The sequence below is a fragment of the Chrysemys picta genome, chromosome 10 (genome assembly GCF_011386835.1).
Source record: "Chrysemys picta bellii isolate R12L10 chromosome 10, ASM1138683v2, whole genome shotgun sequence".
Lineage (NCBI taxonomy): Eukaryota > Metazoa > Chordata > Testudines > Emydidae > Chrysemys > Chrysemys picta.
Window position 1 is genome coordinate 84,057,331 of NC_088800.1, and position 141,983 is coordinate 84,199,313.

Sequence of the window (141,983 nt, forward strand, 5' to 3'; positions counted from 1 at the left end):
TTTCCTTCGATGTAGGAGTGCATTCACGCATATTAACATATCAGTGTCCAAGCTCAACGTTATTATTATTTATTTATATTAGCATAGTGTCTAGGGGCCCTAGTCATGGACAGGACCCCACTATGCCAGGCGCTGCACAAACATAGAACAAAAAGATGGTCCGTGCCCCCAAAGAGCTTCCAGTCTAAATATAAGACAAGAGACAACAGATGGATGTAGATAGATGGGGGAATACAAGGAAACAATGAGACAATACTGGTCTCTGCACACCAGCAGCATAACTGTTGTCAAGTTAGTTGTAGACATCATGGCAAAGAGTTCTGGGGAGGGACTCCGAGGGGATACCTCGTGAGGCAGCAGGATCTAACAGATTAATCAGGACACTCAGAACCCCTGCTCTCATTTGCTCTGGGATCTTGGGCCTCATTTAAATCTACTGCAGTCAATGGAAAGACTCTCGTGGATTCCAACAGGCATTGTTCTGGGCTTCAGTTTCACTCATCTGTAAAATGGGGATAAGACTATTTACCTACATCCTGGAGGACGAGGGGCATCAGTTAGTTCATATCCGTAAAGAGGGAACGTGCTGTAAAAGGGATGGGGGCTGTTTTTATTATTGGCAGAAAGGCAGCGCTGGCCACGGCCTCGGGGCTGGCTCATCCGTTTGCTGAGCAGCCGCCTAAAAGCAAAGCAAACCCAGCCGTTCGGTGCGAAGGATAAGAGGCTCCCGAAGGCCGTGCTGGGCCAGTGTTTCCGAGCGTTTGTTTTGTATCACTGAGACCATTGCAAGGACACAGCAAGCTGGCTGAGCTGCAAGGCCCCGCAGATAGCAGCAAGGCTGTCTCGGCAATGCGCTGCCAAGCACACTGCCGCTCCACCCTGCAGGGCCAGTCACACCACTCGATGGGCCGCTTCCCCTGCTGGGGCAGATCCATGGAGATTTGCCCATTTAGAAGAAGCAGATCATTTGGCTTTATATTTTTTAAACTTATTCTCGGGGTTACGTTGTATTATAGGTCCAAGTTTAAGTCCTGGGGATGCTGGGAAATCAGGAGAACAGGAAACTTCCATCTCAGTTTGGAAGGAGATTAGGGTTTTCTCTGCCTCCTTATCTTGGAATTTTCCCTTGCAATTCAGCTTTCCTCCTGTACAGCAATGGCAATGGTTGATGACCATCCGGCTCCCTTCGTACTGTTACTACCTCCAGGAGTGCTATGGCGTCACACATGCCCTAGGGCCAAGCTCATCCCTGGGGTAACCCCACCGATGCCAGCCACATTATACCAGGGGTGCACTTGTACCCTTTGAGATCCAACAGAGAACCTTGCAAGACAAAGCCCCTCAGGCTGCCTGGTATAGTTGCACAGAGTCCCCGTCGCATGGTGTTTGGCTGGGCCGATGGCTGCCCGAGTATCCCCGAATAGGCCATATTTTAAAGAGACAGGGCTAGGACCACTTGCAGCCGGTGGAGAGTAGAGCCAGTCCAGGAGTGATCAACACCCTGCCCTGCTAATGTGACTTAAACTCCCCAGTCTCCACAACCGCTCTGCACATGTTTTCACTTGGCTGGTTACCTATGGACATTTCCCAGAGGGCAGTCGGCAGAGATTGGTCCCTAGTTGGCCGATTTCTGATCCTGACCTGCTGTTGGGGGGGGGGGGGCATGTTTCAATAACAAAGACAATGGTAACATCGAAACCTTTCGTCAGAGCAGCTTCAAGACTTTGCGGTGGATCCTCAAAACCTGGCGCTGGTGGGGGAACTCGCCCTCTCAGAAGACGTGAAGGAATACTACTCCGCTCTGATCACGATGCAGAATCCTTCCATCGCGCTGGGAAGGTAACATGACTGGTCTGCGACTGCTGGGGGGACGGCGCATGTACCTTTAAGCCAACAAATCAGACATCAATGTTAGCTTCACAGAGGTTTTAGGGCTGCCTGGCCACGGTGCATGATACCCACCGGGTTTCGCTTGCCTGATTTCAAGGCAGTTCTGTTTCTTTTTGAGTTCGGGGTTCACACAAAACCAGCAAACTCAGACACCTGATTGAGTTTCATCCGAACCAGTTTAACTCAGTGGGAGTTCCCTATCTCCACATGGCCATCCTTAGCTTGCGCCTGGAGGGAGAGCCCCACTGGTCTACAAGCTCCCTCCCCACTAGTCATGTGCAGGGAAAGTCCATCCCGACTCCTCCACTGTCTTCCTACTTTGGGGGGCTGACAGGGTAGGACACTCCCCACACCCTGGCCTCTGCCTGTCCCCCCCATTGTGCAGCAGTGGGACAGTAATAGCGCCGATCCGGGGCCTCATTCCAGGGCTGATGCACCCTAGTCAGGGGCATTAAAACCAGTGTGAGTTGTCAGTGCACTGACTAACTCAGGCACTCCTGTTGCCAGGAAACAGGGCCTGCAGCCGAGCGCGGGACCAGACAGTTGACTTGTAGCTGAACCCCCTGATCGACCAGCCCCCCGTGCTGGGCTGAGAGGCCACCACCAGGTCTGCGGGTATTCAACACTTATGCCTGCAGCTGCAATTGCTCCTGGGCCGGTCTTGTTCCCAGCCGTGCCCCAGCCCTGCTCGGTTCCTGACTCCAACTCTGACTCTGCTGCTGTGACCACTAGGCCTGACCGCCCACACCCCAGTCTGTGACACCAACAGTCCCCTCACTGTAATATGCAAGCACCTCACAATCTCTAACAGATTCATCACCAACATCCCTGTGAGGTAGGGAAGTTTTACAGGCACTGAGAGACTGGCCCAAGGTCAGACAGTGAGTCTGTGGCAAAGCAGAGAATTAAACCCAGCTCTTCTGAATCCCAGAGTAGCACCCTAACCATTGGGCCAGCCTCTCTCTCCTGTTTCACTCAGAGCAGCAGCACCCAGGGGAGTCTTTACGGCCCCCCGTTGCTGAAGAGTCGGGCAGACTATCCTGGCTCTATCTGATGAGACCGTTATTGCTTTTCTCCCCACAGCGTTCCAGACAATTTGATCTGCTATGTGGCTGGCAAGTGGAATATCAGCCAAACGACAGCGACTGAAGCCAGGTTGACTCTGGCAGCCTTGCAGAGCTGTTTGAGACCTTCCCAGGAGCCAGCAGGAGAGGTGAGCCCTCAGAAGTGGAGTCGGGGGAGGTCTCCTTTGGAGACGCTAGGCTGCACGTTGCAGTTGTTTCAAGGCAGCAGGAACCCGCCTTTGCCATCTTGCCAGGATCCCGCAACTGGAACTGAGGCATCCCCCCCGTCTGCACACTCATGGAGTGTGTAGCCATCGAATTTTGCCTTGCAAATCAAGGGCACCATTGCAATCTTTCCAGTAACCCTCCCTCTTCTATTACATCGCGGAAGTGCACTCCAATACCTATGTGGACTGCGGAGCCTTATTCCTAAATAAATAACATATTGCCATATAAATAGCACGCTTCAAAGAGCTTCACAAACTAATTCCTGAAACCTCAGACCACCGCCGTCAAGCAGGTGGTGTTATTCCCATTTTACAGCGGGGAAACTGAGGCACAGAGAGGAGGCAGCATCTTGAAATGCCCAGAGCCTGATTTTCAGAGGTGCTGAGCACCCAGAGCGCCCACTGGCTTCGTCTGGAGTTGGGGGTGCTCCAGACCTCCGAGGCTCACGTCCTAAGTGTCTCCAGCTGGGTACCTACAAAGTCAGGCACTGAGAAGTAGTGGCCACGCTTAAAAACTTGGCCCTGAGTGACTTGCCCAAGGTCACCCAATGAGCCAATAGCAGAGTTGGGGAAAGAACCCAGGTAGCCTGTGCTTTAGCCCCTTGGCTTGCAAATCACATAGAGAAGGAAATAAAAAGCTAACAATTTACCCAGGGCCCCCTCGTGTCTTACACAAATATGAATCAGTTGACACAGAACTGCAGACTCGTGATAGACGTCTGCCTTCTACATGCCTCCTTGTCCTTTCAGAGTAACCCCGGCACGCTCTTTCCTTTCACAGGTGACGGGTGCACTGCCTGACACCACTGGCAACCTCTCTGTGGAGACCTTTCAAAGACTCGGTCCCTTAGCCGTTGGGTTAACGTCGTCTGTGCTCCTGGCTAACGCGGATGGGCAAACCCTTCGGCGGGTGCTCCCGTTGCTTTCAGCCACAGGGGGCTGGAGCCCAGCACAGGCTTCTGTCATCATTAAAAAAGTCATCCAGAATGGATACCAGGTAAATATATATATACAAAGAAGGGAGGGCTTTGGTCTCCTTAGCCAATATATTGTACCAAAGCCATGCACACAAGGACTTCTCAGCTGCCACTGTACGGCATGCTGCGGCCACTCAAAACTTCACAGAGACAGCTGGGCTAAAACTTAGCTCCTCCTATGTAAAAAACACTAGCCCCTGCCACTTGGGCAAAAGGAGACTCTTCACTAGCAGTATAGGGCTTATGACACACAGTTGAGCTGTAGAGGGCGGTGGTGACATATACACACTAGGTAGCCCATGACCACAGTCAGGTTTTTCATTCAGTTTAACTCTTTTATTGATGTTCCTCCACCCACCCACCCACCCCACTGCGCTAGTGGTGTATTGAAAAAATATATATATCAGCCATTGTGCACAGAGCAGACACAGTGAGACACACGCCTGAATACTCACTTTGCATACGCATCCGTGCAAACTGATTGTGCAATCGCACACACACTTTTTGACCTATCAGGCCAAAGTTAGCCTGAAAGGTGATTAAAGAAACCTTGCATTACTCTCATTCAGCAATGGCAGTGGCACAGTTCAGCTGACTGAAAGGACAGAGGATGATTTATTTAGGCTTCCATGCAGTGTTGTGAATCTCTCACTAGATCAACAAAGCCAGCAGTATTTTGATACTGGGAAAGCTAGCGCCTGGCCTTCCCGTCAATGTGCTGGAGAAACTGGACAACAAGGACACCCTCCTCCTGGCTGCAGATCAGAATTTCACAGAGAGCATGGAGCAGGCCCCTCTGCCTGTGAAATACAAGTTTGTGCAACGGGTGAGTCTCTGGCTTGGCAAGAGTGCAGCTCTTCACCTGATAACACCCCAGCCGCTTTCCATCAGCACCCAGATACGTCCAGGCTCCAGGTCACTGCCTTGAGATGCAGTTAGTGTGAAGTCGGTGTCTGTGCATGCATCTCACCAAAACCCAAACCACTTCCTGGTCCTCTTGCTGGCAGGATCAGCAAAGGGGACAAGAACTCAATGGGCCACCGAGCTCGAGTTCTCCTTTCAAGCCTAGAGATGACCCCTCCTGGGCAGGGCTGAGGTCCACGCTGGGGAAGCTTGCACCAGGCCTGCCCAGGCTGTACCCGATCTCTGCATAAACACGGGGCTCCCGTGCTGGCCATCCAGCAACCCCCACGCCACTTAGGAAGAGCCTTCTCCCTGCCCCTCGACTGGCTTCAGAGCAAATGGTCGGCGCTTATCACCTTGCAAGACACAACCCAGAGTTTTATAAGCCCAGCAGCCCACCTGCCCCCAGCACATCCGTGTTCGTTTTCATTTCAGATCTTACAGAGCGTGACCGGAAGCACCTTCCTCAATATCCCAGATAAGCTGGCTGATCAGATCCCTCTGTCTAGACTGGCATCTCCCCAGATCAATATCAATGAAATCAACCAGAAGAAATGGACAGCCGCTCAGGTAGCTCATTTTGTTGTTGTTGTTGTGTATTTTCATGTCCCGTTTCCTCCTCTTCTCCCAGCCTCTCCAATTCCCCGTGAGAGCCCTTGTGTCCTGCTTCCTACGGACAGTTGGCACTGCCACTGAATTCTTTCTCTCCGAAGGAACCAAAATAAGAACGAACCATTGCTCCCAGACCACCTCCTCTTATTCATTTGTTAGCCAAAAAGGAAAGTGAAGTGCTTTCTTCTGGGTCAGGTCCTTATTGACTTAACAGAGCTACACCAGTTTAACCTCCTAAAATGTAGTGTACCAGGTGAAAAGTAGCTGCCACGCTCCACTCCAGAGTCAGCTGCATTTCAGGAGTGGGTGACACATTCAGGGTTGATTTTTTATCTAAGGATGTGTAAATCCAGTCTTTCTCCATTGCGGATAGCAGAGTTACTCTAGGTTTACACTGTTGCAGCTGAATGCAGAATTTAGTGAATCACTTTGAGTGTCACTAGAGAAATGATGCTATAGAAAGATAGTGCAGGACTAATTATGATTATTAATTTCCCCTTAAAATGGGGGGAAATAGTTCTCCAGCATAAACATGTTCCAATTTGGGGGGGGGGAAACGGACTATTTTTTCTTCTGTTTTTTTAAAAAGCAGCTTATGGAAGCACTCTCTGCAGAACATACAGCCAGCCGGAGTGAGAGTTCATTGTCTTTTCATTTTCCTTTGGAAGGTGCTGTAGCTCGGGGGGAATGAAGCATGGTTTTCAGTAGGCTGCAGGACAGTGGTGAGGAAGCAGGGACTAGTGAAGGGAATCCCACAGTAAGGGGCATATTTCACACTCATTCTGGGTGCAAAGCTTTCAGTGATAAGAGTGCCCATGTAGAAAAATAAATGTAGAATATGCTCCTTTCCACAGCACATTAAGAGCTCTGCTTCCTTTTATAATCACAGGCCAGCGTGTTCTTCCAGGCAGTGCTGAAGTCCACGCAGCAATACTCCAGGTGAGTTAGCTGATATTTCCATCCCTGAGCAGGCAATAGGTATTACCTTTAAAGCATGAATGGTGCTACCTCCACAATGCATGGAAGAACGCGTGTGAGATGAAGGACAAGGCCCCTATAGATTTAAACATCCGCAGATACTCAAGGGCTCTGATCTTTGTGTATTGGGGAATCACTGAATTATACTGCAATGGGATATGTAGCTTTGCCATTGTCAGTGTATACCATGGGCTCTATTTAGATGCCCTGATAGTTTTAGTCCTCCATTTCCCAGATTTGGCAAGGGCTTTTAATAGCTCGATAGGCAGCATGCTGTGAGGTGGGGCGCCCGTTGTATTGCTCGAGTGACCCCTGCCAGTCAATTTTGGGTGCACTGAAAGAGCCACTTCCAGCCTCCGTAGGACTGCTGCATTGTGTGTGTGCGCGCCTATTTAAAGGATAATCCCAAGAAATAAGCCTCCCCACCAATAAAAATATTCTCCAAAAGTTTATATTTTATACCATAGAAGAATAAGGCAGAGGGACCAAAATTTTGGCCACATAATAATGCCTCTATTTCTCACGTAGGTTATCTTCCACTGTCCTTCAAGGATTCAGCTGTGGAGCAGCAAACTTTTTAAACAACAGTCAGTTTGCGAGCCTGGCAAAAGCCATGAGGGACAAACGAATACGACTGGAAGATAGCCAGGTGAGTCAGCACAGAGGGCAAGCCGTCCACAGGTCTATGTGGGAATGTCTGCAGAGAGCAGGACTGCACAGTGTGGCAACAAATTCATCCCTGGTGCGGTTTGAACGGCACCAGGGAGAGATGAGGCCCATGATATGTATAAAACACACATTTGTGTTAATCAGAGTCATGCAGTTTTATAGAGCTAGAGGGAAAGCACAGCTCCTAAATTTATAGGCCTAGTAATTTAGCTAGACCAAACATGTTTCAAACATTGTCAGGTCTCATTTGAGTCACAAAGCCAAGGCTCATCGTTATTAAAGAGGCTATGGCACCTAGCAGAAGATTAAGGGAGTTAGCCCTAGTGACCAACCTATATTGCAACACGGGCTAATATAGCATTGTGGACTATTAGCCAGATGCTGTGTTCCATTTCAGAGGTGGCTTCATTTCAGTGGTGAGTGACCCACTGGTATGCATAAGCCCCAGCCCTGCATTGTGATCCTTGCAGATGGCCTGTTATACCTGGGCAGGGCCGCACTGAAATCAGTGTAGATCATAATGCAGGATCAGGGCCACTCTGGGTACGTCTATACTGAGGGGAGAGGGGGGAAGCCCCGCACCAGCAAGTCTCAGAGTCCGGATCTACAGACTCAGATGTGCACTTCAGTGCTAAAAATAGGAGTGTAGACATTCCCGCTCGGGCTCTGAAAGTCGGTGAGGGGAGTGGGTCTTAGAATCTGAGCACGAACGTTTCCACTGCTAGTGTTAGCATCAGCGTACAAGCCCTGCAAGCCTAAGCGTAGACACAGGCTCTGAGTCTCGCTGGGGGAGGAGGGGTGTTGCAATGGAGACATACCAAATTTGTATAGCACTTTGGGCTTGGGTCTAGTACCGCTTTAAATCAAGGGAAAGTCTTTACCAGTCTTTGGAATAAAGCAGCATTATTATTGGTGGTTTTATTGTGGTCAGATGACTAGTGAGAGTTATATGTTGGGGAAGAAGGAGTCAATCTGTGATTTATATTATTTTTGTAGCTCAGCTGCATGACGAAAAGACTGACAGGACAGATAACTCCATCAGATTTTGAAGAATATCCAGCCAAGGTTCTTTTTTACATGGGGTAAGACACACGAGTGCATTTCTTCCCTCACTTTTGAAAGGACACTGTTCAAGATTAAAAAAAACCCAACACCAATATGAATTCAAGGTTGCCTACTCTTGCAATTTTATCACAAGTCTCACAATATGCAGTGCATTCTTAAAGCACCCGCTCCTGGAGTCATGTGACTAGGAGAGGCTATCAGCCTTCATTTTAAGTTTCTAGCCCCCCTCAGTGCAGAGATGACCGAGGGCACCTTAAAGGCTCAAAAAACAAAAGACAAATGAAAAGGGCCCAATATTTTTTATTTTTAAAAATCTCATGATTTGGGGGGCCTGGCTCATAATGTTTGATGCTTGAAGTTAGCAATACTGTATATTTGTTGAGATGTCTTTACCCATTTGATTATACCAGTGTTAATAAAGAAAACAAAACAAATACATTTAATAATCTAATCTACTTATGATTTATGCTATTTATACATTTTCTGCTTTTCACTCAGCTTGGAACATAGGACCATAGACTGTAAGTGACCTGCTGGGTCACTGAATACAGCTTCTTTCTCTCACAGGCAACCCCCATCATATAGTTCTGTTCATAAACGTATCAAGCTCATACACGTATCAAGTATCACATTAGTTAGGTTGGGTTCCCCCACTGCTCCTGCTGGGAGGCTGATCCAGAACCTCATCCCTCGGATGGTTAGAAACCTTCTTCTAATTTCCACCCTAAATTCATTCATGGTCAGTTTATCCCCATGTCTTCTTCTGCCAATATTATCCTTTATCTTAATTAGCTCTTCTCCACCGCTGGTGTTTATCTCCCTCCTCCCCCGCTGTATTTATAGATGGAAATCAGCTTGGAGAATGACACTGCCCCATTTCACTTTCTGCTTCTCCTGCACTCGTGCAGTGCTGTTGCATTTGGGTTCCTTGCTTTGTAGGGGACCATTCCAGTCACTGCTATGGTTGATCCGGTTAGACACCTTACTGTGGGATATACTTTTTCTTGCTAACATTCTGTAGATAATGTTTGAGTTTCAACAACAGACCTGACCAAAAGTATTGCTACCTGAAGTATTCAAAAATCATCAATCAGGCATCAAAAGTCAGAACATTTAAATAAAAGCAAAGAAAGAAAAACAAAATTAATATTTTTAAAAGGTTGGGTTCATTTTCACCTGTCTTCTGGAGTTTGAGAATTAGGATTTACAGGTTCAAGCTTTTCTCTGCAACCATGAAGGCTAAAGAAAAGAAAGCTGAGAATCTCATGTAATCCCATGACTCCGGGAACTGGGGTTTAGCAACTATTTTGAAATTTGGGATAAAATGGAGAGTTGGCAACATTGGATCAAATACTCATCACCCAGTAAATTATTTGGGGATCAATACACTAGCCCCTCAGTCAATAAAAAACTTCTGTTGACTTTATTGGGAGCTGAATGAAGCCTGTGATGATGAATATAGACATTTTTCACTGAATAGTATTTATTGTGAAGGGCATCTGACCAGTGCAGCTAAGCAATTCAGTTTGCAATTCTACGAGTTTAAGACTGTTTGTTTTGTAGAAGGACAGATATGTCTGTTTAATCTTTTCTAGACCAGAGAAATTTTCAAACACAGTGAACTGCCAGAAATATTTTCACCTTGTTGGACAAGCCAATGTCGACCTTTTGCCAAGAGTGTCTTCCAAAAGACAGTCGCTCCTGGAGAGTGCTAAGGCTTGCCTGGTAAGATGCTATTTTATTCACTGATTAGTTAATTTTTTTATTTTTACAGAGCTCTGAAATGTTACAGCATTGTATTAGTGGCATGGGCAGTGGCTATCGGGGCTCAGTCCAGGGATAACTGAGTGAGATTCTCTGTCTTGTGTTAGACTGAAGGTCAAACTAGATGGTCTAATGGTCCCTTCTGGCTTTAAAATCGAAAAGTCTACGAGCCCAACTTACTTCCCATGAATAGCTCAACAGCTGCTATCAACTTGAGAATACAAGCTAATAGTCCCTAGATATATATACACTATTGGGGGTGGTGACTGAGCATGCTCAGTGGAGTGTTCGCTCCAGAATTTACTTCCTTTCCTGACATGGTGCAAGTCTGCTGATCCATAGGGCTCATTTCTTGTCACTGTCTTTTGCCTGAGGTGTCTGGTGGGGAGGGCTGGGTCAGTGAGTGCCACAGAACTTATCTACCAGGGAAGCTATTCCAGAATAGGGTATACATTTAAAGCACAGTAGCTATTCCAGAATCACTCCATGGTTATTTGGATATTCCTCTTCCAGAATAAGCATGTCCACGTGGGAAGCTATTCCAGAGTAGATAGCTATTCTGGTGAATTTCCCCATGTAGACAAGCCTGGAAACTTGTTTCTTTATTTTATTTTTAAGGAAAAAGTCAACTTTTATTAAAATTGACTTTATGTACCCCGGGAATTTTTATAACTGGGTGCACCCAGCGAATGGATATATCAACAAGTCGCCACTAAGCAGGGGAGATCCTGGCTGCACTGAAATCAATGGCAAGATTCCCATTGATTTCAGCAGGGCCATGATTTCACCATAGGTCTTTTTCCACCCCATACTCAGGATCATTCAGGATATTTTGGAAAGGGTATTTCTTACTCCCTGAAAGGAACATGTGCGACATGACTGATCACTCTTTTATACAAGAAGTAGTTCAAGCCCAAATCTTACAACTCTGGTTCAGGAAAAGCTTCCACGGAAGTACATGGCTTGATTATCCTCCTTGTATATGTTGCGAAGAGCAACTGACGTAGAAGCAGAAGCAGCTGAAGTGAGATATTCTGTGAAATGTTCCATATAAATGCATTGTGGTACTATATCCAGCCAAAAAAAAAAAAAGCAAACATGATTCTGGGATGCATTAACAGGTGTGTTGTGAGCAAGACACGAGAAGTCATTCTTCCGCTCTACTCTGCTCTGGTTAGGCCTCAACTGGAGTATTGTGTCCAGTTTTGGGCACCGCATTTCAAGAAAGATGTGGAGAAATTGGAGAGGGTCCAGAGAAGAGCAACAAGAATGATTAAAGGTCTTGAGAATACGACCTATGAAGGAAGGCTGAAAGAATTGGGTTTGTTTGGTTTAGAAAAGAGAAGACTGAGAGGGGATATGATAGCAGTTTTCAGGTATCTAAAAGGGTGTCATAAGGAGGAGGGAGAAAACTTGTTCACCTTAGCCTCTAAGGATAGAACCAGAAGCAATGGGTTTAAACTGCAGCAAGGGAGGTTTAGGTTGGACATTAGGAAAAAGTTCCTAACTGTCAGGGTGGTTAAACACTGGAATAAATTGCCTAGGGAGGTTGTGGAATCTCCATCTCTGGAGATATTTAAGAGTAGGTTAGATAAATGTTTATCTGGGATGGTCTAGACAGTATTTGGTCCTGCCATGAGGGCAGGGGACTGGACTCGATGACCTCTCGAGGTCCCTTCCAGTCCTAGAATCTATGAACTTTGGTGGCTCATGTCAATTTCTTTTGTTTTTTTCGTATTTTCAGGGAACGTCTACCTTATCATTTTCAAAGGAAAACCTACAAATTTTAGGCAATCTTTCCTGTGCCCTCAATGGCACCGACATTGCAAAATCTGACCCATACATCCTAACAATATTGCAAAGCTGCATGTCGTTCACGGAAGACCAACTGACAGCCATAGAGCAGCAGCTAAAGAACAAATATGGGTATGTCACACATGGAGTCATGTTATAAACTTCTTCGGTGATGTGTTATGGACTCATTCAGGTTGGATAGGATCTCCTCAGTGGACCACCTTCTCCAGTGGTTCTCAAATCTTCTCCACCCCAGGAAACCTCTCTCATCTGGCATATTTGATAATATGGGGAAGAGCGGGGTGGTCACAACTCCCTGGGGATTGCAATCCCTAGGCTGAGAATCCATGATCTAGTCCATACCCCTGCATTGGGGCCAGAGGCGTAGTGAGCGCCCTCCGTACCCTCCGACCGGAGGGGGCCCCGCAAGGCAGGGGGCCCCTAAAAGTGGCAAAATAAATACCGCATTCCAGTTTCTGCATTGTAAGGGGCCCTGCCTGGACATATGTTCGGAGGGGGCCACTGTTCGGAGGGGGCCACGTTCTTTGTTGCTACGGCCCTGATTGGGGCATTCCTAATGAATGGGTGTCAAGTCCATCCTTGGATGGATCAAGTCAGGGTGATTCCAGCATCTCCACTGATATGGCAGCTTGCTCGGTGGCCTAACTGCTGTTATACTAGATAAGTTTTTCCAAACGGTGAACCTCAGATGTCCTCGCTACTGCATCTTCTCCTTCTGGCCTCAGTGACTAGTGAGAAGAACTGAGCCTTCTCCTCGAGAACACACCATTGCCTATTTATACACCATCATAACGGCACCTCTCATTCTACCGTTCTCCAGATTAAACATGCCCAGTTTTCCTCAAAGGCTTGGTTCTCCTCTGAACGCTCTCATTTGTCTGCCCCAGACTGACTTCATAGTTTTCGTTGGGCGAGTTCTTTCATTCTTTACAATGGAAGGCAAAGACTCTAATAAACTGAAAGGAATAGTCTGCCCTTGTATCATGTCTCTTGTCCAAGCTCTCCTGATTGGTGTGCAGCCATCATGGGTTTCTGTTACATCTCTGCAGACGTGTTCCATTGGGCAGGAGATGCATTTTAATTTCCCTTCCTGCATTGGGTGATCACATCATTAGCATGAGGATGTTTTGATAAGCTCAGAGCATATGCAAAATGCATCTCTTTCCTGCTCAGATCGCCTTCAACATGGACAGTCAGCACCCTGACAGACATGGGTATTCTTGCCAGTGCCTTGATGAGCAGCACACTTCAAAGGATCTCAGAGGTACTGTACTGCTATGGAACATCAGCACTGTGCCTAGTGTAGTTCAGGAGAAGCAGCATGGCCTAATGGATTGAGCATGGGACCAGGCGACAGAAACTCCTGGGATGTAACCCTGACTCTGACCGTGATTTGCTGTAAGACACTGGGCACGTCACTTATCCTCTGTGTCTCTGTTCAGTGTGTTTAACCTACAGGGGTGTTGTGAGACTCAGTTGAAATTTTAAATATATAGAGCCCATCCGTGCTAAGTATTGGTGTCATTATTAGTGATCTAATACAAGCTGTGAGCTTCCTACACCTGTTCCTACAGTTTCTGCACAGTTCTGTGAAGTTACAGAGTAAAATGTAGGAATACTGAAATCAGTTTAAAAGAGGATGGATTCGGAAACTGAAAACCATTTCTCCAGACCTACTAAAGAGTCCAATATACCTATCCCAGCAGCTGCCTTTCCATAAAGTTCTTTTCTTCCTACACAGACAGAGAAGACACAATTTTTCCCTGATTTCTTGAGCCAGTTGAAGACCTGGAATAGGAACCAATTCACCTATCTTCTGAAACAGCTTGCAAACCCTCAGCGGCAAAAACGAGCTGCAAGTATGTATTGTATGTGATGTGCCCTGAGTTGGCTGGGTCTCATTTCCTCTAGACTCATCTCCCTTTCTCCTCTGCTCTCATGTACCACAGCTGCATCTTCCCAGAAAATGTCAGCTCCTGCTTGGTAGATACACAAGATCTTAGAATGGAATCTGATGCTATCAATTAACTTCCAGTAAGGTAGAAGGTCAGCACAGGTTACAGCTAAGGTTCTCTCCTCCTTGAGTGGTGTGGAGAAAGTGAATAAGGAAAAGTTATTTACTTGTTCCCATAATATAAGAACTAGGGGCCACCAAATGAAATTAATGGGCAGCAGGTTTAAAACAAATAAAAGTTTTTCTTCACATGGCGCACAGTCAACCTGTGGAACTCCTTGCCTGAGGAGGTTGTGAAGGCTAGGACTATAACAGGGTTTAAAAGAGAACTAGATAAATTAATTGGGGTTAAGTCCATTAATGGCTATTAGCCAGGATGGGTAAAGAATGGTGTCCCTAGCCTCTATTTGTCAGAGGGTGGAGATGGGTGGCAGGAGAGAGATCACCTGATCATTACCCGTTAGGTTCACTCCCTCTGGGGCACCTGGCATTGGCCACTGTCGGTAGACAGGATACTGGGCTGGATGGACTTTGGTCTGACCCAGTATGGCTGTTCTTATGTTCTTATGTTATGTTCTTTGTTTCTCCTTCCTCTCTTCCCCCAATGCCTCCAAAAGGCTCCATGTGAATCCGTCTGGATGAAAAGGACTGGCCACATCAGAAGTGGTGTCACAACATATGCTGCTTCCCCGTCCCCAAAGGGGTGAATCTACTGCCTCTGCCATGATTCTAGCCCTGAGTTCTCAGAAACGTCATGCTGGGAGATATTTGCACACAGCCGAATGAAGGCAAAAAATACACTAGATATTTTAATGCTCCCTCTTTCTCCCAAGCAGACTGCACAAGAACTCCATTGACAACAGAAGTGGTGGTGAAGCAGAGAGACCTTCTAGCTTCCAAGTACACATCCAGCAGTGATCTGGATGCTTGCCTGCCTGATGATGTGCTGAGAAACAATTTGGAAACTTTGGGGAAGATGGAATTTCAGGCCCCTCTCCTTCAAGTGCTAAAGCTGAAACTGGACAAGGTAGCGCAGAATCTGGAACAGGTTGGGTGAGATATGCGGAGGGGGACTTGTTGGGGCAAAAAGGTAACGTTGAAGGATGGCTTTTGAGGGGATTGTTTGGGGTTAAACTTTTCAATATTGTCAGTTCAGCAACTAACAAGGACACTTTCCACATCTACAGCACCTTTCCCGCAAAGATCTTAGAGCATATTGCAAACATTAATGAATTAAGTCTCATAACACTCCTAGCTTCATTTCACACTTGGGGACACGAGTGCTCTGAGTGTTTTAGGCCAAATTTTGTAAACTAAACAAATAAATGGCCTGATTCTCAGGGGGCCTGAGCACTTTTAATTTCTTGGAAGTGTATGAGACCCGTGTGCTCTCGGCACCTCTGAAAAATCAAGCCACCTATGTAGGTGCTGAACTTTGAACACCCAAAGTTTGAAAATTTTGGCCAAAATGGCCCAAAGTCACTCCCTGTATCAGGACCAGGAATAGAAACCGAAAGTCCTGATACCACATCCCCGGCTCTTACCACTCCCTTCCCCTTAAATACAGGTAGGATATTATGATATTGTATCGGATTCAGGAATCAGTTCATAAGAAGTTCAACAAAAAACAAGAGCCATTAAAAATAAAACACATGACTAACTCCTGGTGGTGGATTTGGAACCTTAGGAAGGTGTATCAAATCTACCTGCTTACCCACTGGATTTTGAATCAATGTCTGTGAATCCTGCACACTTAGTAGATCTTCTTGTACACATTAGCTTCATATCCACTTGAGAAGTGTGTGCACTGAAACAACTCAGACATATGCTGCCTGTCTGCTCACTATATTTTGTGCTACAAACAGATCTTTGGCACGCTGCCTGAAGACTACCTTCCACTATTAGGAAACATAGCCAGGATGTATACCACAACTGAAATTGCTAACTGGAATATCACTACAGCCGAGACCTTATCAGCCCTATTGACAGGAACATCATGGCAAGAGGATCTCCCAAAGGTAAGACACATGCGAGCAAAACATGACAAGTGCTGCGAGGACACTAATTAAAAAAAAATAATCAGTGATTAAAAAGTGGACACTGTTGCTGCCTAAATAATGTCACACAAACACACACAGAGTATATTGTGTGCAGTACTGGACACAGAAATTGTTATTGCCCTGGAAACAGTGATCCTGTTACTTGTCTGGCCCCATCTGGGGAACTGTTTGCAAAGCTAGGGAGGTTATTAGATTAGAAATGGTGCAATGTAGGGAAACCAAAATGATATGAGGTCTCCAAGATTCTTGAACGTGAGGTTAAAGGAAACAGTCTTATTCTGATTGGAAAAGAAGAGGCCACAAAAGGGAATGTTTCAAAAGTATGAACAGATACCAATTAAGTTGATAAAGAAAAGTACACTCTCCTGTTTTAAATGGAGGCTTTAATCAGAACATTCAGAAATTAAAAGCCACCATGGATCTCAGACACGGATCTTTCAACCATAGGGTGATAAATATGTGGAATCAGCTATATTGGAATGTGATGGTAGCAGTGAGTATAAATGGAGGTCAAGAGGCACCTATAAAAATCTGGGAAAAGGGGATTTAAAATACTGGTAGAAAAGCAGAATTGTGGGAATAAACTTGGGACCCCAGGCAGACTTTTCTTCGCCTTAAAATGTCTTGTTGATTTAGCACTTAGTACAAAAGAAATATTTTGATGCGATAATGGGTCAGGTGATAGAGAGGAACATTATTTTAAATTACTTGAATGGGTGTCAGCAACTGCAATTTTTAAATTAACGTACTTTTTAAACACTCATCGGTTTACCTTAACGGTCATACCTCCAGGTTACGTCTCTGGTCACTCGGCATCTAGAAGCTAATGGCAATCAGTTAGACGGAACAATGCTCACAATGCTAGCTCCACACATCTGTGCTTTGGAAGATACTCAGATAAAAGCCATCAGCAGTGAGGCCGTCAGGTACCTTTTGACTCTTTTAAGCACTAGACACATTCGGGGTAAGTGGGTTCTGTTTCTTTCTTTCTTCTTTTAATAGCGGATCAAGAAATCTACACTTAGGACTTGCTTCTTTGTAGCTCGGACTGGGCGAGAGCTCAGGAGGATTCGTTGGTGTTGTACAAATTCTGCTAGTCTCCTTCTGACAGTCACAAGCCCCAGGGTGGGCTCACCAGCAGCTGTTTGGGGAGAGGGAAAAAGGCAGGGCATTATGCAGCCTCTTTCCGGTCTAGGACCCCAGTTTCTTCTGCTGTGCCATTACACCAGCCCATGCGAGGCAGGGCAATACTGTTCTCCCCATTGTGAAGGGGCACCGACAGTCTGAGTGACTTGCCCAAGGTCATACAAGGTGTCTGTGGCAAAGCTGGGAATTAAACCTGGGCCTCCTAAATGCAGGTTAGCGCCCTAACCACGGGGCCAGCCTTCCTCTCCCGGGGTTTTGGTTTTGTCGGGGTGTATTTCACCGAGCTATGCACATGCTGGTTGCTCAAACCGTTGACAAATACAAAAGGTACATCTCTAAAAACTTCCTCTCCAGAGAGACCAGCAGGCCCATGAATACCTCGCTGTGTTCTCAGCGCCAGAAGAATCTCTTCTATAGCCAGCTGAGAGCTGCTTACGAGGAGAACCCGAGTTCTCCAGATGCCTACTACCAGCTGCTGAAGCCTGCCATTGGTGAGTTCCACTGTTGATGCTGGCAGGGCTGAAAGAAGCAGGTTGGCAGTTGCTCAGTGTGCCCTGTTAGGGGGCTGAGAGACTCCAGCTCGGGCCTTTGCCAGTTGGGGCAGTGTGGGCACGTCTACATAGCAAGGAAAAACCCACAGCGCTGAGTCTCAGAGCCCGGGGCAATTGACTCCAGTTCGCTGGGCTCTGGAGGGCTAAACATAGCAGCAGAGACGTTCCCACTCAGGCTGCAGACCGGGCTCGAGACCCTCTCCCCTTGCTGGGTTTCAGAGTCCAGGCTCCAGCCCACACCAAAGCGTCTATACTGCTGTTTATAGCCCCACAGCCCAAGTCCTGCGAGTCTATGTCAGCTGACCTGGGCTCTGAGGCTCAGCACCACAGGTGTTTCTTTGCAGGGTAGCTGTCCCCTGGGGGAGAAGGAAGGAGAGTCTAGCCACTATGGTGACCTCTTCAGCCACCTTGAGAGCAGCATTTAGGGGAGGGATGAGATAGGTCAGGCCTTACCACATAAGGACCACTTGTGGAGTGGGGAATAAACAGAAGCTGGAGGAGGAATACTTGCTGGCTCTGAAAGGAACCACTCCCCCACCTCCTATCACCTGCGCCTCTGGAAAAAAAAATGTGATTAAGAATTGCAGTCAGCAATGTGACTGACTACTATCATCATCACAGGCAATTGCATCCGACAGGAAATATAGAGAATATGTCGCCTCTAGGGTGACCAGACAGCAAGTATGAAAAATCAGGACAGAGGGTGGAGGGTAATAGGAGCCTATACAAGAAAAAGCATCAAATATATAAAATCGGGACATCTGGTCACCCTAGTAGCCTCACATTTTCTTAGGAGACGGGTCAAATTTTCAGAGTGACTGTGGGAGTTTGGAACACGTAGGCCTGTGTTCATTCACCATGGTGATGTGTGCAAACTAGGCACTTGTGTGGGAAAATGGGTTTCTAAGTGCCCATTCAGAAGTGGCTGAGTGTTGTTTATTTGCCTGTAATATATAGGGGCAAGCCTAGATGACCTGGTGTGCCTGTCAGGCCTGAACCTATATGACTCTATGGTTCAACGACACAAAATGTGATGGGAAGGTTTTGTGGGATCTTGGCAGCTAGACACAGCTTCTGCTTTTCTTCTTTAAAGGCGGAGCCCCAACCAAGGATCTGATCAAATTTGCTTCTGGTTATCCTGTCATGGACGTAGCCACATTTACAGCCCTCAACCCAGATGAAGTCCAGGTGGGTGGCGTTTTCCATTGTCAATAGCAATTAATCCATCAGCACTGCCTGCTCTGCCAGTGCTTTTTCCTGGGAGAACAAAAATGTCACTCCTGATCCTGCAGTTTTTAGGCAAGACTCCCATTGACTACAACAGAAAGACAGTGATTGAAATGAGAATCTTCCCTAGATTTCAGGACTGGGGACTAAGTAGGCCCCATTGTCAGATGTGGCTACATAGCAACTGCCAGTCTGGATCAGACCCAAGGTCTATCTAGCCCAGTGTCCTGTCTCCAACAGGGGTCAGCACCAGATGTTTCAGAGGAAGATGTACGAACTCCATAGCAGGAAGAGGTGGGGTAGCCTGCCCCGACGTTAGGTCTCGCCCTGCTCTCTAATAGTCAGAGTTAAGCCCTGAAGCATGAAGTTTAACATCCCTTCCAAAATGTTGTTCTCATTAATGACAGTTCTGGATATTCTTAGCTATATTAATGTCCAACCCCTTTTTAAATCTTGCTCATTTCTTGGCCTCAAGGACATTCTGGGGTAATGAGCTCCGCTGTCTAATTACACAGTGTATGAAAAAGTATTTCCTTTTCTCTCTCCAGAAGAAAGGAGGGGTTTTTATGCCCTCAGTCATTCCCATCATCCTTCTCTAAGCTCCTAGGGTACAGGACCGGCTCCAAGCAGGTGCTTGGGGCAGCAAGTCGGGCTCTTTGGCGGCAATTCGGCGGCGGGTCCCTCGGTCCCTCTCAGAGGGAAGGACTTGCCGCCGAAGAAGAAGAAAGCGGCGCGGTGGAGCTGCCGCCGATCGCGGCTTTTTTTTTTTTCCCCTCCTGCCGCTTAGGGCAGCAAAAACCCTGGAGCCGGCCCTGCTAGGGTACCGTGAACCCCTTGCATACTGACATTTTGCAGTCAGCTATCTTTTTGCTTATCTGGATATACTGTGCACATTGTGTGTATATTGCCATCACCAGAGGATTAGACAAGAACCCCAGTCAGATCTCTTATCTAAACCTGTTAGCTGCCTTGAGCTGTAGGTACCTTCGTTTGGTTTTAAATTTTAAACCAACAGATTATCTGATCAGTTTTGCATTTAAGTGCAGAAACAATGAAAAATTGCTGTAGGCAAAAATCAGTCAAGGCATCCTGATGGTTTAATTAACCCACTACATAACTCAGCTCAACGAAGGGTCGAGATTTTGGTGCATTGACAGAGCAGCGTGGTGGCACAGGAGTGAAGGACAAAACCTACTAAGTCAGAGTAGTCTCCCACACAGGGGGTGCTGCAGGTGTTTTGGTTGTGAGGCGCACTGGAGTAGCAAGGGGTATTGTAGGGAAGAAGTGAGATGCATTAGCAGATCTGTAGGTAGGAAGCCCAGAACTAGGTTGGGTAGAGGGACATTGGCAGAGCAGAGCAAGAAACCTTAGCGGATGTTGTCAGTCTGCCATTATGTAACTTTTCTGTAAGCAGCTTGGAATTATTTCACATGAATGTACCTATTTTTATTTCTTTTCGGCTATAGAAATTAAGCGCTCAAAATCTGAAAGATTTGCTAGGCGCTAATCTCCCAGAGCTGAACAATTTAGCGGATGACCCTGTGGTGAAATCTTGGACCCAGGCACGCAACCAATCAGAGGTGAATTCTTTAGGACTCCTTCTTGTAGCAGGACTCCCGGACAAGCCACCTAACGGTTTTATAGATATTCCATCAGGTAAGTGAATTCACAACAAAAGAGCCAAGGGTACTGGTGAAATATATGGCTCCAAAAGCTATTCACTAAGCTGTGCCCAATGCTGATAAATAAAAGTGCACCTGTGATGCAGATGCATATCACAGGCTTAACTTTCATATAGTTTCACTGTACAAAATCTAAGATTACCCTTAATTGGGACACAACACACATGGGGAAAAATTTAAGATTAATTCACCGAAGGCAGATTCTCTCATACATCCAGTTCAGTTTGTGGGGCAGAGTACTAGGTTATGATATGAGAGATGTTAGGTCCTGATCTTGCAATGGGGCCTGCTCATTGTAGGATCAGGGCTTTAAATATTAGTTTGTTGAAAATATTGTAGGAATCAGAGATTGAAAAGCCCCATTAGATCATATTTAGTCTATCACACAGTCCCATACCATATTCTCCAGTGGTTTGCAGGTCTAGTTTTAAAATGACTCAACAAATGGTTTTCACCCCCTTCCTTGGAAATCTATTTTACATCTCAGTAGATCTCACTATTAGAATGTTTTTCAAATGGTGGTTATGGAACACACATTAGGAGGTAGGGCAGTTATATTAAAGACTTGAATTGAAGGGATTTATTGCCTGCAGAGATGCAGCAGAATTGATACGATTTTTTAAATTTTTCTTTCAGAACCTTACATACCCGGAAGAGCAACGACATATGCAAAAGACCACATGTTCCAGCTTTTCTATTGCATGCTCTTCCCCTTGGTGTTAACTGCTTTCTTGTAGGCTGTTCAGTATTTGCCAAATATTAAATAGTAATATTCTGGGGGGGGAGGGGAGAATTATAATGATTGATCTAATTGGCATGGTTACATTCAATTTATATATGTTCCAGTGTTCTTAAATGAACAAAATATAAAAAAGTGGAGCATTTAATTTCTGCTTGGTAATACATTATTGCATTATCTCACCACAGTGGTTCCCAAACTGGGGTTTGTGAAATTTTACAGGGGGTTCTTGGGGAAAAATTCCCCAATGGCAGACAGAGCTGTCCCTAGGGACTCCGGGCAGCACGGGGCCAGCAGCCCGGAGCCCCTGGACTTCCAAGAACTAAGCAGATCAAAGCATCTCTATCACACTGAGTTTTAAACTTCAAGACTCCTTATAAGAAATGGAAAGGGAGGTGGATATTTTTTGCTGTTTTTAAAATGAAGTAGGCAGCTAGGATTGTTTTTAAAATTATTATGAAGAACAAGTTTAAGCTTTGTTGTAACGTGCGTTGTTTGCCTGGACTGCTCAAGACCTGAATGCTTGTGTAAGAGGAACTCTTTGAATTGGCTTCTTAAATCCCTTCCTGCTGTCTTATAACAAGCTTATTCAAAGTGATACAAGCTACGAAACTGAGATCTTGTTGCCGTTTTCATAATGTAATAAAAATACTGTAATGATCAATAATAATTAATAAAAGTGTGTAATAAGCATGTCATGAAAACAAATGTTATATTTCCAAGATCACGGCTTTTATAATTTATACTCAGGTAAAGGAGAAAATCCCTGGAAATATTCATTTTTAGGAGGGGGTTCGCGAGATTTGACATTTTAGTGAAAGGGGTTCACAGGTTGTTAAAGTTTGGGAACCAGTGCCCTACCATCATCAGTCAGCACTGCTGTTGGTAAAATGCTTAAATAAATGCAAAATGTATGCCTAATCCTGCAAACTTCATTAGGGCTATTGACAGTTAAAAGCACTACCCACACCAGTGTTTTCAGAATCAGGTCCTAAATAATTATAATTAAGTGTTGTTATTCTTCGCACGCTAATGACCATTAGTAATACATGTTATTTTTCAGCCAGCTGTGTTTATCACTAATATTTAAACACCTTTTATCAAGCATTTTCACAACCATTACTTTTAAAAAAAGTAATTGTCAAGTCAATGCAAATAGAGGAACATCTGATCAAATACGAGTTCTCTATCATTATCTGTCATGCTAGGTTCTCTGTAGGGCCCCATCTGTCTTTCTATACGCAAGGCTTAAAACAGTATGGTTTGAAGGTCTTCTAGTCAAAAAGATCCACGTTCTAAACCTGGTTCTACCACGGACTCAATGTGTGGCCTTGGGAAGTTGTTTCACCTGGTGCTGCTACTGACTCATTGTGTTGCCCTAGGAAGTTATTTCACCTTTCTGTGCCTTGCTTTCCCCAATTGGCTCCATTGTCCATTTTATGCCCATGAAACATTTCACTAGCAAATGTAGCGACCAGTGTTTATCTAGCATGAAGTGTTCCATCTGCAGAGCAGCATTCCCTCGGGCTAGATCATGAGGGATATTCAAACTTTTGTTTTCATCCCAGCGATTTTGAGGGAAAACTTTCTAGCACAGCAGGGGTGGGGCAAGAACATCAGCTAAATAAAAATGCTCCAAACAACAGGGGCGAACCCCTGGCACGCTGCCACTTTTTTACAATGTAAGGGGTTGCTTGGCGGCCTGTGTTTGGTCTCTCTGTGTAGCTAGGCAATCAGCTCTGTCCTGCAGCCTGTAACTCAACAAAGGTGTGTCGTGCCATCAAACAGATGGGTGCCCCCCATGACCCGCACGCAGCAGCAGGAGAAAGCGCATGCCCCGGGCTGCCTGCAGGCTGCTCATAGGGTGACCAGATGTCCTGACTTTATAGGGACAGTCCCGCTTTTTGGGTCTTTTTCTTATATAGGCGCCTATTACCCCCCACCCCCATCCCGATTGTTCACACTTGCCGTCTGGTCACCCTGTTTGCACCACCCCAACACTCCTGAATAACCCTGGCGAAGCAGGGGTTAAATACCCCACTCCGGCCACCGCCCGGCTACTAGCCTACCCATCCCCCACCCAGCCCGAGCGGATGCTGCACCCCTCCACCCAGGCTTGCAGAGTCAGACAGCTAGCAGGGAAGCGGCGCGCGCACGCGCACTACCTTTTTTTGAGGCGTGACTTGAGACACCGACGCATGCGCAAATCTACTCCTTTTGGGCTATTGAGGCTTCCGTCCGCCGCGGTTTCCGGCAGCGTGAGAACGGCTTTTACAGCAGTGTGGCTTTTCACTGTTATCCCTCACGCTGTCGCTGCGTGCTTTCCGGCAGCGTGGCCGGAATGGCGTCTCCCTTCAGTGGGGTGCTGCAGCTGGCTGATCTGGATGATTATATCGGGCCCTCGCAGGTGGGGAGCGCGCTGGTTGGCTGCCTGCCAAGGGGCGCGAGGGCGGGGGAGGCTCCGCACGGCACGGGGGTGCCTGGAGGGGGCCGTTGAGGGGTTTCCCCCCGGGGGCCGGGGATAGGGGTTGCCTAGGGGATTTGGGGTCCCGACCGGGGTTGGAGGGGTCCTCCCGGGTATGAGGGATTGGGGGTCCCCCACTGGGGCCGGGGGGGGTAATAGCGGATTGGGGGGTTGCCTAGGGCATTGGGGATCCCCCACGGGGGATGGGGATAATAGGGGATTGGGGGTCCCCCGGGAATGGGGAGTTGCCTAGATGACGGGGGGGGTCCCCCTGGGGGCCGGGATGGGGGTTGACTGGGGGGTCCCCCTGGGGGCTGGGGGGATAATAGGGGATTGGGGCTCCCCGGGAGCTGGGAAGGGGAGGTCACTGTGGGGCTATGGGTGATGGCAGGTTTGTCTGGCAAGGGGGAGTTATTCAGGGTCCCGTGCAGGGGGACGTGTAGGTCTGGAGGGGGGGCTCTGCAGAGTGTGGGAGTGGAGGGGGGTGAATGGTGTTACCCCTCTTCTCAGTCCCCCCTCCTGTCAGGTGAATGTTTGGGTAGATCCCTCGGGGGAGTGCCTCTGTTCCTGCTCCCAGCCCAGGCCAGGGTCCCCTGGGCTGGGTATCCCCAGGTGGGGGGAGTTCTAGGGGCTTCCCCAGCTTGGTGGCCACTGGGTCTTTGCCTTGCCTTGCCCTGCCCTTCAACTCCACTCCCAAGAGGTGGGGCCCATGCTGACTGCTCATGGTTGTCCTCACATAGGTTGTTTTCTGGTAGATTTGAAATAAGGTTTCTGTTTCAATGGGCTGTGGATGCCCCTGTGTCTCTCCTTTTCTGCTCTGAGCGCCGAGGGTGGAAGGCGCTATTGCTGTGCATGGTTGTTATTACATTTCTCCTCTAACACGTCCAGAAAAGGGATTGTTTCCTTTACTACTGAAGTGCAGCCACCTCTGGAATAGAGCACGGAGGCTGAGTAACAGTTTGTAACACCACCACACAGCCAGTGGAAACATTCTCATGTTGAAAAAGCTGCTTCTGCACTTCTAGGACAGCTGGAAAACAAACTGAGATAAAAGCTTCCAAGGTCTTGGGGTTTTTTTTAATTCTTACAAGGGCTCCTGTAATATTACCCTTGAAGTGTAAATTATGGACTACAATAGAATATCATTTTGTAAATAGTATCCTCCAAACAGATGGAACCGATAAAAGGAGAGCTGATATAGAAGAGCAGAAAAGACATCAGTCAGCATCCGACACAAAGTAGTTGCAGTATGGAGGGAATGGAAAGTGGCAGGAACAGAGGTGAGCTTTGCTGTCATTTGTAAATCAGAGCAAATAGGAAAGCAAGACTGGAGAGAGTTGCTAACAGAGCAGCACACGTGAGGAGAGGACATAGGACCATGGGGCTAGAAGTGGGGAGTAAGTCTATGGATAGGTTTGTTTGATTGATTTAGATTCAGTGAGCATAACTGGGGCATCAGAGTGATTTTGTCCTCCCTGCAATGGGAGCATTCTGAACCCCCCTAAATTCAGAGCAGAGATTTTTAGAAGCAGGATTTACAGTAGTCAAGATGGGGGGGAAAAAAAGATTTTGGTAAAGTGAGGATGATTTAAGGTCAGGATGAATTCTGGCAAGGCTGCTAGTCAGACTTCTAGACAAGGGAGGTGTGGGTGCACAAACAATGCAACTCTTGCAAAGTATAAAAACACCCTCAAGACTTCAGTCACTGAACTCTAACACACTAAACCGGAAACAGTCCATATAAAGTCATCTGCTTGCCCTCAACATCAAATGAAATTTCATTGGCAATAGCCACATGTTGAATGTAATGACCACGCCTCCTGTCTGCTAAAACTCACAATGAAGAATTCCTGATCGCCCTTCGGGATTCTGGAAAGGACAGAACTTCTCAGTCATCTATTTTGAGCAAGACTTCTTTAAATCTGAGTGTTTCACACTGGCAGCAAAATTGTTCTATAGTTTTGGTTATGATGTTGGAAAGGTGTTCATTCTGTAAAAATGGGGTATGCAGATTTTGTATGTTTGATTTTTTGCTTGTCTCCTTGGTGGTTACAGGAATTGTAAGATTGCACATTAAACAAAGAATCCAATGCAGCTTAAACCAGAGATGATAAGTTTCCACTCTGGAACTGATCTTTGTTTACACTCTGTCCAGTTTCAATCCGTCTTTTCCTCTCCTGCCTCTTTCATATTGAAAGGTTCCTCTCCTTCATTTTTGACTTTATTTCTGTTTTAGGATTGTGTAAAGCCAATAAAAGTTGAAAAGAAACCTGGAAAAACAGCAGCCAAGATCCGAATTGAAGATGATGGGAGCTATTTTCAAATCAATCAGGTCAGAATGTTTTCCCCTTGTAATCATTGTGTAGAAAACCCATAAATTACCTTATTATTCTGCACATAAGTATGTTACAACTGTTAAATATCTGATACCCAATGATTGCAAAAGTGATAACAATGTAGATCACTCAGTCTGAGATGATGTCCGTTGTCACTGTTACTCATTTGAAAGAGTGGGAGTGGGTACTCAATTAAAATAGATGTGACTAGCTGCTGGTAATTTCTTTTATTTTTCGTTCTGAGTCTTTAAAAGATATTTGTAAAGTGGCTTGTCATGTAATTGCATAACCTTTGGAACTAGCTGATGATAGAATCAAAGCCAGCGGAGTTGTAATGAGCTATTTTCATGGTTGCAAAAGTAGAATGACAGCAATTTGGCGGTTAAGTGAGCTGGGAGCATTGTAGAAATGCTGTTCTCAGCTTCAGGGGTTAGGGTGTACTTCCTGCACAAACTTGGGATGCTGCTCTTTCAAGAGTGTGTGATGTCTGTGTTGAGTTGAAGATGGAGGCTGCTGCATTACTGGTGTCTGTTAAGGAAGGTGCGCAGAGGTATGATTGTGCCCTAGAGCAGCCATCATTTAGTGGGTGAAAGCAGTGTTTGCCATGAGATTAAGGCAATCAGTACCCTGCTAGGATTTTGGTTTCTGACTTTTGGTTTGGTCTGACTGAAGAGTGATGTTGGGTGATGTGGGGGCCCCCAAAAACAGTCATTTGAAAAACAGGGCCGCCCAGAGGGGAGGGCAAGTGGGGCAATTTGCCCCGGGCCCCACAAGCCCTGGCCAAGAATCCCTTCCCTGGCTATTCGCCCAGCGGTGGTCTGGGTCTTTGGCAGCACTTTGGCGGCGGGGGGCCCTTCAGTCGCTCCAGGTCTTCGGCGGCACTTCGGCAGCACTGAAGGGCCCCCCGCCGCCGAAGACGCGGAGCGACTGAAGGACCCGCCACCGCCGCAGACTCGGAGCGCCGCCCGGTGAGTGCAAGTACCACAGCGGGTGGTGCCTTTTTTTATGTCCGCTCCCTCACTTTGCCCCAGGCCCCCTGAATCCTCTGGGCGGCCCTGTTGAAAACTGACTTACTCATTTCACACATGTTGGCAAAATTCTCTTAGTACCATGTAGCAGGTTGTCTTTGACATGTTCTGCATATGGATCTCTGATTCTTATGGCTAGGAATGGATCTAATCTGTTTCTTTCTAGGATGGAGGAGCACAAAAGCTTGAAAAGGCTAAAATTACCCTGAATGATTGTTTAGCTTGTAGCGGCTGCATCACATCTGCAGAAAGCGTGTTAATCACTCAGCAGAGCCATGAAGAGCTCTACAAAGTGTTAAGTTCCAATAAGGTAGGTGATACTCAACTGATGGAATAGCCAGCAGGTAGGCTCAAGAATTTGAAAATCATACTGTTTGATTGCTGAAGCACAGGTAAAATAATGTGTAAGAAGATCTTCTGTATCCAGATTAGCCTTCAAGAACCAAAAGGTATTGTGGGACATCCCCAGCACAACATATTTATGTGTTCCTCTGAATTTTAAAAATTGTCAGAATAGGTTTGTGAAAGGATCATAATATTTCATATAGTAATCTCTTGACTTGGAAGTGCAACATCTTCCCCCACTGGATCGTACTTTAAAAAGGAAACCATGGACAAGTATCTTCTAAATGACTAACCGATCAAAGATGCTGTATCTTAACTGTTCAGGAAATAATAATATCCCAAACTTCTTGTTTTTCAGACTGCAGCTCCCAATCAACAGAAGCTAGTTATAGTTTCCGTTTCACCACAATCCAGAGCATCACTAGCTGCAAGATTTAAGATGACGCCTCTAGAAACAGCAAAGACATTGACAGCGTTCTTAAAAAATTTAGGCAAGCTTGTTACCGTTTACCTGTTCATCGCAGATGAAATTTTGGGGTATAGCTTACTAACCTTCCAAGTGCAACTTCGGTTTAAGTCTGTAGAAGCTGCATGAGTAAACTTCCAAGTGCCTGTTTCAAAAATCATAACATGAATGGGAATTCAGACCTCTGTTACTTTGATGGCATATTAAACTCAATGTGAGGGAAGGGATCCTAAAACACTCCATCATCAATTCATTTTTCTCATTCAGTTTTTCTATTAGCCTGTCTTCTTATGTACGAGGAAACTGTTCTGTTTCTAATTACAGCAGTCTATAAATATGGAAAAATACCAGGATTTAACCTAGTTGGGCTGGATTTTTGTGGTGTAGTTTGTAGCACTTGTCAGTTTTTTGATGGCTTTAATATCTCTATGCTATCTAGGTGTGCACTATGTGTTTGATACAACTTTCTCAAGAAACTTCAGTTTGCTGGAGAGCCAACGAGAGTTTGTACGACGCTTTCAAAGGCAAACTGAAGATAAAAAGGCTTTGCCCATGCTGGCCTCTGCCTGTCCAGGTATATTGTAAAATAGTTAAAAATGGCTATAGAAGTGGTCAGATAATGTGGCAGACTAACTGCACACTAGAGGAGTGTAATAAACTGCTGAAAAAGTTAATGGCTAAAACCACGCATAAGTGAGACTTGCTCTTGGTGCCATGAAGGTCTCTTTTAATGTCTGTTAACATTCCGTTCCACTTAGACAGGGACTACTGTGCTGTGAGGATATTATAAATGTCTTCAGTGGTCTTGTAAAGAAAGACACTTGTTCCTGAATATGATTACATGAAATGTGGAAGTTCTTACCCATAATGGTACAGATGTTTAAGTGCATTGTTAGTTTGCGAAGCTAGTCTTGTCCCAGAATCCAGTCGGTAAGAGCTATTCCTATACTGTGTGCAGAAGAGAGGCTGAAAATGGTTGTTATTGGCTGGTAATAAGGCTGATTCTGAAGCCAATGAAAGTCTGTGCATTGATTAATTGTACTTCATCTTTTCGCAGGTTGGATCTGCTATGCGGAGAAAACTCATGGAAGTTTTGTTATTCCTTACATTAGTACCACTAAGTCCCCACAGCAGGTCATGGGCTCCTTGATCAAGGGTCACTTTGCAAAACAGCAGGTAAAGCTTAACAGGAAACTGTAGACATTAGATCTGGAGCTGTGTTTAAAACATTGTTAAAGACAGTGTATTAAATAGGATTGATTTACAGATCTGAAAATCTTGTAGATCACTAGCAAGTCAGCCTGTCTATCATCTCCATTTAATTTCATGAGAAGCTTAGAATTGGAGAGAGAGAGTATTAAGATCAGACTCATGCCACCAGGTGTCTCCGTTGCCTCCCTTCCGACACTTGGTATTAGAGCAGCCCACCCACCCCACCCCCTCAGCCACCACCTTTAGCTGCCCAGCTCTTTCCCTGCCAGTGCCTATGGGAGCAGAGTTTCAGGTTTGGCATTCAAAAGGTCAGTTAAAATCTCAATCCGTTATTCAACAAATCCAGAAGAACTGGATTTGTCACAGCCCTCCTACCATCCTATTTGCTTTTCTGTTGGGGTTTTTTTCCCTATCTAAAAGCAAACTACTACCACGATCTTACAGAGAGCTTGAATTCATGTTTACATGCAGATAGTCTCTTACTAAAAAATTATGTGCTTAATGTTTCTATTTCAGTTTGATTTAATACTTTTCTATCATTGTTGCCTCTGGAATTCCTCTAAATGTCACTTTGATGTCTAAAGACTGGTGTCACTCTTATAGCCAAAAGTTGAGTCCACCAAGAAACTTGAGCATTGCTGCTGCCATGTTTGATTATCCATTAATGAACATTGGTTTTAACGCTTTTGTTGAATAAACTCAGACATCTGGCAACTACACCTCTACCCCGATATAACGCGACCCAATATAACACAAATTCGGATATAACACGGTAAAGCAGCGCTCCCGGGGGGGGACAGGGCTGCGTGCTCCGGCAGATCAAAGCAAGTTCGATATAACGCGGTTTCACCTATAACGTGGTAAGATTTTTTTGGCTCCTGAGGACAGTGTTCTATCGGGGTAGAGGTGTACTCAGAGCATTTGACGAGATACTGAAACAATGGTCTTGATTCAACAACTTGTTTCCTTGGTCCCTGGGAGCTTCTTGGATTGTGATGAACTTTTGTACCTGTCTTCAGCTAATTTCCTGGAGTTGCTGTTGCAGAATATAAATTGTCATGGGTTTGAGTCTGCCCTGGGGCAATGGATATGAAACACATCTGACTACTCCATTTAATTACAGACTCTTCACTAACTAAATCTGCCAGGATTGTCTGGCTTAATAGAGGAAACAACCCCCCCCCAAAAAAAACTATTGAAGCTTGCTACAGAGATTGTTACTCTATTATTCTTTCCTACACAATTGGGAAGGAACAGAAAGTATTAATTCAGGTAGTGAAATTGTTAGCAGCAAAGGAGATTTCTAGCAGCACAGTGGGCTTTTAGCTGCTCCACTCCTACTTGTGCCTTAATTAAATTAATTAATAGCAGTTAGTGCAACTGTACAATTTTTTTTTTTTTTTTTGGCAGCATTTTTCACCTGACCAGACCTACCATGTGACAGTAATGCCCTGTTATGACAAAAAACTGGAAGCTTCAAGACCAGACTTCTTCAGCCAAGAGTACCAAACTCGTGAGGTTGACTGTGTAATTACTACGGGTAAGGGAACCAGAGGTGCTCCATTGGTTCTTATGATATAAGGTAGTAGCTAAAAGATCCTAAAAGAATGCTCTGAAATGCCATGTAGACTATGCTATCTAGCTTCACCTCTCTTGTCCTCTGACCCACAGATACACACTAGACGAGAGTGCTTTGTAAAATATGCTTTCATGACCTCTTATCTGTTCTGTCAGTAATTTTGCATTTTAACACTTGGTTTTCTAGGATATTAGCCAATGAAAACTTTTCTACTTTAAATGTTTTTTGCATTCACCTTTGAGCCTTCTGGGTTCAGACTGCTTTCCTGCAGAGCATCTCCAATTGCCACACAATAGAAGTGAAATAAGTTACAAAGAAATAGTCACTAGGGGACAGTTGGCATTAATTACATTTGTGGATTTAGGCTTTCATACTGATGAACCCTTTTCTTTACCCTAAAAGAACACTTACACCGGTGTTTCTGTTTCAGGAGAAGTTCTACGATTGTTGGAACAAAAGGGAGTCTCTCTGTCAGATGTGGACTCAGCCCCTTTGGATACCATGTAAGAACAAATGATCTCCCTTAAACGTTTACTGAAATACTCTGTCACAGCCAGGGTTCTACAGCAGAATTTGCCCCTTCCATAAATGATTTAACACTACAAAAGTTGCAGATATTTGCATCTTTTGTACATCTTACTCAGATTTTTGCTGTTGTCTTACGGATTTTGAATCTGTTAAGAACAATAGTGCATCATAAACTGCTCTGTGCAATCTGCAAGATCAGGTTAGTAAGCATTTTAAGAGACTCTGAAGGTAACTGTCTGCTGTAGACTTATTTTCATAGCCCAACCGTTAAGAGCTGTTTTTCTCTAAAGCAGCAGAAGTGGATGAATTCACTTAGTAAGATTGTTAATGACACAACTGTTCTGCACTTTTCTGTCCAATCTTTATTACTTTATATAGTTAACATTCACACTGTATCTGTGTTTTTAGAGACATTACACCAAGCACAAATTTAGAAACTAATGAGCACATGAAAAAATGAAATAGTCTAGAATAGAGAATATAATATGATAATACAGAAATTTACAGGTCTGCTGTGTTTAGTTTTTTTAGTACTGTATGTATTCCAGTGCTAAAGAACAAATGAGAAAATATCAAGGTAATTTCAGCTAGTCTCTAGGCATTCTCTTATTCAATAAAAGCATATTGAACATGTGCAAAGCAGATGAGACTGCTTAATTGCTTTAACTGAAAAGTAACTGCTGGCTAAATGCCAACTGCCTGGAAAGCTAAGTGACTACAAGAATTTGGAGGATTTAGAAATCAGATGTTTTATTCATCTAAATTGACATTAGCTGCAGTATTCCATAGCACATTAAACTAAAAGGATGTGTTTTCATCAGTGCGTGGAAAGTGACGTTGCAGTACTTTGATACACTAATAAAACTAAAGTGTTATAAATTCGGTATTTCCCTAGAAGCTGTTAGAGAAGAAAATAGATGTACATGGCCCTGTAGTCTAGTGTACAAGATTTTGCCTCACGGCTAGAGCATGTGTCAGTATAATAATGCCTGCATCTGTAATTTTCACTCCATGCATCTGAAGAAGTGAGTTTTTTGCCCACGAAAGCTTATGCCCAAATAAATCTGTTCATCTTTAATGTACCACCAGACCCCTTGTTGTTTTTATCATTAACATTTCCATAGCAGCAAACAAAATCTCTAACTCTTTGATAAAATCTTTGGCTAACTTATTAGAAGTGCTTGTTTAATGTTACGTCTCATGCTTAGTGATGATAATGCTCCTCTAACCTTTTGTGATCCTTAACCTACTCAGTAAATTGACTGGTCATAAACAGCACGTATTCCACAGAATTTGGAGGATTAACATAAGCAGTCAAATGGCTGTTGTTCCATTTATTCCTTTGGCAAGTGGAAAAGGCCACTAAGAGGTTATTAAATTTGGCAGCAAGAATGATACAAGTGCCAAAAATCCTTGTGCTTTTGCTGGTATTACTGCTTGCCTTAGCCAGCGATGGGGCTTACTGTCCTTCTCCTTTTCATAGAGCAGCAGTACGTGAGGCTGGACACACTGAAACACTTATTAATGAATCACAGTTCCTGTAAACAAGAGTTGAGTTAAAAATAGCCTCTGAAGCTGATTACAGGGTGAAAAATTGTCTTTCACAGTTCTAAGGCTGAGATTTTTATCTGCAAGTGGCAACATCTTAGATCTGACTGAAATCCCAGGTGTTTTCCCTTCGGCAGCTGTGAGCAGCAGAATGCAAGTGTCACACGGATGAAAAAAGAACAAGGAGTACTTGTGATACAGACTAACACGGCTACCACTCTGAAAACTGTTTGAGTGGGTATAAGCACATCGCTCTTCTGATTATCCTCTCATAACAAAAGCCATTGTTGTGGTTTGCTATTCTCAAGGAGCATTACAGTGACCTTCCAAATAGACAGCTGTGCCTTGTCAGATTACTGGAATTGTTTGAGGTGTTTGACCCTTGGCTTTTCTTGGCATTATTTAGGTCATATAAACACGAGTGTTCCCCTTTAGCTTGCAGGCTTCTAGGAAAGACTGAGCTAAAGTTCAAGAGGTTTGGCCTTTGTTCTTCCTGGTTTCCTAGAAGTTCTGTGGTTAAGGGTATGGAAACCAGCTGGCCAGAATTGATAACTGAGGCCATTTTCCCCTCCCAGCTATCCCAGTTGTACTGGAACATCCGCTATATAAATGCTTCTGGGATAAGTCCCAATTTCTGGGTCTGAAGTGGATTCATGGAGGCTGTTCTATTGGCATTTCCCTGTTGTTGGAGAGATGTGCATAAGCAGCACAACTACTTTCAATTAAAAACAAAATTCAGCAATAGGGTTGCTGGTTATTCTGCAGGGTGGACATGGATCCTTCGGAAATGGAAATCATAGAATATCAGGGTTGGAAGGAATCTCAGGAGATCATCTAGTCCAACCCCCTGCTCAAAGCAGGACCAATCCCCAGACAGACTTTTGCCCCAGATTCCTAAATGGCCCCTTCAAGGATTGAACTCACAACTCTGGGTTTAGCAGGCCAATGCTCAAATCACTGAGCTATCCCTTCCCCCCATGAATGAGAGATGAAGTGTAAGACCTGTTTAAATGCCCAGGTGTAATAGGTGCTCTAGAAATTCCTACGGTAGACATGTTTGAAGGCGGTTGCTATTGGATGGGCTCTCTAAGACTGTACGGTCATGTAAAGCTAGACTCTGCAATCAGTCTCCTTTTTTTAATTGGAAGCTTCAGTTTAACAATTATAGAAGCAGAAAAGTAACAAGTCTGAGCAAAATTTGTTAGATGTTCAAATAGACACTTGTAGTAGGGATTAGCAGAGATGTTAGAGTTTAAGGCTTAAACACTCTGATAACCGTAACACAGTGAAAGTTATCGGGAGATGGTATGTTTGACTTGGAACAAATTTTCCTTTTTAAAAGTTTTAAAAGTTGGATCAAGCCCATACCTGACAGTGTAGGGTTACATTTACATAGCCCTGAAATTATCACTAGTCAATACCGGGCAGTTCATGCTATCGGACGGGAAGCTGGTCTCAAGAAACTAAATTACAGCTGGCTACGTATTACTTCCAAATTCCTTCTTGTGCATGGTGAAGTAATTCTGTTTCAAGAGGGGAAAAGGGCTTTTTTACTAGTGGTCTAAAACTACTTCACCGTCGTTGAAATTGGATTCTCAGTGCCAATGGGTGTAGCACTGGGTATCCTATTTTATAAGCAGGTGCAAAGAGGGGCCTTCTTTTTCTTCCCTTTTCCCTAGGTTTAGCAGCGTTTCAGAAGAGGAGCTCCTCGGCCATTCTGGTGGCGGTTCTGGGGGCTATTTGGAGCACATATACAAGTATGCAGCAAAAGAACTGTTTGGGATTCAAGTGGATGAAGTTCAATACAAACCTTTAAAGTAAGGAATTGAAATGATGTTGCTGTATTTCAGTGCAGTTCTGTTTACACTCTTCTCCTGCTGGTAATCCAAGAGCAATCTTCAGTGTTAAACATTTTACAGCCAGCCATGGCAATTGGCTCCCTTCTCCCACAGTTCACTTAGCAATGAATCAGCCAGCAGTCTGTGCAGCCTTTTCCCTGGGTGCCTTCTTGACCCCTTCCCCATCACCCACATCGTGTTCTGCATTGTAGATTTCCCCACTGTTAAGCTACAGCAACAAATTAGAACAACCTGGCAACTGAAGCTCTCATGGAAATGAGGGAGCCCTTCACCTGTCATCACACACTAAAATAGATGTGTTGGGATTTTAGTTCCTCCTCCCTCATTGTGTTAACTAGTGGTTAGCTTAGAAGACTAGGTGTCAGGACTGGGTTGTATTTCCAACTTTGCCACCTAGTTGCTGAGAGACCTTGAGCAAGTCACTTAAATCTCTCTGTGCCTCACTTTAAAATGAGACTCCTGCCTGCCTCCCAGGTGTGTGTATAATGTATCATTTGTAGGGCCCTATAGAAGTACATACTAACATGGGGATTTTTATGTCCAGACTCTGATGCTCTTCAGCAGATCAAAGCCTAACAGCAAGGTGGTCAGCTAGGGTGAGTGCACCTGAGGGAGGTTAAGAGGAATCCATGCACAAGTTGTTCTCATATTTCCCAGCCACCATATGCAGTGCATGGCTATTTGGCCAGGGAGCAGCACAGCTGGCCTGATCTGAGCTGCCCGAGTGTGCCAATTGTCTGACTGAATGAGACTGGAGAGAGTTCAGAGCTTGCCATTAAGAAGTGTACAAACATCAGTTTGGAGAAAATGGTTTCTATAGCCTACTGTGTTTCTAGTTTTGTAGTTACTTGCGTTATAACTTCTGTTACTACTAAAGACACCAATAATAGATGTTCTCCAGAGTGACAGCTGCATATGTGGACATAAAAATGTTCATCTTTACGCACTTTTCCTTTTGTATTTGAGGTAGAATTGGGGTTTAGGTCCCTAATTTAATTAGATTTATGGAGGTTAGTTTCTTCCCCAAGAACTCTCTTGTCCTCTGCTGCCTCAAAGAAGGACACAGTTTCTTTAAGTTTTATGCAAAAGCTTATTCAAATAAACTTGCTCTCTAGTATTCAGTCAAGTTCCAAATAGAGAATTAATTTAGACAAACGATTTTGCCTGCTTTTATTCCCTAGAAACAAGGATTTCCAGGAAGTGACACTGGAAAAGGATGGCACAGTCCTGCTGCAGTTTGCCTTGGCTTATGGATTTCGAAACATACAGAACTTAGTGCAAAAACTGAAACGAGGAAAATCACCGTATCACTATGTTGAAGTCATGGCTTGCCCATCAGGTAAGGCTACACAGGGACTTTCGCTGGTAGGTCAAGGTTTGCTGTAAGACTTTTTAGGGTTTCTGAAGTTCTGAGAGCTGGATTGAGAGGGACCTAGGCAAATTAGAGGATCGGGCCAAAAGAAACCTGATGAGGTTCAACAAGGACAAGTGCAAAGCCCTGCACTTAGGACGGAAGAATCCCATTCACTGTTACAGACTAGGGCCCGAATGGCTAGGCAACAGTTCCGCTGAAAAGGACCTAGGGGTAACAGTGGACAAGAAGCTGGATATGAGTCAACAGGCTAACAGCATTTTGGGCTGTGTAAGTAGGGGCATTGCCAGCAGATCAAGGGATGTGATCATTTCCCTCTATTCGACATTGGTGAGGCCTCATCTGGAGAACTGTGTCCAGTTTTGGGCCCCACACTACAAGAAGGATGTGGAAAAATTGGAAAGAGTCCAGCAGAGAGCAACAAAAATGATTAGGGGGCTGGAGCACATGACTTATGAGGAGAGGCTGAAGGAACTAGATTGTTTAGTCTGCAGAAGAGAAGAATGAGGAGGGATTTGATAGCTGCTTTCAACTACCTGAAAGGGGGTGTCAGAGAGGATGGATTTAGACTGTTCTCAGTGGTACCAAATGACAGAACAAGGAGTAATGGTCTCAAGTTGCAGCGGGGGAGGTTTAGGTTGGATATTAGGAAACACTATTTCACTAGGAGGGTGGCGAAGCACTGGAATGGGTTACCTAGGGAGGTGGTGGAATCTCCTTCCTTAGAGGTTTTTAAGGTCAGGCTTGACAAAGCCCTGGCTGGGATGATTTAGTTGGGAATTGGTCCTGCTTTGAGCAGGGGGTTGGACTAGATGACCTCCTGAGGTCCCGTCCAACCCTGATATTCTATGATTCTATGAAGCCTTCATGTCTGTTTTGTGTGTCTGAAAGCTAGAGGCCGTGTGTTAGTGTTTTGTTAAGTCAGGTGTGTTGGTTTTGTTTTTTAAATGTAGTAGTCAACAGTTCTTTAGCAATTACTTTATATTCATGATTGAAACTGCATGTCAAAACGGGGTGCAATTCTTAATTAACAATTCAGCTTTTAAAAACCTGCTCACTGCCCTGCCCCTAGCTTTGTAAACCCAAGTGCTTCCAAAGCCATGCAAAAGTGAAAGTTCTGCTCTTCAGCTAGCTTAGAGACAGGAGGGGCTCCGTTCCAATCAGCTAGAAACAGTTTGACCACTTCTCTCAATCTTTCTCCCTTCAACTCGGTCAATGATGTTCAGTTACCTTCTCTGCCTTCACAATGCACAACTCCTTCCATTTGGCTGATGGGAGGTAGAGCCATCTTCTCAGCTCAAGAGTTACACTATGACCTCGAGAGGACTGCAGGTTGTGAGAAATGGAAGGAGTAACGTGTAGAAAAAATTCTTAGACTTCTTAGAAAGTGTTAAATAGATTCCCTTACCTTTCTGGTGTAGGGAGTGCTTGTGCCTCTTCTGGTTGGATACGTGGGCCGTTTAATTTAGTCAGCCAGCTAAATTAGGAAAACTCCGTCCCTCTGGGGTAAATGAGTCCAAAGCAAACACTGGCTCTGACTAGCCATTCTTCACCCTCTCTGGGCCTCGGTTGCTCCTCTAGGGTCCATATAATCTTCACCTAGTAGCCGTGTTCCCCAGCACTGAAGAATTGGTTGCATGGTCCAAACTAGGCATTATGCAGCTGACTCTGATAGCTCTGGTTTCAGGCACACTGCTCCCCCCCATTTGCAATCCCTGGCTTCTTCCCATGACCCCCCCCCCCCCCAGCTGCTTTCTTCAGTCATCCACCACTCTTGCAAACTCCCCTTCCCAGTCCTCTGTTTATGGAGAGGGCAGGACTTTCCATCTCCGTCCTTCAGTTGAGACTCAAAGGCTATTCCTGCCTTGCTCTAAGCATGGTCCTTTTCCAGGCTGTCTGAAGGAGAGCCACAAGTTCCTACTCCCTCTCCAGCTTCTGCTCTCTCCCTGAGGAACAGGAAGTCCTAGTTCCCTGTCCTTTTATCAGCATGCATTGCTGTCCATTCTGAACTAGGACTGGCCATGGCTGACCAATAGGCTCCTTTATAGGGCTTGTGGGTCCCACCATGTTACAGTATTTGATTTCATTCCCCACTTATCTGTGTTTTCATTGACGAAGTCTTATGTTGCTACTGTCAATTGCAGGTTGAGGTAATTGGTTTGTATTAGTTGCTTTTAATTGCTCTTAAAGTTTTATTAAAGCATTTCCACACCCCCAGTCATGTTCTCTTGTTGCACCTAGGCTGTTTAAATGGAGGTGGTCAGATCAGAGCAGAAGGTGAATCCAGCAAGGATTTGCTTCAGCAAGTTGAGAAGTTGTATGAATCTGTTCAGACTGAAATTCCAGAGAGGAACCGCACTGTAAAGGAACTGTATGAACAGTGGCTGGGTGGTACAAACTCAGAAAAAGCTGGAACAACGTTGCACACGGCATACCATGCAGTGGAGAAAATGAACTCTGGCTTTAATATCAAATGGTGAAGATGTATAATGCACTTGTATTTCTACAGGGACTGTAAAGCTGTGAGACCAAGAGGTACACTTACTCAGTGCCCTTTTAAGTCATCTGTCATTTTAAAGTCCTCAAAAGCCAACATGTGCACTGAAATTCTAGGATACCGTGACTGGAAGAACACACTTGATACATAGAAAATGTCCTGCAACTAAAAGATAATGTGTATACACCCTGGTACTGCTAATGAGTTCCTACAGCTTCTAAGGCTATTTAAATAAAAACAGATGCTGACTTGGGATGTGAAATATGTCTCATTAAAAGAAGCAGTGTACATTAGCCACCACACCACCTTTATGGCCCCAGCCCTACATTCCTTTTCACACACCCCCAGTCACACTGGAGTCAATCAATGTATTTAAGGTACACAGAATCCAGGACTGACTTGTGTCAACTGTGACACTTGGATGTTTTTGATAAGTCAAAATTTTACCAGTCTTGTACCTGAACAACACATCTGCTATATTTTCACAGCATGAAGTTTTAGGGCTGTGACTCTTAGGACATCATATTCCAGTTAACTGGCCCCTGGTATTCCATTTCCTGCTCCTGGAGTCTAGCTGTAACATCTTTTCCTGTATTTCAAGTAAGCTGAAGGTTTCATAGGCATGGATGGGAGCAGCTTACAAGGGAGTGAGTGTTCTGTTTAAAACTTGTATTACCTGCTGAACTCTGACCTGAATGAATGGGCAGAAAAACCTGTCACCAGTTTTTTCATGTAAATAGTCTACAGCTGCCTATGTGAATTAGAGGGATTAACAGAACAGCAGAGGCTACCTCATATCTCAGTAGTAGAGTTCACTAGTGGATGTTACCGGACACTCAGATGAAGCAAGTGATCTTCATACACTATGTTCCACAGAAGGGTTAAATAGGCCCATTTCATTTCTGAATAACACACAGTACTCAGCATAATTGTGCCTCAGTTCTGAATAGGGCCTCTGGCTGCTACTGTAATACAAATACTAAGACCAGAATATTAAGCCTGTGAGGTCAGAGAAGAATCAAGGGCAGTAACTTACCAGAAGGAATATCACACAAAGCACCAACACATCTTACACAAAACTACTGGTCTACTTGCCTTGGCACACATGGTCTCTGGTTAGAAATATGTACCTTAAATGTGCTGCTCTTGCTTATGGGCATTCTGAGAACTCCTCATGTTAAACAGGGTAAAGACCTTTTTATTTCATTTGAGCTCACTGTGAATTTCTAATTTCCTACTAAATTTCTTTACTTAGTATGGTCCAAGAATTCTTCGACCCTCACTTAACAATGGATTAAGGGATACTGTCAGGTTTGCAAAATTAAAATACTCCCAGGTACTGTACCGGCCATGCTTTGTGGGTTTACAATCACATGTTCCCATATTTAAACATGCTTCTTCCCCACCCTGCTGGCTGAGACACCCGCAGAGCAAAAGGAAGGTAACTGACTATAAAGAAAGTGCTGTGAAGTGCGCACACTGTAGAAATTCTCTTCCGGTGAATCATTTTACATATTACTTTCACCAATAACGTACATGATTTTAAGCTATTGTCCCTTTAAGTCCCACACAAAACACAGCAGACCTTCCTGTCACTTTTTGGTTAAACCCTGACCAACAAATTGGTTTCTTAACTACACTCCAATCTAAGCCATAACTTGACAAGTTGTTAGAAATCCTCCTTTGGGGAGTTCAGGCTCTGGGCCTACAAATGCTTTATACATCCAAGTAGTCCCATTGAAGTCAATAGCAGTACTCGGGTGCTTAAATGTTAAGCACGCAGATTTGGAGGACAGGTGCTTTACATTTTTTCTTTTTAAAAGAACAAGTGGTATATGCAATTCAAATGTTGTTCACTGACTGGCTTCGTTAAAGCATTGTATCTTTTGCATGCCTGGGTTCCTGCCTTTCAAATAAGATGACAAGCCTAATGCAGAATAATAGGGAAAATTAGGTAGCCGGAGAGAAAGATGCCATTTCACTTATCGTCTAGCAAAGCAGAAGTTGACTGGCCTTTTGGTGGGACAATGTATAATATTTGAAAATCTCAAACTCCTCCACATTTCAGATCACTGAAGTATTCATGCTGACCTGTTTCTATTTGTTAGTTTTAGTTCTAAACCGAGCATCAGATCAAACTAGCAACAGATCTACCTCCATCTTGCCAAAAGCAAAGTTGTAAAAGACAACGATTGCCTTTTATACCTGTAAAGAAAAGTCTTGTTTTCTCTTGCTGCCTCACTTTTTAAAGTAATCCATCAGTAAGATGCACGACTGTCAAAGTTAAAAAAAAAATCAAAGCTTTATTTAAAGTTGTCGTTACAATCTACTAGCGAGTACACAGTGCTCATCTTGCAAGACTCTCACATTGCTTTTCTCTCCTGTTTTGTAAGTAGGGGACTAGTTTCAGTAAATACATTCTCATGCGTAGTTTTACAGATAGGTTTTAATTACAGCAAGACTCATGAATTCTAGTGTTAAATGATGAAATTCTAAGTTTAGTACACAAGTGCTATAACTTAACTCTGTACTAAAGTGCAAAACACGCAAGTTCTATTTCTATTTGAAATGTGCAATCCTCATTAGGCATATACAAATAAAATGCTAATTAGCTAGTGCAATGTAAAATTAACCCATTAGTAATCTGCATTTTGTTTTGCTACCCATTTACAAGAGCTATATTCTACACATCAGTAAAACAATCTTCGTTGTACATTCAGTGGTTGTTCGCATCAGTGTGACACGTTGGGCAGGTCTACACACAAGTTGTACTGTGCAAAACTAGTAAGGAGACAATTATATCGGTTTATTCTTAAAAACCCCACACTCCTAGCTCACAGTACATAAAAGAAAAATCAGGTCAACTATAATCCAGTGCTAAGAACTATCAAGTTTAATCAAAGCCGTGTGAAAGGTTTTACAATAGACGTTTTAGTGGGCCCAATCTGCCTTCCTTTGTGTTCTCCTTCACCTGTGTGAAGTAGGTGTAAAATCACTGCCATTTTAATGGAGTAGTGTGTACACCTACTGTTGCACTTTGGTGTGAACAGTAACTCAAGGTAATGGAGAATGAGGCCTGCTATTTAATAGTAAAAGCTATGGAATCATGAAACGGAGCAACTTGCTCCCTAGAACTGCTCCATCTAATCCAGGCATCGGCATTTTCACAGCTGTTTACAGAGCTCCTCTAGATTTTCTTTCAAAGGAGACCACGCTTAATTCTAAATATTGTAATAAACCGCTCTGGTGCCTTGCAAACTTAAGTACTATACACAGTTTTCAGATTTTAAAAAAGTTGCAGTATTATTTTTAACAAACTAAAATTGGAAGGCTGACTTTTTTAAAAAACTGATAATTTTTACTTCTAAAATAATAATAATAATAAAAAAAGGTGATGCAAACACAAGTTCTTCCAAATTTCTTCCCCTTTCCACTATTTCAAACAGGCATGTGGGAGGGGAAGACTCTTGGATGTTCTGTAGTGGGAGAAAAGCAGCAAAACAGATGCTGCTTACTGACCCAAGGCCCCCATGCTGCAGACATGGATGTGAGCAATCCCCTAGTCAATTGCATAGAATTAAATGTACATAAATCTGCACAGGCTTTTAACTGTGGTTCCTTAATCTGCCTCTGCTGGTACAGGGAGTGCATGTTTTCAAACTAGGAGACTAGGGGAGGTGATCCATCAGGCCTTATGCACAAGCAACTCCCAGTGAAGTCTTGCTTTGAAGGACCACAAGCCTGGCTCCAATTTAAAGCATTTTGGGGGGTTAATCTGTTCCCATGCTGCGTCCCTAGTAATTGTTTGGCAAATCCTATAACATTTTGATTTGGGATTATTCAAAACCAGTTTTTTTTTTAAAATGCTGCTTTTGACTTAAAGATATTCCTAAATATTAAGCAAAAAGACAATTCCCCTCCAACCCACTCATTCCAATTACCCTGCGGCTAGTTTCACCTTGCTGTGATTAAGAGTGATACGTTTTTGCCTTATACACTATAATTCTATTACATGAAACCTTTCCAACGTGTCAAGGTTGCAGGGGGCCAGTGTCGGCTCCTCGAAAAGATGCACTGCTTTATATACTCTACTGAATATACATGTAGCTGCCAGATCACACTACAAGGGGCCCATTCACTGCCCGTTTTGATTTTCTGGAGACAATTGTCTTCAGTCGTTAAGGGGAGGTTGGCACAGAAATCCGCACTTTCAAGTTTCTCAGTTATAGTTTGAGAGAGTCACTGTTGACAAGGACAGCCATGGCTTAGTGCAAAATAAGTGTTTTTTCTAATGCTACATTGGTACACAGAATAGTTTCGTTCCATTCAGAGAGCAGCCCCTCCCCCAGTAATTACTAGAAGAATTAAAAATTTTAAGATGTCCCCAAAATATCTTGTTTTGAGGAGCGACAAAACAGCCTTTTAAGAACAGGAATAGCTCTGGGCCGAACTGTTCCACCTAGAACCCTTACGCTTCCCTTTGCAGCTTTCCCTGTTTTCCAGAAGCCCCCAGTTTACTTCCAGGTACAAAAACAAACCTGTTTCTTACATCGCCCTTTTCAAGAGGCAGGGCTCAGAGAATCAGCCCATTCTCAGAGGGGTGTAAGAGAGGAATTGCTTCGCGTGGTTAACACATACAGCTAGAAGCGAGGGGATCAAAAGGAGTAAAGAAAAACCAAGGCTGAATAACAAGCCCCACTTCCCAGCAGCGAGGCCCATGCAGTAGGGGAAGCTGCAGTGGCCGAGTCATTTAAAGCCAGACAGGACAAAGCCCTACACATTGTGCTGCGGGGAACGATCCTTGCCCAGCTGGGAGACAGGCTGGCCTAACAGGCCTCCCCCACGACGACGCTCAGGATACTGCAGTTTGGTAAAAGGCCTGGCCCTCGCCGGGGCCTTGGTTGCGTTTATATATTGGCACAAAATAAACAATCTGACAAACCCGGCTGCATTTCACTTCTTCCCCATGAAGGGGCCGAAGAGTCCCCACTCGAACGCCAGCATGGCCTGAGGGGTCAGCCTCTCTTTGGGCTTCTTGAAGTTATCCTTCTCTGTGCGGAGAGCTCGCAGCACGGCCACCGGAGCCGTCTGGCCAGTGAATTTCTGCACAGCTTCTTCCCTGCAAGTGAAAGCGACACCCATTGTGTGCCCCGTGCGTAGCAGCAAAGGGAAGCGAGAAGACTCAAGGCCAGGTTTGGTTTTCTGGGACACCGGTGGCCATCTGGAGTCTTGTTTTTAGAGACTCCCTTTGGCTTTACACCAGAGTAACAACAGAATCTGGTTGTAGGCTGTCTCCTCCCACCACTCCTCACCCTGTGGGGAGCAGGGAGCCAATGGGGAGGGTATCTTCCTCCGTTATATCCCTGTAGAGGGCTGGCTAGGAATGAGTTATTCTGGATGGGGAGCTAGGGGGAGATGAGACCCCACCCCCACCCCATCACCCACCCGATGCTTCTCGTACTGGCGGGAGGGCAAAATTGCCCTTCCCCTGTGAGTCACCAAGTGAAAGGTCTGTTGCTGGAAGGCAGGAAAAGCAGTAGCATTCCTAGGCCTGGGGAAAGGGCGCTCCCTTGCTTTGTGTGCTTGGCCCAGTGCGGGACAGGGCAATGCTACGGGGCGTCTCCGTTCCCGCGGAGCCCGTTGTCCCCTCAAACTCAACTGGGCCTACGAGCAAGGCCCCTAGTGCCCAGGGGGCTGCGGGAGGCATGGAACTCTACTCACGAGACCCGCAGGAAGGGGTTGTAGTGGAACTCCTCCTGCAGGGTGGAGGGCACCGTGGGCAAGTCCTCGTCGTCTCGGAGCTGGGGAGAAACCACAGACTCGTTCAGCGTATGGAGACCGTCCCCAGCACTGAGCTCACGGAGAATACCAGAGGCAGATGCTTAGAGGCTCCTAGACATTATGGGGACAGGCACCTTAAACACACAGACCGATTAGAGGGGCAACAAATCTAGCGTTCGCAGAACTCAATGTTCGTTCCAGCCTCCCCTTCCCACAGGGGCTCTCTGCTTCAGAAGGGGAAACACCTACTTTTGCCCAAGCGAGTTTCTTTTTCACACTCTCGTTCTCCGGTTCCACTTTCAAAGCAAACTTGAGATTCCTCACGGTGTACTCGTGCCCACAGAACACTTTCTGCAACGCAAATGAGACAATGCACCTTTACGGCCTGCACATCCCCCGGGCGTGGTACCTCCCCACCCAGGATAGCGACTCTGGAGCAGCGTCCCAGCGGCAGAGACCCCAGGTGAGCTCCGGGGGACTAGCGTTCCCTCCTGTAGAGGAGCCTGGATGTGGAACTCCCTCAGCGAGAGCCACAGACTGCTGGTCTTCAGGGTGCAGCGCAGAGCTCCGCTGCTTGGCCACGCGGCTGCTTGACCTTGGGCGGAGATTCTGGAGGGCTCTTCTCTCTGGTGGGATGGGTGTCCTACCAGGGGAGGATGCATTTAATGCATGTGGTTTGCCCACTGCAATTAATGCCGGGAGAAGCGGCTGCCTGGGGGAGAGCTCTGGGCCTGATCCCCATAGTCAGAGTGTCTAGGAATGATTTGGGGGGAGCTCTCCGGCCCGTGTTACGCAGGAGGTCAGACGGGATTATCACCGTGGTCCCTCTGACCTTGGAATCTATCACTCATGCTGAGGGGACGGTGGGAAGTAGACGCTGGTGGAGGGTTCTGGGCCCAGTCCTCACACTCATGGAGCTGCTGGGGGCGGGGGGCAGAAGTAGCTGCCTGAGCGGAGCACACATCTCCCTCAGAGCTCATCCCAGTCTCTTGGGGGAGACCTACCGCCTTGGGTCAGGTCTCCACAGTCACAGAACAGCTCACCCTTGCAGGGGAGCCTGCGGAGGGGTATGTAGCCCTGGACCAACTGGCTGACAGTGAAAAGGCCAGGTCACCTTGGCCCGGAGAGCTTGTCCTTTAGGCCTACAAGCCCCAGAAATTGGCCAGAGGTGCCCAAAGCACCGAAGCCACCCAGCTACGATCTCACAACATCAAATCCGCGCTGCGGTCATTCCAGTCACAGAGTGGCATTTGGCCAACGTGTCAAATTGCAAAAGGCTGGTGGCCAGCCAGAGAAAATCCAGGCAGCGCACGTTGCTCAGGCAGATTGAGAAGTCCGTTGGCACCAACGCGCTGCGGGCATAAAGCTCTGGCCTGCCTGCTCCGAGACACAGAAAGGGAGATGAAGGGAAATCGGGGAGAGGGCCCATGCACGCCCTGAAATAGGCGTGACACTCACAGTGTCCTTCGGCAAAGCACCCAGGATTTCAGTCAGGTTCTTGTACATCTGCTCGGCCGTCCCTTCAAAGAACTTCCCACAGCCACCAATGAACAAGGTGTCACCTGCGCGGAGAAGCACATCACCTTATTTGGGGGAGGGCAGGGAGGTTCTGCCTGCAGGGCAGGCAGGTGGCATGTGGCCAGGAGCTGATGCCTGGGGGAAGCCCGCCCTACTGTTGTATCTGTGCCGAGGATGAACAGGACTTTACTCCCCGGGGCTGGCAGTCGGGCACTTTTTGCTGGTCTAGCGGGCAGGGCACCTATTCCTACCTCTGCCACAGGCTTCCTCTGTGCTCTTGGGCAAGTCACTTAGGCACATAAATACCTCAGAGGATCTGGACCTCTGGGCTACAGTTCCCCATCTGCACAATGCGAATAACAGCTCTGCCCTGCCACCGACCCTGCAGGGTTGGGGGCCAGATAAGGGCCTAGACAGATATCACTTTAAAGGAAAACAAATCCCGTCTTGTTCAGGCTTACTCTTAAAATGAGGTAGTCCCATGCAGATCGCGGCGGAATCTAAATGATTCTGGGTAGAATACTAGTCTAACGATAAGTCCCCCCGTAGCTCATTCAAAGAGATCCCAGAGACTGTGAGACTTTTTAGCTCCTGCTGGCTTCTCAAGAAGGTGCTGAATACCTGAAAAGAGGGCTGGAGCATCTGGGGAGTTCTCTTCCCACATAAAATAACACATGTGGCCTGATGTATGGCACGGCGTGAACAGGCACCTCACGTTAATATCTCCGAACTGCAGAGAAAAAGGGGCAATCCAGGTTGGTAAGACACAGGGGATTTCCATTGTTGGTATTATCACCGCACCTAAGGACCCTACTCAAGGACCGGAACCTCACTGGGCGCTGCATAAACACAGAGCAAAGAGATGGTCCCTGCCCCAGAGAGCTTCCAAACAAAGCAATATGGACTTCCCTTCTTCACGACATGATGCTACAGCAAATTAGTTTATTTCCATCCCAGCCGGGATCTGCTAGCCGATATTTTTCAGAATCATAGAAGTTTAGGGTTGGAAGGGACCTCAGGCGGTCATCTAGTCCAACCCCCTGCTCAAAGCAGGACCAATTCCCAACTAAATCATCCCAGCCAGGGCTTTGTCAAGCTGGGCCTTAAAAACCTCTAAGGATGGAGATTCCACCACCTCTCTAGGTAACCCATTCCAGTGCTTCACCACCCTCCTAGTGAAATAGTGTTTCCTAATATCCAATCTAGACCTCCCCCACTGCAACTTGAGACCATTACTCCTTGTTCTGTCATCTGCTACCACTGAGAACAGTCTAGATCCATCCTCTTTGGAACCCCCTTTCATGTAGTTGAAGGCTGCTATCAAATCCCCCCTCACTCTTCTCTTCTACAGACTAAATAACCCCAGTTCCCTCAGCCTCTCCTCGTAAGTCATGTGCCCCAGACCCCTAATCATTTTCATTGCCCTCCGCTGGACTCTCTCCAATTTGTCCACATTCTTTCTGTAGTGGGGGGACCAAAACTGGGCACAATACTCCAGGTGTGGCCTCACCAGTGCCTAATAGAGGGGAATAATCACCTCCCTCAGTCAGCTGGCAATGCTCCTACTAATACACCCCAATATGCCGTTGGCCTTCTCAGCAACAAGGGCACACTGCTGACTCTCATGCAGCTTCTCGTCCACTGTAATCCCCAGGTCCTTTTCTGCAGAACTGCCCCTTAGCCAGTCAGTCCTCAGCCTGTAGCAGTGCATGGGATTCTTCCGTCCTAAGTGCAGGACTCTGCACTTGTCCTTGTTGAACCTCATCAGATTTCTTTTGGCCCAATCCTCCAGTTTGTCTAGGTCCCTCTGAACCCTATTGCTACCCCTCCAGCGTATCTACCTCTCCCCCCAGCTTAGTGTCATCTGCGAACTTGCTGAGGGTGCAATTAATCCCCGTCACTCACCCTTACCGCCGATAAAAGTGGGGGGCCATGACCCCTGCCTCCCCCATGTTCTGGCACCCCTGCCCCTCCCTTACCTCAATAACTAGATGACTCCAGATGGAAATGGGGCAACCAAAAGATAAGTTCCCAAAGACAGACATGTAAGAATATTTTCCACGTTCCCCAGCTGCTAATGTCAAAGATGATGCAGGACAATAAGTGACAATTATGCTTTGTATTTATAAGGCATTTTTCCTCTTCCTGGCATTTCACCAACAGGACAAATATTAGCAAATTAAGATTTACAAGAGGCGGAAATTATCCCTGTGTTACACATGGGGAAATTTAGATTAGGAATTGGTAGTTTCTGGCTCGCAGGCCTATGCTCACATCCACCCCAGAGTACATAAAGCCAGCTATGAAGTTTGTCCACAGGATCTATTTGAACAAAGACAGGCTGCAAAATTTCTGGCACTTTGTTGACTGGCAATGTTCAGATATAGGAGTTTGGTTCAATCCATTCTAAAGGAAAGGGTCATTTGTAAAATTCAGATCCGCATTTGGATTTCAAACAGTCCCAGAGCAAAGCTTTCCAGCAGAGGCTATCACATGTGGATTTATTACCATGGGGAAATGCTACCATCTACTGGCTAGTTGTTCAAAATGAGAATCTACTGCAGAGAAACCTGGCAGCAATATGCCAGGGAAGGTTTTTAATGCTGGATCCTAGCGCCGCCCCCCTTGCAGTGATCCCATAGATTCCCATGCACACTAGAGCAAAGACAGACCTAAATGAATTAGTAGTTGGTCTCCGGGAGCAACTGACAAGCAGCAGCTGTAATTTTTAGCTTCCTCACTGTTCCCCCAGCCACAGCAGTGGGTTACACAGCAGGAAAAAACAAAGACATTAAGAGTGTGCGTAGTGGGAGCATGGACCGAATCCTTCCTTGGTTACACCCCTACAATCTCATGCACATTCAACCCAGGGCAAGCAAAGGACTCTCTCTGGTCCCTGTTCTCACATTGACTCACTGCAGGTCTCTGGGCACATCACTTCCCAGCTCTGTCCTTCACCATCACCCTCAGTAAAACAGGGATCCCAACACCGACCTCCCTGCCAAGGCGCAGGACATGTCATTCAATCACGCGTGTAAAGAGCTTTGAGATCCGGGGGGGCGTTAAGCGAGGCAAGAGCAACAACATTAATAATAAACCTCCAGTCTTGTACCTTTAACTCCTCGTTGTGAGTCACCTTGTGCGTCAAGGCTCCAATCCGCTCATCCGCCCCATACACCTGCAGCTCTGGATACACCTTCGCCAGTTCTTCGTTTCCTCGGGCATGGTCCCTTCACAGACAGGGAGTGAGATTAGCGTCTCCGCACATCACTCAGCATTTACTGATACCCCAGAGGAAAGAGAAGGGCTAAAACGAGTCTCGGGCTCCTGCCTCAATGTTACCCTAGTACTGCGGGGACAGCCCTGGTGTATGTTGCGACACGAAAAATACCGTGACTCAAGATTTCGGAGCATGAAAAAGGGCCACCTGACATTCTGAAAAAGGACACAACTTCTCCATATGTGAGCCCAGCAGCCCAATAGAACTGTTCTGCATTCAGGGCCAGATCCTGGGGAGTGCTGAGAGCGCTCTGCTTCCACCTCGCAGGATCGGGTCCCTTGATATTGCACAGATCACAGTGTGTGGCTGTCACGTCTTACGAGCAGGGATTTCTGCATAGATCCTCATGCACTCTGATGAGAATACTAAGAACATAAGAATGGCCACACTGGCTCAGACCAAAGGTCCATCGATCTAGCCCAGTGTCTCATCTCCCGACATTGGCCAATGCCAGGTGCTTCAGAGGGAATGAACAGAACAGGGCAATTATCAAATGATCCATCCCATCGTCCAGTCCTAGCTTTTGGCAGTTCAGAGGTTTAGGGCACCTGGAGCATGGGGTTGCGTCCCCAGCCATCTTGGCTAATAGCCATTGACAGACCTATCCTTCACAACAAGTTCCATAGGTTGGCTGTGTGTTGTGTGAAGAAGTACTTCACTGTGTGTTTTAAACCAGCTGCCTGTTAATTTCATCCGGTGACCCCTGGTTCTTGTGTTACACAAAGGGGTAAACGACACTTCCTTAGTCACTGTCTCCCATCATTCATGATTTTATAGACCTCTATCATATCCCCCCCCCTTAGTCATCTCTTTTCTAAGATGAACAGCCGCAGACTTTTTAATCTCTCCTCATATGGAAGCTGTTCCATATCCGTAATCATATTTCTTGCCCTTCTCTGTACCTTTTCCATGTCTAACATACAGTAATGTACCCCTTTACTCTCCACAGCACTTACCAATGGTGATGGGTGGTAAGAATCGCTTTAAGGGTAACGCCTTCTTTTCTGACAATTTCTAGTAACTAAAATGGGGAGGAAAAAGTCACGTCAAGGAGCATAGTTTTAAAAAAGATTCCAGCTACTAATCTGTGTCAGGAAATTAATCATTAAAGACCCTAAAGACAATCTTGAAAGCCTTGTTGCTCTCTGAAACATGACTCTGCAAAGCTAGCCTCTCGCAGGGTCTCCCAGTGACTTCAGATTATGTGTGAACAGATCACATTTCAAGAGGCAGCCCTGCAAACTCACCCTGCGATCGGAATAATACCTGGTGACGGAAAGGCAGCGTAAAAAACATCTGACACACAAAAAGCCACATGTACAAGAAACAAGGTGCTGCCTCTTGGGATGGATTTTCATGCAACATAGTATTAAATGTTGTCAAATGCTCTTTAATTTATAAATCAGAACCCAGCGTCAGTAGGGGAGTTAAGTGATGGATATTTTTGTTATAAGAAAGAGGTAAGCAGAACAGTAGGTCTCTACCTGGCATTTTGAACGTGAGCAAAGAATACTATATCCAGCTCCTGACTGCCCCCCTCCTAGGAATAAAAAGCCCTTAGTGCATCATGTATCTTCCCATAAACTCTTTCAAGATGTCTTATAGCAAATGTCACAAACTCAGCCCATTTCTGGTAGGATCTTTAAGCACGATGCCTTCGGGAGTTCCCTAGAACACAGGGGAATCCACTCGGTGATCCCGGACAGATCAGATCGGGGTAACTCACTATACCACTGGAAATCCAACTGCAAATACGCCCCTAATTCGAATCCCCCCTCCCAAATATTCCCAGCATTGATATTGGCAGGGATTCCTAACGATCGGGAGATTGTGATATTGGCTTCCACTTATGCAAATTGGGCCATAAAGCGCTATTGAACAAGTGTGTTCCCAAAATGTATGCATGACATTTGCATGTGCAATCACCATGACTGCTCGTGCAATCACAGCACTTCCAGGCACAAATTATGTGCCTGCCTTTTCACATCTGCAAATATGAAAGTCTGGCCTTTGGTTATTTGCATCATTTCGGTCTGATTAAGAGGCAAACTGTGATCAAAAAGGATGCAGGGCACAAGAAGGGTGCAAGGGGCAACCCAACTGCAGAAGAGAAAAGACTGCCCGGAGGCAGCGATGCTATCAGCATGACCACCCCAAAGGTGACGAGGAGGTGAGGCATAGCCCCACTGTCTCCCACCCCAGCCAGCCAGCTCTGGAGAGGAATGCACCTACACCCCTTTCAGGGATATAGCAGCAGCCATACTCCCCCACCCTCCCTGGAGGCATCATGCTTCCAGAGCCGATCAGAAATGGAGACAGATCCTCCTCCCTGCCCAGTGACTGTATTTGATGGCCAGGTTGGCAGTGGATGAAGTCAGTCAGGTGCAAGCTGTGTTGCTATAAACAGATGCTTTTTTCCATGCTGCTAAGTCCAGTAGCTCCAACCTGCTGCACCATGATTAGCTGCCAGTCCCAAGGGCAGCTAAAGCAGGGAGAGTTGAGCGCAAGACTAACCCCTAGCAAAAAAAAAACCCCAGAACTCTTCACTGGTTATAGAAACAGAACCAGGCTGCCACTCCGGTGAAAAGGAACCCTAGCAACCCCTCATGCTGCATGAAGCCTCCTGGAAGCTTGATGCTATTAGCAAGAAAACACTTCAGAGTTGGCAAGTGGAATGCAATCGCATGGATCATGAGGGAGATGGACAACTATAGACGCGAAATCCTGGGCATCAGTGAGAGAGGAGTGATAGGTGTGGATAAGAAGTGCGTAGAGCAAGAGGAGACACTTCTCCTTTGCCTAGGGCACAGCAACATCACCACACAGGGAGCAGCGCTCAATACAACAGATTCTGTGGGGGGGAAAAATCATTCACCAACTACAGTCTATTAACCAATGCAATGTAGACGCCAAACTCCAAACCAGAGGCCTAAAGATATCAATCAGTGCTCCGCTCCAACAGAGGAACACAGCGATGACGATAAAGAGAAGTTCTACAATTGCCTCTGATGTGTGATCGACAGAATACCTAAACGCGACTTTAATGCTAGAGTAGGATGTGATAACCAAGGTATGGAAAGAGCAACAGGGAAGCTGGGAACCCTTAACCAAAATGGCAAGAGACTCATTGAATTGTGTTTGGTCACCAACCTGGGTCTTGCAAGTAGCCTGGTCCCTCACAAAGACATAGATGAAGACACGTGGAATTTGTCAGATGGCAAAACGAAAAATCAGATCGCCCACAACTGCATTAGCCGAAGATGCAGGTAATCTGTCCAAGACCTAAGGGCATACTGAGCAGCAGATGCTCACAGCAACCACAATCTTTGCATTGCTAAACCGAAATTAAAACAGAGGAAGATCAACTTTAAACAGAAAGTGGTAAAGAAAATCAACAGTACAAAACTGAAAACAAAGAGTCCCATGAGAAATTCCAGCGTGAACTAAGGAACAGATTGCAGGCACTGACAGAGGCAGAAAAGGTGATACACAGAAAGGGCCTGAAGAAAAATGGGCAGCACTCAGAGACAATGTGATTCGAGCTGTTCCAGTCACAGTCAGATAGCAACACAGACAGAGCAAGAACTGGATAAGCCAAGAGACGTGGTGTCTCAGCAAGGAAAGAAAAATAACCGAAGGAAAACTCCTGAATTCTAAGACAAACAAACTATTGGAAAACGTAAAGGAGGAGTATAAGAAAGCAGACAAAGCAGTGAAAAGCAGCTGAATGAGAGCGAAACGGAGATACGTTGAAGACCTAGCAGCAGAAGCTGCTGCTATGATGGGAAACCACAGAGCCCACTTACCAAGTGACTAAAACCCTGTGTGGAAATTTCAAAACAGGACATGGGCCAATAAAAAGCAAAGACAAAAGAAAGCTTACAACTGAGGTAGAACTGAAAAGCAGATAGACCCAGCTCCACTTCAGCATCCGATGTTGATGAAATACATGGACCTGATCAACTTGACTTTAACATCAGTCACTAGAGAAATATCAGAAGTGGAGGCTGCAATCACAAAGCTGAAAAGTAACAAAGCCGCAAGAGATGATCAAATTCCAGCAGAAATGCTAAACGTAGTTGATACCACCATCCTAACGAAACTGACAGAGCTGTTCAACCAAGTTTGGGGAAAAAAGACCCCTCCTGGCCAGTGGAAACATGGAATCATTGTCAGAATACCCAAAAAGGGTGATCCTACTGATTGTAGCAACTGGAGAGGAGTTGTAGGGAAAGCCTTCTGCAGTATGAAACTTTCATCACACAGGATGAAAGAGGCCGTGGATGCAAAGATTAGGGAAGGCCAGGCTGGATTCAGGCCCAAGAGATCCTGTGTAGATCAGATATTCACACTAAGGACCACCATAGAGGAATATGTAGAATGGCAATCTCCCCTCTTCGTCAATTACATTGATTTTCAAAAGCCTGCACAAGACTGTGGAATATTCTTCCATCCTACAGAATCCCAGCTGAAGCTGTCAAGATCATCAAGGAAGCGATTTCCCTTGGTACTTGCAGTATTTATCCCTTTAGTGTAAAGAACGCAGCACACAATGTGGAGCTGTATCAGAGACCCAGACCCTCCAATGAACTCAGCCTGGGTGGAGCTCTGTACTACTGGGGTTCTGCATTGGAGCAAGGATCAGCCCACCTGGAGCTCAATGCAGAATGGAGGCTTCTGTTATCAGAGGGTGCATCTGCACGGCTACAAAAGACCTGTGGCACAGCCACCCTGACTCAGCTGACTTGGGTTAGCAGGGCTCTGGCTGCGGGGCTAAAAATTGCAATGTAGATGTCCAGACTTGGGCTGGAGCCCGGGCTCGGAGACCCTACGAGGGGGGAGGGTCCCAGAGCCCAGGCTCCAGCCTGAGCCCAAACGTCTACTCTGCAATTTTTAGTCCCACAGCCCAAGCCAATTGACCCAGGCTCTGACACTTGGTGCCCCAGGTTTTTTATTACCATGTTGATAAGAATGGATCCCCAACATTTCCATCTCGTCATTAATGCTGCTTGTTTCCTTTTGTGCCTCAAAAGCTCACAAATCACAAGTCAGGCCTCAAAAATCATGAGATGATTTTTAAAAATGGATCCTTTTTAAGCCAATTAAAAACAATTAATAATTTAAAAACTAATTTGGGATTTTTCTCTTTGCCTCCTGGTTTGTGAGACTCTAGGGTCATTTTTTCAAGCTCTTCCCCAAACCATGAAGAGGACTAGAAGCTTTCATTTAAAAAACAATTAAGCTGAAATTCTCATATAATGATATGACTCCAGCAGCATCACTCCAAAAACCTAGTCTTGCCAGGCCCATAATAAAAATCACCAGAGTTGGCAACACTGCATTTTGGATAATGAAACAGGCCAGTTTCACATTTGTTTCTAGTCAGTTTCATTTTCTGTCCTCTCCACTAGCACAAGACTGTTTTTGTGTTTGGGTGTCCAGCACTGCAAGGCAAAGTGTGAATCAAGAAAAACAAAACAAAAACATTTTCACTACAATTTAAAAAAAATAATAATAATTTAAGGCACTTCTGTTTGTTTTAGGTTGTGTAACACCTTTTTTGAGCTTTTCCCCTAAAAACAATATAAATTTTGGGCCTACGCCATAGTCCAATGTCATTTTACAACACACAGTTGCAGTCCCAGAGTCCATCCTGCAGACCCTCACTGAGTAACTTTTAAACCTGCAAACAAACAGAGAAGCATTTACAAGATTGGGCCTCGTTTGTACAGCACCTGGCACAACGGGACCCAATGAGACTGGGAACTTTAGACACTATCGCGATATACACGTTTAATAAATACAATTGTTTCTTGTTTTTCCTGATCATAACTTTCCACTGAGCTCAGCCCTGATGCAGACATCCCACCTGGACTAACTAACTCCTATAGCTCTTATTTTGTGTGTCACTATGTGCTCCTAGTGGAAGCGAAATTAACACAACTCTAACCATTCCCAGAGCTCTAGATTCCTTCCTTTAGTATCTACAAACAAGCCAGCCTGCTCTGAACAACGATCTTGAGCCAGGACCAGATGTCCTTTAATTTCAAGGCTTTAAGTAGCAAAATTACCCTCTTGGGAACAGCTGCGTCCACTACAACTGCTTCCTTGGTGTTTTCTTCAATGACCAAGTACATGTAGTTATCTTCCAAGACTGAAATCACTTTGACCTTCATAGTCCCAGGGTTGTGAAGCTACACAGGTGAGCTGTAAGGGAAATTACATTATTTTAGAACCATCCCATACGATTAAAAAAAAAATCAATCCAGCAGCATCAGAAATATTTAGAACAAGGTCCCGGGCAGAGAGCACCACCATAACAGCTCCAAGTCCCAACCCTCCTGCGTCTATTTGCACAGACTCCACCTGTGGCAAACAAGCCCAGGGCCGTGACTTACTGGAACAGGTGCAACTCTACTATGAAAAACAGCCTTTCGCCTCTTGGCCTGCTCTCCTCTCCTCGCCTAGTCAGAAGTAAATCCACAACACTGTGGCAACACAAGCCCAGCCTCAATGCACTAGCTAACAGTTCCCATTAAGCGCATCTCATGTTTAATTCACTGGTTTAGCTCCAATTTGGGCTTTCTGGGGATTGTGAACATCCAAACTGCTGCACACAAATGCCTCAGGACTCAGAAAACTGTTCAGCGTGGAAGGATCAGTCTAGTTTGGTTGAAGGCAGGGGGAGTCAGAGGGAGGCCAGGGGCCAAAGCCGGACTGCCAGATGCTTTTGAATGGACCCTGAAATCTTTTTATTTACTTACTATCATTACTTGGGGGGGGGGGGGTAATTATTTTCTCTGGGGTCTGGACCTTGACCAAGAAATTTGGACTTTGACAAAAACTCATTGGCTACACCTGGTTGAAGGTCTCAGTTTAGAGCTGAGAGTTGCAGCCACTCCTAATACCCCTGTTCCCAGAAGGGGACCCGGGCGAGCTGGAAATGAGTTCCCAGAATCCAGGGTGGGAGAATTAATTATCACATGGCAGCCCCCAGCCCACGCGCAAAGCATCCCCTCCGTGTGAACCCCCCACCCCACACACCCCCAAACCCAGGTGCAAATCGCCCCCCACCAATGTGAAAATCCCCAGGGCCCCCACATGCCGACCACCTCCTCCACCCATGTGCAAATTAATCAGCTGTCTGCTAGTGTCATCCCCCCTGCCCAGGTGCACCCCCTTTCACACGCGTGTGCAACAATCACCCGGACCCCCCCCCCCGTGCAAACCCAGCCCGGCTGCGGGTGCTCGCTGCAGCCCCGGCCCCAGAGCCCGCAGCGCCCAGGGGTTCGGTACCTGCTCGGGGCGGGGAGCTCCCTGGTCCGGGGTCCGGGACAGGCTGCGGGGCCCGGGAGGGCCCGGGCGGCGGCTCGGAGCGTAGCCCTGTCACTGTGCGCCAGGGCCCGCCCCCAGGGCCCGGAGCCAGCGAGCCGCCCCGGCCGCCTCCATCCCCGGCCCTCCCCGGGTCCCACCCCCCGGCCCGGGGATCAGGGCCCCGGAGCCCCGCGGTTCTGCCCCTCACCTGCACTCCGCCGCCCGTTCCCCTGCGCTGCCCGGGCACAACGTGCATGACACCAGCAGCAGCTGCCTGCTTCTGGGGCTGCGGGCGCTGCAAGGCCAGCTGCTGCTCGGGGGGAGGACAGCAATTCCCCCCCCACACACACACATGGCTTTGCAGCCTATGCTGTCATGGTAGGGTCAAGGGGAAAAGCCATTTGACCTCAGACTGGTGGCTGATTCTTCCAGGCCTCACATGTCAGGACAGCTGTGTCACCTCGCCCCGTCATTCCCTCCCATCAGTACCCATCTGTAAAAGGCATACATGTTAAATCCTCCACCGTGTACCTGATCCCCTTCGCCCAATCCCTTCCAGCTACACTGGGATGGCCTGGCCGTGGGCAGCAAAACAATTTTGAGGGGAGGAGAGGGAAGGTCTTAAAATACTTCCAGTCCTCTGTGTGCCATGGAGAGGAAAAGAAACCTCCGCCTTCTCCCCTCAGCGTCAGCTTCTCCCACCCACCAACCACTTATCAACATAACCAGTTTGAAGCAGCAACCGGGCTGCTGGCACCTTGCCGAAGCACATGCAAAGGTTTTATATTTCTTTGCACCTAGAAAGAGCTTTCAACCCCAGGGTCGCAACATGTTATACAGCCCCATTTTACAGTTGGGGAAACTGAGGCCGAATCTGAGTGCATTGACTGGCTTTTTATTTCACATTTGTACAGCACCTAGCGCAATAGGGTCCTAATCCCTGCTTGGAGCCCTCAAGCATTACAGTACTACAAATAAATAATAATTAATGGCCTGTCCATGTCAAACAAAAAGGCTGGGCCTAGAACTCAGATCTCCTGAGGCCAGGGTGGGATTAAGGTATAAAATAACTAAGCTACAGTTAAGGGCCTTGCAATATGAGGGGCCTCTAAACAAGAAAAAACTGACTCCATTTCAAATGTTATCAAAATCAGTTGATAAGGAGATATGGGAAAAAGAAGATTCGCTCTAAAGACAGACATTTTTGTTCAAATATGACACAAATATACACATCATTATTGACAGTCGAGAGGCCAGGTCTGAGAAAACAAACAAACAATAAAAGCACTTGTAAAATTAGTATTTCTATGAGTAAGTCTGCTATCAGTTTCCCGAGGCAGCACTTTGTTGGCCAGTTGCTACTGGTAAAATTCTGACTGTGCCCTCATAATTTATGAAAATAAATAAATAATCTCACCGCTGATAAAATCGGGAAAAAATGTGAGGTTGGAGATGGCGGTGTCGTGAAGCCATCCTGTCAAGCTCATACTCATGTTAGTGTGTTCTTTCTTCTTTTGATCTGTACATCCAGACAACTGTGTATTTTAGTGTGCATGCTTCATGCGCTATCTGTGCGTCACATGATTGAGTTTGCAGTTGATCGTCTTATGGACTTGGGTCGAGTGGATCTTGAGAAGGATACATTTGTGTTGGCTTCCCTCCGTCAGTTTTGGGAACCTTCACAGTAAATATCAGAGAATGCTGCCCAAAGGATACATAGAGGATTTTGAGAGAAGCGAAGGAAGATATACATATATATCAAAATATTCTGAGTACTTGGTGAGCAAGTTATTTCAAACTATCTGCATATATGATTTATAGGTTATTAAAGCCTATAATATTCATTATATTTGCCTGAATATAGGCTAGTTTTTCTCACTTTCTCAATGCCCGTCTGGAGATTACCAGTCTTTTTTCTGGTAAATTCTTTCTTTCTCTTTTGCACATATAGCTTGTTGTCCCTTTGTGTGTCCGAGGTGTTTACTCGAGATTGATTGGTGGTCCTTGGGGAGACAGAGGATAGAGAAGTGAACGTGAAGAGAGATGTCTACCTAGAAAAAAGACTGGGATTTTCTGCTTGGCGGGTTTGGAGCATGCAAGAGAGTATTTTATTATAGGTAGTATGCTATGTAAAAATTCTTATATAGACTTATAAAACACACATCATATGTATAATACATTGTATTTTTATAGTATGGCAAAAGAAAAATCCCAACAATTCATTGGTTCATAGCAAAAATTAAATCAGAATGAACGTTTGTAAATATATTTTATATATAGTCTGGATGAACGTATTTCCCTAAAAAAATTAATCAAATATTTTTTAATTTATTCATATGAAAAGAAGGATAATTTTCCTTATTCATGGTGTAAACAAAATTATATATCCTCTCTTGTTTTCCTGTGAGAACATAGACAAAATAGCACTAACTTTCACAGAAATATCCTGGTTTCAGAGGGGTAGCTGTGTTAGTCTGTATCAGTAACAACAACGAGGAGTCCTTGTGGCACCTTAGAGACTAACAAATATCCTGGTAAAGTAACACAGGCTTTTGGCATATAATTTGTGTGGTACAGATATATACATCTCAATATTTACAATATAAAATTATTTTTTTACTAGTTTCAATAAAAACTTTCTGCTACTAATTTTAGTACCAATATTAGGTAATTCAGCATAACCGTTCATAAAAACAAAACAAATCAATTTATTGGAAAAATACAACCCGCATACAATTTTCTGATGGTTTGCTTATTACCTGGGTGTAATTCATATCAATATAGCTAAGAGCTGAGTTTTAAGCTTGTGGGTTATCCGCATCCTATATCTCCTAAGAGTCTCATTGCGTATTCAGACCAGGAATGCCACAATTTAGATGCCCCAACATAGAAGAAAATTTTTCTGAGAACTCTTCTAGTAAATTGTATTATTTACTGTACTGTTTTTATATTGTATTGTTTACTTATGTATGCAATTAGTTCAAAGAATTTGTCTAAAATTTATTTCTGTCATGATGTCAATGTTAGAGAGGGCTGTGGAAAATGAAGATTATTCTATTTTTACAACTTTGCCCTTGTATATATGCAAATATAAAGCTTTTGTGTTTATATATTCAATGTCCTTTCTATGAAAATAATAAATTATTTTTTTTATGGTATGGGGCCTCTTACACTTGACGTAGTTTAGAGCCTCAGAATATTCTAATCTGGCCCTGCCTGAGGTCCAGTAAAGCAGTTGTCTTGTAACAATCATTGTACTTTAAAGTGGTTGTTTCTTTTAATTAGATTTTAAAAAATTGCTTCCTTTGCTACTATAATTAAACTGATAATGAATTTTAAGTTCATACATCTCTGTGTCTTCCTGTTTATTATAGAAGGTGCAGAATTCTTCTTGGACTTGTTGATGGCCTGATTGTGTATTAACCTCATTGCTGGGAAATAGCAAATAAAGGATAAGCCATAGTGTGTGAGGGAGGGGGTAGATGCCAGCACTCCCAAATTCTAATCTCATTTATGCTAATGATTTACTGTGTGATTGTAGACAAGTCACCAACTGGTCTGGACCCAGTGCAGCCCTCATAAGCAGGTGGAATCTCCTTTGGGTGCAGTGGAGATTGGACGCTTCCCCCCCAGGCTGAATTTAAGCCTCTATGCCTCCATTCCCCCGGCCCCCATGACACTGCAGATAACAGCAAACTGCTCCCTGCAGAGGTGTTACGTAGTTTAATTTGTAAGTGGAGAGCCAGGGCAGACCTGTGGAAAGAACATTTGACTAAGTGCATCTGCTCTATTGCCAACCCCAAGTATTCAAAAATCATGAGGCAGCCCTCCCAAAACCATGAACTATAGTTTGACTGTGGTCTGTCTTCTGCTTATTGAATCCCCCGCACAGCTGTTTAGCGTTGCTAACTTTCCCAACTATATTGAATAAGGTGGTTTGGGTCTTGCTTGCTAGCTGATGGTGCAGAACTTCCAGCTTCTCTCCATCCCCCAAAATTGTAATTAATTGTGTGCTCTCTCTCCTTCCTCCATGTTAAAGAGAAACAGACTCTTCCTCTAACAGAAATGCCAATACCGAAGGCTCAAAGGGCACAGTGTGTTTCAGGACTGTCTTTTGATTTCTATTTTAAAGGAACAACCCTTAGTAATAAGTAAAATATTTAAACTTTCATTCTTTCCCTTTAGATTACTGCCCCCATTGATGCTCTGTTTACTCTTCTCTCCACTTTGCAGTAATAATGCTCAAACTGTTTTTCTTTTTTAATTGAAAATGTACAGGTTTTGGAGACTGTTGGGAAATCTTTGTTTCAGAAACTGCAGTATTTAGACATTTATATCACTTTTTAGAGTGTGTAAAAAAAAGTCACCCACCCCTAAATTTAAGTCATGTCTCTTTAAAATACTTTCATCATGTGACTGCGCTGGATGGCAAGCAAAACATTAACTCGCATTCAAGAGGAGACAAAGTCCACCAGGCCCACATTACTTATCAGGCCATAAACAGAAGAGGAGGAACTAGATTCAGCAGAGGCATGAAATGACTCAGCATTACTGTTTCAGCTGTGAAGCATTTATTGAAAAACATACATTTAGTTGGTAACTGTGCAATCAGAAGAGACACGGGAGGAGAATGTAATTAGGAGCCCAGTTCATTAAGATATGGGTGTCAGAATTTTTCAAGTGTGTATTCTACCACTTTGTGCTCATATCCTGTTCTCGCTGGCAAGATGAAAACACCGCACGGTCAACTCTTACAGAAACTGTCCCTGCAAGCTTCCCTCCCCCCAGGCCCTGCTCCTAAGGTACATGCATCTGTGGGCATCAAACGTGAGCCTAAAGACACAGAACTTGCACCATAACAGTGACAGGTGTTAGAAGGGAAAGTATTAATAGCAACATGCATGTTTGCTGCATTTGAGCAGTAACCGCTGCAGAGCTTAAAATAGATACTACAGTAGCCACACATTGGATAGTATTCCCCCTCCCAGTTATCACATATCAAAATGTGGGCACTGGTACATGGCTTATGGCTCTTAAAAAATAGGGAAGGGGAAGAGAGTGAAAGAGGTTTATAGTAATATCCCTGGATGAAAGCTAGAGTCTCTGAGCCCTTTACAAACCTAGATACACATTAGCCCTAGCCCCCTGGAAGGCAGGAAGTCCATGCAGTGTTTAACCATGCAGAAATTGAGGGACAGAGAAGGTCAGGGGCCTGTCCAAGGCCAGAAACAGACTCCAGAAAGGGGAGACAGGACTCCTCTGCCCTAGCCACTTGGGGTGGGAGGGAAGCTACTTTTTAAAACGATCCTCCTTAAAGTGCAGTTCTCCGAAGACTCCAGTGATGCCAGTTCTGGCTCAGAGATGCAGATGTGGAAGTTGCTCCGAGGAGGACAGAATGAGCAGCTTGTATTAATAGGCTGCTTTTGGCCACGTATTTAGAAGAAGCCTTTTTCATAAGGGGGCCGAAATGAACACGGATGGCAAGGGGGCACTGACACCATGGCTAGGCCCCCCAACCAGCTCACTTGAAGCCTATCTTCCAACATGGACACTGAAAACTCTGGGTAGCAGTTCTTTGACATGGCAAAATACTGCGTATTCTCTCCCCACCCCAGCAGTTACTGGGAACCATCCTTTGCTCTGAAAGAGACCAAGTGGTCCTTTTTGTCCGGAGAATCAAACCACGAGCAGCATGAAAACAAACCGAGAGAAGGGGTGGGAAAAAATCAGGCGTAATTCACCCCCTCTGTGCCATGCAAGGTCTCTACCAGGGAGGCAGGGTTTCCATGCTATCGAGCTGCTCACCAGGTTCACCAGGATTAACAGCGTGTTGAAATGAGCACAGCGGTCTGGGGAGGAAGTTCCCATCATGTCTGTTTCAGGCTGGCTGCCCACTCCCGATCATCGAGATGTGCCTGCCGTTCACACCAGGGAGGGCTCTGAGCCACAAGGGCAAGGAAAGGAAAGTTTAAGGAACAAGCGTTGTGTTGGAAGACACCCTGGATCTGCCTAGAAACCAGGCTTCAGTGCAGCTGAGCGACCAGGGCAAGCTTTGATTTCTTTACATTTAACAGGACTCTCTAAAAGAAGTTTCTGCTGGAAGACTAGGAGGCTGCAGGAGCTAAGGGATTAAACCAGGCAACTCTAGTTTCTGCTCCTATTGAAGCAGGCCCTGAAGGGTAGCCACTGTTCCAAAACAGCTGGTACCTTGATGATCTTGGGCACCACAGTAACCAGAACTCTCAAATCTTTTGGCCGGAAGGGTCAGCTGGGCTAATCCTGTTAGGTGAAAGTAGCATTTACAGCATAAAGAAGCTATCCTGATGGCACAATGGTAGGAAAGGTTATCTATGGTCTAACGTAATATCTACTCAAACTTGTAGGCCATGCATTTACTCACTAGACCAAGTTAGTTCTCTTTAGGATCATACTGGTCTATCGGCCGAGTCCCTACCTCAGGCGTGGTGTTGTTACAGGCACTATGCACAGTATACTTTGGAGGGGAGTCAGTGGGTACATGCAAGCTGCTTTTTAAGCCATTAATACTCAGCTGTTCATACTTGAAGGGGCAGTCTGAAAAACATGCTGTCTAGAAATTATTCATCTCTAAGATGCAGAAGGAAAGGGGTGGGTAGAAGCGGGGGAGGGGGGAAAAACTAGTCTCTAATGCAAGCTTGGACAGTCTTATTTCTACAGCCAGCTGTATCCGGATACCAAGCAAGTTGGGCAGCATGTTTAATGAATTAGACCCTTAATTGTGGGTGGCAAAGTGAGCACTGCACGAGGACGAATGAATGTAGCAGATCTTAAAGTGACAGAATCAGAAAGGTTAATTTCGTACGTTGCAAAAGGATTCTTCTTTAGACAGGCATTTGGTTACGTGCATTCCAGAGTTTTGCTTTAATGGTAGAAGTCTCCTGGCCCAATCCTGCAGTCAGATCTCCTATAAAGCTAACAGTCTTCCCCTGGTAAGGACTGAGCCCTCAAATGTGCCTTCCCCTCCCACCACCACATACTGAACATTTGTAAGGATTCATGCAAAACCTCACTGAATCTGACAGTTTGAAAGCCAGGAATAAATATTCTTTAACATCTTATAAATATGCCGTAGAACATCTCAACAAGAGCAAAGTGCTTTTTTCCCCGCCCCCCCCTTAAGACAGTTAAAAAAAACCCCTAACTGTGAATGTGTCTCCACCACAACAGAACAATGAAACTTCTAGTTCCTAAAACATGATAAAACTGACAGGTAAGTGTTTCAGGCAAAGTCCTCAGTCTTTTGGGACCCGGAAGTTATCCTTCTCTTTTCTGATGGCTCCCATTGTTCGAATGGGATCAGTTTCCCCAGCATGCTGCTGGACTGTCTTCTCTCTAGCAGAAGTAAAACAGACAAGCCAATTTTATTTCACTGCTATACGACTCTGTATAAATAGTATAACTCAGACCTGGTTTCACATCTGAGTTGCAATCACAGAAACTTCTAGGCAGTATTTCTTGCAAAGTGTCTGCTCACAAAATACTTGTCGACCCATGAAGAGGGGAGGGCATGCCATTGTTTCTCTGGGCTGACCAGCATAATCCAGAACTGAGCCGTTTGGTAGCGGTCACAGCTAGCTTCAGAATTGTTAAAGCTGCAGTCATTAGCCAGAACAGATTGCAAGTGATAAACTCAACAGGCTGAGAAGAAGTGTGGAGGAGGGATAGCTCAGTGGTTTGAGCATTGGCCTGCTAAACCCAGGGTTGTGAGCTCAATCCTTGAGGGGGCCATTTAGGGATCTGGGGCAAAAAATTGGCAGGGGACTAGACTCAATGATCTTTCAAGGTCCCTTCCAGTTCTATGAGATAGATATATCTCCATATAATATATTATTATTATAAGGTGCTTACATCTCCAGATTTGCACAAACGAGGAACATAGCACTCAGCAAAGAAACAGATCTCCGCTAGAGTCCAATTTTATAGCATTCTTATACTTAGCCAATCATGACACCTTAATCTGTTGGCATAAATCTCTCCCATGATAAATAGCTAAGCATGTGAGAAGAGGTCACAGGAACAATTTAAACACAACTAATGCCACAGAATCACAAGCTCTCTTGTTTTAAGTGACACCTCTCTCTATCTAAACTGAAATTTGCTGATGAAAGGCAGACCAACAAGCTTCGATTGTTGCTTTCTTTAGAGGTCATGGCCTCCCCATTTCCTTATAACCCAGGATAATATCAGGATCAGCCATGCATACACAGATACCTCACTCGCATGAAGGGGTTGTATGTAAACTCTTCTGCAATAGTGGATGGGATAGTTGGTTCACCACTGTCATATTTTGCCTGTAAAAAAAGGGAAAGATTTCTGCTTTATGATGGGTACCGATGTTAAAAGCAACGGTCTTCAGTATCATTCACAAAAAGCGAAGACTCAGGGTCAGTGCTTTGTTTGCATTGCATCTCGCTGCTCTGAATGCCGCAAGGATACAGGCCAGACTGTTCTCACCAGAGGAAACGGGGCATAATCCTCCCCCAAACAGACACACATATGCAACATTCAAACAGCTCCAGGACACAGACAGGTGCTGAGCGGACCCATTCATAACCCCTCTAGAAGCAGGACTAGCACATGGGGAGGTGGGACTGGGAAGGACAGAGGGAAGCCAGACATAGGGGCCAGGGCTGGCTCAGAGGGTCTTCAGCTGTCTGGAACTGCCCCTTTGGCTTTGTTTTCTCTTTGGGATAAAGACAGTGTGCGAGCTCCGCCCATGTGCCTCGCTAGCGCCGCTAGCCCCAAACCCCTTCGCGCTGCTGGGTTTAACCAAACCCAGACCACGACCTGCCTCAGTCTCCTGATCCCGGTCATTGCCCTCACCCCACCCCTGCCCTCCACTCCTCTCAGCATCCCTGTCCGTCCCACCAACCACACTCCTCCTAGCACCATGGCTCCACCCACAAACCTTGCACGACTTTGATGGAGGCGTACAGGTCACCTCTGCCACCACATCACCTTGGTGCCATTGCCCTCCTTCTCCCTCTTATTTGTTAGACTCACTTGTTGCATCTTGTCCCACACTGGACTAAGCTCTGAGACAGCGGCCAGATCTACCTGTGTTTGTACAATGCCTCCCCCTGATCCCAAAAGAGGCTTTGGGATGCGACCCCACTATAAAAATAATTCTAATAAACCACTAAGCCTAATGCCAAGATCCCACTTACCTTAGCCCAGGCTAGTTTTTGTTGGATGGCAGCGTTATTGGGTTCAACGTGACGGGCAAATTTTAGGTTGTTGATGGTGTATTCGTGACCACAGTAAACTCTCTAAGAGAAGGGGGGGGGAGGGGGAAAACAACAACAAAGTTACACTCACACCACTTAACATCCCAGGATCTCAAAGCACCATTACAGAAGTTAGGGCTGCAAACCTGGTTCCAGTGGCGTTAATGGCAAAGGCTCATAATCCTCTAGAACATGGATATAGATTATATCCACCTTACGGAGGCACAGGGCAAATGGGGAAGAGACCTGCCTGATGTCACATGGCAGAGCTGGGAAGAGAACCCAGGAGTCTGGCTCCCAAGTCCTCTGCTCTAGCCCGCATTCCCTCTTGATGAGCAAAAGAGGGATCAGTGGACCCGTGCTCCCTTCTCCATGGATACCTGGCTGTTCTACATGCCAGACAGTCCCTGGATATATATAGCCCTCGTTCATTCTGAAAGATCACTTCCCCCATTTTGAACAATTTGGTATTAGGAAGGTAGTTTCCTTCTTAAGTCTGTAATAGGTTCAGCTTGGTTAATGTGCTAACATGAGATGCGGGATCGATACCGTTTCAGGGTCCAGGCGGCCTAAAATCTCTATCAGGGCTTTGTACATTTCCTCTGGGGTTCCCTCGAAGAACTTCCCACAGCCAGCCACGAACAGCGTGTCACCTGGGAGAGGGGACAGGACACCATGTCATGACCAGACAACACACTGGAGCAGACAATCCCAGAAAAAAAAAAAAAAATTGGTACTGTAGCTGGTCATAGCCATCATTACAGGCAAGCTTCCCACACACACAGTTTTGCCACTGTAACCAAGAGACGTGGCTAGAAGGCCGTGCTATAGATCCAATGAGCATTGGTCTGTAAAGAGATACATGATGGTGTCTAACTCTTGGTTGTTTGGGTATGTTGACGAGAGCCCATTAAGGAGCAAGTACATGTGATCAAGTTCAAAGCATCAAACCTACTTCACTCAAGGGAGGATCACCACCCAGGTTTCCAGAGACAAAAAGTCAATGCACTACCCACTAGCATATTCGCCCACCTAGTCTCCCCTCCAGTTAGCTACACAACTAACAAAGTGGTAAGAAAATACAGGAAAGCAAACATGGAATTTTATTAGCAATCGCTAATTTGGCCCAAGCCTCGCTAGCTGGACAAGTTTAGGGAGATTCCCATTTAGTGAGCTGGGGGAGGGGGGCACGGATCAGCGTTCACGTCGCACTCCCCATCAGCACGGGCAAGCTAGTGATCCAACCAACGGACCAAATTCGATGATGAATCCTGGTCACGTGCCACCTGAGGCACGTTGCACGTACGCTAGGAAGAAGTGAGCTGTGATTGTAATCAGGAACAGGGAAAGAACCTAAATCAGGAGAACATAAGAAGAGGAAAGACCTGCATTTCTCAGTAACACAGATCGGAGGCAAAAAAAACCCACCCAACTCCTCACCTGTAAAGACAGCGGGAGGCTCAGAACTATTTGGTTTAGTCACATAATAACAGATGTGTCCAGAAGTGTGACATGGCGTAGAGAGGCATTTCACATGAAGAGATCCCACCTGAGGAGAAAGCCAAAGATTGAAGTTAGGCCACCGTGAACTGGTGACACGGGAGATTAACTCAATGCTTTTCTAGTTGTACGATTCAGGATGGCACAGGAATTCTGCAGGCAAGTTCTCAGAGCCGCAGTGTGGATCTCAAGTCAGGTTGCCACAGCGGCTCAGCACGGTAAGGAGAGGGGAGAGAACCGAGTGTATTACTTAAAAGCAGGTCCTGAGTCACTCTCATTTACATGCAGAGTGACTCAGTCCTTGGCCCTGAACGAGGCCAAGCCAAGAGCAAACAGATTGAGAGCCGTACAAAACCTAAACAAGTTAATCAAGTATAAACAGCTACTGACAGGAAGCGAGCTATACCCAGAGACACACACTAAAACAGCCTGCTCACCAGGCTATGGGCCCTTTATCACAGACATGAGTTACAATTTAGTGCCCCCCCGCCCCACACACACACACACGCCAGCATCTCCTGGTGCTTCCATTTTTGCTAAATATATCCCTACAGGTATATTTCTGAGACAAGCAGAATTCCTGTGCGTCAGCAGCACTGCAGCATGTTTTACTGCACAGGCTCCAAACGCAGCAGGCAGATACCCCCGCTGCAGTTAAACGACAGCTTTCTTCAAAGAACGTCAGTTTGTTTCGCTTAGGAAGAGCGCCACGAGCCCTGAACTCACTTCCTCGGGCCAAGTACTGCAGTCCAGCCAGAGCAAGGAGGAGAGAGTCTCCACTCCGCGCTCGCTGACCTGCAGCTGCTCATTTTTAAACCTGGGGCTTAGATACTTACCTGGCCTCCATCACCCGAGGGTCTAAGCACCTCACAATCTTTAAATGCTTTTATCCTCACAACACCCCCATGAGGCAGGACAGTGGTATTATCCCCACTGTACAGATGGAGAACAAAGGCAGGGACTTGTCCAAGGTCACACAGCGACGCTCTGGGGGAGCAGGGAACGGAACAGGTTATTACCGGTGAACCCTGCAGTGGCTGTCTATGTAGAGATCAACGGCACCTGTCCAGCTCTGGACAAGCTTCTCAAGTGGAAGGCACCTTCCAGATTTGTTATTTTTTTACCTGAAATGATGTCGAGTGAGACACTTTCTGTGTCAGGGCTCCCACTCGGCTATCTCCCCCATATACTCTTAACCCAGACTCCATCTTCACAAGCTTCTCGTTACCGCCAGCATGGTCCCTAAAAAGGTAAAAAGGTCACATTTTGGGAGGCCACAGGATGCATTTCTTACAACTCTGGCCCTCCTCTATCCACACTGCAAAATCTGGCTAGTCACTGGGCATTGAATTTTGCCACCTTTTGTAGCGTAAGACGCTACTTTTTTCTCTTTCCCTGCACTTCACCTCCACACACAGTTCCAGAAGATTCATGGTCACCATCTCCTCCCTGAGGCTATGCCCCATCAAAGCCACTGCTTGACTTCATTGTTCAGTTATGTTTTAAGAGGAAGACTGGGGCCATTTCTGCTGTGGGTTTCCCCACTGCACCTGTGAGGAAGTCAATGGGATATGTGCTCATTACAAAAAAACCAACCAACCAACCAATCCACATTATTGACAAGACGTGACGGTTTTCAGGAGAGCTGGAGGAAGATTACATATCTCCATTCACAATGTAACAGCATTTTCTAGTCTTCAACATGAGATTTGAGAATTGGATACGGTCTTTTCTGCAGAGCAAGAAGAGGAGCTAATGGGACATGGGCCCACATCCTTAGAGGTATTTAGGCACTTAAATGCCGCTGAAATCAATGGCAGATAGGTGCCTGAATACTGCAGCGGATCTGTGCTTTGGACACTGTCATGATGGGTGCTATACAAGTACACAGCTAGGTCAGTTAACAGAAGCCCTCTCGTGAGTCATTCTTTTTTATTGCTATGAGAAAGCTGGTAGTGTCACCAGCTCCAGTTCAATAGCCTAAGCTTGTATGAAAAGTGCTTTCTTAGAGCTTTCATTCCCACCGAACGTGGGTGTTCTATAAATCTAATTTCATCACAGCCAGCTAAACAAGATGCCAAATGAGACGAAGCCAGAGCAACTGTCAAACCGGTTTCCTCACTCCACTTTCCCTGGGGCTTGCTTCGGCTCTCAGTTATGCACACGCAGCATCCAGCGGTGATACATGCATGCACATCCCCAAAGACCAAACTCTGCCTCCGGTAATCTGCTTTGTTGATGTCGGTCCTCCTGTCTCTGGCTTGGATTCCAAGCCCAGTGAAGCCAGTGGGCACATTGCCATTGACTTCAGTGGCTCTGGGTCAGGCCCATTGAGCCTAACAGGGAATCTCCTTGTCCAGGCGCCTGAGAGATGACAAGTACATTTCCACTGCGCCCGGCTCCTCTGAGCAGGAACTCAAGGGTGGGGACCAATATTATCTGGAAGAACCACCCCCTGAATTATGCTTTGGATAAACAGCTGCCTCCAGAGGCAATTCTGCCCTAAGGAAAACAGATTAGGACATCGTAGAAGGTAAGTGTTACCAATGGTGATGGGTGGTTAGAACCGTCGTCAGCTTCACGCCATGCTTTCTGACCACTTCCACAACCTACAAACAGAGCATCATAGAAACATTAGAATTCACATCACCTGGCGTAGGCATGGCCTCGACCACGAGCAGGGGCTTTTGTGCCTCAATTACGGTTTGTAAGGAACTGAGCCAGAACCGGCATCCCAGAACTCGGGCAAGGCTCCCATTAACTTTGCTGGGAATTATGCCAGAGTAAGGACTGCAGATCAGGTCAGAAGGGCTTGCCAGACTGGATCAGAACATCAGTCCAATGTCCCACCTCCGGCAAATACTTGTTACTACATAGGAAGCCAAGAAAAACCTCCATACTGCACCCAGGGCAGATAAAGGGGAGAAAATATCCTTCCTGGTCAGGTCTCAACAATTTGATTACCCTTATCCGAGCGGCTGTATGGAACAGTAATCGTGACATTGTCCAGCCTTTTCACCCCTAACCCAGAGCAAGGCTCATGGTTAATCATTTCCTGCATTTAAATGCAGGGTTAGCTTAGGCAGCAGCAAGCCAAACCCAGCTCCCCTTTCACCAGGCAAAGCGCGATAGCCAGAGCGCCATGGAGCGTTACCTTCTGGGGTTGCACCGGGTCAACAATCGCTGCCTCTTTGGTTTCCTCATCGATGATGAGATACATGTAGTTGTCCGTGAGGGCCGGAAGCAGCTCCACCTTCATGTTGGTCTGTGTGACTAGCTTAGACTTTCTCAGATCAGAGTCGGCGTGGAGGAAGCCAGCGCCTGGCCGTGTTGCACCTGGGGATGCAGAGGATATTTAAAAACAAGGTTGGTGCAGCAGCAAAACTGGGGACCCTGTGGCTCTGAACTCCAAGGCTCTGAAGGGCCCCGGAGAAGAGCAGCACGTGGCTTAATGCTGTCTCCCGCTGGAGCGGATATGGGCTGCCACATCTAGGGGGATAATCAAGGGTACAGGAGGGGTGAATCCTCCCAGGCAGAATGCAACCTGCTACAACGAGGAGTCAAATGGCTAGCACCTGGCAGTATGGCCCTGCTTCCCCAGAAACACCCAGGAGAAAACCTGGCAAGTCACCACAGAGATGAGAGACGGGCCCTGGCCCACAGCACTTACAGTCATCAATGAACCTATTTGCATGAGCAAAGTTACACAAGGTCTACGTGATTGCGGAATTGGGCCTAATTTGAGACCTGAGCAGGCAGAGGGGGGTGGAGAAGGGCAGACAGCTGTCACAGCCGGAGGACTATGGGGTTAACAGCAAAGGCCAGTGTACAGCACAGTGGAGCCAAAATAAAGAAAGATGTTTTAGAGCCATATTTCTCAACAGCCAGTCCAGAGACCAGCGCCAGTCGCGGAGATCTCCCCGACACAGTTTAGAAAGGCAGCATGCCAGTCCCTGGTATCAAAAAGGTTGAGAATTGCTGCTTTAGAGCACAGACAGACATCTTTGGCTCATTCCTTGTAGGCACCATAGCAGCAACGTAGGGCAAAGGGGGAGAGAATGCAGGATTCTCTGCAGAGAACGCTGGCCTCCCCTCGGTAAACAAGTTATTAACCAACATACGCTCTGGAGGAAAGGTTTGGGTTAGTGGGCTGCAGCCACTCAGATGTGACAAAACGAGGTGTTCTGCTGTTCGCTTTGGGTGAAGCGTTTAAGCAGATCCAGGACATTTCACACGAAAACAGCCCAAAGTAAAAAAGAAGCCTGTTTAACTCCACATGGAATCAGTATCTAAGAGAAGAGCCAATGGGCAAAAGGATCAGCCATTTAAATGGTGGGGATGAGCAAGGGATGATAGCCCACTTGGCCTCCTGTTTCTCGAGCCTCTAGTCACCTACTCACCAATTTCAGGGCTCCTATGTGTATTTGTTAAAGGAAAAAAAAAAAGACAGACAGACAGACACTCCATTCAGGAGGATTACTGTAGCCTGTAAAATCTTGCTCTGCATAAGCCAATTGTCCGGGATGAAATTCACCTCTATGGAGAGGGCCAGTACAACATTAGTGTTACAGAATCACTGAGAGATGCAAGACTAGGGCCCCATTGTGCTGGGTGCGGTACAGACACACACAGAGACAGTCCCTGCCCCAAGGCACATACAGTCTAAACTGACACGGTGGCAGCCCAGAGAGGGGAAGTGACTTGCCTGAGGTCACACAGCAGCTCAGTGGCACAGGTAGGAATAGAACCGAGTGCCGCCACTGGACTGTGCCGCTTCCCCACAATATGGCTTGTGCTGGCTTCTGTCCTTGGGATAATTTCACCCACCATAGACAGGAGAATAGGAAAGAAGAAATATCTAAGTTTCTGGAAGAGGTTTCTAAACAGGCTTTGGGATGCACAGTACACAGGCATCGCAACAGTGGAGACAGGCCAGACCTAGAGTTACAATCCAGCTTCGTCGGTGTTAGGAGCATTTGGCACATGAAAAAGCCTTTAAGCCACAATCTCACGCACACACAGTTTGAACCCCGCCCTCTCCCCCCAGGACATTTAAAGTATTTCTAAAAAAAACCCACACACCCCCCTAGAACTGCAGGAGACATTAGGACTTTAGAGACACAATGCACCAACAGGAAGTGTAAGGAAACAGACTCCCTACGACACTTCATAGCCAGCTCTTACAAGACGAGTTCAATGAAAGACCTTTTCTCCCCCCATTTGTTCCTTCCCCCAAGAATCTTCCACCCACCCCATATCCTCTTTCCTCACCTGGGTTGAAAGCCTCTAAAGGGAAGAGGCAGGACAATGCAGAACCTCAGCTGAGACTAACAGCAGCTACAAGCGTCAATAGGGATTTTAAGCAACAAGAAACAGCTTCAGCGAGGGAGCAGTTCTACTGATCCACTACATCGCTTGGAGGTCTATTAACACAATCCTCCTTAAGTAGGTCACTGCATCTCAAGAAGGACCAGTCCCCCACTCGGTCAGCGTGACAAAAACTGAAGCCAAATTGAAGTTCCTTATGGCAACTGCTGACCCATTTAGTCCAAAGTGTCTCTCACCCTGCTGACAGCAGCAGCTCTTTGTCTAAGCAGCAGAACCCGTTTCTGTTCCAACCCTGTGAGACTTTTCAGGCAGTTTCTCCCTTGCAGAGCTGCCAACTGTTGCAATTTTATCACTAGTTGGCATTTTTCTTAAAGCCCCAGCTCCTGGAGGTAGGGGATGGTGTGAGAATCTCAACTTGCATTTTTAAACTAGGATTCTAGCCCCCACATTGTAGGCAAAAACCTGAAGACCCACGTGCACCCTAAAGGCTCAGAACTCAGAAGCCAAATAAAAGAACCCTCAAATATTTAGCTTTAAAAAACTCTCATGATTTTCTCAGGCCTGACAGGATTTTTGTCTGTTTGCAATTGGCAATGTTGTGCTTGCCAAGATGAAACGCCCTTCTCTCCCAACGCAGAGTCTGCCCATGGCTATATCAAATGCTCCACATGAACGCACGTTCGGTCTAATCTAGCTCCTGACGAAGCCAGTGGGGTAGAACTGCCCTAGCAAGGCTGGAACCCGCTCGCCCGATCAAACAGCCTCATATGGGAATTCAGCCGGCCATCTCCCCGGAACACAAACCGGCTGTCCTAATGCCAGAGAGAACTGATGCACCGCAAAGGAGACAACCGTGCTGCTTTGAACTGTGTTGACACAAGGGGCTGGTGTTTCATTTTACTCCCAGGACTCCAGCCCAATGTTTTCGGAGATTTGGCAAATCGTAATTTTCTTGGAGTGCCATAGGCACAGCTGGAAACAGAAATTGCAATCAAGGAAGCTTCTGAACAAGCCTCTCACACAGCTCAGTAATGTCCATGTTTGAGGAGAGACTTATTTTTAAAAGGCCTTGTAGTCTGGTTATAGCTCATAAAACACAAGCCCTGTAGAACTTTAGAATAGATGTTAAATCTACTGCGGAGCTTCACTTTGCAACAATCAGAATCTCTGCAACCATCTCAATACTGGCAAGCGTAATAATCTGTTGGAAAACTTACGAGGCAGACAGTGGTTGCTGTAGGTCCCCTTTGGCTTATTTATCTGGCCCAGAGTCCTTGGTTTTCCCCTCCACATCTGCCTTCCGCCTCATATTAAATTAGAGCTGTAAGATTAGTAAAGGAAGAGAGTGCAAGAATCTAAAATGCAATACTGCAAAGAAAATCCCCAACTGAAGCATAATAGAGCATACACGTAAGAGGTATTTGACACAGAAGACACTTCAACAGCCATACCTGCCAATTGGTGTTATGGAGCAGGGAAATCCCTTTTATAAAAATAAATCTATCATTCCTCGGCAGGAGAAACACCAAAAACAAACCAGTCCTTCTCCCCCGACTCAAATCTGGTGTACTTCAATAGGTAAAACCATTTCCTCATCTCCCCCAACCCCCTTTATAGTTAAATTAGGCTCTGACCCTGTAAACACTTATACACATGCTTAAATTTTAAGTAAGGAAATAGTCCCATTGACTTAAAGGTAACCGTATTAATATTTGCAGGATCTGGGCCCAAGTTATTGACCAGACCCTTGAGAGAGGGTTTTCATTCAAATACTTGCCTTTAAAATACCAAAGTGCGATTGAAAAAAAGAAAAGAAAAGAAAACCCCCAAACAATAAAAGTGTGCACGCACTTCGAAACGCCCTCCAAATTTCCAACTGTATCTCGGACCTAGTTTTCAGAGCTGTTCTCATCTGGTCTACAGGTATATAATTTCTTATCTGTGCATATCAATACTAGCAGAACTAGTTCTGTTTAAGACGTCATTCAGCCTCATAACATAACGTAACAGCCTCATAACTGGTCCCACTATCCAGTACCACACGACAGCATTTATTTCAAATGTTACTATGTCAGCCTTAATAAAGTGTGCCCTAAAATATTAAGGCCTAATGGATTTATTTTCATACTGTTCCTTAATATGTTATCATACTTGGGGTCTGATCCAAAGCCCATTGAAGTCAACAGAAAGATTTCCATTGACTTCAGCAGGTTTGGGATCAAGTTCTTTGGTCATATCTTCCGGGACCGCTCTTCAGTGTGCAAGTGTGATTCTGCTCTTGCATGTTTGCAGATAGGAAACTGCACATTAACTTCACATTATCCAGCATATGGATGTATGCTGAGGAGACAAAGAAGGAAAGAAGCAGAGTTTAATGCAAGATTTCTGTATGGAGAGGTGTTATGAATCCATTCCTTCTACACGATTAGGGATCAGATAGGAAATCTATATTTATATTCTGAATCTGGTACCTGCACATCTCGTGTTCTGCATTCACTGTTTCTTCTCCAGGTAGAATGGACTACAGCAAGCTACTTCTTATGATACTTTATCTTTTTGGTCATAGTGCTTGCATGATTCTCAGAATTTCCATCTGACTTATGCTCGTTTGTGTTGCTACCACCCGAAAGTGATTAATGCAATTTGCATAGTAGCTCCCAGAAATACATCTGGGAAGGGCCAGTCACATCATTAGGCCTTTATAATAATAGAATTATCCTAATACTACTTAGCACTTATGTAGCGCTTTACATGTTCAACGCGCTGTACAAACATTCGAGTTCTGGCAAACTGTGGGGTCCCTAATGATCCAAAGGGATGACAGAGTTGCTTATAAAATACTGTACACTTTACAAGTTTGACAGCAAATGTAGTCAATAATAGATGGTTTAGGGTCATTCCTACAACTGGACCCAGGTAAAATCCTCTGTTCCTTACTTCACTGGGACTCAGGGTGATAAATTCACATTAAAATCAGAGTTTCAAAGAAGTTCTGTCGCTGTTTACGTTTGTTATTGTTTCTAAACATTACTAATACAACCCCTCACCCACAAAATATTTTTAGTTTATCAATAAAACCAGTCAGGGCTGGGTTTTCAAAATATACTCCAGGAGCATTTCCCACCCAATCCTCCAGGTGCAGGAAGGCCAGAAATGAAACTGAAAACAAGAAAAAGGGAAATGACACCTAAGTGCAGTCAATCTACGGAGTTAACTCCCCAAAAAGCCCTCAAGCTCTATGCCGCGAAACAACAACATTCAAGCTGTAAGCTCCTGAGGTGTCACAACCAGGGTTACAGCCCAACAGGAAGGGAAGCATCTGGGGTTCTGATTTTTTAACTAGGAGATGGTTTTCCCCTGACTGTCCTTGTTCAGGATCAGGGGGTAGCCGTGTTAGTCTGTATCCACAAAAACAACACGGCGTCCGGCGGCACCTTAAAGACTAACAGATTTATTTGAGCATAAGCTTTCGTTTTTAACCCACGAAAGCGTATGCCCAAATAAATCTGTTAGTCTTTAAGGTGCCACCAGACTAGGGTGACCAGACAGCAAGTGTGAAAAATCGGGACGGGGGTGGGGGGTAATAGGAGCCTATATAAGAAAAAGACCCAAAAATCAGGACTGTCCCTATAAAATCAGGACATCTGGTCACCCTACACCAGACTCCTTGCTGTCCTTGTTCAGTCGCCTGCAAGGTGATTCCAAGCCCAGCCCTGAAGTTAACACAACTGCCCGGCCAGAGGCAGACACACCCTGACCCAGATCAACTAGACAGGGCTGGTGCCGCCCCAAAAGAGATCTCTCCTGCGGCCCACAGCAGACACACAGAAGGGTAGGGTGACCAGATGTCCCAATTTCATAGGGACAGTCCTGATATTTGGGTCTTTTTCTTAGATAGGCTCCTATTACCCGTTATTACCCCCCACCCCCGTCCCGATTTTTCACACTTGCTATGTGGTCACCCTACAGAAAGGGGGTGGGAGACATTTCCCCCCACCCCAGCTCAGACACGTTTCCTCCCCCAGCTGGAGATCATAGACTATCAGAGCTGGAAGGGACCTCGGGAGGTATCTAGTCCCATCCCCTGCTCAAAGCAGGACCAAGCCCCAGACTGATTTTTACCCCAGTTCCCTAAATGCCCCCCTCAAGGATTGACCTCACCCCCCCTGCGTTGAGCAGGCCAATACTCAGAGCACTGAGCAATGGGGGGGGGACTCTTGCCGCAGCCATAATGCAACGGGCCGGGGTGTCCCCAGGGGCGAGCCCCGCCGCCGAGCCCGCCCCGGCAGGGGGGGACCTGCCAAGAGCCACGTACCCGCTCGGATCCCCGCCGCCGCCGCTCCCAGCAAAGCCGCCGCGCTGCCGAGCCACCGCCGGCTCCCGCAGACCATGGTCCAGGGCGGCGGGGCTGCCCGGCGGCGGGGTTACATAAGCGCCAGCCCCGGCCGCCCCAGCCCCTTTCCCTTTCCTCCCTGACCCGCCGCCAGCCAATCGCGCCGCCGCGCGCAGGACCGGCCCTCCCCGGCGGGGCGTGCGAGCCTGGCCGGGCTGGGCTGCAGGGAGGCACCGCTCCGGATGGGTGGAAGTCCCCGCGGGGCTCCTCTCTCCCGCGCCGCCCCAGGCGCCCTGGTGGCCCCGGCCCCCCGCACGCTCAGAAACGCGGCTGGCTCCTTGGGCACGTCCCTCGGTCCCGTTCCCACGGTCCTTGCACGCCCGCGGGTTGCACGGCTGCCCCATTGGCGGGGGGACCCAGCCGTGCACCGACCCAGCAGCCGCCGCTACCTAAGGAGGGGTGGGGGGGAGAGGCTTTGCCTGCTTAACTCACTTCTCTTGTGATTGTGTGTGTGTGTGTGTGTGTCTTGTCTCCAATTTGTTCACCTTGCTGCTGATTGCATGAGGGACGAGGGGCCCTGTGCAACTTGCCCTGGTGCATTTTATTCCTTCAGACGGTTGGGGTAAGCCATAAAGTCCCCATTGCACAGCATTGGAGATGAAGGTAATAATGCGCTGATAAGCGGGGGGGGGGGGGGGGGGGGGCTGGCAATGCATTACATTCGCTGATTGCAAGGGGGAAAAGCGGGGGTGGAGCCCTGTAGTCCTATACAACTCTATGGTTTTCAGCTGAGAGCAAGTGGATTGGTGCAGAAAGAAATGTCTCCTCTGGCCAGCCGTAGCTGTCAGATGAGTGTTCTGCCCTGGTCACAGTTCATCAGCTGACACACAGGGAAGTTTGCAGGGCTCATGGCTTCGTCCAAGTCTTTGGCCAAGTTCTGGGAATGGGGCAGAAACATCATCTGCGTAGGGAGGAATTATGCAGAGCATGCCCAGGAGCTGAAAAATGCTGTCCCCAGCGAGCCCCTTTTTTTCCTGAAGCCTTCCTCAGCCTATGTCCGGGAAGGAGACCCCATTATCAAGCCTTACTACTGCAACAATCTGCACCATGAGGTGGAGCTGGGAGTGGTGATTGGGAAGAAAGCCCATGCTGTCTCCCAGAAGTCTGCTATGGACTACGTGGCAGGTTATGCCCTGTGCTTGGACATGACAGCCAGGGACACCCAAGCTGAGTGCAAGAAAAAGGGCCTTCCTTGGACCTTAGCCAAAGGCTTCAATACGTCGTGTCCGGTGAGTGATTTTGTGCCCAAGGAAAAGATTCCAGACCCACACAAGCTGCAGATCTGGCTCAAGGTAAATGGTGAGCTGAGGCAAGAAGGGGAAACCTCTTCTATGATTTTCTCTATCCCCTACATCATCAGCTATATCAGTGAAATCATCACCCTGGAAGAAGGGGATCTGATTTTGACAGGTAGCCCCAAAGGTGTTTCTGCTGTCCAGGAGCACGATGAGATACAAGCTGGAATACACGGCATCCTCAGTATGCAGTTTAAGGTGGCACAGCAATCGCGCCAATCTTGATGGGGGAATCTGTCGTTTCGTTTTGGGGAGCACTCTACAGCTGCCTTTTAAAACAGCCAAAGAATGAAGAAATATCTAGATGTCTGTTCCCCATCAGCCTAAAAGAATGTATCGCCCAATCCTCTTGGAAACAATGAAGAACCAAATGTACTGAGCTAAATTAGGTTCTGTGAGCCTTCTTATAAAGGCCCCAGATAAGGACTACCACTGTTGTGACGGTCAAGCTTTCCACATTATTGAATGGCACACAGATCCAGCTAAAAATATGTATATGGGAGAGAGGCACTCAAGCAATCTGGTTAATGTGTTATATTTAAAGGAAGCAGCTTTAAAAAGGAGAGCTGGGAGTGTGTGAGAGAAAGGGAATTGTTGTGATGAAACACCAGTTTAGGAAGTACTCTAATGAAATTGGATTAAATTAAATGTTCTGTCATACTGTTTTTGCCCTAATCCTAAAACTAATTTAGTGCTCCAGGCATATTGTCTTTAAAATAAACATTGATTTTTTGCTAAGGCATGAAGAGGCCCTTGGAAATAAGTGTCCACAAATTTAAAATTGTTTCAGAAAATCAGCATTATTGTCACCACTTTTTTTTTTTTACTGTCCATTAATTTTTTGGTGGGGCAAGGTGACATTATAGGCACATGAAATTTGCTCTTGTTAAAGGAAAGATTCACTGTGGTATACTGCACCACAGGTGCATGTTTGCTTCTTTTATGTGACTGTCCTTAAAAACAAATTGTTTTTCAAAGGAGGTTAAAAAATTAAAGGGTAGCTGGCATACACAATATATAGTATATTTACAGCTGGTCTGGTAATTAACTGGGAAATACATGTCCTCAAAATCATGCACGTGATTGCCAGGAGGTCTCGTTAACTGTAGCACTGCATAAGCCTTCTGGTGGCTGATTAACAAGAAGAATACTCATATACTTAAAGTTAAGCACATGCCAAAGTGTTTGCAGGGTCAGAGCCAGGGCCGGCTCCAGGCATCAACTTGGCAAGCAGGTTCTTGGGGCGGCCACTTCGGAGAGGGGTGGCACGTCCAGCTATTTGGCGGCAAATCGGCGGACGGTCCCTCACTCCTGCTCGGAGCGAAGGACCTCCCGCTGAATTGCCACCGCAGATCGCGATCGCGGCTGTTTTTTTGTTTTGTTTTGTTTTTTGGCTGCTTGGGGTGGCCAAAACCCTGGAGCCGGCCCTGATCAGAGCCCTAGTTGTTACTTATGAAACTGTAGCTGGTACAACACTTTTGGACTGAAATACAATTTTCATGTATATCAATTCTTTAATACTGCTGCTAAACCCGCTATTGTGAAACAAGGATCTGAATTAACCCTAGCAAAGTGTCTTGTCCAGTAGAAAATCCCCTTGGTACTCTCAGCATTGAAAGTTCACAGCTTCTGCAGAAGGCCAACTTAATGAGAGGAAAGATCAGCCTGTTCCAGAAGCCCAAAACCCCACAAACAGCTTTCCACTTAGCATTGTGCCTAACGGCAGAATTTCCGTTAGTTTATGGCTGGTCACCTGGTACTGGCTTTCCTTGTTTCCAGGGGCTTGGTAACATCAAAATACAGCAAAAAAAGATAATATTTTCATAACTATACTTTCCCATGTAAACAATTCCTGTTATCACAGCAAAGTTACAAGTTCATGAGTGGGGGAAAAGGTGGCCAGTGCACTCACGTTTGCAGAAAGATGTAGTCCACAGACATTTTAAGATGTGGTATATATTGTGAAACAGTTTGAGATTCCCTAATTTAAAAAAATCCCTTTTCCTCCTCAACTATAGCTGTGCAGCAAATGGATGAACCTAGAACAGGAGTCATGCATAACCAAAAGGAAAGGGGGCGTGGGCATAGCAGTGGGTTAGCAGCTGGTAAAGCTTTTTGGCCAGAGAACTTTTCAGTGCAAAGGTATTCTAGTCACATTTTTTATATCTGGGATGTGCATCTTGGGCCTTCTGTTGTTCTTCCCTCACAGACTTCCATTCCTGAAGTAAGTCAGGGAGAGCCGTTCATAGCATGCTTTGGGCTCTATCTTCCCATGCATTGTAGGATCTCATCTATACTACAAATAGAATTGTACTGAGGACCTGGTTGCAACCACAGTTCCCCTCTAATACAGTTAAACTATGGTTCCATTTTAAAGCAGACAGCCATGTTTGGAATCAACAGCTTCTTTTGTCAGCTTTGGACTGTGGTCCCTTCTAAGTTCATGTCAAGCTGACTAATTGCTGTGGGGAAAAAACACCTCCATGTCAGAACCACCCCCGTTCTGAGGAAATCTGCGGACAAGCTCGATGCAGTGTCCTTCTTAAGAAGTCTGATTGCCATATGTAGAAATTGAGTTGAGGAGTCTCCACGACTCCATTGTGGAGAAGCAGGAAGCACAGAAGGTCTATTGTGATGGCTCTTAACCTTTCCAGAGTACTGTAACTCTTTCAGGAGTCTGATTTGTCTTGTCCCCCACAAAAAAGTTTCACCTCACTTAAAAACTATGTGCTTACAAAATCAGACATAAAAACACAGAAGTGTCACAGCACACTATTACTGAAAAATTGCTGACTTTCTCATTTTTACCATATAATTATAAAATAAATCAATTGGAATATAAATATTGTACAGTACTTACATTTCACTGTATAATCTATAGAGCAGTATAAAGTCATTATATGTAATTTGTTTGTACTGACTTCGCTAGTGCTTTTTATGTAGTCTATTGTAAAACTAGGCAAATGTCTAGATGAGGTGATGTACCCCCTGGAAGACCTCTGCTCTGCGTACCCATTGGGGTACCTTTACCCTTGGTTGAGAACCACTGGTCTATTGTGTTTTGTAGTTTAGAATTACAGGGATTTTCCCCAAAAAGGAGTGATTATCCTCTTTGGCTAGAGAACACAGAACTTCAGTGGGCCAGCAGTCAGAGAAGATCATTTTTGGCTAGAGAGAATTCTGTTTTTACTGCATTGTGATCGCTACTCTCCAATGCTGTATGAGATCACAGATCGTATCTACCACAATAAATCAAGAATTATAGTTTTAGAATTTCTTTCCTATGGGGTATATTGTAATGAAAACATGTTTGCAATTTAGATTAAATAACTGTTTATTATTCCTTTGAGCATTTTTCAAAATTTATTATAAACAATGAAAATTGTTTCCTTTCCTACTTAAGGGGCTTAATTCAACAGAAAGTGCATCTAGATGCCAGACAGATTTTTTCCTAAAATGGCCCCTAAATAAACTTTTCTAAGAAGAATAATATAAAACAGAAAGATCAAGAAGATATAGGCCCATTTGTAAAGTTCAGTAATAAACCTGTTTCTCTTTTACCAATCTAAATACATTTAACAAAATACAAATATTGCATCAAACATCTTTTTTTATAATAATGTCGTTTCAATGCAGTACAACCTTTTTAAATCCTTCCAGCTGTTAAAAAGCCAAACAATGTTATTTTCTTCCTTTTCCTGACAAGCTCTGACTGGCCTCTACAGGATCTGCTAGTCTACATGAAAGCAAGTTCACTCTCAATCCGGTTCTCAAACTGGGTGACAAAACCAACTGTAAAAATAAAGAATTGTATTTTTTCTGCAAAACATTTCAAAACTTCTTGTTTTAAAAGTTATATACAATATCTCACACCTAAATGAAGCATATTGCTTATATGCTTATGAATATCAAAGATAAATGCTTCCATTTTATGGGAATCAGAGACTGTGTGGGATAAGGAGAGGTACGTGTTATAAAGAGTTAAGTTTAATTAATGTTAAATAAAAGTTTGAAGCCAGGTTACAGTAGCTCCATAACAGGCCATTTTATAAAAAAAAAAAGGGGGGGGGGGAGTACCATACAGTGCACAGTAAAGTGTATGATTTAAAAAAAATCAGGAATGTTGCATCAAAGCAGCAAATGTTTTAACAATTCACTTCTCCAGCTGTGTGGGTCTGTATTATTGCCATTCCCAAGACAGCTAGAGACTCTAGATACTATCATATTCCCTTCCCCAAAGGCAAAGCCATGTGTTTTTTTTTTTTAAGTTTTAATTTGCATAATTAAATGCGAAAGGTAATATTTACACAATCCTAGACACAGTACGATATAATCAAACATGTAACTTGGTCCCTGATCCTACAAACATACACATGCTTAAGTTTATGCACATGAGTAGTCCTAATTAAGTCAATGGTACTAATATGTTTACAGTTAAGCACATGCACAACTCTTAAGAAGACCAGGGCCCTAGTCAGCAGTGGCCAGATCCTGCAGGCCTCACGCCTGAGTAAGGCCTACAGAAATAGCCATCCTGCTGTCAAAACCCAATAATGAGGACATTTATTTTCTTGTATTATACAACAATTATATGCATATAAATTCATACACCGTTTAACTGTCAACAAGTACACTAGGTGACTATCCTTTATTTTAATATAAAAAAATCCTTTCCCTAACTGACACTAACAAATGGTTTACTTGTTTAGTGATAACACTACATACTTACTTTAAAATAAATTTTGCTTCGTTCCAGAAGAAGGTACCATTTTAATGCTGTCTTCTGCTCTTCCGTCAGAGTGAGGAATTCATGGACCTGTTGAAATGATCAAACAACATACTTATTTCTGAAACACATAAAAATATAGTACATGTGAGTGAAAATCACTTTCAGAAGATATTAGAATGACCACAAACCTAATGCCCTCAAAGGAAAATGTAAAACTCATTGTTCCAACAATCATACCTCACCAAAAAAAAAAAAATTAGCAAACAGAAACGCTTCCCACCGACTGGCAGATGGAAAGAGAGAGAAGCAGTTCACTTTAATAAACTTGTAAAGCTATCAAATATCACAGAGATGCACGTTTTATAATTACATAGATATATTGAGTAGAATAAACTGCTTAATGTTCAAGGAGGCAGATTAATAGAAATATCAATTATATCTCCAGGAAAGTGTAATTTTTAAAATGAAAAAATAGGGATCTTCTGTTGAGTGTCTTTTAATCAAAGTAAGGTTTTAAGAGGATCGGCACCGTTATAAATTCTTAAATAAATGTAAACATGATTCCTTCTTTCTAGGCATTTGTTAGTTCCTATTCTTTGACAGGTGCAGTAGCTATACAGTAGAATCTCAGAGTTACGAACCAGAGGTTAAAACTGACCAGTCAACCACACCCATCATTTGGAATCAGAAGTACATGATCAGGCAGCATCAGAGAATATATATATATATATATAAGCAAATACAGTAGAGCACTGTGTTAAATGTAAACTACTAAAAATAAAGGAAAAGCAGCATTTTTCTTCTGCATAGTAAAGTTTCAAAGCTGTTTAAGTCAATGTTCAGTTGTAAACTTTTGAAAGAACAACCATAACTTTTTGTTCAGTTACAAACATTTCAGAGTTACGAACAACCTCGTTTCCTGAGGTGTTCGTAACGTTGAGGTTCTACTATGTAAGAAGTACAAACATAATATAGCAATACTAGTAATTTTTGGCTTGCTTCACACAGCTTGAACTTCACACTCTTAGACAGATCAGATCAAGCAGGGGAAACTGATTTCTATTATTTACCGTGCAACTTAATGTTTCCTCAGCTACAACATCTGAGAGGTTACATGAACGTAGAGTGCCTGTGTGATCTGTAAGATCAACTAGTAAATCAAAACTGGTAAAGACAGACTTAGCATCTGAAGTGTTGTCATTGCAGAAAGTGCATGTGTTTGACATTTCATTGACCACATAGTGGCACCCTGAACTGCAAGGAACAGGAAAAGACAAAGTATTAATTACAACAGGTATATGGTTATTTATTGTCAATTTGAAATTGTTCCCTAGACCACCTGACCTTCCTCCAAGCCCACCCCTCCAATGGACTCTTCCTTCCAGCCAGATTCCTTCATCTTTTACACTCATATAGAGACAAACTGGCCCTTACTCTCCTCTCTCCCTCCAAAGGCCAGAGAGGGCAGGCCTTATCTCTAATCATCTCTGGCAAACTACTATATCTGAAACCCTCCATTCAGGGCCGGCTCCAAGTTTTTTGCCACCCCAAGCAAAAAAAATTTCCTGCGCCCCCCCAGCCCCGCCCCAACCTTCCCCACTCCATTCCAACCCCTTCCCCAAATCCCCGGCTCCACCTCCTCCCCCAGGCACACCGCATTTCCCCTCCTACACCTCCCTCCCAGGCAAGCCTGGGAGGGAGGGGGGAGAAGCGGAGTGGCAGCACGCTCGGGGGAGGAGGTGGAGATGAGCTGGGGGGGGAGTGATTCCTCTGCCCCCCCCAGGGTTACTTCCTGCGGCCCTCCCCGCACCCCCCCACTGCCGCAACTCACCTCCGCTCAGGGCCGGCTCCTGGCTTTTTGCATCCCAAGCAAAAAAAAAAAAAAAAGGAGCCGGAGTGCAGAGTGCTGCCCCTTGGAAAGTGCTGCTCCAAGCACATGCTTGGAGCGCTACTGCCTACAGCCAGTCCTGCCTCCATTCTAACAAGACCAGATCTCCCTACTCCCCCTCCCCCCTCATGCAGAGAAGTTTCATTTTACTTTCCTGGAACTAGGCTAAACATTGTTTGATCTCAGTTGTGTTGGGGTAAAGGAGAGGAGGGTAAATATTTTTTCTATAAATTTAAAATATAAACAGCTGCTTACCACCTGTTTCGTATAATTTTAGATGTATCAGTATCAATGTTCAATGTAGAAATATAAGCATAAATAATGCCATAGACTGGTTCAGGTTTTCCCTCATTCTGCAAAGCTTTTACCTTTAACTGCTCCACTGTATAAATGTCAACTATAGTCTGCACTAAAGTTGAAAGGAAAATGTTAAATATGTCCAAGAAAACACCACTAAATAAAAAAAAAGGACAAAGTTCAAAAAGGAATATTGGGTCTGATCTAAAGCCCATTTGAAATCAACAAAAAGACTCCCATTGACCTTAATGGGTTTTGGATCAAGCTCATAATTAATATAAAAAAGTGAGACATTCAATAAAGAAAATACCGAAGAAGTAAGAGCTCCAACCCAGAGAAGATAAGTTTTACTCCAAAACATTTTCAAATAAAATATTTGTCCTACTTATTGTGTGCTTCCTTTTCTAAATATATTCATATATAGGTATTTTATATATAATAGTTTGCCCTGTCTTTTTCTTATTTATTCAAATGTATTCAGTTTAGGTCTCTTTCCCCAAGGCCAGTGCATTTCCAAGAATAGTACGTCAAGCTGTTTGCAAGCAAGCATAGCCATCCACATTTGAGGTACACAACATTGCCAGGCAATTTGTAAAACAGCTCGATAATGGTCAGGTCCTGAAATTCTTAAACAGGTGAAATTTTCCATTGAAGTCAGTGAATTTTACCTCTATAAAAACAGCTGCAGGAACAGGCCCGAAAAGCAAATGACAGTACTACACAACCGAGTCACATTAAATCAAAGGAATATCTGGAGGAATGCTTACAATTTATGGATTCTCTTAACTGATCCTCAGTTATATCATCCAAAGCTCCCGTTGCTGCACTCTCTTTTATGAAGTTGAAAAGAATATTCGCTTCTGGTGTGTCTTGAAAATATAAAATAAAAATTAACTATGAATAAATGTCCCCTGCAAAAAATGACAAGTAAAATGTCTGAATTCTGAAATTCTTGCTATTTTTATTCTGGTAGCAGCAAGGCCACATCAGTCTGCAGTGAGATGCTTCTCTCTTTCATTCTCCAACCATTAATACATATATGGGATGCACGAAGGAAGTGTAGATGGAAGTGCAGCAGGGAAACCAGAAATTATTGTTCACTCGGCACCTGACTGCCCCTTCCTGCAAGAGGGGAAAAATACTCTAAAAATATGAGCAAAATGCTACAGTAGCAATGCCATACCATCTCAGTAACACAAGACAAAGGCCTAGGAGGAGTGGGAGGGCCACTTAGGCCAGGGAGTCAAAGTAAAACAGGCCCAACCCTTCCACACAGATCTGCAAAGCAGAGATTCCCCTGTGCACCATCCACGCACCGCACTTTTCCCTGGCATCAGGACCAGCTCCAAGGTTGTACTGCCATTCTCTCTCCTGCCATGGCTACACCTCTTTATGGAGTTCTTGTCACAGTGAGGGAGCTAAGCATCTATATATGCGCCAAATGTCCAGAGACTGTGGGGCACATTCAATAGGAAGTAAACTGTGTTTAGCAGCTCTTGTCTGAGTTTGTCCTCTCTCCACTCCCCAAAATCTAGAGTCCCCAACATATGATGTTCACACAAGGGTCTTCCATGGACTCGAGTGAAGCGACTGGGAGCCCTGCTGCTGATCTGACTTTCTCCTGCACAGACACCGACTCAGCTCAGATCTTCACACGTTCACTCCTTCCACCCCACCCACACAATGGAATGAGAACATCTGGCCCTCAGAAACGATGCAACTGTTAATTTTACAAAACAAGTGCAATGCTATTTACAGGAGAGACAAAGCCTTAGAGAATGCTTCCAACTGGTGAAGATGACTCACTGTGTAGGCAGCTAGTGTTAGATCAGGCCATTCTTTCCTTAGTTAAAATTAAATTTTCATATGTCTCTGCAAACAGACAAATTATGAATATGCTGGGCCAAATTCTGCACTCAAATGCTCACATTCATTGCTCACTGAAATCAGAAGATGCACGTGAGAATCTGAGGGCTGAATTTGACCCAAGAATTCTACCCATTAACCTACAAGTTATTTTTACTGGGTTTGCATTTTGTACCTAATAGAGAAAGAAAAAAATATTCATGTTACAATGCTTAATAGGAGACTCAGCTAAGTTTTAACTACTGATTGGACAGTTTGCTAAATATTACAATGCTAGGTGTTATAGAAAAACCATTAATAGGTGAGATAGACAGAAATTAGCTATTGTATGTGGTGACATTTTTCTTTAGCTAAAGCTTCAAAATGTCTTTTAATTTCTAATGCAAGCTAAATTTGAACCAAAAAGTTAACACTTTCACTTGAATTATTTATCTATTAAGCCTACAATATGTGGGCTTTAACAATTTCTTACCTGGATTAGTTGTAAAAATGGTTTTTGATATAACAGTCGCAGTCATGCAGTTCCTAAATTTGTCAAAATTTATTCTCAGCTCTGATGCAAATATTACTGGACACAAAAACATAATTCTTTGTTATTTTAAATAAGTATCACACTAAAGATAAAAAACAGCAGAAATCTTTCACAAAAACATAGAAAAGGGATACCTGTTTCTCGTGGCATCCAACTCTGCACAAGCTGGATAGATTCATTATCCCAACTAAATTAAAAAAAAAACTGTTTATTTAATAGTGAAAGCATTGGGAACATGGGTGACAAAATATGAAAAATAGTAGGGATTAGCATTTATGCCATTAAGGAGCATTTATTCCCCTCATTCTTCCCCAAAATATTAAACAAAGATCTAATTATAGGTGAAAATGGTCAGAATGAGCCCAGTCCAGTCTTTAATTGTGCATGAACATGTCTGTGTGCATACCATTATTTGTATATGCAAACTACTGGGTTTATATAACCTGTATTTGTATGCTATGTGCACAAGCACAAATGCTTTTGGGTGTACAGATTATCTCACCTGTACACCCAAATGGTTATGCAAACACAACTACAGGCATATTTTGAAAATATAGCCCATCAAGTAACTACAAAACTGTCCTTCATTATTTCTAAGTGTTTGTTTTCATTTTAAACCCATTTTACCCTAACTCCACTTCCTGTTATTAATTCTGCTTAAGTCTTTTATCATCTTTTATATTCCCTTTTTAACTGTTTGGTTTGTGGAGGAAATGCACTGCACCTACAGCTATTTTAAAATGGCAAGTGCTACATAAATGCATATCTAATAGTATGTTTACTTTATATTTGCTAGGAGATTTAATTATAAAACTGTTTACCTGTGAATGTGCTGATAGGCATGTATAAGTACATTCATGCAAAGGTAGACCTATGATTGGGAGCAAACAATACACCTCTTTGCATAAATAAAATGTCTATTGGTCTGATTGGCAACAGTTTCTTTATTATTCCATACCATTGATGACCTTTCATAATTTATTTGTAGCTCAGCTTCACTCTGACACTCTTGAGCTGTAAGTTTGTCAATAACTCATAGAAATAGAGAACATATCCAAGGTCACTATCAGATATCCTTTATATGTAATATTGTTTAATGGATACTGCTGCCATTTAATAAATATTGCTGCCTCATCTCAGTGGCCACTCAATTAATACTGTATTTCAATTAACTAACTACAAGATTATGGCAATATTTACTACATTCAATTTATTCTCTCTTTATCTACCCTTGCTTTAATTGGTGTATTTGAATAATGATTTAGTACATAATTTACCAAATCATTGCAAAGGACGACTCTGTTTCATCACACAGCTTTACTTCACACCTCTGACCTTTCCTTTTGTCTGAAGTGGTAAAGTACTTTGGCTCCCCTACCTTGAAAAGTAAGAAAAATATTACTATTCACCTAAAATATATAGAAGAATTAAAAAAAATCAAGCTAGAAAGGAAGAGTCAAAATGATTAAAATATATAAAAAATGACAACAAGCAAGAATACAGAAGGAGTTTGCATCCCTGACCATCTTAGCTAAGAGCCACTGATGGCCTGTCCTCCATGAACTTATCTAATTCTTTTTTGAACCCAGTTATAGTTTTGCCTTCACAACATCCCCGGTGACAAGTTTCACAGGTTGACTGTGTGTTCTGTGAAGAAGCAGAGTTTGACGGTGTTGTCTTTAACCCCACAGAGAAAGGGCCAAACTTGTGTATTTCATAAAAACTGAATGAGTTATATATGTGAAGGTATCCACAGACACTCTGGTTTACTTTGAAAAAATGTTGATTTCCAGATATGTATATCGTCTATGCATGTGCTGAGATGATCCCAAAACAGTGTGTGATTTGGAAGGTTTCCATTCTGATAAATCTCCACTGAAATCACTTATTCAAAACCTATTTACTGAAAGTACCAGGATTTGGCCTAGCGTGTACACTTGAATGTATTTCAGAATAGCAGGATTGATGTTCATAGACAGACCATCAGTACAGTAGTTGCAATAAATTCCTGAACATATCTGGGGCTCTTTTGTGATCTCAAATATGCAGGTGTACCTTGTGTTCTCAAACCTCTTGATATTATATTTGCAAAGCAGATCTTTTAAGCTACAGTATGTGTTGGTGTGTGCCTGCAATTAGAGCTTTACACATCCTAAAGAAGTCCTAGCATCCCAAAACTTAAATATTACATTTATTAACTAATTTTATAATCTAATTTTTACTTTATAAAAGTGGACTTGTATGTATGATATGAACATTGAAATAAGTTATCCCCTTGCATTTTTGTATCAGATATATACACATCAATCCTTATGTTCCATTTTCTTATGAATATTACAAAATAATTAATGTCACTTGTTACCCTTACTTTGTATTAACTCAATCCATATGACTGCAGACCAAGACAAAAGAAAATCATTGCTTCAGGCAGCCATGACCCTGTAAATCTAGATCTACACTGAAATCAATCAGGGCTGCAACAGAAAAAAAAAAAACTTCATTTTGTTGTAGCACTTCTAACTTACCGACTTCACTGCTGCAAGCACATTAATGATTCTTCCATCAAGGCTTTGCCCATTTGCAACAATGTCACCCAGAGAATAGTAATCCTGAGGATCCTTTACAGGTAGATGCAACAGGGAAAGCAGCTTGGTGTCCACTTCATAGTGGCAACAAATTTTGACCGCTGAATGAGTCTCACTGAGCAATAATTTGTAGCAGCTAAATTGAATACATAAAAAACGTATTTTACACATCACTAGTACACTATCCAGTAAAAAGTTGCATCAATTCATAGCGAACAACGTCAGTTGATGTTTTTCTATAGGATTATTACTGAGGATGATAAAAAGTTAGGAAATGCAAGTCGTTATATCTTGATAACAACATGTCAGTTTTTCATCCTAAGGAAAAATGACATGATTATGTTACACTTCATAGATATTTACTACGAAGAAGTCAACATGCATTATTAACAATGTAAAACATAAATCCATCACCCTTTCAGCACTTCACAAGTAGTTTTTATTTTGTGATATATACTCCATGTAATGAAACATTTAAGAAGTGCTTTACAATGTGTTAAATTACATACTATTAGGGTAGCAACTCAGTAACAATGTCTATAGTCTATCGTACTTAGATTGTAAACTTTTTGGGACAAATACCAGTAATACTACTACTAATAATGAACACACACACACACACACACAACATTAGCCAGGATAAAAGAGTTCCCTCTCCACAGATTCAAATGCCTGAAGAATACATGAGAAAAGGAAAAGGCCCTTGCTTTTCCTTCTCAAACAAATAACCCTCAATCGATATCCCATGCTGGAATTTGGGTAGATAAGGTTTGACTCAGTTGTTCAACATCTGTGACAAACTCCGCTCTGAGTTAGGATTTACAGGGCTAGTTAATCTCATTGTGCCATCTCAAATTTTCACATACCTTTCACAAAGTTAACTGAAACCAAAATAATGGTGATACCATGTAAACTATTTAAAAAAAATAATGCTATAGTTTACTAAACTGCCTTCCAGCTAAAGACATGCAAATAGCTTTTGACAGGATTAAACATCTTTCCATAAAATTATTACGTGTTTAATTAAACACAATGGGGCACAGTCATCCTTGGAATAAATTCAATTAACTTCAACATAAGTTACTGCAGACATAATGTAAGTCATGCTTAGCTACTGAGGATCTTTACTATATTACTACAAAAGCCAAAGGTCCACATCATGACTAAATACATTTCCCTTGTAAGACTGTTTGGCAGAATATAGAACTATATATTGTTCAGGACCCACAAGTGAATGACGACAGACACATGGATACATTTTAAACAGCAGGCCACAACTTTATTAAAATGTAATGTCACTGTCTGCCCCGTTTCCCCATACCAGGCATCTGAAGTGGGTCCAGTGTGGGTTTTATAGGGCAACTACCATATAGCTCACAACTCTCAGGGTATACTTTTCACTCCCTATCCCAAGGATTTAACTTGCTCTTCTGAATCCTCTCACCTTTCCCCCTGCAAAGAGGATAGAGGGTCCCAAAGAGGGACCCCATTCTGCAAGGACATCAGTCTTTTTTTCACAGACCTAGGATCCACCAGCAAAATCCTACATCTCTGACATTCTGGTTGCTGGCCCTTTGGCCTTTTATCCACACGGGACACTGGCCATAAGTTGTGATGACTAACATTCATAAAGTTCCTCACATGAAATTCCTAAATTCTGCACCTATTTAACATAATTGTGTCTCCTGGATGATAGGAGGAAGGGGGAGGGGGAACCACTAGGCCACAGCCAATGTGTCCCTGTGAGAAAAAATTCCTTCCTGATCACTTAAACAGGTGATCAGTTAGACCCAGAGCAACCTAAAAACATAATTCCCATATAACGTAACAGGGAGAGGGGGTGGGTTCAGCTAAAAATAGACAAGAGGCTTGAAAACCCTAGGCCATGGTTTAAATAAATGACTGGGGGAAGCAATAGCCACTCTCTCTATCTGGCCAATGGGCAGCAGAGCACTCAGTACCCCAGTACACACCCCCCTTTAGCCAAAAGTTGTCCAGCACCTTACAGAGCCAATCAAGTATCCCAGCCGTTAAATCAGTGGTAGTAGTGGATGGAGGAAAGCATGGATGCATAACAATCTTGCAATTTTCCAAGGGAAATTGTCTTATAATAACTGTCTAGTCTGACAATTATAGACAATATTAATCGTGATCATTCCACAAAATAAGCTGGAAGTCTACTTTAAATTTACCTAGGAGTTGTGGGATTGAATTTTTCTTCCTTTTCTAGTTCCTTTGTTTGCACTAAAGGATTTTCAATTGTCACTGAAATGAAATATAACATAGAAAAATAATATTAAATTATTTTAAAACGAAGAGTACAGATATGTACAGAGAAATGTATCTAGGCAATTGTTTATTTGTTTTAGGTTAGATTGCAAACATTTACAGTTATTACAAATATTTTAAAAGTGCTTTAAGAGTGAAATTCTCGCCTGTGCAGAGGGGTCACACAAGGACAATATACCATGTCTCACTTAAGCCCTCAAAATAGAGCTTCTGTGGAACTAAAGTGGTGCACAGTCCTTGTGCAGGCTTTTTTTCACCCTATAGGCCTGATCCAAAAACCACTGAAGACAATGGGACTCTTTCTACTGATTTTAAGAGACGTTGGCACAGGACAAATAAATCAGGAGCTTTGGGGATTTTTTTAGTGGATTGAGTTGGGGATTTTTTGGTGGGGGAAGGGATTGTATCTAATCATTTAAAAAAATTACAACTGAAATAAAAATGTGAGTAAAAATGCTAAATTATCTTAACACCCAATTCACTTTTAATGATTAATAATAATTGAACACAATGTTAAAATGTGGATCCATTAACTATGGATGGGTTCTGAGTGGCAATATTCAGTGTTTATATCTGGGGGAGGGGTGCTGTTGACAACTGTTGTAGCTTTGACTTTAAATTCTAAAAGGTTTACTCCCTCTTCCTCTATATTTATGTAACTGAACAATTTGTTTCCAATTAAATTGTTCTCATAATCATCAGATGAAAATATAGTAAAACCGCAAACGCATAACGCTGATTTACAGGAAAAAATATTCAAACAGAAATATGTTAAGAGTAAACGCCAACTCACCACAGTCACCTACTCTAAAACTTTCTGAAAGCGATCTAACATACTCCTCTCTGCCCCAAGAATTTACATTTATAAAGTAAGCTGGTGAATCTCGAATGGTAAAACTGAAGGTGTATCTCTCAGATCCAATGTCTAAAAAGAGAAACAATGCTTTTAATATCAGATATGCATCAAAGCATGTTAATTTAATCTGATATTAGTATTATTATACTTGCCCAGATTTTACCATAACTTTAAATAAAAGTGTTAAATAAGTTAGTGTACAGAACTTTGGTAAATACCACTAGAGGTCAGCAGATCTTTTAATTATGAAATTTGGTGTTCACGAATGGGAGCTGTCTGGCAACAATAAATACTATGGTTCAAACAGATGCTGTGCAAGTCTCCCCACACTTGGCAAAGCACTTGTCATCCAACTTTTAATGGACTATTATATTATGTAACATCATGTATATTTAGGAGTGTAATTCAGTAGATATGCACCAAAAATGTTATGTGTACATCAAAGAAAGATTTAAGATCAGCCAACTATAAAAATATATAGCAGTGCAAAATGATAAAGCAACACTAAACAGAGAACATATTGAGCTAACTTCTCTGCCGGTATAACTCCACAGCGGTCAACAGATAAGAGAATTTGGCTTACAGCAACCTCCCCAGCAGTAAAAGTGGCATGAAGAAGTGTAGGTATGAGGCAAAAAAAACCAAACCTCATGGGTTGAGATCCTCACCTCTGCTCCAACCCCTTTACACTGCTCAAATGGGCTGGAGCAGGGGTAGGCAACCTATGGCACGCGTGCCGAAGGCGGCACACGAGCTGATTTTCAGTGGCACTCACACTGCCCGGGTTCTGGCAACTGCTCCGGGGGGCTCTGCATTTTAATTTAATTTTAAATGAAGCTTCTTAAACATTTTAAAAACCTTATTTACTTTACATACAACAATAGTTTAGTTATATATTATAGACTTATAGAAAGAGACCTTCTAAAAACGTTCAGCACACCACTTCTGAAAGGTTGCCGACCCCTGGGCTGGAGCATTGATTCCCCCAGGGCAGGCAATCAGGTGAACAGCCTTAAGGCTGCCTCTGGAGGACCTGTTCGCAAACCCTTGCAAAGATGACATGCCTGGGGACAGAAGGGACTCATTGTGGGACAGAGCCAAAGCTCTGCAGAGATTTCTTTGCTGAATACAGAATCTCATCCATGAAGCTGTCTTTGGATCATGCTGCACTGTAACATTTGTTATTTGTAAGTTTTCAATAAAAACGGTCTGGTGATCCACACACAGCAAGAATCATTCCGATCACAATTACATGGAGACATATCCTGGTATGTATTGTGAACCACTGAATTTAAAAGTTATGCAGACATGTTCCTAGAAAGGATTCTTCTTCTTGGGAGTGCCAGCAGCAGGACTGGGCAGTGACTGTCATGGAGACTGAAGTAGCCTCTCTCCCTGAAGGCATTTCCTAACAATATCTGTGCCATACCTGTTCTCTGGATAAACAGACAACCTCACTTGTCAGTGCTGTCAGTTTGGTACCTTTCAATTCCAATAAATTACATACAAAATACTGTTCTCATACAATTTTAAATGTATGCAGTATAGGAATCTGTGCCATTGAGATCCAAACAGCCCTATTTGCTTCACTCTTCCAAATACATCCTTAACACTTCTATTAAGACAAAGAATTAACATAAAAAACAGCAACATTTCTGCAATGTTCTCAGTTAGAGAGGGGCCAAAATTGGCATCATCTCCCCCATGCCCTGAGCTGGGGCTAGGAACTATGGATCTCAAGCACCTCTGCTTTGGGGTTTTGAAAAACAAAACTGATGAGAGTTTTGCCAAAATAATACTGTTCCTTCTGTCTCTGAAAAAATAAGTTTGATCTTTTCTATTTTTTTAACACAAAGAAAACTAAATATTTTTTGTTGTAGTCATACCAGCAAAGTTACATCACATGAGAAACTGAAATTAAAAAAAGAACTCTACTTTTTCGGTCTGGAAAACCTTTGACATCTGTTTTCCCAATAACTACACCGATTATACTCTGAAAAACAAAAAAGATTATAGAATACAAATATTAAACACAGATGCATATGATAAATTAGATTTCATGGACTTGTTATACTCAGATGATAATAAACATATTATTGACTGATAACCATTTTAATGTATTTATTCCACAGTGCCACATAAATGAATGGCTTAAACATAAACATTCAGTTTTATAAGAAAAAAAAGGAACTAGTACAAAATGGTAAAAGAGGCCCAAACATTTGCCTGTGTAAAAAGCCGTGGGAGGAAAAAGGTTACCTAAAAATGTCTATAATTTTGGCTGTCTTCCCCTCAGATAGGCAGGGATAGCTGGACTATGTTGTGGGCATTGCATGTGGCTCCCAAAAATGGACTGGGCCAAGATCTGCTTAAATTCACAATGGAGAGAGACCCTATGGCTTTCAGCCTCTTTGTTATTATTTATATTACTGTAGCAGTCATTGACCAGGATCCCATTGCGCTAGGTGCTGTACAAACACAAAAAATGGTCCCCGCCCTAAAGAATTTACAATCCAAGTATAAGAAAGACAACAGATAGATACAGGCAAATGGGGAGTACAAGGAAATAATCCACATTGGTCAGCGTAATAAGCAGTGGTCTCAGCACACCACCAGCCTGACCTCCTGAGGTCCCTTCCAACCCTGATATTCTATGATTCATGGTCAAGTTTTTTTGTAGGCATCACAGAAAAGGAGGTTTTGGAAGCAGGATAATGAGGTAGCTTTGCAGATGTTTATGCAGAGTGCCTACCAAGTGTGAAAGACAGCATGGGAAAATAAAAAGCACAAAGGTGGTTGTTTGAAAATTTAACAAGTGGGCAATGGAGACTGGCATTGTGGGCTGACCAGAGCCAGGAGTCAGCATCTCAATAGTGGATGAGAGGTGGTAAATTGAAGAGGATAGGATGTGAAGGCCTAAAAAGTGAAGACCGTCAAGCTGCCTACCACTTCTGCAGTCTTAGCATCACCAGTTTAGTTCCCACTAGTTGACCCACTGCCACTAGCTCTCTAGGACCATTCCAGTGGTCACAGAGCATGTATCATTTATATTTGCATTTTGGAATGGACAACATCTCTGCATAGCACTTGCACTTACATTCAGTGGATGTCCCTGCAATTTTGTTGTTCCAGCAACTGATGGAATATATGACCCAGTTAACTGGTATTTGCAAATGTAACAATTTAGTGGTCAATTCAGGTTGAATTCTGCACTAATTTACAACCCCATGCTAGCCACCTATTTCTCTGGAGGTACGCAGTGCAAGTCTGCTTAGAACCTGAGCCCATGTTTATAGTTTACTTTCAATCACTAGGTGGAGCACGGTAACTGTCCTATCCTATAGTTATTTAAAGGATTTCATTAGAAGCATGTGTTTAATACAGTGTAACTTCCTTGAGGTCTTCAGAGCTTTCTTTCATACAGCGTTTTCTATCAATCCACATAACATTATTTAGTTTAAGCCAGGCTGGACGGCAATTAAATGAGCTTGCAACATATCCTGTATGTCATTGCTGGTAATAGGGAGCTAGTTCTTGGAATCTGAACACGTGATTTAACGTCTTCTTAAAAACTTTAACCTGAAGTATAATTTATTTCAGCCTCTCCTAACAAAATAAAATTACACTACAGTAAACTAAAAACTAATTTTAACCAATTAAAATATGTACTCATTAGTTTAACATGTATTGATAGATTTATTGTTTTTTAAATTATCCACCCATCAAAAGCTAATTAGAGAGTCAGGTTTAATTTGTAGTAATTGGATGTTTCTTAGATGAAAACAATCTGCTGCACTCAAAAATTACAATTTTGCTTTTAAAAGAGAATATATTTTAACTGAGCTGGTAGATCAATTTATCTGTGAGTGATGACAAATGACAAACACTTCAATGCATTTTGCTGGGACAGGGAGAATTTATGAAAAGTTGAAAAATGACAGCACCAAATACCGAGGTGTGTGTAAAAACCTCTCATCTGCTTCAGTTCCTTTTGTGATTACCCAGCTTTCATTATTTAAAATAGACAAGAACATCAGACTAAATTGTCCTCTCCCATAGAAAAGCTGTGGCAACCGGGAAAGTACTTGGAAAATTCCATGTGTTTTCAACTCTGTTTCAATGTCATCAGAACTTCTGTAGCATGTATGGCCCTGCAACCATGCAGATGCCCTTAGATCTGTGGAGATATCTGGATACAACACCACAGCTCTCAGTGCATCCAAGCTGAAATTCAGTCTCTGTTCTCCAGGCTCCTGCACTGAGTAGCACAAAACATTTGAGACATGCTGTCACTGGTGGTCTAGTGGAGACCATTATAGCCCACGACTGAGGGGACTATGAAAACTGGAGATGGAGTTTCTGGAGCAGAAGGAATGATATAGCCCAGAATATTAAAATCTAAACTTGAAAAGCAAAGAATGAAAATTAAATATATGCACTGGGATTTCCTATTTTGATAATACAAAGTAAATGAGCTAAAATGCAAAGGACAGTTATGCTAGTTTATATTATAGGCCTAATCTTGCAAGCTTTACTCTCAGGAATACGGTAGTCTTGGTCCTCACTCAAAGTGTTAACAGTTAAATGATAGAAAACATAATATAGATATATACAGTAATAAATCTAAACACAGATCATAGAACTAACAAGTAGTACTAAATTTCGCTGCTCAATGAAATTGTTTTTTGTTGCACCTCATTCCCCTTCCTTTTCTGTATGATATCTTAATGTATTCTGAGGCTGAGTCCTTATCTTCTTATAATTTATTAAGGGTCTAGACCATTTTTTGTTTTAAATAATTAAGAAATAATAATAATAAACCCATTGGGTATATAATCTTGAAATCTTTACTCCCACTGACGTCAATAAGAGTTTTGTCTGAATAAATAAGGACTTCAGAATTTGGCCCAATGGGACTACTTATATGAGCAGAGGTTGCAGGATCAGGCCCTATGTCCATAACTTGTAGCCAAAGAATATCACACATCCCAGATGTGTTGTGACTACATAGTCCTGACTCTGTATGTGCAATCACTAATTCAGCATTCATTTAAAATGATACAAAGAGGTCTCTGATACTTCCAGATAATGAATTGCCCAGTCAATATCTATAGTTGTTGTACTTGCACTATGGACAACAGCAGCAGCAATTTTCATTTTCCTGCTGTGTACACAAAGAAGGTACGGTACTTTATATCTAACAATTACACTGATGCTATGAGTTTCTAAATACCTATCAATTACATAATTTTGCAGTAATAGAATATAGTCAGATACAATTTCATCGGAGAACAAAAGTACGATGTTGCTGAGACTTACAGGGCGAGCCAAATTTGGATGCAGATCTGAAAGCGCAACAAAGTTGTGTGTTGAAAGGGAATAGGCCATTCTTTATCTGTAATTTGAGAAAACTAATTTAAATCTAAACATCAAAACAAATCACTTTGAATTATTCATACTGAAATTGTTAATAGAAGTAATTTTCTATAAGAACTTTATTTTGACATAAAGAAGTTTGACAAACAGCACCCGTCTTCTGTAAAAGTTTTAAATGCATTTCAGGGCTTCTGAACTAACTGTTTTCTTACGGTCCATGTTTGTATACATAGTTATTATTAATTTCATTTTCCATCCACATTTCCCAGAGATATTTTGGGGTTTTAGTACTGAATGACTCTCTTAGGCCCTGACCTTGCAAATACCCACACTGCTTTTCCTACATGGGTAGTCCCATTGAACTTAATGGGACTGCTCACCTATATAAAGTTACTCAGATGTGTAAAGTGTTTCTAGAGTTGTAGCCTTAATTTGAAGTTATAATTAAATACATATTTTTTAAAAATGAAGGCCCTATTTCCTTAGGCGTATTTTTCGGCAGCATGATCTACTTCTGGCAGTATGAAAAAGGGTTTCTAAAGGATGTTCAGTACTAGAACACACTTTTTTCTTGTCCTCAATTTTTTTCATTTATTTACTAGAGTTTTGAAATTAACAACAATGTAATTTTCAAGATGCAAATTTTAATTGTAAAGGGCCCACTCCTGGGAAATACTGAGCACCCAAAACTCCCACTTATGCCAGTGCTGGGCCATAAATGCTTTGTTAGCCTACCTGAATGTTTTTTTGTAATTTCGGTGTTTCAATTCCAGGGCTGCTTCCTGTGGCATTTATTGATACTTTGCAAAGCGGTATCAGATTCCCTCTTTTATATAAGGAGCCATCAAGATGTCTAATACATAATAAGACATATTATAAGTAAAAATAATTGAATAATTGTCAGCATTTTTCAGAAGACAGACCTGTAAAGTCTGGAGACATCCTTCTTACAACTCACAATACTTGATACTTTGTGAGAGTTTTTAGTTGTTTTATCCTGCACCGCCACCATTATATCTTTCGTAGTTATTGGAAATCTCTCTCTCTTTCCTTTTTCCAGATATTATATATTTATATATTAATTTTCCTTTGACAGCTCATATGAGTTTTTAAAGACATTTTGTTAAGGTGAGACTGACTGCAGTAGGAGTTTTGCCTGGTCTTTTGTGGAAGGTCTTTGGCAACATCTAATTCACCTTACTTTCAGGATGTCAGACACTGAACTCACTGATTGCTTCTGTTAATTATAGAAGATTAGGTAAGCTTTCCAGACCTCCTTGAAATGAGCAGTTAGTTTTTTTTCTCCAAAATGAAATAAAATTTCCCAAGGCAACTACTAAATATCATCATCATGACATCATATGAAAATTAACAGGATAGGGATGCAAGCAGGACTATGAAGAGTAGCAGAGGGAGATAAATACAGTACTTCCTATATGGAAGCTCAGAACATCCAGTACACATTTAAGGAATTTTAGGATTCTCACATTATGGTTTAAGTAATTTTTGAGATCTTCATTTTCTCAATTGATTATGATCTATTATGAGAATCACAACAGAAGCCTGTAGTGATTCCAAACTATCTCCAGTGTCTCTATACAGCATTCTCAAAAATTACCCCTGGAGGCTCTAGTTTAATAAGAGTAGTGTCAATGCTAAAGGATTTCACTACTATGTGGTCCACAATCACATCTTTCTTCAAACATCAGAACATCTTAATGATACTTTTACCTTTTTAGTGACAAAACAAAAATAAAACAGTGCTTAGATATTGCAATGATTTGACAAAGATGTACAGAAATAAATAAGGAGAAAAAGATAAAAAAATAATTCCTACAAAATATCCACTCCTTTCCCCGCCCCCCCAGAATTTTACATACTAAGTCATCCCAGGCAAGCCTCTAATTCCATTGAAATGGAAGTTACATTTGTAACATCATTATCTTCTGCTTGTAGCTTTTGTTGTACTGAAAGTTTAATGTCTCCAACTACCAAAGCTATAATATGAGCACTGAAAACTAACATTTAGATTTGCAGCCCTCTGGTGTGTATACCCATGAGGCTACTGCAGAAGTCCAGGAAAAGTAAATGAATGGTACTTCTCACCCATATGGTTTCCTTTTTCCTCCTTGTCACACCTACAGCAATTCTACCTGGATCTCTCAGAGGGGAAAAAAGTAGTATGAGTTTTGTGTTTTGGATCATAGATTCATCAGAATATCCTAACATGACATCCATTTATTCCACCATCCTGTATTCCCTTCTATTACCATGGATAGAAAATATATAATAAAATATAAATCATTCTAAAACCATGAACTAACAAAATACTTTATAATAAACTTGGCTTGACAAATGAATCAAAACTTGTCATCTCCCACTGTATTTTGTTTTTTATTCTTTATTATACCAAACTTACTTTGATCATCTACATGAAATGGGATTCCTTCAGAGTGAGTTCACAAATCATACAGCTTATGAAAAGAAAAAATGGCTCTAAAAAATAAGAGCCAGACATTTAAAACAGAACAAAACTAGAAACAATTCATCTCTAGATGTTCTTTAGTCCCACTGACTTCAACAGAACTTAAACATGTGCTTAAAAATTAAGCACATACTTAACTGTCTTCCTGAATCGGGACCAGGTTCAAGGATGATGATCCAATCACAGGGGCAACAGGACATACGAATTATGAAACAGTGATTTTAAGCAAAAAGGTGAGTTCTCTATCCTCCTTCACAGAGGTCTGTTTTTCCTATAATGCTCCCATATAAACCGCAGTAACATCAATGAAAGTAACTTTTGTGTGATGAAAAATAGATTTCCTCATTTTCTATGAAATACGTTATACAGAAGGTACTAAAGCAGACTGCGTATCAAAGAAAAGTATCTGAAAAGCAAAGTAGAAAATCTTTAAAAGCATTTTAAAATGAAAATCTCACAGAAAGATATCAGTGATTTATTTTAGAACCACTGTTAACAATGGCCCAAATCCTTCTCCTATTCAATTAAATGGAAAAATTGCTATTAACATTAAATGGGAAGAGGATCATGCGCAAATATCTCCAAGGCATCTATCAATACTTTCTTCAAACACACTGTTAAATAATTTACCACACACTGAAACTGAATTCAGTAAAAAAGATTAACTTGAATGACCTATGTATCAAACGGAAATTAAACAGGCGATTAAAGATTTAAAAGTAAAAAAAATGCTACTGGCTCAGACAGCTAAATTGTAACATTCGATACTATGAATCACTTGCCTTTTCATGAGAAATAGAGGGCCCAACCCTGAGATGCTGAACACCCTCAGGTCCCACTGAAGTCAATGGGAATTGAAGGTACTCAGGACCTTTTCAACTCCTCCCAGGATCAAGCCCTTACCAAACAGGGAGGATAAGGGCATTTTTCCCCACACAGGGTGATAGAATTATGTTGGAAAAACTAAGCAGAAATCTTTGATGGGTCAAAAGCATCAACCCAGCTCATTAATAGGTTTTATACCACGCTATTCTATAAAGGTCTTGATAAAGTGACATCTTGTTGCCTCAAAGGGGAACCCAGGTAAAACTCTCTCCGTCTAGTGGGGTAGGCATCAAGAACTAAGACGAGCCCCTTTGACTCAGAAGAGCAGACGGTGGCCGTGCCGGTCACCGGTGGACTGGTACCGGCAGCGAAGTCCAGGACCTGCACTCGTCGGGTAACGGGAACCCGCAGAGGAGGAGCAGTGGAGAGTCCCTCGATGTCTTGGACTAGAAGCAGCGGACCGCAAGCCCTCTGGTGAGGACAGGAGCCGGTAAGGTGGAAAACGTCGTCTTCGCTCTTCTCTTCACTACAGGAAAGGTGGCCTCCGCCGCCGCCGCACTGATGCTGCAAGCCCTGAACTGCGCACGCAGTCACTAGGATGGACTGTGCCATGTGTCTGCGGTCACAGCTCTTTTATGCCATTTGTGGCGGGAAAACATGGTACAGTCCCAGCAAAGGCGGGAAACCGTCTGAGGTAAAATTGTTCTTGAGATCGCCCAGTGGCAGGAAAAACCAAGTTATAACTAGGCCAGGGCACACGGGGGGAGGGGGGGGGAGGTCACAAGATGGAGTTTGCAAAATGGTGATTTAGACTCCATTTTGAACGGCTGCTATATCCTTACAAAATTACATATTGGGTTTAACATACACATATTTTAATAAACGATAACAGTATAACAAATTACATCCAACAATCTCACCCCCTTAGCCATCAGTTATTCTTTACGTATTTTATTATCTTGAAATAACATCACTGCAATAATATGGGGGTGGGTTGTTTAGTTTGGTTATTGCACTTGTAAGAGCAGTTAAGACAATGCAAGGTCTTGGCATCACTGCTGTATGGATCTGATCCTACACTATTCCAGATAGGTTCTTATACCCCACTCATCACCTTAGTATCTGAGCTCCTTCCAGTACTATGCTAACTAAGCAATATGGCTACATATCTGATATATGTTGTTTGTTCTCTCATCCTCTCCCTAGAGGGAGAAGCGAGTGCAGTGTCTTGTTTCAGTTGAGTTTTTTTAATTTCTGTTTGGTTGGTTTTTGGGTATTTATATAAAAATAGCCTACATGCCACCCTTACTCAATCTGAGGTGCCAATGAAGTCAAGAGGGGCTTTGCTGGAGTCCGAATGGGGAGGACTGAGGCGGTAAGTGGTTATTGTTAGAGCCAGGCAAATCCGCGGATATTCGCGGACCGTTTTTGTGGATCGGATGCAGATATAAATGTTGAATCTGCGCAGGGCTCTAATTATTGTCACTTATTCAACACTTTGCCAAGACACCATGAGGAGCAATGATTATTGGGGTGGTGACACCTGCTCCCCGGTCCCAACACAACAGGGAGCTCTGCCTGCAAACCCACACTGACCTATGGCCCATCCTTAGTGCCCTGCACTGGCTGCCCTTGGGAGGACCAGAAGGTTGGGGCAGCAAGAGGAAGTGTAAGGATGGGGGGACAGGTGTCAGTGGGGCCAAGGGTGGCAGGGCAGGGAGTGTGTGGGTGAAACAGAAGGGAGCCCCAGGGAGGGGTGGTGGGGTCCCTGGGGCACGAAGAGGAGTACAAAGGTGGGGGTCCCAAGGGCTGGGGTCCTGTGGAGGGCCCCCACAGGTGGGGGCCCCCACCTCCATGTGCCCCCTGCACCCCAGCCCTTGGGAGGCCCCACCTCCGCTCACCCCTCTGCACCCTAGCCCTTGGGGGGCCCCAACCTCCGCACACCCACTGCACTCCAGCCCTTGGGGGACCCCCACCTCCATGCATCCCCTGCACCCCAGCCCTTCGGGGGCCCACCTCCATGCATTCCCCACCCCCCAGGCCTTGGGGAGCCCCACCTCCACACGCTCCCTGCACCCCAGCCCTTGGGTGGTCCCTTAAGGGCTGGGGGGTGCACAGAGGTGGGGGGGGGCCCTGAGAGGGCTACAGAGGGAGGGGCGAAGCACATAAGATAAGCAGGGGCTTGACTTTAAGCACGTTTGAATCCCGTTGCAATCCAAAGAGATGCCAAGCACCTGCTAAAGGGCTTGGCCACAGGAACGGAATGAAGCACATGCTTCCATTTAAATATGCATTTAATCCCAGTGAAATGAATGTGACTACTCATGTGCTTAACTTTAAGCACGTGCTTAAATGCTTTGCAGAATCAGGGCATTATTGCAGGGGTTACAAGACAGAAATTGCCTAATGCTGAAGAAAAATGATCATTTGTCCAATGTCATCGCACCAGTCACTTTAAAGAGGAGCTGTTCTTGTTTTCCTTCCCTAGTCAAGGTCTTTGCAAATATTCCTTCTCCTTCTTGGAGTTATTTTTAAAAAGTATTTGTATACAGTTATAGCTGCATTTTCAATTTGCTGTAGGCAAATTGTTCTGTCACCCCCAATAGCCCTTTCCACACATAGCCAGGATTATTATTTTTTTTTGGCTATACAATATCTTCAGTTTAAAAAACAATATAAATAGTCTTCAGTTATACTAAATATATTTTATTTGTACAAAAGCAATATATATTAGGGAATATAATTCATATTTTTGTCACCGGCTTGTTTTGGTGTGTTTTTCATTTAAATAAATGAATAACTGCGGAAAGGTACATCTCAGGGTAAGCTAGCACAGTCTCAACACAACACCATGAGCACTCTTTCATGAGAATCATCCTGCTTCACTGCACATTACGTTTGGTTCCGGAGATCAGCTTTACAGAGAGGGCCTGTACTGTCTTAATAATGAAGTCAGCATCTCTGATGTGCAAAGAAATGGTTTCTGCCTTTTCCGGCAACAAGGCTGTGCAATAGTTTCTTCTTAACAATAGCACTGACTTGTCAATACAGCCCTGATGAATATGAACAGAAATGAGGGCAACACATGTCTAGTTCTTGCCACTTGATAAAGAAGTCAAAGGTGACTGAGCAAAGGTCAGAGCTGAAATAGTTTGCATATATGGCAAGAGAAATGATTTCAGGTTGCATCTGTCATCTCTTCAGAAAATGCCAGGTGTCAAACAGTCAACACAACACAGTATCCATATAATTGGTACAGGTAATATTATTTAAAAGATCATAGAAAAAGAAGAATATGTGAGTCCATATTACTTGATAAGCTATAAAGGAGACAATTGTACCTGACTAGGGCACATTTTTTTCAAATTATATAAAAAAGAAATGCAAAATAATAAAAAAATCATAACCCGAATCGTGCCTGCCTTACTCAGACAAGAAGTCCCATATGTGTAATGACATGGGAATTTGGCCCATAGCGTCTGGTCCAAAGCCCGGTGAAATCAATTTGGATTGATTTGAATAGGTTTTGGATCAGGCGCTTACTGAGCTAAGAATACACTGTACATGGAAAGCTCTTTAAAAAATATTGTTCCTGCAGTTGGATCACTTGCTCCTGTCATCTGAGACAGTGAGAAAAGAGTCCAGCTTGCTGTTAGAGGTGGACTGATTTGGGTATTTGACCCCCCAAAAATGAATCTATAATTGTGAAGTATGTGGCTTCCCTCCTCTGTCCTTTATAGTTTTACATTAAGAAAACTGTGCATGGTTCCCCACTCATGGCTTACAGATCTTTTGAAATTAATCTAGAGTGCACTTCATTCCATCAAAAATATTTTCTATAAAAGCCATTGAGATTGGTTCTGCCCCTTTATGATATTGGTTCTGTAAACGCCCAAGAGAGGTCCAAACTAAAGCCACATCATGTTTAAGTCCCTCTGAAGTCACACAGTTAAGTGCTTTTCTGAATCAAGACCTTAAACATCAGAATGTAGCATCCCACATTTTTCACAAAGTTGGATTCTCATTGAGATTGGCCCAGATCTGTCTCTAATATAGATCAAGCCACACACACAGAGCTGTAATGGGAATCAAACTCAGCATGGATTCTTACCCACAGCATATGGACATGAAATAATGCAATCCCTGATTTCCACAATGATGCAGTATACAAACTGTAAACCTCACAGTAACATGCTGAATTTTGTATGCTCTTGATTGAAGGGTGTACTCCAGTTTGTTAGCCTGTGACACTCACAAGAATCCTCAAAAGAAATGTGTCATGAGAAGAGCTCCCATGTGAAGGCATAAAGTATGTATCCTTGGAAAATGTGTTTTATTTAAGCTACACTTAAATGCATCCTTACTGAAGTTTGAAGAATAATTTTGTGGGTTTAGAGATGGGCCAGTTCCAACACCCGCTTCCTCCCCTGAGATCCAAATACCCACAAATGTTGTCAAAGTTTGTATCCATATTCAAACTTCACAGCCAACCTCTCAATCTATAGCAGGCAGAACCAGAAACACTCCCCAAATCTGGGAAAGTTCAGATCCAAAAATGCAAATGTTTGTATTTCAGGCCTATCTATGCAGGACATACCACAATCATTGACTTGTTTGCCACATTTAAATCCACTAATGGTTACTTCGCCTATAGTGTGTGTGTGTGTGTGTGTGTGTGTGTGTGTGTGTGTGTGTGTGTGTGTGTGTGTTTGGGGGGGAGTGGGGGGGAAGGTAGCTGGGTCACAGATTGGGAATGGATGAAAAAACAGACGAAACAGAGTTTCTGAATTAAGATAACCAAACTATGCCTCCAAAGGGCCCAATTGTTGCTACTGGGCTAAATCCTGAGACTTTTTCGTAGTTCACTCTGACAGTCCCAAATCCTCAAAAGTATTTAGGCACTCAGTGGTAGTTAGCCCCCTTTAAGGATCTGGGCCTCAGTCCTTACATAGGCAAAAGATCCATTCACATCTATGAGAATTTGCCGGGTAAGGACCTCAGCATTCGGTCCACTGAGTTTTATTTTTTGTTTGGTATTCTTTTGATGTTTACACCGTCATGAGTAGTTTACACTGTGGCATGCTGGATCTATTTTTTCACTAGTTTAAAAAGACAACGGGCCAGATCCATAGCTGGTATAAATCAAGGGGGCTCCACTGACGTCAATGGAGCTACTGCAGTTCACACCAACTGAGGATCGCGCTCAATATTTTTAAATCTCATTGACTGTGATATCCACTTTCAGTGCCTAATGCACTTGGATGGACAAATGCACTGCAGAATGCTTTGCTGTGTCGTAAAAATTCCCTGGCTCTTTATTTTCTTTGCTAGCCCTAACAACTCAATGTGTGCCATATTTCATAACTGAATTAAAATTTATGTGTTTAGACATAATTTGTATTGATTCGAACACAGCACTCATGGGTTTTCATAGACAGCAGGAGAATGGAGCAGGCCATTTTGTCCATTTATGATACGTATAAAAATTAAAAAAGAATCAATAGAATTCACTTCTATGTCATAAAATTTTTTTACTCCTGATCAGTAATTTTATGACCTCAAGGTCACAGCTATTGAAATCTTTAGTGTGGCCTGACAAATGCTCTGAGTCAACTCCATACTACAGGATCTTTCAGTTCTTCAATTAAACAACTGAAAATGGATACCACCTGTGCTCTCTATATTTATTATGTCAATAAAGTCCATTATAATTATACTGTGCTGATGACAAATGGCATGCCAGAGAACTGATGGCCTGTTTTTTTAGGTAACCATTTTATACAATATGAACTGCTGATCTAACTTTGTTTCAAATGCTTTGAAAATGCTTGGAATGGCTTCTGTATGAGGAGAGATTAATAAAACCGGGATTTTTCAGCTTAGAAAAGAGATGGGGGGGATTTGATAGAGGTCTATAAAATCATGACTGGTGTGGAGAAAGTAAATAAAGTAGTGTTATTTACTCCTTCTCATAACACAAGAACTAGGGGCCACCAAATGAAATTAATAGGCATCAGGTTTAAAACAAACAAAAGGAAATATTTTTTCACACAACGCACAGTCAGTCTGTGGAACTCTTTGCCGGGGGATGTTCTGAAGACCAAGACTATAACAGGGTTAAAAAAAGAACTAGATAAGTTCATGGAGGATAGGTCCATCAATGGCTATTAGCCAGGATGGGCAGGGATGGTGTCCCTAGCCTCTGTTTGCCAGAAGCTGGGAATGGGCGACAGGGGATGGATCACTTGATGATAAACTGTTCTATTCATTCCCTCTGGGGCACCTGGCATTGGCCACTGTCGGAAGACAGGATACTGGGCTAGATGGACCTTTGGTCTGACCCAGTATGGCCATTCTTATGTTCTTAAGTCCTGATAAACAGAAAGAGGGACTAACACAGGGCTACCATTTTCATTAACGTTTTGCCAAACTATTGAATGGGGAGAAGACATTTCATGTGCCCATAGGATTCTAATCACACTAGAAGAAATAATACATAGGAAATCTGAAAAGTTAAATACTAGAGATTATGAGCCTGTTTCTTATCTCAGTTACACTGATGTAAATCATCAGTAACTCCACTGGTCCCACCACTGTAAAACTAGTATAAGCAAGATCAAAATCAGGCCTCATATTTATTTGAAGGCTGTTGTCAAAAAACTACTATTGGATTTCACATGAATTCCAGTTATAAACGACTTTTGAAAGCACATACTTCATGGGACATAAGCACATGCTTAAAGTTAAGCATGTACTTAAATGCCTCTCTGAATGAGGATCTTAGTACTGCACATTTGTTCAAAGCCCAGTTACCAGTTTCTTTAGGTTTTATCTAGTTTTAATTGCCATTTCTCACGCATACGCAGGTGTAATCTGACTCTGACTTCACTCCTTCCTTCACCTTTATGGCAACAAGTCATTGTTTGGATTCAAAGCCAGTAAAACAAGGATGCTGTTGTGTGTCATATCTCTGTTTGACTGTAGCTGGAGTATAATGCTTTATGGTCAAGTAACTAAGACTGTCAGCGTTTTGCCTTGCGGTTTACTTTCATTTTCCTACTCTTCTTTTCAACTAACTAATGTACCTGCATTTACTTTCCAGTCACACTTCTTGTTAAAATGAAGTTACAAGGTCTGTCAAAGAATGACATTAAAGAATCAAATCACAACCATGTAGTCATGCCCAACAGGCTATAGACACACAAGCAGCTGAGATGACAATAGCAACAACCAAACAATTACACTTTGAGACCTGATTATATATTGCATTCCAAATTAATAAAAATTGCAGGTGGGAGGGAGGGAGGGAAAAGGGTATTTTAATTAGTATATCAGTCCCAAGATTATATTTGATAACTCTGCCTAGCACGACTGAGTCCTCCTCCATGACTGGGGATACTAGGTGCTACTGCAATACACATTAATCATAAATTATAATAATAATATTAAATTAATACACGAACTCGCTAACTTGAAAATATTCAGCCAATTTACAAAAATGTAAGCAGATTATCAAAGTTGGGTATTTTTAAAACATTAACAGAACCTGCAAAAATATGTCATTATCTCAAGGGCAATAATCCTTAGCTCTTATCAGTATATCTCAAAGCGCTTTACAAAGGAGATCTGCATTTTACAGATGGTAAAACTGTGGCACAATGTGGGGACGTGACTTGGCTAAGGTCATCTAGCAGAGCTGGGAACAGAACCCACATCGCTTGACTCCTAGTCTGGAGAGCTACACTTTAGGCCAGGGATCGGCAACATTTGGCACGCGGCTCGCCAGGGTAAGCACCCTGGCGAGCCAGGCCAGTTTATTTACCTGCTGACGCGGCAGGTTCGGCCGATCGCGGGCCCCACTGGCCGCGGTTCGCCATCCCGGGCCAATGGGAGCGGCAGGGAAGCAGCGCGGCCGAGCGATGTGCTGGCCATGGCTTTTCGCCACCCCCATTGGCCCGACACAGCGAACCGCGGCCAGTGGGGTCGCGATCGGCCGAACCTGCCGCGTCAGCAGGTAAATAAACTGGCCCGGCCCACCAGGGTACTTACCCTGGCGAGCCGCGTGCCAAACATTGCCAACCCCTGCTTTAGGCCATATTGCCCCTTTGAAAGGGGTTAAACCCTGGGATCAGCATTTTTCAGTTTTAGGGTCCAATTCTTGCACGGCGCTGAGCAACTTCAACTCTCACGGACTTCACTTTGCAGGATTGAGCCGGTAATTAGTAAAAGAGACTTTCTACATATTACAGAGCATCCAATGGGCCCAGATAAATACATTTATGAAGAAATAACTATTTAAATTATGCTCATCAGTACGGTCACGGAATCCAAATGGCATCTCGTAAATTCACTTAGCAATTTGTTATACCATGATTAACATTGCATGCATGCAGGGAGAGCTAATCTGGAACTCATCACTACTGTGGACATTTAAGACATATATTTTTAGCTTTAACAGGCTCATCAAGGCCATAGTACATCCCAATATTTGCTCCATAAACTTTCTGCCGCCCACTGCTTTTATTGAGTGGACTCATCTAATATTTATACATGCTTAGACTGAAAAGAATGTGTAAAATGAAAAGGGCAGACCTGTAATTTCATGTAATTGGCCTGACAGAATGCATTAAAAACAGCAGATTATTAAAGGTATTCACTGTTCTTTGCCTTTGGGCTGATACCTGAACTGGCTGGGAACCAGGAGCGTTGACTGAGTAATGATGACATTTTTAATAGAAGTAATACAGGTGCTGATGCAGTGAAACAGATGCTTGGTGCATTGAAGGATATTCAATCTAAACTTTCTCGCCATCACCTCAGTAAGCCATTGTTAAAATCTTTCAGCGACGCAGTTCCCCGTCCCGCACAGCCTTACTCACTGGAGTAGTCTTTGTATTGATTTCAGTGGGACTGCTTGTCAGATTTTCTTTCATGCAATTTTATTTACAAGGACTGCATCAGGTCCTGTGTCTCTGAACGCAGAAGAAACCAAGGACGAAAGGATCTGTTTCTTAGCTTACAACCCTCCACCCTCTTTAGCCAATACCAGAATCAAAAGCGGTCTCTCTCTAGGTGTTTCCTGAGTCACTCTGTGCTCACAAGATCCTGCTTGGCTTTCTTGCATCCCCCTCTCTCTGTTCTTGCCAGTTCTCAGTTTCTGTGTATTTTTCTCTACACACACAACACACACTACTCAGCCAAAAGTGCCTGTGCAGATTCACACACACCTTTTGTCTTAGGAGGGGGTTTATGCTTAGTTATGTTAACTGACGGATGAATTGTCACCAATAACAAGGTTTCACCTAGCTCATAACATTACTCTGAGTAACTATGCAACTTCCTGGAGTCCATGAAGCATGCATGCTCATTTGCCACTGTAAAATGAAAACGAACCATGGCGGTCTTCAGTCCAAAAGCCATTTACGTGAAAACGGCACCTACCTTTACCTACTCTGGTTCAGCACAAAGCCTTCTCGAACCACTAGGACTTGAGGCTCCCAGCAGGCAGCAGAGTGAATGGTATGTATGTATATATATGTCCAAGCAGGAGGGAGAGTTTGTGGCTAGATTGGGTTAGATTTAGAGATTATGGTGACACACTCTTGCTGCCTGACTGGGGTGAGGCCTATGTGTTAACAAGGATGGAAAAGGACAAGCTTTAAGGCATAAACCTACTTGATTTTGTGCATATGAGTAATGTAATGTTTTATGTAAGTTACTCCATGCAGACATGCATGTACAAGGCTAATATGCTTATTAGCAGAGCTCCAGCAGTCTGCTCCATACTCTAAAAATTGTGCACTAAAGTAGCTTTCAGCAGTGCTGGGGTTTGCAAATTGTAATGTGGTGGTCTTAAATGGACACATCATTACAATTAGCATGATACACTTGAGTTGGTATAATGCCACTTGAAAGAACAACCGAGCAGCTTAGTGCATTAAACTTTACAACACTTGACATCTATGACACACAGTGCTTTGTAAAAATGGCTCCCATCGCTAACATACAGTCACTATTGTCCTGGCCCTTTAAAATACCTGCTGCCATACAGTGCAAATCCATTTAATAAAGTGTAGTTCCTGTTTAAAAATAGATTCACCCTTCCTAGAGGGCAGGAGGAATTTTAAAGGGACAGGACTGCAGATGAGTAAATGACATGCAAGGGCTTCAAATAGAGAATCAAAACAATTTCCCCAGAGTCTTTATCTATGATAGTTAGCAGTTCTTCTCCAAAACCTGAATCAGCTGCTTATTAATCAGCAAGGTCAATTCAAGACCAATGTTCATAGTGGAAGTGTTCATGCAGCCAACTTGAAATTGCTTTGATTTCCTTCCACCTGTTTGTTAGTGTGATTTATTATTTGCGTTTGCCCAAAGTCCCCAATCAGGACCAAGGCCTCACCCCACAGCATCTCACACCCCATTGGGCTGGGCCCAGCTCCCCACTCTGGCCCATTGGCTCTCACCACAGTGTGAGGGTGGGGCACTCCTCCCACAATGCCTCTTCCTGGCCCTGGAGCCATTGCACCACTTGCCTGAGCTGGGCTGTGGCAGGCCCGAAAGAGGTCAGGCCATGGCCCGGCTGCTCCCGGGCTCCGCAGCCTATGCCTTGGAAAAGCTGGTCCCTGCAAAGAGCTGAAAGTCCAATTTAGAAAAGTTTCATTCACCCCGTCAGGGAGTAGAAACAGTAACAGGTGACTTAGGTGGCTGGCCACTCATCCGGAATAATGCAAATAGTCAAAGCAAATCCATACTCCGAAATATATTCACATTACCTGTGTGATGGTGACAGACCAAGTGCCAGCTCATGTCAAAGCCCCTGGCCAATTCCCTTGTGTATTAGTGTAGATCAAAGTGATTGTTAAATGTATAAGAGTGTATTTGGGGTTTAAACTTCATGAAAACTAGTGGGATGTCACTTGCATTGTTTTCATTTATCTGTATCCTGTTATAATGTAGCAGCAAACATTTATATTGTGTGTACCCCTGTAACTAAATAACCCATCAAACGAGAAAGAAGCCTGGGGCAATGCAAATGAAGAACCTTAAGAGAAAAGTGCTAATTTCAAAGCAAGTAGTCATTGTGTGTGTGATGATCGGAGGTCAGACTCAAAATGCATTCCTCACTCTCTGTCATCAAAGGAAAAGCCCACGTGGGCAGTGACCCTATCAGCTTGTTTTCTGTGAGAAGAAGCTATAAATATGGATACAGGGAAGGATCCTTGATCTCTGGACTGTCTGGATTCTAACAGAGTGGAACTGAACAAAAAGACTGAGATCCCCAGAGTTTTTCTGGGTTGCCCTGAAAGATTTTTGGGAAACTGGCAGATTACTACATCTCTGCTGCCATTTGGAATTGTAGACTGTGACTCACCTGTACATATATGTTACCTGCTTTCACCTCTCAATAATTCTCATTTCCTTTTCTTAGCTAATAAACCTTTAGTTAATTTACTATAGTATTGGCTACCAGTGTTGTCTTTCTAGGGTACCAATTGATCGGGGGTCAGTGATTGGTCTCTTGGGACTGGAAGCAACCTGATGTGGTGTGATTTTTGACCTTTTATCACAAAGTCCAGTTTATCTGAGTGCAAAGATAGACTGGAGAGTCAAAAGGGACTGTCTGTGACTCCATGGTAAGACTGGTATAGTGATCCAGGGAGTTCACATTTGTTACTGGCTTGGTGAAATCTAGTTCTAGAACACACCACCGGTTTGGGGTGTTTGCCCCATTTTCTGACTGTTTGCCCTAAGGTAGGCACTCAGTCGTGAGCCACTCCAGACAGCGTGACAACATGATAATTGAGCACTGGGGGGTGGCGGGATAGTACAAATCTAAGACTGTTTGTAGATCATTTTTAACATAAAAAACAAAAAAATTCTTGGCAACGAACAGCTCTCCCAGAACTTTTCTCTCTCTGGGTGACTTTATCTATTGTCTGTGTGTCTGTAACTATGTCTGACTATTTCTGCAACCTTAGTCCCTTTGAAGATAGCTAAAATAAGCCGTCTGTGCAGCTATTTGATGTTCATAAACATTGGAACATAGCTTTAGATGTCGCTTTGTCTATTTCTCTGTGCGCAGACTGATGCTGTATCTTGCTTCTTTGAATGTCAGGCTCCAGTTGTCTGAGATGTTAAAGTCATCGGCTAGAAATTTAGCTTGCCTGTACCTGTAGAGTTGAAAAGGACTTCCTTGTGGAACCAAGGAGCCAGTGCACATGCAGCTTCTGGGAGTCAAATTCTTCTCGATATAAATCCAGAATTACTCCACTGAAGTCAAAGGAGTTAGTCCAGTTTTACATCAGTAACACTGAGAGCAAAATTTGGCCCACCCTGGGCAAACCAAGATTTAACATTTGCAACAGAACATTGTGAGTTTTGAACAAAAGAGATATACAAAGGTTAAAAATAGTTTTTGCCCCAAACTGGCAAAGAATGATTTGGGATTTGGGAGGAGAAAATATTTGAAAATGATTGGCTATCATCCCAAACAGACATCTCCCACTATTCAAATCAGATGCTCAAAAAAAAAAAAATCACTAAAAACCTATTTCCGGATGTCAGTTTGAGAAACAAGACATTTGACAAGGCTAATTGGAAAAACTTTTGTCCAACATTTTTCAATGACAAACGTTGGGGGTGAGGATGTTGATTTTTTTGTTTCAGTTTCCAACTAGTTCTACTGCTCAGTCAAACAGCAGTTGCATAAGGAAGACAGATGGGCCTGGGTGTGAGATAAAACTCAGGATTCCTAGAATAAACAGGATTTTCCTCCCAACACAAAGAAACAGGGCTTCAGTGAGAACCAAATAATACAGCCAAGTTAAACTTTCCAGCATAAATATATCTTTAATATAATGAGTAAAATCCTGCCTCCCTTGAAGTCAATGGCAAAACTCCCATTAACTTCAACGGAGTCAAGATTTCAAGACTAACATGGCTACTCCCTGATACTTGACAAGATTTCACCTGATCTTTTTCTATAAGTAACATTGTGTTCATGTTTCTTTTATATCCCTGAATTGTGTTCAGTCAGCTGTTTAGCAAATTCCTTCTGATATTGACATTTAAAGTTGTTACCCACATTTTTAAACATAAAATATCTATTGAGAATGCAACAAATATAAGAGTTGATCAGAAGTGGACTTGCCCAACACATTTTATTTTAAGAAAATGAACACTAGAAGTCAATCTAACAATTTATACCGGAAATGTATATCCCTAGAATAAACCACTACAGACTGTTTTCTGTATACAGTACACCTCCAACTACAACCACATTTACTGAATTGGCAACATACTTCAGATCTAACACATAGTTTGTTCTATGTTTTTAAATTTGTTCTTGTCTTGCTATAAATTAGTATTTCTTTTCTAGAGTTTGCTTGTGTGATCATTATCCCAATTCACATAATTTGCTAATATACGTAACTACCAGTTTATGAAGTGAAAAGGAAAAATAGCACTTGAGTATGTAGATAACATGGGGCCAAATGTATCTCTGATGTAATTCCATTGAAGTAGATGGAGTTAGATCATGAATGAATGTAGGAACAAAGGAACGGATTAGACTAATGGTCCATCTAATCCAGTATGCTGTCTCCAGTGGCCAGTACCAATTGTTTCAGAGGACGGTGCAAGAATCCCCGCAGGGACCATTATGGAATAATCTCAGTGTTTGACCTGTAACCTGAAGCATTAGGGTTTATATCCTTTAAAACATATCCTATTTAATGGAAAGGTGGATGTTCTCATTACACACGTCTTCTGTTTTCAACTAAACTCTTAGATTCAGTGATACCTACCAGGACTACTCATGTGATTGAAGTTAAGCATAGTGCAGTAAATGCTATTCACTGCAATATAACTGTGCAGTGTCATGGACCATTCCAGGAGTGTTGCAAAGTCGGACTCTCAAAAAAGATGCACTATGATCACCATTAGCCCCTTCTTGGATTAGAACAGTTCTCAGGCATTTTCAGAGGTATCTTATCATAATGTACAGGATAAATCCTGAATGTTTCATTCAAGGAAGTAGCTAACGCAGAACATAGCACATGGTTGTCTAAGGTAAGATTTGCATTACCCCTGTTTCATGTTCCCCTTTCAATCTGCTTCACCCACTGCTAAGGGCTCTGCTGTGGTTTTTAGACCCCGCGCTATGCTGAGGGAGTGGTGGAGACACCTTGCCGCCGCAGGCATCTTTGTGAGCCCAGTGCCTCCCCGAGCAACCTGGTGCACACATTGGAGCAGGCTGGCTGCTATGGTCCATTGGGGTGCAGCATACACTCTCCTGCACAGAGCTGGCTGGCACAAGGGGAGGAGGAGCCATGAAGCGGCCTTCTCTTCCCCAATCCTTTTGGGTCACGTGGCCCTTCTAGCGGGGATCAGCGCCTATGCTCAGAAAGGCGCAGGGATTAAGATGCAAAATCCCAAAACCTCATCTCCCCACTTGCCCTTCTAGGACTTTCACAGGTCATCTCGGGCCCAACCCACACAGATGGTCACATCCTGAACCTGATCTTCAGCCTAGATGTCATGATCGAGTATATCACAACCCAGCCACTGTCTTGGCCAGGCCATCACCTCATTAAGGCTGTGGTCAGAGATTTCCCAGCTCCCAGGCAACAAGATAGACCAATGACTTTGATTCGATCACAGAGACTCATGGACTCCACCAGAACACACGAAAGGACAACAGCACTCTACCCACAGGATGAGGTGTCGAGGACCTGGTGAATCATGATCACTGTACGGTAGCCTGGACTACTGACTCATTGGCCCCCATTGCCAAATTCTACCTGCAGGAGCTATCCGGGCTGGTAAACTGTTTCCATCACTTCTGAATGCCTAAAGCCCGAACACAACTGAGCATCAAGTGCGGTGAAGAACTATCACCCGACTGCGCTGAAAAGATCACACACATTCAGGAAGTTTTCTCAAACAGCACCTGCCCCCACCAACCAACTGCCGGCCCGCTTTCCCAGAGTTCAGCACACTCACTCAGCAAGTCGTTCTGGACACCCTAAAGGAGTCTCGTTCCAAGATTTGTGAATCCAACCCGGGGCCCTTCTTGGATTGGGAAGGAGGTGCCACTCCCAACCAAAATAGCCAACACATCATGCAGAGGAGGAATCTTCCCTTACTCCTTCAAACATGCAATAATCCAACCAACACTGGAGAAACCTGCCCTGAATTAGGGTGACCAGATAGCAAGGGTGAAAAATCGGGACAGGGATGGGAGGTAATAGGCGCCTATATAAGACAAAGCACTGAATAGTGGGACAGTCCCTATAAAATCTGGACATCTGGTCACCCTACCCTAGATACACTGGTTCTAGCCAACTCCCACCCAGTGGCAAACCTGTTCCTGAACCAGCTCATAGAGAAGCTAGCTAAACTCATCAAACTCAACTACAGGCTCATCTGATTGAAGCTAAACATTCTAGACCCGGCACAATCTGGATTCAGGCAGGACATGGAACTGAAACCACGTTAGTAGGGCTGATTGATGATCTCCCCTTGGCAATGGATAGAGGGCAGACATTCATTCTCTTCCTGATGGACCTCTCTGCAGCATACTTCACTGTTGACTATGAGATATTGATGCCTCACCTGAGAGTGGTGGCAGGGGTCCAGGGAATGCCCTAAAATGGTTTGAGTCCTTCATGGACGGACGCACCCCACGAGTAAGGATGGGAAATTGTACCTCCACCACTAGACCCCTCACTGGTGGCATCTCACAAGAATCAGTTCTCTCTTCAGGCCTTTTCAACATCTACATACAGACACTAGGTGAACTGGTCAGACAACTCAGACTCAAGTGCCAGCAGTACACAGATGAGACACAGGTTTGCCTATCCTTCACCACATACAATCTCACCACTACCACCACCGTGATGCAGTACCTGGATGAGATCAGCTCATGGATGAAGAACAGCTGGCCGAAGCAGCACCCACGCAAGGCAGAGGTGTTGCTGGTGGGCAGAGGAAGAGAGAACTTGAAGAGCTCACAACCACTGTGCCGTCTGCTCTAGTTGCAGTCTCAAGCCCACAATTGTTTAACTCAGTCCGTAGCTCAGGAGTACCCTGGGATTCCTCGCTGATGCTGAGCTCTTGCACACAGCTCAATCATTGCCGGGTGGCTAGGAGACTCCATCCCATCCTGGTAGATGGTGGACTGGCCTCAGTTGCTAACCGCTTTGTCACCTCTCCGTTGGACTACAGAAAAGTGACATGCCTGGGCACGAAGCCTTCAGTGCTTAGGGAGTTCAAACTATTACAAAACATTGCAATGAGTCTCCTCTGCAACACAGGCTACTGCGAGCACATCACATCCTCCTCTGCTCTCTACACTGGCTTCCCATACAATATTGAATCAAGTTCAAGGTCTCGGTCCTTACCTTCAAGGTGCTCTAGGACCTCAGTCCAGGATATATAAAGGAACCTAAAGCTCCAGGATGAAGACCATAGTCAACAATTGCACTCCCCTGACACAATGCTCTCACAATCCAACTACAGCTCATCTTTGAGGGAGACAGAACTTTCACAGGGACCAGTCTGAGATGGCGGCATTAATGCCCCTGGGAATTAAGGACCATCCCCAAATCTCCCCACCTCCCACTCCGAGTGCCAGGTGTATTTCTTTGGTCTTGCCTTCAATAATATAAACACAGAGCAAATAAAATAAACCCTACCAAAACAAGGCGCTCCACCACGCACACTTCTCCCCCTGGGGAGAGGAGGAGAGAACAAACAACATGTGACGGGTGTGTAGTTACGTCACTTAATGCACTACTAGAAGGCTCTCAGATACTATGGGGATGAGCACGGGATAAGAATCTGTATAGAATAGAATAAATTGTGACTAACTGGCCCTAAGGTGGTACCTGATCCCATGTGTGTAATTGACAGGGCAGGGATATGTCCCTCTATTAGTTTGTTAATTGTAATGCACACAGACTAATAAATAATAATGAATATGAACACAGTTGGGTCAGGTACACTTTGCAATGGGATTGAGATCAGCAACTTCCCCCCTGTGCAGAGCCTTCCTGTTAGCACTTTAACTCCTTGTTTTAACAGAGTTTGGAGAAGTAAAAGCTATGCAGCTCCTTCCCTGTTATATGCTAACATTACAGGCTTTAACACTGGACTGGAAAAGTAGTTGCAACCAGGCTGGGGCATTCACTCCGATAATATGCAAGCATGTCAGTGTCTGCAATAACTTTCTGCTCCCTTTGAAGTCGGTAAGGGAAGAATACACGCACACAAGTTCAAACCATCCCTGCAACAAAGGGGTTCCATTTCCAAAGAGCCCATCTGGGCACACAGCATGACTGCTTCCAAAGATGGGCAAATGCCAGGCTTTTCACGAACACAAAACACTGCTAAGCCAAGAGAAAACAAGTCTGTCACCTCCGTGCCAGCTTACCGACATGGGAACAAGCACAAAAGCAGAACAGGGTGGGCCAAATCAGGTCTTCAGCTACACCTGTGTAATCCTATCACCTGGGCACAATGGTGTCAAAATGTATGTATACGTTAAACTTTTCTATAAAGCCCATCACTGTACTATGTGGACGGCTTTCATACCTTGATGAATTTATCCTCTGCACCAACAGGGATAGAAGACAGACCCTCCTGCTTCAAACGTATCGATTCCTCTTGAGCTCACAGAGCATCTCAGCAGTATAGGGACTATGGCACAAAATTCAGTACTGCTGGCTCCACCCAGAAGAGGGCAGTGGTGACATGTACAGATTAACCACTTCATTACAGTACAATATGCACCAATTTCTAAGTGGCCAGCGTGCATAACTATACTCACAAACTGACCTTTTGCAAAGGTCTCCGGTGCTGCAGAAAAGAGTGGTTAAGAGATGTATATGCCAAAAATGATTGGCACCAATCGATAGGGAAACTGTGTTTGTTCTGTGCCGATAGCTGATGTGTTCATTATAACTGATGTTCTGTCACAACTGGCTCTGCCTCCCTCCTTTAATTTAATGCAGCCTTCTTGTTAGGTGGTAAAACTGCAACATGCAAAATGAAATCAGCAATGCAGACGATGCTACCCTGGAGGTGAAAGTGAAAGAGATGCCTGACATCAGTGACGTGCGTCTGAACCGGCTTGAGTACGTCCAGTTGGTTGCTCATTTCTGATCCTACAAAGTACTGGGCAACCTCCCCTCCCAGCGACTTGGAGCTGGGCGCTATTCAGCACCTGGCAGGATCAAGCCCTAAATCAGGGGATTCTGATGAGAACAGGTTACATTTGCGGAGCCTTTCTGAATCCCCGCATGCCCAAACCTTTCTGCATTTAATTCTGATTACTGCTAAATCAATATGTATGTCTTCCTAGTAAATACGTGTGTCAGGGAGGTTTTCATGGCGCACAGGATGTATGGTGTCAAGACTGTTTTTGTCAGCAAAGCCAAGCCGTTCATTTTTGTCTCCCTTCCCCACCACTGAGCCTTCTCCAACACACAAAATGGGCTCCAGAGCCACCTCCCACAAAGAAATTAGAACCAGAAATGCAGGATCACCCAGCAAGAAGCCCTCTGTTCAAAGATCTAACGCCTCTTCAAAGCCAGAGCGAATGCACTTCTACCTGAATTGATTTAGGCATGGCTTCTGCATCACCAGGGTGAGGGAAATGGTTAAATGCTAACAGAAGGAAGGGTAATTGAGAGCTCATTGTGTATACGCATACCATGTTTGTCTGGATGAAGGAGGCATATCCCCCACGGCTGATGTTTAGATGGCGGGGCTGAATAATTGGTCTATTTATTATACTTCATTTTCATATAATTAGATCTATATTAAATTTTCAAGGAAAACAAATAGTTCAGAAACAGCAGCACATGCCACTGGATTACAGACCCTCTCTCAAAATAAACTCCAGGAGGAAAAAATAGGCATAAAGTAAAGCGATGTCATTGCAATGAACACTGGTGCAGTCATAGCCAGTAGGGACAGGATGTGCAGGGTGGGCACTTAGTGGTAAGTTGACCACAGACACTAATACGGTTTTCAGGGGGGAGCCAAATTACACACTGAAGGTCTGAAGCTGGGAGGTGCTCGCTTCTCTTTTCATTGACTTCTACAGCACGGGCCTGAAGGCACTCAGCACTTCACAGGAGATGATCTGCAATCTCTCGTGGTCAGGTCTCAGTGCAGGGGCCTTCAAACCTTGCTCAGCGCAGGGTCATATAAATTGCACACCCATGGAGCACATTGAAACTGCCCTCCATCTTTAACATGGCAGGGCAGTCCCCAGGGACTGTTCCCAGCTTGCAGTTTTTCAATTCACGTCATTTCAATGTGACTTTGTTGGCCTGACAAGATATGCAAGTGTTGCCAAAGTGTAAGAAAAAGACAGACCCCTCAGCTATATGTCAGGCTGGGTCTCACTCACTCCGGAGAACGTTACATCCTACATCCTTTTGTCATTTCTGTCCATTCCTGACCTGGCAGCAGGTTGCAATGTAGCATCATGCTATCTATGCTACCTCTCTCCTTTCTTCCGAACCGCGCTACAAGGCGGGCGTAATACACATTACAGAACTCTGCACTTTGTGCTAATGTTAAGGGGAGCTGTGTCGATTAAAGCCAAGCCAGGAGCAGGCCATTGCTGAACGGCACAGGAGCAGACTCAGAATAGGGCATGCTGGTCAATATGGTTGTTTATCCACCTCACTGTCCTTCATGATACAGGAGTTAATTCAGACTCATGTATGCTACCGTTTCATATATTGCTATCTTCAGCCGGGGCTGTGAAAGGGACAAGTGTTTCCACTATGACAAGTACCCCCAAAACCCAGTCAAGGTTGATCTCAGGACCCCCCACTTCTTCTATGCGCTTAGCCAAGAGGTTTCACCTAGTACAGCCAAGTCACATTCCATCTGGAGAACATTCTTAGATTGCACTGCCTGTGGAACGCTACCTTTGCAATCATAAAAACATAACACAACTCTTATTGGCCAAAGGACCCTGTATCCGAGAGGCACCCAAGTGCTGTGCTAAACCCTACACAAAATCACCAAATATAAATATCCGACTTAACACAAAGGATCCCAAACAAAGCGAAACCACTCAACAGTAGCTGTGCTTGTCTTGTGGCTCACAAGATGGAAGAAGAGAGACTCTATGACCAGCACTGTTGTTTCCATTTCCATACGACCAAAGAAAGAGAATCCTCCTTTCATGAGAAGAGCCCCTGTTTAAAAATGCCTCTGGTCCCAGGAGGCCCTTTAGGAAGCATTTTTCTTTTGCCGGGAAGAAGCAGACTCTGTTGCCAGGGCAAAAGGGCAGAACACAAGCATTGTCTACACTGGTAATTTGCTTCTATTCCAGCCATCGAGAGTGAGCCATCAGCGTAGCTGCTCGAGTGCAAACCACAAGTGCGGCCAAGGAAAGCTGCGATTTGCACCAATGGGGTTAACTGTGGTTAGCAGGAGTGTGTGCCTCCAGTGCAAAGGGCAGCGTTCCTTATCTACTCTTGGGTTTGCATTGGCTGGCCATCGAATGTTGGAATCCGCGCAAATCCATAGATAAGGCCACAGTCTCTTTCAGATCTGGATGGATAGCAACCCTAAACCTCCACAAGAAAGCAGAAGGGCTTGATAATGTGGCCTCATGTGTCCTCTAGGGATCTGTTTTTTATCTTGTTTCCTTAATTCCCCATTATGTTAAGAAACCTCCAATGTAAATCGTTTTAAGTTATATCTGTTTGTTTTTAATTTCCACTGATGCACCAGTATTATTTACACTCATGAAATATAGTTGCGGGTACATGTATAATGTCGTGTGCATGAAATACAACTGGCTACCTATATTATTTATTGATTGGAAAAGTCAATAATGCCAACCAGCACAATTCATTTAAATAAGCAAAGAACACAGCTGCAGACTGACCATGTACACAGCTATTGATGAAAATGTGTCCAGAGTTGGGTGTATTTCAACAGCGGTTCCAGTTTGATGGAATCTCCTATGAAATAGGATTTCCTCTTTATAATCAAAGGAAGAATTTAGGGACAAATCCAATTCCCATTTTCAGACTTCAGTGGGAAATGGATCAGACCCTTAAGTGGAGAACTGGCCTCGCAGACACTATCTGAACCTGGATGGTAAATACTAGGAAGGTATCTGAAATGATATGGGGCTCTCCTGCACATGGAGGTCAATGGGAAGTTTGCAGTTGGTTTTAGTAGCGTAATGGTGACCACGAGGCAGTTGAAAAGTGACTGCTTAGTACAGTTCAAACCGTTCTCCAGGTGCCCAGAGCATTTGTCAGGAAGTTATTAGAGCAGTGATATGGCAAATGTAGCTGTGGTACAATCAGTAGTTAAAGTCCGCCCTGGAATAAAAAAGTAGGGCATTATTAAAAAAGAAAAGCCCGGCATATAGATGTTTTGGGTTTGATTTGTGCACATTTTGGGGTGAAAAATAGTGCATTAACCATCTGTGTATAAATAGCTCCTCAATTAGCATATTTAATGTATGTGGAATTTATTCAATGTCTGTGGATTCTTGGGCTTTTTCGGGAGTAAGATCAACAGGAAAATTTGCATAATGCTGGATGTGCAGAACGATCTCTCTCAACTGTCCCAAATATTTCACCAGACACCCCCTCCTCTGCAGTAAAGAGCAGAGACTGGGAAAACAGAGCATCGTGCTGGATAGATTTCAAGGTGATAGATCTGTATTCAGTTATCTTTAGGCAAAGTCAGAGGGTGCAAGAAACAAGGAGGAATATTTGAGCCAGACCCTCAGCTGGTGTAAATCTATGTAGCTCTTTTGACTTGATTGACACCAGCTGGAGATCTGACCTCCTGACTTCACTGAAGTGGCATGTATTTACACTAGGGCTGAATTTGGCCCATCATCCAACCCCCAGTTCTGCAACAGGTTCTAGGACGGCTTGCAATCAAATGATCTGCCCACAACCCACGAGTAGACACCTCAGGGGGGGTCACTGATTTCACACCCGTATACCAGAGTAGAATTTTGGCTCTAAATCTGAGGAAGCAACAATGTAAAAAAGAACTAACGGAGAGGGCCTCGTCCCATCTGCATGCTTACAAAGAGTGCAGAATAGCCGCGGTTGCATTCCCCACTGTAGCACTGCCTCTCACCAGGGCTTCTCGTTGCAGGGATCCATGCCCCAGCCACCCCTGTAGGCCGTCTGTCCTTGTGCGCGATTCAACCCTCGGCTGAGAAGCATCTAGTTCAGATCCTTTGCGGGGTAACAAAAGTCCAAGTAACATCCAAACTGTCTCAACAAATCAGGCCATCCTCTGGGCTCTGTCTTCATTCCCCTTTCTGGTGACTACTCCGGAACCTTCTCCCCAGTTCCAATACTGAGCTCTCTCAGCTTTGATGAGGCCCGGCTGTCCATAAAGTTATCACCTGACCTCTCTTAGACCCGCCCCCTCTGACTGAGGAGCAACTAATTAATTACACCTCAGATGTAGTAAATGTGACTATCTGGCCTTTAACTCTCTCTAGCTCATGATGGGGTCTCACCCTGTCACATAGCCCTGTAGGTTTTCCTAAAGGAAAAAGGCCATCTGGTCGGAAGGTTTCATTGCCAGAAGCTGTTAAACATCCGTTCTTTAGTAAATGGGCCAGATACTCAGTTGGAGTAAATGAGCACAGATCCACTGAAATCAATGCAGCTACGACTGACATGAGCTGAAGACCTTGCAGAAGTGATACAGATCTCTACAGAAGTTATGGACTCTTAAAGGCTAAGCTCTGGGGTGAGATCCTGGTGGACAGTTACACCCCTCTGACACAACTGAACTCTATAATAAGGGCAAAGCTTGTCTGTGCGGGGGACAGCACTTTCTCGGGGGCTAGTCCCAGACTCTGGAATGAACTCCCCCATCACAAACCTCCCTGCCTTCCGCTCCAAGTGCAAGGTGTATTTCTTTGACCTTGCCTACTCTGACATAAACAAATAGCAACATATATATTAAAAAACAACAACCACCCCTAAACAACCTACCGAAACATTCACTCCACTGCACACACTTCTCCCCCTGGAGAGAGCATGAGAGAACAAACAACATGTGACAGATGTTAGTCATGTTCCTTAATGCACTACTGCAAGTCACTCAAATACCATGGAGGGAAGGCAGGGTAGACTAGACTAGAGAAATTACTGAGTGGGGTTCTCTGGTCTGTGTTGTGCAGGAGGTCAGATTAGATAATAATATTCCCCCTTCTGACCTTAAAATCTATTCATCTATATAGTTCTTCATTTATGCAGAACTAAAGCATTTGCATGAGGTTTGTTTTCCAATCAGATAATAGCCTGAGGACTCAGCCTTCTTTCTAAAGAACGGAAGAGGGTAAGATACTATCTGACCTACAAAAAATCATCAAGTTGCGGCAAAGCTTCTCTTCAGGTGCAGCAGGGTCTATAGAAAAAAGAAACAAGATCCCTGATTGTTCTCAGTTGCCTACTCTGATGTGTTTTTTTCATTTATTTAATCAAAATCCTGGTGTATGAAATTCTTCCGGCTTCAAGTTTTTGTATTATCTGCTTTTAGTTGACTTTGCTAGGGTTGCTCTCAGCACAGGACACAGAAAATGTGGATCAAATTAAGCAGCATGAAAAGAATTCCTCTCACTCAAACCAGGGAGCATATACCTATTGTCTCTGTCTCCTCGTTATGTTTTCAAAAGGCATTTTTCAATGGTTGGCTCCTGCTTAGCTTACAGCACGGAACTTTTTTCCTGGAGAAGGTGGCTCTGCATCCAGTGATTGCATCGGGGATCAAAGGCTGGATTTGAATTTCTGAAGATGGGTAGTCGATCAAGTACGAGAGCAGAGTTTATGGACTAATGTTGACACCATTCACACCAGGTGGATGTAAAGTTGTGAGTTTTGTATCCCAGGCCCCCATCCTGCAAACACTTAAAGCATGTGTGTGACTTTGTACAAGTGAACCATTCCACTGATTTCAGCGGGATCACTGACATGTGTCATGTCAAGCACCATGCATTACTGTTTGCAGGAGTGGGTCCACAGACTGCAAAATAAAGGTCCGATCCTGCAATGTACTGAGCACCTTCAAGTCCCTTTGAAGCCAATGGGAGTTGAATCCAAAAGCTCTATTACGTGGTAACAACCTATCTGGTGAAATCACAATTTTGGACTGTCCGGAACCTAAACTACAGTCTGAGGGTGGCATGTTGGGAAAACAAGAATCATTTCATTGGACTCTGGTTGTTCTGACACGTGCTGTGAAGATGGCATCTGGATGTCTCTCTAACAGTAGAGGGGTCTCCTTCCAGTTTACGTATTTATCATCCCAAAGTGGATGGACGTACTAACTAGAAGAACTCTTCAAGGTTCGATGAGGGACCCTCCACCCTTGGGTCAGAGGGAATAAACGGTGCTGGCCAAAAAGGTGAATTAAACCGATATAGCATGCCCAACAGCGATCATGTGCTGAGTGTGTTTGATGCAAGTATGTTGCTGGTGACCAGGATACTTAGCTGTTTTCATGGTAGCAATATCTGGCAGCACTTCCATAGTTAGCCATCTGCCAGTGATAATACAAAACCACTCTGATCGTGTGACCCTTGATCAGCTAACATGCCTTCTTGCCCAAATCAGGGGTACGTTTCCTCGGAGGAGCATTCGTGGATCAGCTTGTGTAGGCTGCTTCCTGGATCATCCAAATATGTCCCCGAAACATGACAAACAGGGTTGTACCATATCTCGGTAGCATGTAGACTCCGGGCCCTGTTCTGATGCCACCGTCACTGTTTTTATACTTGTCTATCATAACTAGGGTTACCATTCGTCCGGATTTACCCGGACATGTCCTCCTTTTTGTGCTAAAAATAGCGTCCGGGGGGAATTTGTAAAGCACTCACAATGTCCGGGATTTCCCCCCTCCCCCGGCAGAGCAGAGCGAGCGGCTGGGAGGGCTGCAGGGAAGTCCCGGGCTGGACTCAGGAGCAGCTGTAGAGGAGCCAGATCCGCCCTGCATTCTGAGCCGGCAGCTCCCTTGCAGCCCAGTCCGGCAGCACTGTGCAGGGCCAGACCGGGTTTTGTTGTGCAGGGCCAGGGACCGGGTTTTGTTGTGCTGGGGAGCTCAGCCACGTGTCCAGCTCGGCTGCACAGAGCCCAACACTCTGTTCTGAGCAGCAGGGTAAGGGGGCAGGAAGGTTCTGGAGGTGGCAGTCAAGAAACGGGGGGGGGCTTTTGGGGGAGAGTGGAGAAAGTTTTGGGCAGTCAGGGTACAGGTAGGGGGTAGGGTCCTGGGGGGCAATTGGGGGGGGGTCTTAGGAGGGGGCAGTTAGGGGACAAGGAACAGGGAGTCTTAGGTAGGGGGTGGGGTTCTGGAGGGCAGTTAGGAGCAGGGGTCCTGGGAGGGGGCAGTCAGGGGACAAGGAGCAGGGGGGGAGTGTTTGGGAGTTCTGGGGGGGGGGCTGTCAGGTGGCAGGGGTGGGGAGATGGATCGGAGCAGTCAGGGGACAGGGAGCAGAGGGGTTTAGATGGGTTGGGAGTTCTGGGGGGGGGCTGTCAGGGGGTGGGGAGTGGTTGGATGGGGCGTGGGAGTCCCAGGGGTCTGTCTGGGGGTGGGGGTGTGGATAAGGGTTGGGGCAGTCAGGGGACAAGAGGCAGGGAGGCTTAGATAGGGAGTGGAGTCCTGGGGGGCAGTTAGGGGCAGGGGTCCCAGGAGGGGGCAGTCAGGGGACAAGGAACGGGGGGAGGGTTGGGGGTTCTGGGGGGGCGGGAAGTGGGAGGGGCAGGGGCGGGGCTAGGGCGGGGCTCCTCCCGTCCTCTTTTTTTCTTGCTGAAATATGGTAACCCTAATCATAACTGACTTCAGTAGAGTTACTCTGGGTTTGCGCCAGTGTAAATGGGATCAGAATCAGGTTTTCTGTATTAAAAGATTACTAAATGAAGTTCTCACTTTCTCTAGCGTTACCGTATTTAAAAAATAAAAAAAGAGGACACTCCACTGGGCCCTGGCTCCACCCCGGCCCTGCCCCAACTCCGTCCCTTCCCCAAAGTCCCCGCCCTAACTCCGCCCCCTCCCCTGAGCGCCCGCATTCTCCCTCCTCCCTCCCAGCCACGCCAAAAGGGCTGCCCGAGCGCTACCGGCTTCACGGTTTGCCGGGCTGCCCCCAGACCCTGCGCCCCCGGCCGGCGCTTCTCCAGCGCAGCTGGAGCCCGGGAGGGGAAGCACCCAGCCGGGGGCGCAGGGTCTGGAGGCTACCTGGCAAACTGTGAAGCCAGTAGCGCTCGGGCTTCGGGCAGCCCCCATGCCTCCGGACCCTGAGCCCCCAGCCGGGCACTTCCCCTCCCGGGCTCCGGCGGCTGCTGTGTCCCTGAACTCCTGGGCTCTGTAAGCGCCGAGCTGCCCGAGCGCTACCGGCTTTGGGCAGCCCCCATGCCTCTGGACCCTGCACCCCCGGAGCCCGGGAGGGGAAGTGCCCAGCTGGTGGCTCAGGGTCCGGAGGCATGGGGGCTGCCCGAAGCCCGAGCGCTACCGGCTTCACGGTTTGCCAGGCAGCCTCCAGACCCTGCGCCCCCGGCTGGGAGTCAGGGAGCACAGCAGCCCCCGGCGCCTGCTCTAAGGTAAGCCAGGGAGTATTTTTCCCGGACATGTTCGGCTTTTTGGCAATTCCCCCCAAACGGGGGTTTGATTAGCAAAAAGCCGGACATGTCCGGGAAAAACCGGACGTATGGTAACCCTAACTTTCTCAGCAAAGAGAGATATGTACCAACCCAAACCATCATGAACAGGGCCGGCTCCAGGCACCAGCTTAAGAAGCAGGTGCTTGGGGCGGCCAAGGGAGAGGGGCGGCATGTGCGGCAATTCGGGGGCGGCAGGTCCCTCACTCCCTCTAGGAGCGAAGGACCTGCCGCCGCCAATCGCAGTTTTTTTGTTTTTTTTTTTTTGCTTAGGGCGGCAGAAATGCTGGAGCCGGCCCTGGTCTTGAACCTTGGTTTTCTGAAGTGGCCTCAAATTTTGCCTGGGCAAAATAAAAATGTGGGTTTAAACAATTATGATGCATTTTATAGCATTTAGGTATCTAACTACTTAAATGCACCTGTAAAGTTGCACCTGGAGTTATCTGCGGATGGAAGCCCACGGGCATGAAGTCAGAGTTGACTGAGAATCAGGCCCAGTGCGTTTAGAAAGAGACTGAAGCGGGACTCACACTGTCAAAGGCAGATCCATGGCTGCAATCGGAACACCCCACAGCTTGTGGATATTCAGAGAAGGATTTTTGGTTCAGCCCATTATAAACAGGAGCCGTTTGCAAAGTTTGGGCCTGGTTCCAAGGGTGCGATTTCATGCTCTGCCTCTAGGAGGTGCAGGAAAAGAAGGGGCTAACGCGGCTTTAAGCCTCCCAATTCTGGGCTGCTGCAGGGGTAGGTTGGGACAGCCCTGGACGAGCTGCCTAAAGTTAGCAACATAAAATCACTGTAGCAGTGTCTGCTACAAACTGGGCCCTTAACTCCCACTGGAGCTTGTGGAGTGGGCTTCTGTCTTACTCATCTCCCATGCCAGAGGAATTATTCCCCAGCCGGATGCAGGGCAGCATAAACTGGCCACAGCAGAGAGGAGACCCCTAGCCCAGATTTCAGTCCATGTTCTGGGTTTGCACTCGTTTCTAATCAAGACAGATAGAGCTACGTTTGTGGACTTATCAGCAGAGTTCTTGGTGTGTCACAGAGAAGAGAATTTCGCCCAGTTGTGGGCGTACATTACAGTGCATGTAAGTGAAATGATTCTGCAATTGAAATCCGTTAATCATTGTTTTCTCGTGCATTAAAAGCCAAGACTGTTGAGCTAACTACAGTAAGTGATTCGGGCTTACAGTAAACAACACTTCAATTACTGATCGCTTGTGTCATTATTTCAGGCTTGCCTTTCTTCCCCCCCCCTTTGAAATAAGTTACAGAAGATGGAAATTACTGTGAAGTCTCTTAAGACTTGCACTTTATTCCATCAGTTATCTGACCTGTCTGTCGGTTGTACTTCAATGTACAGGTTCTTACGTAGCTTATCGGGAGCTAGTCCCGCTCACCGCATTCTGTCAGGCTGCAAAAAATGGAGCAGCCATCGTACCACGTGCTTTGCGTAACCTCTGGCTGCGGAAAGGCTGGTAAGAAAAATGAACTTTGTTGTGTTGTGATCATTGCTGGGCCTATTTCCTACTACCTTGCGCTTTACTGGGTCATGTAGTGGGGTGCCAAGCAGGTGCAAAGAGGGTGTAAAACACCCCCAGGGTGCTAGCATTTGACTCTCCCTCTTACAGAAGCAAAGGATGAGCCAAGGAGGAAGGTAGTGGAGCATCAAACCCTGCTATGTTTAAATGTTACAGCTGTTTTCAGCATGCTCAAGTTGCAGCTCTCTGAATTGCTCTGTGATGTGACAGGCTGTGATTTTCCCAAGATAAACTCAAAGCCAAATCCTGAACGAAGCCAGCAGCACTATCACGTCTTCCATCAGCTGAGGATGTTTTCTTCAGCACTTCCATGCAGCAGCGAACAATATTGTGGAGCTCTGCTAGGGCAAATTGCTCTGCGGGCGCTACGCCCCCATCACGGGGAGTGGGATTTTATTAGCTGCAGCACTCGTCTTACTTTTAAAAGGGATCCGGTGCTCGTGAAAGGGGCTAGCTTGGGGCCCTGGAGGCTGAAGTCCTCTGTTTAGACACAAAACCGGTGCAGCCCAGGCAAAACAGTGAACCTTTGTGCCTCAGCCCCGAGAGGCTAGTTCACGCTCCCTGCCTAAGCCATCCTTCGTTTCCCTGCTCCACAAGGGTGTTCAGTCAAGTGGTGGGTTTTGTGCTCTAGGACTGGAATGAGACCTAACCAACTCATTTCACATAGGCCAACCATTGGCTGCTAATGACATTTGGTCACTGCTGGGTTTGAACCTGTGGTCTGTACAGGTTACAGACCCCTGTCTTGTGCCTCTCAAGGAGTTCCTCCTTCCCGTCATGAACAGGCTCTGCTTAGATGTGAATACAACCTCGGGCTATGTGTAACTTGTGAGCTGATTCTCCATTAGGTTTGTGGTTCTAGTCCCGGCCCTCCCTGCTTGTGGATATCCAACCCCATGGAAAGCTTTCTGCATGATCTGGGATGCAGGGGCTTGTGGGTGGGAGCCGACACTCTCCTCATGTGTTCAAAGGGTTCAAACATCCATGCACGGAGGCTCTTCCCAATGCCTAGATCTCGGGGGGACTATCTTGCCCCCAAACATTCACAGAAATACTTCTCAGCTGAGCAGCTGATCCAGGACTAGACCTGGAAGAAGAATCAATCAACACCCAGTGCACCATTACAAATAAATGATCAGATCTGTTAAACAATTCATTTGTGCATGCACCCAACCAAAATGGGCTTCCCGAGGGATTGACCGTCTTCCCACCGAGCTCAAGGAAAAATATTCCAGTGGGAGCAGGTTTGGGCCTGGAGCTTTCTGGGATAAATGCCTGTTCAAGAACATGTGGGTGTGGCACTGGGTCCTCTAGCTTAGAACCTCTCCGTGGGCCCACTCCCACTGACGTCAGTCACCAGTCTCCCATTGACTCCAGTGTTGCAGCATCCAGACCCTCCCCTCTAAATCCTTCCCCTTCCAGGACCCTGGGCCTTCTTCTGCTCAGGCTCTGTAAATGTTGCTCTGGATTAGATTAGCAGCTAAACTATTGCACAATGCTGAGAGCATGAAGGTTCATTTGGTTTAATGATGTAACTTTTGGGGGGAGGGTGTCTCTGATTCTTCAAAATACATGATTTGGTTATTTCCAGCCCAAACCACAGCCCCTGTTAATTTTTGTAAAGCAGGCACAATTAAGCTGATTGCTGGGGGATGTATTGAGTGCAACCTTGCGTCTTCTGGAAGGACTGGATATTCAAAATCTATCCATCTGAAATCAAACCACTAAAGGATTTATACCCATTGAACAGGCACCTCTTTGCCCCCGAAAATATAAATCCACACACTGATGGCACTGCAAAGATAGAAAATGGTTTTTTAAATGCCTGAGTTTATGAGCAAAACTCTTTCAACCATGGTTGGGAGCTTCCCAGCTATGTGTTTCTTTAGCCCCATTCATGAGTTCTTTTCTCTCAACCCCCCTTTTCTTTTTTTTTAGTATTCTGTAACTTTATAGTATTAAAGTTTCATTTTAGTCTCTATTCTGATTTTCAGCAGATAAAAGAATGGAATGGAAGTGGAAAGAGCCCCGGAGCCAACCATATCATTGGAGTTGACAGACTCTGGAGTTTCAAGCTGGGAAAGCTGTTGTGAGGACAGGCCTGTGCTCTGCTGTGGGCCTCATTCAGGAGGAGAAGGATGGGTATTCATCAGTTCTGCCAGTCATTCTGCAGCTTTGATCAAGGGACCATTTAGGGGGGGGAGGAAGCACATTTCATGTCTGAATGTTTTGCTGGTGGGTTGTTTTTTTTTTTAAGTTAGAAATCTCATAGTTCCGAGTGAAATGTTCTCTGTTCTGCACAACCCACTGGGGGTCACTCCACGTCCCAGGAGAGAAAAACAATGACGGGTCAGTTGGATTCCCTCCCTTTACAAATCCAGTTTGAAACGGAAAGAACTGGGACTTTGAATGAGTTTATGTTTTCGTTACTGGAGAGAACTACAATGGCTGGTGAAAACTTTGAGGTGGTAAATAAAATACGCAGTATTGATGTTTAGATTTAAACCAGCACACACAGCTATGTACACAGCCTGATTTCCTGAGGGGTTTAGTCCCAGATTTTTAAAGGCATTTAGACATTGCAGCGCTCAGCAGTGCAAAGCCTAACCGATTTAGGACCTACATTTCATTGTCAAAAAGGCATTCAATGGCAACTCTTAAGTACCTAAACCCCTTATGAAAATGAGATTCAGGCTCCTAAATCAGTTAGGCACTGCAACAATGCCTAAGTCCTTTTAGAAAACTGGGCTAAGTGCCTTCAGTTCTTACTGATTTCAGCTGACACTGGGAATGCTCAGCCCCTCTGAAAAGTAGGCCCATAGGAACCACAGTGGAAAGCGTTTGGGCACATTTCTGACCTCACTTAAACTGGTCTTAATCTGGAGTCACAGCAGTGGCAAGCAAGTGCATGCGCAGACTCAAGGCCTGTGTGAAATGTTCCCAGGAGGAACAAAGACTTAGATTCCCATTTGCACCCGACTAGATGTAGTTAGGAGGGGCCCATTAAGGAGTCAGTTGAAACTAATCGCTCCCAGGGATGACTTTCTGCTGGCTCTGTCCACAATGTAGATTACAGCAGTCTTGGGGCTGCTCTAAACTCCACCGGTTGGGCTATGGGACTCTAGAGGCTGTTCTGCCAGCTAGGGGTCGCCAGAGTGCATTGACACTCTGGACACAGCCCCTACATTGGAGGCTGCAAGTGGGCGACAGTGGAGGCAACTACTCCTGCTCGGGAGATCTGCTAACTTTACAGTCCCTTTGTGCTGATAGGCTGGTGCAAATTGGCTGTGTTTGGGGCAAATGGGGAATATATGCTATAGGTTTCCCTTAACAGACTAAGGAGAGAGGGTTAACTAATATGGTATTTCTCCCCCTCCTCCCCATCTTTAGCCTCCTTGGTTTGATCCCAAGATGCAAAATACAGCTCCAACGTGAGGACAGAATTTCCCCAAAGTTCAAGAGCATACAGACCCAGGGTTTTGGATTGGCCCATTATAGCAATGGAGACCTGCTGATCTTATCCATCTAGGAACTAACACCACACCCATCTCCATGGGATGGCTGAAGCCAATTAGAATCACAGGACTGGAAGGGACCTCGAGAGGTCATCTAGTCCAGTCCCCTGCACTCATGGCAGGACTAAGTATTATCTAGAACATCCCTGACAGGGGCTTGTCTAACCTGCTCTTAAAAATCCCCATTGATAGAGATTCCACAACCTCCCTGGACAATTTATTCCAGTGCTTAACCACCCTAACAGTTAGGAAGTTTTTCCTAATGTCCAACCTAAACCTCCCTTGCTGTAATTTAAGACCATTGCTTCTCATCCTAAGGAGATGCTTCCCTGACTAGGAATTGAACCCAGGCTATGGCAATGAGAACACCATATCCTGGTCACTAGACCATCAGAGAGATGTCTAGCTTGTAGTCAAGATCTTGGTGGGCGGGAGGATCTGGCTGGGAAAGGAATAGGGTTAATGGAGATTGGAATTGCCAGGGATTCTCCCACCATAGTCGGATCAGGAGGGGTCAGAGCTCCTTGCATGTTAGGAAGGGGTTGCTGCTCAAGGCAGATATATTGGGAGCTGCAAATGGGTCCCAGTTCGCTCTCCATGCACAGGAGTAACACTCCTCAGCACCATGTGGGGACAGAGAGAAGAATGGAGCCCGTTCACAGGACATTTTCCCCAGGTGGTGGCTTTGGCTATTGATTCTTTATAAAGGTAGCAGAGCCGGGAACCTCTCACACTGATGTCATATTGTTCCAGGCAGGAGAGTTTAACATCAACACAGGTTTGTACATCTAGGAGTGGTATCTCTTCTGGGTTTAATGCAGTGGATGTTTATAAATAAAAGGTTTCCTTCCTTGCCAGGCACCGGGGGGGCTGAATTATAGGAGGGCTAAGTGAGGCCATGGGCACAGGCCAATATTTAATGTACCTTTTATAGGCATTCATTATAACAGGAACGTTAAAGTTTTAAACTATCTTTATATCCTGAGAACGTTCATGTTACTTGTAACCGGAATAAGGCTGGTGCGAAAGCCCGATGTTATTACTATTACTCCACCTGGGCTTCCAGTCATCCTAGGATCTACTGCGGTGAGCACATGGCCACCCATGCATGACCACACACACACACACACACAAGACTGCGGGTTGGACCCAATCTGTAAAAACACCAACGTCTTAAAACAACTTTGAAAAGATCCGGCAGCACATTTTATATTGTTATTGGTAAAAGGCTAGGGATGCAAAAGGGAAAAAAAATAAAAAAGAAGGAGCTATGTTTAAAAGGCTGAAAACAGTCCCCGAACAATATTAACACACAGTAAAATGCACCACCCATTCTTTATAAGGCAGCTTAGGAAGCCAATGTTTTTCCACACATTAATGTGCAGAAGGTGCAGGCACATGGATTCGGCTACATTTTAATATACCTGGGATCTGACATGATAGGGTCTCTTTAGGGGGAATGGGAGCAAAAATCTCGCCGCAGTTCACATTTTAAGAGTTTAAAATAACAGCAGAGCTACTTCTGCTAGAGGAGTCAGTTCAGGGGAGGGGAAATTGAAAGAGGAACATAGGAATTGCCGGACTGGATCAGACCTGAGGGCCACCTAGACAGTGCAAAGCAGTAGATACTCCAGAGGAGGATGTCATAAATCTTGTTATAGGTAATTGGGGGATAATCTGCCCCCCATGAAGGTCCCATCCTAAAAATTAACAGCGATTGGCTTAAACCCCAAAGCATGAAATTGTATAAACCTTCCAAAAATTTTCAGAGCATTAATGATTTTATCTCTAGGTATCCTGTGGTAACAAGTTCCAAGTGGCAAGATTCCATAGAAGGGTGATTTAGGCCCTGTCTGCACTGGGATGTGTCTTCAATGATGTAACTATTGCAGGTCTACCCAAACATTTAGTTCGTGGCAAGTTGGGGTGTGAATCTAGCCTGCTGCGGGCTAACTGTCCGTGTGGCCCCTGCTGATGGCTTTGGTCTACTCCCGTTTGAAAGAAGACTACATCAAAGTAGTAGAGCCCGGGGGGAGGGATAGCTCAGTGGTTTGAGCATTGGCCTGCTAAACCCAGGGTTGTGAGTTCAATCCTTGAGGGGGCCACTTGGGGATCTGGGGCAAAATCAGTACTTGGTCCTGCTAGTGAAGGCAGGGGGCTGGACTCGATGACCTTTCAAGGTCCCTTCCAGTTCTAGGAGATGGGATATCTCCATTAATTATAATTAATTATAAAGCACATTAATGAGCTGTTCATACACATCAGCAGGATCCCCACGGACAGTTCGTCCGCAGCAGGCCAGTTCGGGGTAGATTCACACCCCAGCTTGCCAAACATTAAATCAGTGCAAGCCCTGCCCCCAGCGCACACACACAGAACCTGAGCAGAGTGGGGCTTCACACTGGGACAACCCCCTCCAGAAACTTACCCACTGATGCAGCATGTCTGCATTGCAAGGGTTTCTCCAGTGTCACTGCATCAACTCCCCTAGCTGAGACATACCATTAAAAAGTCCCTGAAGCACCAAAAAAATGCAATATAACAAGCGGTTGAAAGCCAGAGGTCTGGTCTACATTACAGCCCTCTATTGGTATAACTACGTCGCTCAGGGGTGTGAACTAATCCCTGGTGTAGACAGTGTTATGGAGGGAGGAGAGCTTCTCCCATCAACATAGCTACTGCCTCTTGAGAAGGTGGATTAACCACGCCAACAGGAGAGCTCTCTCCCGTCCGCGTAAAGCGTCTTCATTAAAGTGCTACAGTGGTGTAGCTGCATCATCGCAGTGTAGACCTTCCCTAACACTAGCCTCTGCTCAAAGCAAGCAGCAGGCTGGATTCACACCTCCATGGAGCACCTTCCTCTCCGCCCCAGTGGGTCTGTGGCTTATCCCCTAAGGGAGGAAAGAGCTTTGAGACAGGGCAGTGGGGACTCCCTGGAGGAGGCTGCAGCTCAGATATGTAGAGTCAATCCCCTAGCCAGCTTGGAGACACTCACAGCGGCTTTGGCTCTCTGTTCTCCCTGGCCAAAGGGAGGAACTGGCTGCTTTACTTTCCCGCCGGCTGCCAACTGGTGAACTTCCACTGCCCTGTGCACTGCTGTGCACCAAGCTAATTCCCTCCAGCAGGGGGCGTGGCGCTCACTCACGCAAGCCAGGTCCTTCCAATGTTTTTGGAGCTGGCTGAAATTTTTCCACTTTCGAGATGTCCCTGAAAAACGGCGTCAAAATTACAAATTCTGACAGAAAAAAATGCTGAAAATTTTGGGTGAGCTTCTTCCCCTTTGGGGGGGGGTTTGTTCGGAGCAGCACCATCGTCAAGCTATTTAACAAAACCAGGTGCCCTTTAGGCATCAGGATCAGAGCTGACATGCAACGAGACTTCTCCCCTCATGGAGAAACAACACAGAACACAGCACGAGCTATTGACAGATGGCGAGAAATCAGGAAGGAAAGGGTTACAAACGGGGGAGGGTTGGGGTGCAGAATTGACTCTGCAGCTCCGCTCATTAGCAGCCCTTCTCAACAGGGTCTAGCAGCAAACTGACTTGTTAAACACTACTCTGTTCAGACTAAGCCCCCGTATTATTTACACCGCTTCATGGCAAGCCAGCATGACTTTGATACATGGGGCACTTTCCTTTCTTTCATTTTGTTAATAAATCTTGCCAGCAAAGGAGGCACAATATATCACATCTTACAGCTTTCTTGCTCCTCAGGACCAATGGGTCTTGTGCTTTAATAAGGACGAAGCCAATCTGAGATGAGGCAATTTTGGTGTGACGTTGAGGGGGAAAAAATGCTCCAAGGTAACAAAAGCACTTGGGGGAAACCGCTCCTGTGCACAAACACATTTTCATAGGGATTTACCTGCAAAATAAATCAAAAATGCCCCCCACTCCTCCTTGGAGGTAGGCAAATATTTTTATACCCAACAATAAACATCACTTTACAGATGGGTTAACTGGGACACAGATATGCTAAGTTAGTGGCTAGGTTAGCTCCAGATAGGTTAAGTGACTTGGTGGAGCTGGGCAAAGAACCCAGGAGTCCTGCTTCTCCCATTTCCTCACTGCTAACCACTAGACACACCATTGCCTCCTGATTTAGGACCTAGTTCTGGAAATCATGTGCTCAGAGCCTCCCTGAATCTAGATGCTTTCCTGAATCAGAGCCCTAAGGGTTTCCTCTAGTCTAGAGCCGTGTGAACAACCACCATTGAGTCTGGCAGAAGCAGGGAGTTGATAATGGCCCCGCCTCCACCCTGCCCCTTTCTGGGTAACATGCACCCTGGAGGGTGTGAGGACCAAGCAGGCCATGTTCACAGGGATGGCTGCTGTCATCGGGCCTTGTGCAAGTGGGAGGAAGCTTCTTGCCACCCTATGTGCCTGCGCACGAGTCAGTCACAATCCAGCCAGTGTCAGATCAGAATCAGGCCTAAAGGAGTTACTCTGGATTTACACCAGATCACCCGACAGCAGGATTTGATCTCCTAATCCCAATGCAATGCATTTGTACTGGAAATGCAATGGTTAGAAGAGTTTTTAAATTAAAAAGTTGAATATAAACAGTAACTCACCACTGACATTAAAACTCAGGGCTTTTACTAATTTGGTCCCCAATCCTCTTGCAACAATCTCAGATAATACAGCAGGATTAGCTAGATAGAGATAAGTAGATGGCACCCTCATTTCTCATTTCTCAGTGATGCTCAGGACCTCCTGGGATTGAATCTTCTATAATTAAGGCTTAAAGAGATTTGAGATCACAGTTTTTGAGCTCACACCGAGTGCATAATAGAGGATGCAATTGTTCCCTTAGGAGAAAACACAGCGTTGGCTTTGGAAGGAGGTGTGAATTGCAATAGAAAAGGATCACACAACACACTCCGCCAGCGACATATCAGCAAAAATGGAGCGGAAACGCCTCACCATGGACGTTGCTTAGGTGAACTGGGCTATCACATATAGCACTATACAGATGTTTCCATGTTGGATGAGACAAACATCTGTGCAGACAAACAATTGCCCAAGGGCTCAGCATCGGTGTTATTTTGAAAGCCAAGCCGTCAGACCTTGTAAGAAATGATGACACACATGCTACTGGGGGGCCTTCTCCAGCACTCACTAGAGTAGCTCACCACAGCTTTAAAAGCTTAGCAAGACCTTGACTAGATAACAGGAGGGGGACATCTTCCCTGTAACATATGGCTATATTTCCATATGTAAAACTGGCAGTGAAGACAAAGATCTAAAGCCAACTCATTACTGTGTAGCATAAAGGCACATGGGGCAGTGAACTATAGGGAACAATTCAAAGCACCATCATCAGAGAAAAACAGATGTCACGTCTCATGTCAAGTGTATATCAATGAAAATGGAATGAAAGGGAAGTGGGGAAGGGGAACAAATGAATGTGTAATGAAAAGAGCAAGGAATTTAGAGCAGTCCAAAAAAATGGGAAGCCAAATAATGGGAAAAATAGGATTTTTAAATGGAGAAGTTTATGAACACATTCTCCTTTTGGTTTACATTTAATGAAGATTAGCTAGATAGATAGATATATCATACATATATCTAAGATACTTATTTACGTCTGGGTTCATACACAAACAAATTACATCGCTGCCTATACCTCACATAACGATAACGTTTTGTCCACACCTTTAATGAGAACAGAATTACACCAGTGATTTAACTGTTTAGTATTGAGCTGAAGTTGCAAATAAATTAACCTGCACTAATGAGATCATAATTTGGTTTGATTTTCCTTAAAACCACCCTCCCACACACAATCTCTCCACTAGAACATTAGCGTCTCTCAAAGATCCGTCAAGCCTGGAACGACCAAACCACGCACTTGAGTTTAATTGATAGGGCAAATGGAACAACTTTAATAAATGTGTAAATTTCTAAGCAGCGGCTTAGTGCCATTTAAAGCAGCAGGCTCATCAATATTTTATTACGGGTGTTATAGTTTGCCATTGATTTTCACCCCTGCCCTCGCTCCTCGTTCAGCATTACTTAGTCATGTACGCATTAGGAGCTACACCTTTGCTCCAAATGTCACCGTGTCAATCCATGCAGAGCAGTCAGGAGCAAGATTAAAACACAGTTAGGTAAGGCAGTTCATCGATTCATTTCCCCTCTCCGCCCCCAGTTGCTTGCTGTCCCTCATACACACCCCAGTCAGGTACGTGCACTGGGTCAAGTCCTCTGCTGGGGTAAATGGGCACAGTTCCATTGGCTCGAACGAAGTTGCACCCAGTTTCACCAGAGGGAGCTTTGGCCCGCTGCCTCTAAGTGGGCTATAGCCTGGGTGGGAGTAGGAAGCGGAAGGAGGTGCTGGGTTGGATGGCAAGAGAACAATGTTCAGAATCCAACAGATTCAGCCCAGGATGACACTGCTCTGATGAAGCCCTGCTGTAGCCGGTGGCTACTGGAACAGCTACGAACTGGTGAAGAATTCCCTAGTGGCCTGTGTACCAGCCTGTACACTAGGTTGTGGGAGGCCCATGGAAGCACAGATCTAGCAGCTGGAGACCATAGGGGGCAACCACTGCTCGGTCCCTCTCCCGCTCTATCAGGGAGCCAATTCAACTTCCACTGAACAAGTCAATGGATGCACTAGTGGCACTAATGGGAGTTAGTTCAGGCCTTAAATTCTACAGCACTTTTCCATGAAACTTTGCAATCTTTGCCTCGCTCTCCCAATTTACATCATCAGTCCTGGTTTGTGAAAAACCCAGGAACTTTCAGGGAACCTTTGCTTGCAAGCAAGACCTGGTGAAGTGAAAATCAGCTCATTTTCGCTTTAGAACAGCCCACAATTTGTCCCAACACTTCAAAATCTTGAATTTCAAAAATGGAGGCTTAGTTTGCCCCAAGATCAGATGAAGATACAAGAATTCAGAGCCAAGCTGCCTTTCCATGAAAATAAAAAACCATTCATTTAAATTGCTACCTCTCCCTCCCTTCCCCCGCCACACACACACACACACACACACATTTTCCCCATGAGTTTTAGGCAAATCAAGGTCAATTGTTTGCAAGCAACAGGGCCAGGGAAGAGGGGTTTGCAAAGGGCTGAAGAAAAGTGGATGAACGGGGATATTGTTACAATACTGACTTTTTCCAGGAGGACTAAATTGTGTCTTTGCTGCACACCCTGAATGAGGGGCAGCCTATAGCTACACCACCCCAGGAAGGAACTGTGCTTCAGGGAATCCTCATCTTTTCCTTACTTGCCCTTGCTTCAGGGGTGGGGTGAGAGGAATTGATTGCACTCCTTTTCAGTGTGTAGCAGGCTGTCCCTCCACTGCTGATTGGCGTGTAGACGGAGAGGGTTAGCCACTGCTCCCCTACCCACTTGTTCATGGCAGGGGTTTAGGAATCACAGCCTCTGCTTCCGGACCCACAATCCAAGCAGATGCTATGCCGCTGTGCTGGGGATTGGGGGCCTTAACTCAGCTGCATGGGACCACGGTACATAGCTCGCGGTGATTATAGAAAGGCCTTCCCTCATGGGTAGTCCCTGGCAATGTTTATAGAGAAATAACTTCATTTTTATACAGACTAAACACTGAGGCTAAGGAACCTTTCCCAGGGCCCTGTCAGGGGCTGTATCATCTTCCAGGGGCCTTCGTGCAATAAACTTTTACAGCTATTATAAAGCACATCAGAAAGTAATACTGACGGTGATTAACTGCCCCCCTCCCCTTCTTTTGATAGTACAAGAAACTCACTGCTCTAATCATGTGGAATACTCTTCTCTAAGGAGCTGCAAACTCAATACCTTGTTGTCTGGATGCAAATCCCCTGTAACAGGTAAGAGAGCAGGGTGCTAATACGTTCAGCTGGAACTAGGCTACAGTAATCTAAGTTGTGTGGAACAAATGGTTAAGCTTCCAAATTCCAGAAATCTTGAGTCTCCGAATTCAAGGGGAAGTAACACAAGGTGTGCGGTCAGGGTACGTCCACACTGCAACAGGAAAATCCGCCGCGGTGCGTCTCAGAGCCCAGGTGAACTGACTTGGGCTCGCCAGGCTCAAAATAGCAATGTAGACATTGAGTCTCGCCCCGCTCGCAGGGTTTCAGAGTCCGGGGTCCATCCCGAGCCCAAACACCTACCCTGCTGTTTTTAGCACTGCCGCCTGAGCCCATGTCAATTGACCTGGGCCCTTAGACTTGCAGCCACAAGTCTTTTATTGGAGTGTAGACAGCCCCAGTGATGGAAGTATAAATTCCTTAGGGAGAATGTAGCTTGTTCTTATTTGATGCGGTGGGGCTGCAGT

At 44.6% G+C, this 141,983-nt stretch overlaps 6 protein-coding genes and 1 long non-coding RNA gene across 22 annotated transcripts; 4 read left to right on the top strand and 3 right to left on the bottom strand.

Annotated features, from left to right (window-relative positions):
• The first annotated feature begins 3,854 nt into the window (after positions 1–3,854).
• Positions 3,855–22,042, top strand: LOC101946377 (mesothelin-like). Of its 2 annotated transcripts, none has more exons than XM_042853936.2 (17): positions 3,855–4,178; positions 4,814–4,984; positions 5,497–5,631; positions 6,563–6,612; positions 7,180–7,300; positions 8,317–8,402; positions 9,981–10,110; positions 11,894–12,075; positions 13,138–13,228; positions 13,706–13,823; positions 14,752–14,945; positions 15,784–15,936; positions 16,771–16,904; positions 17,479–17,615; positions 18,769–18,863; positions 20,369–20,558; positions 21,221–22,042. In XM_042853936.2, exons 1-17 carry the CDS (start codon positions 3,912–3,914, stop codon positions 21,319–21,321), a joined length of 2,355 nt encoding a protein of 784 aa, XP_042709870.2. In that variant the 5' UTR covers positions 3,855–3,911; the 3' UTR covers positions 21,322–22,042. The 2 variants fall into 2 exon arrangements, with proteins under 2 accessions (XP_042709870.2, XP_065416306.1); XM_065560234.1 differs by having other exon boundaries at positions 14,755–14,945.
• A 1,531-nt stretch (positions 22,043–23,573) lies between these two features.
• CIAO3 (cytosolic iron-sulfur assembly component 3) lies at positions 23,574–38,810 on the top strand. 4 transcript variants are annotated; one of them, XM_065560237.1, is made up of 12 exons: positions 23,590–23,730; positions 24,959–25,067; positions 26,024–26,119; positions 27,318–27,461; positions 27,855–27,987; positions 28,402–28,536; positions 29,020–29,138; positions 30,585–30,714; positions 31,184–31,256; positions 34,509–34,646; positions 35,870–36,027; positions 38,302–38,810. In XM_065560237.1, the coding sequence occupies exons 5-12, from the start codon at positions 27,936–27,938 to the stop codon at positions 38,538–38,540; spliced, it is 1,044 nt and encodes a 347-aa protein (XP_065416309.1). In that variant the 5' UTR covers positions 23,590–23,730; positions 24,959–25,067; positions 26,024–26,119; positions 27,318–27,461; positions 27,855–27,935; the 3' UTR covers positions 38,541–38,810. The 4 variants fall into 4 exon arrangements, with proteins under 4 accessions (XP_008162991.2, XP_065416308.1, XP_065416309.1 ...); XM_008164769.4 differs by lacking the exon at positions 24,959–25,067 and having other exon boundaries at positions 23,574–23,730; XM_065560236.1 differs by lacking the exon at positions 24,959–25,067 and having other exon boundaries at positions 23,574–23,730; positions 38,570–38,810.
• A 2,030-nt stretch (positions 38,811–40,840) lies between these two features.
• LOC101940437 (hydroxyacylglutathione hydrolase-like protein) lies at positions 40,841–57,117 on the bottom strand. 6 transcript variants are annotated; one of them, XM_065560244.1, is made up of 9 exons: positions 56,982–57,117; positions 55,208–55,343; positions 50,093–50,157; positions 48,969–49,086; positions 46,478–46,586; positions 45,797–45,900; positions 44,588–44,689; positions 44,279–44,358; positions 40,841–43,676 (listed from the first exon to the last, which is right to left on the bottom strand). In XM_065560244.1, the coding sequence occupies exons 2-9, from the start codon at positions 55,310–55,312 to the stop codon at positions 43,511–43,513; spliced, it is 849 nt and encodes a 282-aa protein (XP_065416316.1). In that variant the 5' UTR covers positions 55,313–55,343; positions 56,982–57,117; the 3' UTR covers positions 40,841–43,510. The 6 variants fall into 6 exon arrangements, with proteins under 6 accessions (XP_065416316.1, XP_065416315.1, XP_065416317.1 ...); XM_065560243.1 differs by having other exon boundaries at positions 56,959–57,087; XM_065560245.1 differs by lacking the exon at positions 56,982–57,117 and adding an exon at positions 56,659–56,836.
• Positions 57,118–58,042: 925 nt separating this feature from the next.
• LOC112059066 (uncharacterized) lies at positions 58,043–59,562 on the top strand. The gene is made up of 2 exons (XR_002888277.3): positions 58,043–58,229; positions 58,402–59,562. It is a non-coding gene; the product is annotated as an uncharacterized LOC112059066 (long non-coding RNA).
• Positions 59,563–60,998: 1,436 nt separating this feature from the next.
• LOC101939520 (hydroxyacylglutathione hydrolase, mitochondrial) lies at positions 60,999–77,558 on the bottom strand. Of its 6 annotated transcripts, XM_005288962.4 has the most exons (10): positions 76,860–76,999; positions 73,762–73,865; positions 70,371–70,552; positions 69,761–69,825; positions 68,341–68,458; positions 67,157–67,265; positions 66,266–66,369; positions 65,657–65,758; positions 64,701–64,780; positions 60,999–63,821 (listed from the first exon to the last, which is right to left on the bottom strand). In XM_005288962.4, exons 2-10 carry the CDS (start codon positions 73,835–73,837, stop codon positions 63,722–63,724), a joined length of 936 nt encoding a protein of 311 aa, XP_005289019.1. In that variant the 5' UTR covers positions 73,838–73,865; positions 76,860–76,999; the 3' UTR covers positions 60,999–63,721. The 6 variants fall into 6 exon arrangements, with proteins under 6 accessions (XP_005289019.1, XP_005289021.1, XP_065416312.1 ...); XM_005288964.5 differs by lacking the exons at positions 73,762–73,865; positions 76,860–76,999 and adding an exon at positions 77,423–77,558; XM_065560240.1 differs by lacking the exons at positions 73,762–73,865; positions 76,860–76,999 and adding an exon at positions 77,370–77,512.
• A 9-nt stretch (positions 77,559–77,567) lies between these two features.
• FAHD1 (fumarylacetoacetate hydrolase domain containing 1) lies at positions 77,568–82,059 on the top strand. The gene has a single exon (XM_065560248.1). The coding sequence runs from the start codon at positions 77,786–77,788 to the stop codon at positions 78,455–78,457; it is 672 nt and encodes a 223-aa protein (XP_065416320.1). The 5' UTR covers positions 77,568–77,785; the 3' UTR covers positions 78,458–82,059.
• On the bottom strand, positions 81,693–102,571 carry MEIOB (meiosis specific with OB-fold). Of its 2 annotated transcripts, XM_005289179.4 has the most exons (16): positions 102,323–102,567; positions 100,757–100,803; positions 99,386–99,503; positions 98,594–98,669; positions 95,210–95,267; positions 93,212–93,343; positions 92,322–92,394; positions 90,070–90,265; positions 88,822–88,922; positions 87,679–87,731; positions 87,485–87,580; positions 85,914–86,015; positions 85,105–85,258; positions 84,032–84,215; positions 82,962–83,048; positions 81,693–82,024 (listed from the first exon to the last, which is right to left on the bottom strand). In XM_005289179.4, exons 4-16 carry the CDS (start codon positions 98,660–98,662, stop codon positions 81,914–81,916), a joined length of 1,416 nt encoding a protein of 471 aa, XP_005289236.1. In that variant the 5' UTR covers positions 98,663–98,669; positions 99,386–99,503; positions 100,757–100,803; positions 102,323–102,567; the 3' UTR covers positions 81,693–81,913. The 2 variants fall into 2 exon arrangements, with proteins under 2 accessions (XP_005289236.1, XP_065416310.1); XM_065560238.1 differs by lacking the exon at positions 93,212–93,343 and having other exon boundaries at positions 102,323–102,571.
• Between the last annotated feature and the right edge of the window lie 39,412 nt (positions 102,572–141,983).

Bases quoted from the DNA above. Each gene is read 5' to 3' on its own strand.
- FAHD1 (XM_065560248.1), top strand. From the start codon at position 77,786: ATGGCTTCGTCCAAGTCTTTGGCCAAGTTCTGGGAATGGGGCAGAAAC.
- MEIOB (XM_005289179.4), bottom strand. From the start codon at position 98,662: ATGGCCTATTCCCTTTCAACACACAACTTTGTTGCGCTTTCAGATCTG. The intron at 86,016-87,484 runs GTAAGAAATTGT...TATATTTTCAAG, and splicing joins CATTTTTACAACTAATCCAG to ACACACCAGAAGCGAATATT. The intron at 83,049-84,031 runs GTAAATAATAGA...TCATTTCAACAG, and splicing joins AGGAAACATTAAGTTGCACG to GTCCATGAATTCCTCACTCT.
- CIAO3 (XM_008164769.4), top strand. From the start codon at position 23,665: ATGGCGTCTCCCTTCAGTGGGGTGCTGCAGCTGGCTGATCTGGATGAT. The intron at 27,988-28,401 runs GCAAGCTTGTTA...TATGCTATCTAG, and splicing joins AGCGTTCTTAAAAAATTTAG to GTGTGCACTATGTGTTTGAT. The intron at 36,028-38,301 runs GTAAGGCTACAC...TGTTGCACCTAG, and splicing joins AGTCATGGCTTGCCCATCAG to GCTGTTTAAATGGAGGTGGT.
- LOC101939520 (XM_065560239.1), bottom strand. From the start codon at position 72,201: ATGTGCCAAATGCTCCTAACACCGACGAAGCTGGATTGTAACTCTAGG. The intron at 66,370-67,156 runs GTGAGGAGTTGG...CCCCTCTCCCAG, and splicing joins GCCTCCCGCTGTCTTTACAG to GTGACACGCTGTTCGTGGCT. The intron at 64,781-65,656 runs GTAAGTGGGATC...CTTTTTTTACAG, and splicing joins AAAAACTAGCCTGGGCTAAG to GCAAAATATGACAGTGGTGA.
- LOC101946377 (XM_042853936.2), top strand. From the start codon at position 3,912: ATGCCTCCTTGTCCTTTCAGAGTAACCCCGGCACGCTCTTTCCTTTCA. The intron at 4,179-4,813 runs GTAAATATATAT...ATCTCTCACTAG, and splicing joins TCATCCAGAATGGATACCAG to ATCAACAAAGCCAGCAGTAT. The intron at 13,824-14,751 runs GTATGTATTGTA...CTTTCTCCCAAG, and splicing joins GCGGCAAAAACGAGCTGCAA to CAGACTGCACAAGAACTCCA.
- LOC101940437 (XM_065560244.1), bottom strand. From the start codon at position 55,312: ATGAAGGTCAAAGTGATTTCAGTCTTGGAAGATAACTACATGTACTTG. The intron at 49,087-50,092 runs GTAAGTGCTGTG...CTGTCTGTGAAG, and splicing joins CTTACCACCCATCACCATTG to GGACCATGCCCGAGGAAACG. The intron at 44,690-45,796 runs GTGAGTGTCACG...TTTGCGTTGCAG, and splicing joins GTGCTTTGCCGAAGGACACT to AAAGTGTTCTGTGGGCACGA.